At 45.6% G+C, this 144,179-nt stretch overlaps 1 protein-coding gene across 10 annotated transcripts; it reads right to left on the reverse strand.

Moving 5' to 3' along the window:
* Positions 1-2,494: 2,494 nt before the first annotated feature.
* Positions 2,495-116,680, reverse strand: MUC13 (mucin 13, cell surface associated). 10 transcript variants are annotated; one of them, XM_029605254.1, is made up of 22 exons: positions 116,487-116,680; positions 113,600-114,401; positions 110,672-110,731; positions 106,249-106,299; positions 101,193-101,243; positions 99,036-99,086; positions 85,144-85,185; positions 66,574-66,599; positions 64,190-64,217; positions 61,066-61,113; positions 59,052-59,105; positions 51,314-51,367; positions 44,937-45,068; positions 42,301-42,407; positions 36,291-36,352; positions 34,732-34,895; positions 31,692-31,826; positions 26,490-26,601; positions 24,430-24,467; positions 23,286-23,373; positions 5,363-5,561; positions 2,495-2,728 (listed from the first exon to the last, which is right to left on the reverse strand). In XM_029605254.1, exons 2-22 carry the CDS (start codon positions 113,655-113,657, stop codon positions 2,678-2,680), a joined length of 1,611 nt encoding a protein of 536 aa, XP_029461114.1. In that variant the 5' UTR covers positions 113,658-114,401; positions 116,487-116,680; the 3' UTR covers positions 2,495-2,677. The 10 variants fall into 10 exon arrangements, with proteins under 10 accessions (XP_029461114.1, XP_029461113.1, XP_029461112.1 ...); XM_029605253.1 differs by having other exon boundaries at positions 64,190-64,240; positions 66,552-66,599; XM_029605252.1 differs by having other exon boundaries at positions 64,190-64,243; positions 66,552-66,599; positions 116,487-116,679.
* Between the last annotated feature and the right edge of the window lie 27,499 nt (positions 116,681-144,179).

Consider the following 144,179-nt stretch of genomic DNA (forward strand, 5'->3'; position numbering starts at 1 on the left):
TTACCCAGGCAAAAGGACCTGACTGAAAATTGCTCTCTCCTTAGCAGCTAAATCAAAAAGAACAAGTTTCCCTTTGAAAATTGTCAGTGAGGTCCTTGGACTTTGCACCTAGTCTGGCAACTGAAAATCGCCCCCACACTGTATAGAAATCAAAAGGCAAAGGATGTTGTGCGTGGCACCAGCATTTTGGAAATGAGGGTTATTTACTCATGGAGACACCAGGAAATAAAACTGGAGCTGGCCTGGCTACTCAGTTGCACTGCAATGTGGAGAATCAGGTTTCAGTTCCTTCCAGGTTGGAGCCAGGGACCCTCTGGAGGCAGTGATTCACCGTCCCTGGGGGAGAAGGAGTCCCGCTCATTGTACCACGGCGACACCTGTTGGGCAGATTTAGGGCTCACAACTGCAGGGGTCTAGAGGGAGACACCTAAGGCCGGATTTTATAAAATTGCGCGAGCGCGTACTTTTGTTCGTGCAGCAGGTGTGAACAAAAGTACGCCGGATTTTATAAGATACGCGCGTATCTTATAAAATCCGGGGTCGGCGCGCGCAAGGGGGTGCACATTTATGCAACCTGCGCGCGCCGAGCCCAGCACGCACTGCCTGTTCCCTCCGAGGCTGCTCCGATTTCGAAGCTGCCTTGGAGGGAACTTTCCTTCGCCCTCTCCCCACCTTCCCCTCCCTTCCCCACCCCCCCCAGCCCTATCTAAACCCCCCCCCTACCTTTGTTGCACGATTTACGTCTGCTAAAGCAGACGTAAATCTGCGCGCGCCAGCGGGCTGCTGGCGTGCCATCACCCGACCCGGGGGCTGGTCCGGAGGCCTCGACCACGCCCCCGGGCTGGCGCCACGCCCCCAGACCCGCCACACCCCCGAAACGCTGCATCATTTAGGACTCGCCCCCGACACGCCCCTTTTACAAAGCCCCGGGTCTTACGCGCGTCCCGGGGCTCTGCGTGCGCCGGCGGCCTATGCAAAATAGGTGCGCGGGGGCCCTGCGCGCGTAAAGCCAGCCGGTTTTACGCACGCAGGGCATTTAAAATCCGGCCCCTAGTGCGTGACACTTGGCCCAGGACTGTTGCTGCAGTGACTCAGCTAAGCGAGTTGGGAAGGGAGGGACATGAAATGGATGGGGGGGGGGGGGGGGGGGGGAGGCACTAGCAGTTGTGAATGAAGGCTCCTGGCACCAGATCCCAGCCCTGCCAGGCCAGAAATAGAGTATGATAAAATGAGTCATTCATTGAAAAAACAGGAAGGATAGTGCTCCATTGTCCTGTGTGGGCTGCGTCAAGTATTTAAATATTTTTTATTTTAAAGAAATGGCAAAATCGTGGTTGAAACAGACAAAAAGGTTTTTACATGTGAAATGGAAAATTCAAACACTACTCTGAAGCTTTTCGGAATGCTCAGCCTACAAAGAAAGATTCCAGATGGCAGGCAGGGACAGTCACCAATATTTCTGGGTAGAAAAATATTTGGATTCCTTCATATATATATATATATATATATTAATATTGGGGCATAAAAAGAGCTGAGTAAAAAATTTACAAAAAAGGACAAACAAACTTCTAGAAATGTCCTACCTGGATTGGGTGTAGCTGTCTCAGAGCTTGGGGGAGGTAAACTTTGAGAAGCAGGAGATCCATTGTGGACAGTGCACAGGGTGGAGCCAGGGAACACTAAAAATTCTTGTGTCCAGCTAAGTAAAGGTTTAACTTAGTTAAATTTAGTAAGCCAATCAGGGGGAGGGTCTTATTAAACTCAATTGCAGATACAGAGTCCTGAGAACATCTGTGACCAAGGGTTAACTGTTTGACTCCCTCCCACCGTACCCCTGGGTTGTTTTTTCTGATATAGTCTGCCTCATTCATAATTGGCAACAAGATAAATTAGTAAATTGGTATTTCCTTAGGTGTTACTTTTAGATAGCGAGAGCCCCCTGAGCACATACGGGTGACTCATGCAGGAAACTCAATCAAGGCCTGATTTTCAAAAGCATTTACATGCTTAAAACTGGGTTTTGCACGTGTAAATGCACTTTACCCATGTAAGTGGGCTTTTGAAAATTGCTAGGATACGTGCCATTGAATTGTCCATAGGTTATACATGTGTTAATTGCACTTTACGCAGGTAAAATGGCTTTTGAAAATTGCTACGATAGTAGTTACATTTACACGTGGAATTCCTTTGAAAATTCACCCTATTTATTTATTTATTTGAGATTCACTTATAACCTGCACCCTCCACCTGTAAGCTTTGTAAAACTTTCCCCCGATGAGTCAGAAGCCCTGGGGCTGTAAATTCATAGACCTCTGTACCTGTCTCTGGTGACACATTGGAGCCCTTATTTTGTTTTTAACATAGCCCGATGGGTTTTCCTTCTAACGAGAGTCGTCATTGCACATGAATCAGCGGACCAGTAATTTCACATGCATGCACATTTCTGCAAGGTTCCAGCAGCGTACGCACAAAGCAAAATGCATCATACTTGTAGTTCCCTCTACTGAATCAATTTTGAATGCACGTTTTTATTGTCGAGTGTTTGCAGTGGAGTAGAAAGAATCTTGAGACGGCTGGGGAAAAGCTGCAGAGTTTTTCACGATTTGGCCCGGCTTGGTCACCCCCGTTTCTCTTGTGCCGAGATTCTCCGTCTCCCTCCTTTGAAAAGGGCCCCTGTTCAAAACCTTGACTGGGGTCTGGATTTGTTTGACATTTCATACCAGGGGTCCTTAAACAGAAAATAAGAAAGCTTTAGTTTTGAAGCAATGACCATTTTTAAATGACGGTACGTTCGAAATCAGTATTTGAGAACCACAAATTAGGACGGTGCTTTTGATTGATCCACTGTGCAAAAAAAAAAAAAAGAAGTTAATATACAGATCGATAGCATGGGGAAGATATTGTCTGTCTTTCTGGTGTACAACTGCGTTGTGGCTGCTGCTCTGGAGGTGGTCAGAAGTGATGGGTATGAGACATTTCAGGGAATGAATTCTATCTTCATCAGGCGCACGACCATCCTCATTTTACAAAAGAAAACCCCTGAAGGGATCAGGGCCCGTAAGCCTAAACAGCGTTAACCCTCTGCGGTTCTCGAACATGCTGTTTAACACCAGACCCGGACCTTCCTGCGCCCTCTAATATGAGGGAGCCCTGCCAGATTCCCAAGCACTATTCCATTTTCTGGTTTTCACTCCTACAAGCATTCCCGGGCTGCTCCTTCCTTATTTTTTCATCCTCGTTCAGTGTTGCTCTGCTTACGTCCTCTTCAATCAGGGTGGGGGGGGGGGTGTCCTCTTCTGTGTACCCTCCTCATCTCCTCCAGCCCGGCCCGCGGGCAGCCATGGAAAGACGTTAGAGTGGGGCCCTGTGAGACGGCATGGGCTCGTAGGCCCCGCCTCTTCCTCCTCACGGGCTTCCGGTTACTAAGGAAACCCAAGCGAGGCGTAGGGCTGCTTGCAGGGCCTGTGAGCACGCACCGGCTCCGAGGCCGTGCTCCAACCTCTTTCCATTGCTGCCCGTGGGCCGGGCCAGAGGGCAGGAGAGGCAGGGGCGGCACCATCTGCATCCCTGCGGGTTTGCTTCCAGTTCTGGGTCTGTGCCCGCGTCAGACTTGGATGGCGCCTTCACGATTTGGTGCCATAGGGTAAATCCTGCTACTACTCCTTAACATTTCTATACTGCTACTGGACATAAGCAGTGCTATAAAGATAAAATCAAACAGAGACAGACACATAGACAAGAATTTCAATTAATAATCCGGACCTGCTTTCAATCCCAGTCTTGCATACTTCTATGTATCCCTGGCACGGATACACTAAGCAGGATCCTCCCACTTGTGGGGCTTCTATCACTGGAATAAATTACCTCCTAATATCCAAAACGGTCCCATGCTAAATTTTATTTACCCCTTGGGATCCTGCCAGGTACTTAGGAGCTGGATGGGCCACTGTTGGAAACAGGATAGTGGGCTTGATGGTCTGACCCAGTATGGGAAATCTTATGTTCTTAAGTCACTTCTGCTGCAGTTTAAAGACCACTTTACCCAGGTCCTGAAATCCTATTTTCTCCACCCTCTTTTCTTTTCTCATATATGACAGTGCTGCTCTTTTGTTAACTCGCTGGTCCCTTTCTGTGGTGCTTGCAAGGTGACCTGGGCAGGGTGCCAGGTAGAAATACTGAAAATAAAATACGGAAGCAATAAACCTGATGCTGTGGAAACTCCTGGTATTGCAAATTAAATCAGTGTAAAAGGGGTCAGAATGCTCCTGATTTTAACAGGGAACTATACTCCAGGTAACTGCAGCGACAGTGGGCAATTGTTTCCCTCCCAACATGTTTTGCGGGTTATGGCACAACAGGAACACAATTATATCCCCCAGTTTGTAACCGTCTGCTGGGAGCTGGAGCCTCCTGGGTAAGATTTCAAAGAGGTCACGGGTAAAAAATGTGCATTTAGATGCGCAAGTAGCTTGCATTTGCATACATGGCATTTCCTAAGCACTGAAAGTATTTTGAGTTTCACACGCACATTTACCCACGCAAAAAAAAAAGGGGTGGTGTAGAGGGGCTGTAGGGTGGGTCGAAGAGGTATGTGCGGAAGTTGCTCTTTTATAAGACATTTATGTGAATGCATTCGCCAGTTTATTCGCGTACTTTTCAACACACTTATTGACTTGGGAACTGAAATCGGAGGTCTGGGTGAAATACTAGGAGGGTCTCGATGAACTGGCAGAGGTACTGGCAAACTGGTGATTTCGAGCAGGCTTGTACATTTTAAAATAATCCTGCTTCTGTCTGCAAACCAGGGTTTTTATGCCTGCATGTTATTTTCTTTTATTTTGTGTGTAAAATGTACATGCTTAAGTTTATAAAATAGGTAGAAAACTGCCCGCTGCAGAGTTTATGAAATACCAGGGTAAATCTTGGTTCATCTCTTTACCCACACAAATGCAATACCCCAAATAGGCTTGAAAGTCACCTCCCTGCTTTCAGCGACACAGACCTACTTGTTGGCGTGTTTTGAGATTATAAATACGATTTCATAAATGTGCGGGGAGGTCCGGCAAGGAGACAAAATGCTGAGAGAAAAATGTGAGTTTTCCTTTAATCCCGGCTGCGTACCACGCTGTACGGTTGTGGTTAATTCTCAGGTGGGCCTGTTACATGCCTCGCTTTTGGGGGGGGAAACTGGTGTGCGGCGCGGCCCGCTACCCAGTTCCAGGGTTTGGGGGGGAGGGGGGGAAGCCCAGAGGATGCGCCGCTGCGGTGCCTGGAGCCTCCCTGCTGGTTTTCACAGGATGTCTGGACTTTTAAAATTACCTTTGGCTGCCCTCTGAGGATATATGTAAAGGACAGCACCTACCTCGTTATTGTAGTCTCGCTCAGGCTCGGGACTCGTATACCTCTCCTCTCTTTCATAGGGGTTCGAGGATGGTTTGTTCTCCACCCATCCACTCCTTGCTTGGACTTTGGGAAAGAGAAACGGTCCCCCGGGATTGGCAAGATCCAACGGCTCTTCATTACTTATCAGCTGCCTCCTATCCGATTTGCTTCGGTTTGATCTAAAACGCAAAAACATGGAACCCTCTTTAAAAATCCTAGACTGCCCAGAAGGGTCAGCGGCATCCTGACATCATCCTTCCAGTTTCTGTATCTTGAGGGCTGATCCAAGCGACGGCTGATTAATATTACCCAAAGACGTCTTTAGTCAAAAACCTCAGAGTTGGACAAGACAGCTAAGTGGACCCTGCTACAGGGTTAGTGGTGCTCAAAGCAGTCAGGTTTTCCGGCTATCCTTACTGAATATGGATGAGATATTTGCATGCAATGCCACAACTATATGCAAATATATCTCTTGCATATGAATTAGAAATATTCTGAATAAAAAAACCACAGTCTTGTTTGCAGCCCTTGAGGACCAGACCCATTCTTGGGCAGGGGAAGCAGAATGCCTTTTTAGTTGGGGGGCAGGGGGAGAGCCCAGTTCAACCAAGCTCCACACTGGTCTCTCTCTCTCTCTCCTTACCTCCATACCCCCATTCTCTCTCTCTCTCTCCTTACCTCCATACCCCATTCTCTCTCTCTCTCTCACTCCTTACCTCCATTCTCTCTCTCTCTCACTCCTTACCTCCATACCCCCATTCTCTCTCTCTCTAGCCCTCCCTTTCTCGCTATCATCCTCTCTTTCTCTGCCCCTGCCCTGACCCTAAAATGATTTAACAAAGCTTGAAGAGTGGTCGATGATTTGGCAGCTAAGATTCAATGGCAAGAAGTGCAGAGTCATTCACCTGGGATGCGGTAATCAGAGATTTATGTGATGGGGGTGGGGTGGGAGGGGTGTGTGAAAGACAGATGTGCACGGACTGGGAGAGGGACCTTGGGGCGATAGTGTCTGGTGACCTGAAGATGTCAATGCAATGTGACAAGGCAATAGCTAAAGCCAGAAGAATGCTGAGCTGCATAGAGAGAGGAATAACCAGTAAGAAAATGGAGTGATAATCCCCTTGTACAGCTCCTTGGTGAGGCCTCACCTGGAGTACTGTGTTCAGTTCTGGAGCCCGTATCTCAAAAGGGACAGAGACAGGATGGAGGCAGAACAGAGAAGGCCAACCAAAATAGTGGGAAGTCTCCATCGAATGACTTATGAGGAGAGTTTGAAGGACCTAAATATGTATACCCTGGAGGAGGGGAGGAGCAGGGGAGATGTGATACAGTCCTTCAGATACCTGAAAGGTTTTTTTTTTTTTGTGTAAATAATCTTTATTAATAGCAGTAATACATCGAACCGTGCCCACATTCAGGCAGAAAAGGGAAAAACAATATTCAGAAACCAATCCAATAGCATACATTGTATAGCATACACTGTATTCACCCCCCCAACAGAGGGTCCGTGGACAACTATAGACTCCAAACAGATGGAACTGAATTCTATGGATGCAAACTAGACATACAAAATGAGAGAACATAAACACATGCTTGCACCACCTTACGAGATAATGCCAGAATGGGTGTAACCACCAGTACATACTGCACATTTTTCCCCGGCAGGGAAACCCCAACAGGCGTATATTATATCTCTAGAATTCAAGCATGCAAGCAGGTTTTTCCGCCCGGCAAGGGGAATCCCCCCCTAATTTGTGTCCCCTCCCCCCACCCCCCCAACTGGTATTGCAAAATAATAGGAATAACAATGTTTAGCAGGTCTGACATCCCAATGAGTGTAAAACAAAAGACAGGACTGTTCTGGCCTGTACTCATAGGAGCATGACGATTCAATTAAACCAGGTAGGCTGCCTAATAACAGATCACAAGCAGAGGTCCAGTAAACCAGTAGTCAGGCATCCTTAGGCTTGCTGGGAAGAAGATTGGTGGCGTCTGCTGGAAGTAGGGCAATATAGTCCATCCATAAAGTCCAAGTACCAGCATATTTCTTGACAGACTTTGTTTTCGCCGTCAATAATTCCATGTGCAAGAGCCCGAGTATTTTGGTTTTCCAAATGTGTACAAATTGCGGTGTCTGCTCTGTCCATTGAGCTAAGATAGTAGCTTTAGCCATAAGAGAGAATTTGTCGAGTAGATGAAGTTGACGAATGGTGAGATCAGCTCTTGCCAAGCCCATCACACCCAAAAGCCACAGTGCAGGGGCTAAGGGGATTGTCCGGCCCCACATCTTCTTCGCCAAACCCTGTAGAGACTTCCACAACCCCTGTACCACAGGACATGACCAGACCCCATGGTAGAAATCGGGGGTATGGTAGCTGCAACGCATGCATTGGCGGTCAGAAGTAATTCCCATATGGAAGACCTGAAGCTGGGAATAGTACGCCTGATGTAAAAACTTATACTGCTTCTCCCGCAAGGGTACATTTTCGACTAGAGCAGGAATTTTCTGAAAGCAGCTTTTTATGTCCCTTGCCGTTACCTCCGTGGGAAGCAAGCGGTTCCACTTGCACGCTACACCTTGCAGGACTGAGAGACCAGCTGATTGCCGCAAAGCCAAATAATATTGGGAACACTTCTGCCTTTTGCCGTCCTCTCCCAAAAGGAAGACACCCAGTTTCTGACAGAGAGCAAAGGAAGGATTGGCCTGAAGTTCCTCCATTAGAAAATGTCTCAGTTGTAGGTAACCATAGAAACCAACCGTTGGGAGGTGATATCTATCTTGCAGTTCCTGAAAGCTAAGAAGCTGAGGTGGGCTAGTGTTCTCCTGAATAAGTTGGATCATATATTTCACACCTTTGTCAGCCCATACTTTAAACAGTGGTTGCGTCATTCCGGGGGAGAATTTTGAGTATCCTCGGATAGGCAGGTATGCGGTAGAGGACATTTGCAAAGAGAATATGCGACAAAGGAGACGCCACATCTGGCGAAATGGACGAATGACCACACTACTAGCAATGTAAGTAGGCAGAGAGCAATCGTCAAGATGTAGTACTGCCCCTGGCGCAAACGGTGCCAACCAGTGATGGTATAAATCCATAGGAGAGTGAAACGCTGTACCCAGGGTCCAATCCCGTACGTGTTGAAGGAGGCTGGCTTGGTTATATCGTTCCAGATCAGGACAGTTAAGTCCGCCTTCCAGTTTAGACAGCATTAAAGTCTTTAAGGGGATTCGAGCTCGTTTGCCACTCCACAAGAATCGGCTAATCCCCTTGTTGATTTCCAAAATATCCGCTTTTTTGAGCCATACAGGAAGCATGTGAAACAAGTACAACCACCTAGAAATCTCCATCATTTGTAACAACAGGATTTTCCCAGATACAGATAGCGGTAAAGCCTTCCACAAGTCCAGACGGTGGAGCATTTTCCGCTTGAGAGGAGTGATATTTAAGTCATAAAGGTGACAAGGCTTAGCCGGTACATAAACCCCTAAGTATTTAAGAGCTGATTGGACCCATCGCAACGGAAAGCTACCAGGCCAACTTAACTGCAGGGTACCAAGGACATCAAGAGCCTCAGACTTATCAACGTTGATTTTAAGCCCTGCAAACCGCCCAAACTCATTTTGGATTTTTAATACTAATGGTAAGGAGACCACAGGGTTTGTCAGAAAGACAAGCATGTCGTCTGCAAAAGCTGCAATCTTAAATTGGCCTTGCTTGTACATAAACCCTTGAATAGACGGAGATTCTACTAGCCTCCGCAACAGTGGGTCCAAAGCCAAAATATACAGAACTGGGGATAGGGGGCAGCCCTGACGGACTCCCCTCCGAATAGGAACTGCCTGTGAGAGCATATCATTGGCCCTGATATAGGAGACTGGATTTAAATACAATATAGAAATAGCCTGAATAAAGGTGGGGGGGAACCCAAAACGGTGCATAACGGAGAACATATATTCCCACGACACTCGGTCAAAGGCTTTTTCCGAGTCAAAGCCTACTACCAGAGATTCAGTATGGGAGCTATGAGCTGCTTCAATCGCAGAAATTAACCTAATAACATGAGCCCCAGCGTTCCTGCCGCTAACAAACCCTGCCTGATTGCTGGATATTATCTGGGGTAGGATGGTATTCATGCGCAGAGCAAGTATTCTTGCATAGAGCTTAAGGTCGCAGTTTAGTAAGGATATGGGGCGGAAGGAAGCAGCTTGTAAGGGGTCTTTCCCAGGTTTGGGTAACACCACTATGTGGGCATCAGTGAAATGAGGAGGAAATTGGCGCTGCTCCCAAGCACAGTTAAAGAAAGCAGTCAGAGGGCCTAAGAGACAGGGACCCAAAATCTTATAATATTCTGTCGTTAAACCATCGGGCCCTGGGGATTTACGAGTTTTACTGGTTTTTATAACGCCGTTAAGCTCCCCCGCCGTAATAGGGCGACTGAGAAGGGAACGTTGTTCTGCGGAAACCTGTGGTAAATGAAGGTTCTGAAAAAACTCCTCTTCCTCCGCCAGCCCTCCCAGTCTGTCTTCTTTATACAAAGTTTCGTAAAATTGGCGTAAGACTTCACAGATTTCCGGACTTTTGGTAACCAACTGACCCCCTGATGTTTTAAGGCCACCAATAAAGGTTTTTTTCCTGCGGATAGCGACTAATCGAGCCAACAGTTTCCCAGATTTTCCCCCATATCTGAAAAAATGATGCTCAGAAAATTTTAGAGATCTCTGTGCTCTCAAATGCAAATGGCTATTCACGGCCGCCAAGCATGCCCTGTAAGATTCTCTGTGCTGAGGGGAGGGAGAGTCCGCCAACGCCTTCTTCGCCAGAGAAAGCTGAGCTTCAAGTCTGAGAATATCTGCATTTAATCGTTTCCTCTGAGCTATGGAATAGGCTATGATGTCCCCTCTGAGAACTACTTTACTGGTCTCCCAGAATAGTACTGGGTCCTCCCTATGGGGGTGATTATTTTCCACATACTCTTCCCACTTTTTCCGTAAATACTGATGGAAGAATTTATCTTCATTCAGATTCCCAGGAAACCGCCAAATTCTCGGCGGCCTACCAAGGTCCGAGAGCCAAAACTCCACCCATATGGGCGCGTGGTCTGCCACTACAATTTCCCCAATCTCCGCTCCTTCCACCCTAGCAAACAGGGATTCTGAAAGGAGAATGTAGTCAATCCGAGACAGAGTGCCGTGGGCCTTAGATACGTGAGTATACTCCCTCAGATCAGGGTGCAGTACACGCCATATATCCAAAAGGCCTAATTGCTTGCAAAAGGTGGGTACCCTTACGTCAGAGGCAAAATTATAACTGGGGGGCAGACGTGATTTATCTAACTCAGGGTCAGAAATACCATTAAAATCCCCAGCAAGAAACAATTCCCCTTGTATATTAGTGAAAAGCAGATTAACGATACAAGTAACAAAAGAAGGGTCTGGATGGTTTGGGGCATATATATTACAAATAGTAATAGGTTGCCCAGCCAAATAGCCAGTAAGAATGAGGTATCGACCCGCATCGTCCTTAAATTCGCTAGTAAGGGTAAAGGGTGTATTCTTATGTATTAAAACCGCTACGCCCCCCTTCTTCCCCTGGGCAGCAGAGTAGTAACAAGCTGAGGCCCATTCCCTACATAGCTTCGCGCTTTCTACTGCGTTCTGATGGGTTTCCTGAATGCAGGCTATATTGACTTTCAGGCGCTGTAAGTGTTGGAATACCTTTTTCCTCTTGATTGGGGACCCCAACCCATTTACATTCCAAGAAATTAGACGGTATTTATTCCCCATCTAGCTGTGAGGCAGTGAACATTGCCAAGTCAAGGGGTCACAGAAAAGAAAAGGGAGAGCAGGCCCCCAGCCTAGCCCACTCTCAAGCTTACACACCCGCACCCTGAGCAAAAAAAACATCCCAGCAATCTCACCCTCTAAGTACATACCAGACACATACATCAGACATATAAAGGCAGCAATACCAGCATTATCCCTCCCTCCCCCCCCCCACCCCCCAAAACAGCAAACCAAACCCCAACAAACCCAGACTCAACGAGTCATGTAAGGAGATCATTTAAATGTGAACAGAGGGCTCAGAGCTCTCACCCACCACCATTATATTTGACATGAAAAGAAGGACTTCCAATCCTGCCTAAGATCTTATTTAAGAAGGAAGTCTAGGGCCCCCTTCGCCGCTTCTGCCGACTCATAAGTAGTCCATTTCCCTCCATGATTTATACGAAGTTTCGCTGGAAATTGTACGGTGAAGCGAATATCCTTTTCAATAAGCTGACTACAAATAGGGCTATAGGCTCTCCGCATGGCCGCCACCTTTACTGAATAATCTGGCGCCAAACGAATTTCCTTCCCTTGAAAAAGCAGTGCCCCCTGCTTCCGGGCTGCCTGCAGAATAAGGTGCTTGTGGTGAAAATTAAGAACCTTGGCAATCACGGTGCGCGGGCGGTTTTGGTCCTGTCCTTTAGCACCAATTCTATGAACTCTCTCAAATTCCAGTGTATCCGTTAGATCAGGGAGGCCTAGGACGTCCGGCAGCCATTTTAACAGTGTGGGCCGCAAAAGCTGATCTTCCACCGTTTCCGGGAGCCCTATAAACCGGATATTTGATCTTCTTGCCCGGTTTTCCAGATCTTCCATCTTCTCTTCGTGGTCCTGTAAGGCTTTTTCCATGCTAGACACCTTCCCCTGCAAAGCGGTTACCTCATCTTCGAGAGTCGAGGTCCGCTCCTCCACCTGGGAGAGTCGAGGTGCGTAATCTGTAAAGGCTTCCTGCAACGAAGTAAGTTGCGCCGAGATCCCAGCCAATTTTGCATCCAACACGGCACCGACGACCTCTTTTATTTCGGCCGTGGTCGGAGGGAGTGAAGGGGCAGCCTGCTGTCGTAAATGCGCCGTTGCCTCTGGGGACGCGGCCGCCATTTTGGGCTCCGGCCCTCTCGATTTTTCTTTGTCCCGTTTCGCCACTTTCGGAGGCATCACAGATGGCGATTTGGACATAAAATTTGTAATCGACATATGCTCCGCACTCATATAGGAGAAAACAGCGATTCAGCAGGATTTTTGCAGGCAAATGGAGGTGGGTAAGAGATGCGCCGCCCGGAGCGAGGGAGTCTGCGACCGACCTCACTCACCACATCACGTGATCTCCTGAAAGGTTTTAATGATGCATGAATTTCAAACCTTTTTTGTTGGAAAGAAATCAGTAGAATTAGAGATCACAAAATGAAATTCCAGGAGGGATGACTCAGAACCAATGCCAGGAAATATTTCTTCATGGAGAGGGTGGTGGGTGGCTGGAATGCCCTTCCGGAGGAGGTGGTGAAGATGAAAACAGTCATAGAATTGGCCACAATAAAAAAAAAAAAAAAAAAAAAGGCATTCTAGGGAACATTTCCTACATGGGGCTGGAAACTTGCGCACCTTCATTTAAAATAGCTTAATTCTTCAGGAAAACTTGGGTGATCGCAATATATTATGTATTAATCCAATGACTGGAGAAAGACTCTTCTGAGTTAGCAATTGGAGAATTCAAATTCATATATTAATGCATCTGGAAAAAGTATCAGCAATTAAACAACCGAAGAAAGAAAGGAACACATTTATGCTGTCTTTGGGTATAAGGTTAAGGAGTGATTTGCTCATCTCCTTGAGAATTTAAAGATATTTGTGTTCTAAGCAAAAGGTAGATTTCAATTACGCACTGGGATTATAGAATTTTTATGGAGACTATGGTGGGCGATGAAGGTAGGAGTAAAGGGTGGGGATAAAACTTAAAAACTAAAGTTACGATCAATTCTTGTATTTGTATACAGAGGCTATAACTGATGTTTATTTTCAACCACATTATGCTGATATTGCTATTTATTTATTATTTTATTTTTGTTTTATTATTTATTTTTTTATTGTTATTATTGCAATTGTAACCCGGGCTCTTCTTGGGTTACCAGTAAGCCCTGGGTTAGTGCATTTCCAATTAGGTAGAGTAGGATGGATAATGGGAGGAGCCATTTGGGTATCCCCTCTTTTTGTGGGCTCTGGAATGGCCAGCCGATTGCTAACAGTATATACCCATGCCCTTGCTACAGCCTGGGAGGCAGTCCTTTGAGCTTAGAACAGTGTGCAGAGATAGAGAAGAGCTTAGCTTTTTGTTATTTTACAGGCCCAGCCAGTTTTAGCCAAGCAAGCCCTGGTTGGTAGCCCTGGCCAGGGTCAGGAGGGTTTCTTCCCAGCCAGTGCACAACCTGTCTGGTGGGAGATCCCTCTGAGTGCACTTGTTGGACTATTACTTTTTTGAGTGTAGGGGCCTCACTGGAGCCTGTACAGCTCCTAGGCTCAGGGCACAGAGAACCCTGGGTCTGGGCAGGTTAGGGAAGACCTGCCCCCCATTGCCTCATTGAGGAAGGGGGTGTCAAGGACCTGTTGTGAGCCACCCCGCAGTTATCTCCAGTTTTGTAAGCCTAATTTCAAGATCCAGGTTGGAGGTTCTGACTGCCCTGCCTTCCTGCTCCAAGGGATCCCTCCCATCAGGGCTTCAAGGAACAAGGGCTAAGGACTGCATATGAACTAGGAAAGTTTGAATCACCGAACAGTGAGTAAAGGCAAAGAGTAACATTTAAAGGACACCCATCTGGTTTCCCTGGGGAAAGAGACTTTTTAACTCTCTGTGCAGCAGCTTAGTATGCTGGGCAACTTGAAGGGCTGTTCTTCCCATCCAAAGGACACCCTGCCCACCTGGGTCTCTATTTTTTTACAAAACCCTGGAGGGCAGTAATTCCCTGGACAGTGGTAACACATAATTCTTGCCCAGACTGAGGAAAATCCTGTAAAGAACATAGCTAGTGGTGCTGTGGATCAACATTGTGCCATCTTACAACTATTTGCAACAGTAAAGATTTATCTGGACACCTGCACAGTGGCTTCTTTTGATTTCTGTGGCACCCGGCGCACAGAACACAGAGTATCAGAACTTCCCTAAATCCAGGGGATTCCAGAAGGAGAGTTAGTCACCCCCTACTGGGAACCGAGAGGACTCCTTTCATCCTCCAGTCAAAAAAAGCCTACACCCTGGGAGGGGAGTTTGGAGAATTAGCCTGGATTCCTGCCCCAAAGAACTTATAAACTCTTTTATGGCCCCCATTGGAGTGCAGTCCTCACCTGGGGATAGGGGGTTACACAATAAAAAGAGATTTAATAAAATGCAGCCCGATCTTCTGTACTGAAAGATCTTCTGTACTGAAAGATCAGGTTGGTTTGTGCAGGCTGAGAAGAACGCGTATAATGTTTTACTGTGACAGCCCCCTCCCACCCACCAAGTGGTCCCTTTGTCATTGGAGTATGGCCTACAAAAAAGAGTTTGTGTGGGAGAGGCCTTTGACTTCTTTCAGGGATTTTGTAAATGGTCGATAAAGTTTTGAATGTTTTGGTAAAAAATTACTGAGGCTTGCAATTACAGAGAACAGCCACAAGGTGTCATAGTGGATGGTAAAGGAAAGCAAGTTTGCTTACCGTAAACGGTGTTTCCGTAGATAGCAGGATGAATTAGCCATGCTGTCATGGGATCTGTCCGTCAGGCCCAGAAGGCGGAGCTTGATAAAGCAGAGATTAGACTTTTGGTCCCTCTGCGGCTGCGCGTGGTTTCCCGCGCAGGAACAACAGAATCACCTCAGTCTGTAATTAAGCTGTAACGTCCAAGACGTAGTGACTGCCAGGGAGGAGGGCGGGTCAGCATGGCTAATTCATCCTGCTATCTACGGAAACACCGTTTACGGTAAGCAAACTTGCTTTTCCCGTCGATAGCAGGGCTGAATTAGCCATGCTGTCATGGGAGTCCAAAGCATGAATCACGTTAGTCGTCTGCTATTGCAGTACGTGATTCGGACGATGTGGCAGTCACTGTAAAATCAGATGATAAAGAGTTCAACACTGCTCGGCCAACCTTAGCATCTTGTGAGGTTTGTTGATCGAGGCAATAGTGTGAAGTAAAGGTATGCAGTGATGTCCATGTGGCCGCTTTGCAAATGTCTGCAGGCTGGACACTACTGAGATGTGCCCAAGAAGTAGACCAAGCTCGTACTTGGTGGGCGGTAGGTGTAGAAGACAAAGGGAATTCATGAGTCTTATAACAGTATTGAATACATTGGACAATCCAACTGGAAATTGTTCTTTTGGAAACCGGTAGACCCGGTGCTTTCGGATCGTAGGAGAGGAATAACTGTGAGGGTCTGGAAACAGCCTGAGTTCTAGACAGGTAACACTGTAACACTCGTTTACAGTCCAAGGTGTGAAGTTGCTTTTCCCTATCACATGAATGGGGTGAGGGAAAAAATGTAGGAAGTTCAATGGTTTGGTTGATATGAAAGGAGGAAATCACCTTCGGTAAAAAAGATGGGTGAGTTCGGAGAACTACCTTTTGAGGAAAAAATTGCAAGTAGGGAAAATAGTGGACTAGTGCTTGTAATTCACTTACACGTCGTGCGGAAGTCACAGCCACCAGAAAAACCACCTTCCAGGTTAAGTATCTGGGATGGGCTTCCTCCAGCGGTTCAAAAGGAGGTAGCATAAGACGCTCTAAAATAGTGTTGATGTCCCACGGCACTGTTGGCTTAGAGATAGGTGGGCGGAGACGATACAGTCCTTTAATGAAGCGTGAAAGGAGTGGATGTGTAGAAATAGAGGCATTGTTACATAGTCCATGGTAAGCTGAGATCGCACTTAGGTGAACACGAATTGAGGATGCTGCTAATCCAGCGTCAAAAAGTGTACATAAGTAATCAAGTAATTTTTCTGGAGGACAAGTGATTGGTTGCAAACTGTGTTTAGTACACCAAAGAGAGTAGCGATGCCATTTATAGTGATAATTTCGTCTGGTGGATAATTTTCTGGATTCCAACAAAATCAATTGAGCACGGTTGGAGATGGTATAATCGATTAAAGTGCTCCGTTCAAGAGCCATGCTGTCAAATGAAGAGAGGCATGCATGGGGTGTAGTAACGTCCCTTGATCTTGAATTAAGAGATCTGGACGTCGTGGAAGTGGAATCGGCGGTTCCTGCGATAGGCGGAGGAGAAAACTGTACCATGGTTGGCGAGGCCACGCGGGGGCAATGAGAATTAAGGAGGCTTTGTCCTCCATGCATTTCTGTATTGTTCTTGTTATAAGAGGAATTGGAGGAAAAGCATAAAGTAGATCCGGCGACCAAGACAGCAGGAAAGCGTCTTGGGCTTCTCTGTGGAGACTGGGTCGTATGGAGCAGAAACGAGGGAGCTGTGTATTGTTCTCCGTCGCGAAGAGATCGATTAAAGGGGTTCCCCACTGATTGAATACATGTTGGGCGACTTCCTTCTGGAGCGCCCATTCGTGCGGGTGGAAAATGCGGCTTAATCTGTCCGCTCTCACATTGTCCACTCCGGGAAGGTAGGTGGCTTGTAGATGAATGCAGTGAAGATGAGCATGCTGGTATATTAATAGGGTTTCCTTGCACAGGGTCCAGGATCCTGTTCCTCCTTGCTTGTTGATATAAAACATGGCCACCTGGTTGTCTGTATAAATCATTACTCTGCGACCCTTTAGATATGGTTGAAAAGTGAGAAGCGCTCTCCTGATCGCTCTGAGTTCCAATAAGTTGATCTGTAATAATTGTTCGGGAGGACTCCAGAGACCTTGTGTCTCGTAGATGTCCAGATGGGCTCCCCAGCCCTTTCTTGAGGCGTCCGTTGTCAGGACTAAGTCGTGAACTGGACTGCGAAATAGAGCTCCTTTGGAAAGAACAGTGGGATTCATCCACCACAAGATGTCTTGCTGCATTGCTGCAGTAATTGTGATCATGTGAGTCAATGGTTGAATATGTTGTTTCCATTGACGTTTTAATCCCCATTGAAGTCGTCTCATATGGAGCCTGGTGTTGGATACTGTAAAATTGGCTGCTGCCATGTGTCCCAAGACTACTAGCAAGTGTCGCGCGGTCGTAGTCTGACCTTGTTGAAGATGCTGAAGAAGAGGTTGCAACAGGAGCTGTCGTTCCTTCGGAAGGTAGGCTCTGCAACGTGTGGTATCGAGATGGGCTCCTATGAATATTAATTGTTTTGTGGGTTGGAGATGGGATTTTGCGAAATTGATGACCAACCCCAATTCCTGTAGACAATTGATGATTAGGTGAAGATGGTCCAGCAATATTTCTCTTGACTGAGCCACTATCAACCAATCGTCGAGATACGGAAAAATTGTCATGCCCTGTTTGCGGAGATAAGCCACCACTACTACCATGCATTTGGTAAAGACTCTGGGGGCCGCAGATAGACCGAAGGGAAGAACTCGGTACTGGTAATGAACGTTTTGGTATGTGAAGCACAGGTATTTCCAGGAGTTGGAATGGATTGGAATATGGGTATAGGCATCCTTGAGATCGATGGAGCACATCCAATCGTTGGGCTGTAATAGGGGAAGGATGGTCTTCAACGATACCATCTTGAATTTTTCCTTTACTAGGAATTTGTTGAGCTCTCTCAAGTCTAGTATGGGTCGTTGTCCCCCCGTTTTCTTTGGCACAAGGAAGTAAGGGGAATAAAACCCTTTGTTGACTTGGGTTTGCGATAATTTGTGAATGGCTTGTACTTGAAGAAGGGTTGAAATTTCCGACTGTATCTGATCCTGGAAATTTGTGTACTGATGTGGGGGGAAAAAAGGAAGGTTCGGTTTGTGAAGAAACTGTAACTGGTAACCCGTTTGGACTATCTGTAACACCCAGTGGTCGGATGTTATGTTTTGCCATTTTGGGAAGCATGCTTGAATCTTCCCTGGTGGAGCATGGAGCGCAAGTGGTGGCTGTGGACTCAAAAAGACTGAGCTGGTTTAGCAGCAGTCGTCAAGCTTTGTTGTTGCGGACGTTGGGCACGGGCCCTACCTCGACGTGATGTTTGAGACTGTTGGGGTTGTTGTTGCGGTCTCTGGTAATTAGAATAAGTTGGAGGTCGATATGGCTGATAGGACCGATAAGGTCTTCGACCATAGCTCGAACGTCGATTAGTCGAGTAACTACGTCTAGGAAACTGAGACGATGTCGATGATTGCAGTGACTGAACTGCTATAGCTTCGTCCTTGAGTTTTCCCACGGTTTCCTGCAGTTTCGTTCCAAAAAGATTGTCTCCAATACATGGGAGATTAGCCAATTTATGATGAACATCTTCTCGGATCGAACTTGAACGAAGCCACGCCGTACGTCGGGCTGCGATGGAAACTGCAGAAGCTCTTGAGGAGGTTTCCATTCCCTCATAAATGGAACGAAGGAGGTGTCTTGTACACTCTTCCATATCATGTAATGTTTGTGGGGGATTTGTAGCTGACGATGATAGGAGGCCTTTAGTTGCCTGAATACAATCATAAAGGTATTGAACCATATAAAATTGATGGTTCAGAATTCGGGTTGTCAACATAGAATTTTGGAAAATTTTTCGTCCGACTTCGTCCAAATATCTGTTGTCCTTATTTGGGGGATACGAAGAATGCGACCTCATTTTCTTAAATCGCTGCATAGCGGACTCTACCACGATGGAATCATGTGGAAGTTGTGGTAGGGAGTAGGGCGCTTCCTTCTTCATCCGAAATTTTAAGTCCGATTTGCGCGAAACCGCTGTAATGGATTGAGGTGTCTCCCAGGACTTTAGGAGCACCTGGTGAAGGATTTCATGTGGTGGAATCGAAAGTGGTTCACCTGGTGCATCAAAAATACGAAGAAGACCTAGGGTGTCAGCACGTGGGTCTGCTTCTTTTTGTAATGGCAATTTTAGGATCTGACCTATCTTTTCTAAGAACCGGGGATATGTAAGATCTTCCGGTGGTGAATATGGTTCCGCTGGTTGTTCCATAGGATCTGAAGGAAAACCCGTTGATGAGGACGGGGAGAGGGATGGTGAAGGTGAATGAGAATCCGGAAACCTATGCTCGCTTAATGCCGGCGAGATATGAGGTGTTGGATCAGGAGATAGTGGTTGTGTGTGCTGCGTAGAACGTAGCTTTGGTAATGTACCACTCGTATCCTGTAGACTGTCTTGAGGAGGCATGGAAAAAGTAGACTCCATAGTCTCGAAGAACCCAGATAGGGATTGAGAAAGCTGGAAAAAAGCTTCTTTTGCCGTTTCCGGCATTTGTGGTCGTTGAACCGTCTGGGTAGGAAGTTGCGGTGAAGGAGATTGAGGCGCAGGAGTATGGGATCTACCCTTTGAGTATGAGCGATGAGAAGGTGATCTAGAACTGGAGGCTCTCGGAATGGAATGAGACTGGTAAGAAGAAACTGATGATGCGCGGTGCCCTTGTTCAGATTTATGAGATGTTGGCGGGCTGCTGGAAGAACGAGGAGTATGTAAACGTTCTCGTTGTCTATGAGGGCGGGAATGTGAGTCATGACGCTTTTGACGTTTGTGAGATGAGGATTCACAAGTTGGATGGGAGCTAGATGAAGCTGTAGAATGTGAGGACTGATGTTTCCTTTTTCGGTGAACCAATACTGATTGAACACCTAGCGTCAACTCTCCTCGATGTGACTTTCCCGAAAGGGAATAATAGTCCTTTGGTCTCCGTGTGCTTTCCTGAACCTTTTGTGTAGGAGGAAAAACTTTTGTCTGTGACCCTATAGGTTCTACAATATCCTTGGGTACTGTAGATGTGTCCACATTCACTGGCTGGTTGTTTGAAAACCCCTGAATACCTGTCTGCGCAGATGTAGGGGGTTGCTTCTGCTGCGCGGAACCCTTATGCTGCGCCGGTTGCGTCAGCTGCGCAGTAGGAGATTTATGTCGCTGCGCAGTGGTTTGTTGAGGCGCCGACTGCGCTGGCGGTGACTGCGCAGCGGACTGCGCCGCAGACGATCTGTGTGGCGCCACTGGCGCAGATGAAGTCGTCTGCGCAGAAGGTGTTGTTGTCGACAGCGCAACAGAATGATGTGCTGCGCCGGTAAGATCCACCATCGGCGCCACTTGCGCAGAAAAGGGGTGCGCAGATGAATGTGCAGCAGAATGCCTGCGCGGTTTTATCTTCTTTTTACTGTACTGCGCCGAAGTAGAGGGCGGAGTGAGTTCCTGCGCCTTAGTATGGCGCGTATGCTCATGCACAGATTTTGAGGAATGCAGAGTCCGTTGTGCACCGTGCTTAGCATGTTTAGAGGAATGCGGTTCTCGAAGAGGAGACCTACCCCTTTTAAAGTCAGAGCCCTGACTTTTTCCGGAAAGGTTGTCACAGGACGTTGGTTTCTTTTTCTGAGGATGATCTTTCTTCACCGGTCCCGGTGAAGATTGCACTTCAGAAGGATCCGAAGTTGTTAAAAGTTCCTGGATGCGGTAGGCCCTTTGTTTTTGTGCTCTTGGTGACATTTTGGCACAGAACTCGCATTCTTTAATATTATGACTAATTCCAAGACAGCGATAACAGCGGTCATGACCGTCTGTTTTCGCCATAACTCTGCCACATCGGCAGCGTTTAAATCCTGATTTGGACATTTTCCAATGGAAAGAATGAGCTCCGCGTGCGTTCTGTCGCGCGGAAAAACAGACTGAGGTGATTCTGTTGTTCCTGCGCGGGAAACCACGCGCAGCCGCAGAGGGACCAAAAGTCTAATCTCTGCTTTATCAAGCTCCGCCTTCTGGGCCTGACGGACAGATCCCATGACAGCATGGCTAATTCAGCCCTGCTATCGACGGGAAACACTGTGGGCAGTAAACCAGTGGAGGTCTGAAGGGAATTCTAGTGGGTTCTATAGAGAGTGTCTCCTTTAAGGGATGAGAGGAGAAGGATCCTTTTGAGGGAGTAAGTTGAGGACTATATAATGCTAGTTTGAAAATTTGGTGGGAAGAGTTTTGAGGGAAACCGCCTGCAAGGCTGGTGAGCCTGGGGATCCCTCCTCATTAGGGAGGACCCTGCAGGGGTAACCAAAAGACCTGACCTGGGTCTAAAGAGGAGGAGTGAAAGTAGTATATATGGCTCCACACCCTGTGGAGGACCAGAGGAAAGAAGAAGAAGTTGAGAGAGGAGTGTGCCAGATATACCGGGGAAGTCCTAGGATGCTGCCTTAGTGAGAATGATGGGGGTCCAGGATGCAGAGTGCTTGGTTTAAGAAGAAGTGATGAGCTGTACTCCATGTAATTAAAGCTGATGTGCAGGGCCGGCGGGCCCATTAGGCGTACCAGGTGGCCGCCTAGTGCGCAGGAAGTGGGCGGGGAGACGGAACCCGATACGAAAGCGGCAGTGTTAAAACTGAATGTAGCTGGAGAGGCGAGGTGGAGGAGATCTTGTATGCGAACATAGGTGGAGGTAGGTTGTGTGCAATTTGGGGCGGGAGAGAGAGAGAGAGAGAGAACGCGGTGATGACTTCGCCACCTAGGGCAGCTGGACACCCTTCCACCGGCCCTGCTGATATTTATTTAACATTTTTATATACCGGGATTCATACAAGATATTGCATATCGTCTCGGTTTACATTATGGGTATTGAAAGGAGGATGATGTACCCTAGTTGACGGTAGAGTTTAAATTAATGCGACTGCGAGATAGAAGTACAAAATAAATGCAATTAACATATTTCTCAAAGAGCAAATCGGGAAAAGTTTTGAGCGTATTGTGGAGATACTGGAAGAAATCCTCTGACTTTTGTAAGGGTTGGTGTAACTCTTAACCTAATAGTTTTAAAACTGCTTGTTGGCTATGAAAGCCTGAGAACCCTGATTAATTCAGTGCCTTTGTCTATCCCTTACTATCCTGTAAACATTTATTAGCAGGTTTACGTGGAAATAGGAATTAAATTGTTTGGAATATACCTCGGTGTGGAACTTATGTGGTGTACAGGTTGAATGCCAGCACAACCCTTAGAATACTAAGGAGGAAGGGTTACCAGAGGGGACATCCCGGGGCTTGGTCTCACTGACCCAGCTGAAGAAAAGGTCTCTGCCCATCCTGCCTCTGGACCTGGCCCAACTACATCATCTGCTCGACCATTTTCTTACTGAACCTTAAACGAGAGACTGGCATTTAGCTAGAAATGAGTGCCAGCCCCATCTGGAGGGGGCTGCATTACATTAAATGCCCTGTTGAAAACTGACCCTCCCTCCCTCCCTCCCCGCAATATGTACTGGGAGCAGCTGAAGTGAGAACACAGCCTGAATCTTCCCTTCCTTCTCAAATGTAGTCTCCTTTCATTGCTATCCAAATACGGATTAAAAAAAAAAAAGTTGCCTGTGTGCGTGACTTCAGTCAGGTGACTCTGGAGATCAGTGGGAAACCCAGGCACAGACTGCCCTAAAGCACAGCTAAAATCCTCCCTAACCCCCTCTACCAAACCAGTCCTGCAGGGACTCAGAATCAGCCTCCGAGTGCTGTCTCTGGCGCCCTGCAGCTGCTGAAGCTCGCACAGGCTGGCACAGGCTGCTGCCATTTGCGCTCTGGAGTTCGGAGCTGGTCACACAACATTTTGGCACACTTTCCACGCCACGTGTTACGTTTCTGAAAGAAAACCCAGGGCAAGAGCTTTCCGGAGAAACTGAACTTTTTTTTTTTTGGCGGCTTGTGGTCATTTCTCGCATTGCCGCAGCCTCGGTTCCGCTTTAAAAACGTGAAAAAGATTCCCTGGGGGAATTTTCCACTGGCAAAACCTGCCAGGAAGAGCTGCAGTGCCTGTGGACTCGCTCGCTGCCCCTTTAAGAACCGCCTCACTCATGGAGGATGATGTGATTTCGCCTCTGGACGGTCATTTTCATTCTACAAGCCCGCGAAAATTTTTTTGTTTTCACTGTCTGCTCGCTTTAAAGTTTTCAATTTGCCGAGCACGATTGACTTTTAATCTCACAGATGTTCCCCGCTCCCCATGTCTGTCTATTTTTCTTTTGAAGCAATGGGGGGGAGATGAACGTTATCCTTACTTCACTGAAATACCGATAACGGCTCCAATTAATGCCAGCATGACAGCGCCAAGCACGGCAGCCACTATGATGACGATCAGCAAGACATCTGGGAAACAAAAACACACAGAGCAGGTAAATCAAAGCAGTATTTAGAGCCCTCCCTCCCTTAGGTGCTGTTTTCCCCACAGTGCAGCCCATGTAAAGACTCTTTGCAGCCAGCGCAATCCAGTGTCCCTGCCACAACACCGCAGTCTCTGATGGAGCGGAGACCTGGACATCACCCAGCCATAAAGGGGAGACTTAAAAAAAAAATGCACATACGTTCTGTCCTGAAATATTACCCATGAGTGACAGCATCTGTTCTTTTCTTACAAAAATCAGCCAAATGGTCAAACTAACCCCCTCCCCTGGGAATGGCTGAAATGACCAAAGGCTTTAGGGCTAGTTCAGCCTAGTGTGATGGATAAAACCCTTCTACGCTGGGCACATGAACCACACCTGTGGGTTGCATTAGAGTCTTAAGTGGCTACAGCTTATTACTCCTTCCTCGCTCACGCCCCAGACTGTACACATGAACGGTCTTCTTTTAATGCACCAGTATTAGCTAGATTGATCCATACAGAATCGTCCCCCTTTTCTCAGCCTACAGCTTCCTGCTTGGGTTTTATTCCTATTAGTCTTAAATTTATAAACATGGTAACAAGTCTATACATTATGCAGGGACCCTTTGGTTTCCCTATTTAAAAGGACTGTACTAACTTGCGGGGGATGTTCTGTTCCTAAATAAGCGTGAGAGGTGTGGGGTTTGCTCCCCCATGTGGGAACAGGCAGATGGTGCACCCTGACTGTTTATCATCTCCCCAGATCTTCAGTTTTTCAGCTTTGCCCCTTATCCCCTTGTATTTAATGGGCGTCCCTCCCCACCCAAAGCATAAAATTCTGGAGCCAGGCTCTGCAGCTCATTCCTCTTCCGGACAATAAATCTGAGGAGTGAGGATCACAGAGCAAGCAAAGTAACACAAAAAAAAAATCAGGGCCAGTTTATAGCGATGTCTGAAGCATTATATACTGCCAAGGTAAAGCAGGGCTCACAGCTTGCCGGACAATACTGACGCTTAGCCTCCTGGGAAAAACGGTCAAGTGAACAGGAGAAGCTACTTACTGTCTTTGCAGTCCTCGCCAGAGTAGCCAACCGCACAGCTATGTAATGAGAAACAGAAAAGAGAGAGAGAGCTGAAATTGCCCATCTCGGGATGACGTGCCCTGTATAGAGCAGGGTGCCATGGGAGCAGACTCTCTTATTGCGGGGTGCACTTTATCATCACACTGCGCCAGAACTGTTTTGGCCCAATGCAGTTCTGACTTCATGAAAGAAATCAATTGGGAAATCACAACCCCAGTTCCGCGCGTGCAGTAGGACGAGAGCACGACGGGAACAGCTTGCTTCCCTGGACATGGAGCTGTGGGCTCACCCTTCTTAATGAACTCTGTCAATACCAGTCCCGCATCATAGCAAGCTCGCCTTCAAGCCCCGATTCCTTTCCGTTGTAATGAACAAGAAATCTGTAACGGTGAACAGCTCCAGCCATTTTTACGGCAGGCAGCGCGCTAAATCATTTACCGTACACCAGAATCAATGTTGGGCTGTCCCCGAGGTCTCAGGACACAGCACTGTGCGTCGAGAAGCAGGAGAACAGAGCCTCAGCCACCTGCCCCACGGGACCGGCGTGGGGATCAGTCGCACTGGAGGAGGGGGGGGGGGGGGGACAGTGCTCAAGCCCCGAGCGGTGCTATAATGCTGTGACCCCTGCTGGCCGTACAGTGGCCCTTCCCTGCAGATCTCAGGACTGGCACTCGAGTTCTAGCATCAGCCGGGATGGGGGGGTGGGGAGGTAATGAAGGAAGGAAATAGAAGGGGGGAGGAGTCAGGGCAGAGAAGCACCAGATTTTCCGACGCTTCCTCTTAGGAAGTTAACCAGCAATCAGGCTGGTGCAATATCGGGCGCTCAGGTCAGCGCGCCGCTTAACACGCGGTTGGACGTAGCATTTTGGATGCGTTAAAATAACACCCCCCCATGCAATACCAGGATTAGCGCATCCAAATCGTGCATCCAATGAAACGCAGAGCTAATATCACTCCCCGTGTGCAAATTCCATGTAGGTGAGGCTATTACCCCGCAATGCAGAAAACTGCCGCGCGGTCACAGCGCCCATTTTAAGGCAGGAAATGCAACACCTGCCCGGGAGCGGGCGTTAAAGCCTGCCGTGCTCAAGGGCTGTTGAAAAAAAAAACAAAATAATCCCGCTTTCTGCGATTCCTCATAGGCGGAACCACAGAAAGCAGCATCCCCAAGGTCTGGCTCCAAACCCTGCCGGCAGTAAGTGAAGGAGTGAATAAATTAATATTAAGTGTCGGGCACTTGATATTAATTTATTCACTCCTTCACTTCCTGCTGATTGGTCCGTTCATTGTCACATGTCACTGAAAGGACCAATCTCCTTTCAGAGTGCTGTCCTGAAAGGGGATTGGTCCTTTTCACTGACAAGTGTCAGTGAAAAGGACCAATCAGGAACAGCCCTGCTGGTGGTGGGGAGGGAGCTCTGGCCAGGCAGTTGAGGACTCACAGCCAATTTTCCTGGGCGCCCGATGCAGAGCGCTAGAGACGTACACATTACCCATTGCGTGTCCCTTTTAGCACAGCAGCTCATTTGCCTATTGCATTGAGCGCGCAGGACAGGTGGATGCACGTTTGGACGCACATGTTTTCAAACTGATATTGAATCAGGCTGAACGTTATTAATTTTCCCCACTGTATGTCTCCCCCCCACCTGAAAGTCTTCTTGGTTAATGCATTTCTAAAAGAAGATTAAGGCATCTCGCTTCTCACGCCAAACCGCCCTGAAACGTTGAGCGTGCCTGGAGCACTGCAGGAGGAAATGCAGGCTCCTGCTTTCTGTTCCTTGCCTGCTGTTCTCAGGAATTAGCTCCGGTTTAGGAAAAGCCTACGCTTCCCTTCCCGCAGTATCGATAAGTCATAATTTGAAGCTTTGTTTTTGTGACAATCTGGAGTCCCCCAAAAGAAGGGAGATTACCCAATTGATCATTTACATCTCAGAAGTACTGCTGAAACCTCAATGGCTCCTCTCATGTGTGCACCAAATGGCGAGATCTGGAAGGGAAAATTGTGTAAAAGTGCAAATCTTGCAGCTGCAGATACTTACGGTTCACATTTCCCAGTAGTGTTTTCATAGTTGGGCTTGCACTTACAAACTGGCCCTCCAGGTATGTGGCAGTATGCATTGCTATTGGCAGCTCCACAGTCTGGGTGACAGGCTGGTGTTAAAGAAACAGAATACAGACGTCATTCAGAACCATCCTGCAAAATTCAGGGCAAATCAGTCTCTTTTTATTCTGACACAAGCCCCAGGAGCTTAGAATTCACAATAGGCCGATACAGAACGGTGCGCTTGGCTGAGCGCCCCTGTTTGGCTGCGCAATTTTGACCGCTATTAATATCCCTTATACTGTAAGGGATAATAGCGCGTGGAAAACACGAGGCCAACCCCCCCCTCCGAAAATAATAGAGCTCATCACATGCAGGTGCATGTTGATGAGCCTATTAGTTAGTCACCCGCAATACAGAAAGTAAAATGTGCGGCCAAGCTGCACATTTTACTCTCAGAAATTAACACCTGCCAAAGGCAGGCATTAATTTCAGATGTCACCGGACAACTGTACAGAAAAGCAGAAAAAACTGCTTTTCTGTACACCCTCTGATTTAATATCATAGCGATATTAAGTCAGAGGCCACAAAAAAACCCAAAACTTATTAAAAAAAAAAATCTGCCCGCGGCCCGCGGGTTGGAAAATGGACGCTCAACTTTGCCGGTGTCTGTTTTTCGAACCCGTGGCTGTCAGCGGGTTCAACAACCGACGCTGGTAAAATTAAGCGTTGGCTGTCAGACCCGCGCCAATAAGGAGACGCTAGGGACGCGGTAGCGTCCCGAGTGCCTCCTTATTAGTGCGGGCCCTCATTTAAATAAAGAGTCGCGCGCCCTGGAGAGGTGCCTGGGCGCGCGTCGGGAGAACGCGAACACGCCTCGGAGCGCCGGCTCTCCCGCGGACTCTATTGAATGGGCCTGAATGCAATTTAACTAAACTGTGAAAATGGAAATAATCCCAAATGAACGCTAGCTGATCAGAGCTCACCACTGAAGCACAATGATCTTCTGCATGGGGTCTTGGGCTGGATTAGTAGGGGAGAAGATGCAAAAGGGCTGATGTCCTGGAGGCCTCGTTCCCAAAAGGGTTGAATCTCAAGGGCAGCTCGGAGGAATTTAAACAAGTGAAATGGTGAATCCTTAACAAGGTGGATTGCAGGACACCACTGAATCTGGCAATGGTCAGGTGCCCTCACCAAACCTGTATGAATAAATACCTAACAAATTCTCCTCATGGTGGCTCAGGTGATGGCAGTGACATCGTTCGTTCATGATGTGATGCGACGACATAACACACAAATTGCATCACAATCACAATCTGTGTGAACATCGCCACGTTGCACTATACGTGGTTATTATTATTTTATTTTTTTTTGCAGCAGGGCATTAACCCTTTCCCATTTTGTAAAGGTTCAGTCTCAGCCAGCGTGCCAAGAAGGGACTGACTTCTTCAGCTCAGTGTAGCTGGGTTTAAAAAAGATTTGGTTAAGTTCTTGGAGGAGAAGTCCATTACCTGCTATTAATCAAGATGACTTAGAAAATAGCCACTGCTATTACTGGCAGTGTTAGCATGGGATAGACTTAGTTTTTGGGTACTTGCCAGGTTCTTGTGGCCTGGTTTGGTCTCTGTTGGAGACAGGATGCTGGGCTTGATGGACCCTTGGTCTGACCCAGTATGGCATGCTCTTATGTTCTTACCATGAGATCGGCCCTGCAGCAGCAGGAGATGACGTGGTTAAATGCAACTCCTGCTGCCACCCATCCCATGACTCAGCAGGCTATTGTGGAGCCTTACCCACAGCGGCTGAAGAGACAGGGACCTGACAGATGCCAGCAGACCCCACCCTGCTGGCAGCTGAAGATTGAGAGGCTCAGCAGCCACCGCAGAGCCCATCCCATGGCAGACGAAACTGTGAGGACTCAGCGATCACTAGGGGACCCCATCCCGCTGGTGGCTGAAGCAGGCCAGACCCTGAGAGCCTGTAAGTCTGTCTGTGCGTAGGAGCCTGAGAGAATAAGAGCTTGTGTTTGTGTATATGGGAGCCTGCAAGAGTGAGAACCTGTGAGTTTGTATGCAGGTAAGAGCCTATATATGTGTGTGTGTGTGCGTGTGTATAAAAGGGTTAGAGCCTCTGTATGTATGAGAGGAAGAGCCTGTGTGTGTGAGAGAAGGGTGTGTGAGAGATCGTGTGTGTGTGTGTTTGATAGAGACAAAGGGAGTGTGTGAGAGAGTGTGTGTGTGTGAGAGAGAGAGAAAGAGAGAAGGCATGTGTTTGAGAAAGAGGATAAAGTTTGTGCAGCCCCCCTCCTCCAATCCACAATAATCTCAAGGTCCCAGATACGGAAAGCAGGAGATTTTTTAATCCTTATTAGTTTCTTTATTGGATATTATTTGATGTGCCTACTGTTTTGAAATATTATTTTGGTGTTTTGGGAAATTTATGAACTTTATGAGATTTTAATTTTTGGATGTTCTATTCATCAGTTGTTTTGAAATGTTATTATTTTTTATTATGATTTTACTTTTATGAGTGATATGTTATATTTCTTGATTTTATTGTTTGTTGGCCTCTTATTCTATCTTTGGTAAAGGTCTATCCTGTGTTCTGTGTGTGTGACCGAAATGAAGAATCCTGCTAGTGTATAGTTTCAATGTAGGGGTCTATAGCAGTCTGTCTTGGTCTGCTTTCAATAAGAGGTGCACTGGTGTTCTAGAGCTTGATGTAATATTTGCAGTGCTGCTCTTTTCTCGGTAGGGTTTAGCTTTTTGAGTCCTGAGAGTTATTGTTGTTTAGATAAGGCAGATTTGTCTCTTGGGATAAAATGTATGCTTGGCAGGTTGTGATTAACTTTTATTGGATTTATGCAAGTATCCAAAATTACTGTGCATGAACTATGGAAACAATATAGGATCTGTCTTTAGATATGAATGACTCTGATTTAATACCTGAAGAAGGGATCTTTGTAGTTCTAAAAGCTTTTGTACAATATTTTTAGGTACATTTTAGGAATCCTGGTTTGTTCTGTTTTACAAATAGGAGATGTATTGGGAAAGGGGACTGAGGGAGCAAGACTACTGGTGATTCGAAGGGGGTGGGATGGGAGTGGAGGGGTGGGCTGAGGGAGCGAGACCGAATCGCTTGCTATAAATGTCACCGCACTCCACTGGAATGTCCTAGAAAGAGTGGGGAGAGTATGAGCCTGACCCGTGCACTGCAGCAGGTACAGGGTACCGGTGGGAGGTGGACATTGTACCATGCTGGATAACAGTCAGCGGCCAGTCCTGATGTTCCTCTCTATTTTCATGCCGTAGCGTTGGCCCCAACAAATCAACCTAATTCTGATTGGAGCAACACCCTTACACTCTTTAATGACCTCCAATGCCAGGTTGCCACATGGCCAAGCTCCTTTTGGTTTTGTGGAGGAGAAGGAAGAAAGGGAGATAGAGGGAAAAGAGAAAAGACAGATTTGAGGGTTGCAATGAGACAGGACATTCTAGAGTTCTTCTATTCGAGTATTTTCTGCCAGGATGGGGTAAAAACGGGAAATGCGATCACAGCAAGGTAAAAATCTCAGAAACTGCTGGTCCCTTGATAGCTCTGTGACTCCCATTTCAGTTCTTCCAGCGGAACAACTGCCTGAATACTTAGCTCTGTCTCACATCACATTCATTCTCTCTTTTGTGTGTCAATAATGGTGGCAAGCTCTGCCAGCCAAGGAAGTGCTTCAGGAATGAGTTCCTGAGATTTTGCTGTTCCTCCATTGAAGGAGGGCAGATTACTGTGGCTCACCATAGGCTCCACAGCTTGAGTTGCATGGCCAAGGTCGCTCTGTGGCTTGCCCTTACTTTTCCTTTTACTTAAAAGATATGCATGTCGGCCTGCAGTTGATGGCACTCCAGTGTCTTCGCAGAATATCAAAGCCAGAAAGTGCGATGGTTGGGTTTTGAATACAGGGTTTATTGGGGATGTCTGCATTGTTCGAATCTGTTCGCCAGCAATTCTTCCAAGCCTCGAGGAGGGTAGCAACGTGTTCCCAGAATGGGAATGTCTCAATAACAAGGACATAAAGAGTGCAACGGAAAAGTTTGTTCAGTGAGGTCAACAGGGCAAGCCTGAACAGGCCAAGCATAAATTCTCAGTGTGCCTTGAGATAAAGAACAACCTTCAATCAATACCTATAAACGAAGCTTGACCGACGTGCCGCAAATGCGCAGTAGAGACCAGCTCTACCGCGCATGTGCGGGCGAGCACGTCGGTCTGACACTAAGAAAAAAAATGGCGGCGTCCAGTGGCAGCAGCGGGCGGCGGCGGTACCGGCAGCGGGCGGCGACGGCGGTAGCGGGCGGCAGCGAGCGGCGGCGGCGGCAGTAGCGGCCAGTAGCGAGGGAGGGAGAAGAGAGAGAGAGGGAGGGACGGACTGAGTGGGAGGGAGGGACGGAGAGAGAGAGTGGGAGGGAGGGACTGAGTGGGAGGGAGGGATTGGGGGGGAGGGAGTGGGACTGAGTGAGAGGGAGAGGGGGGACTGAGGGAGGGAGTGGGACTGGGAGAGAGAGGGAGGGAGTGGGACTGAGGGAGAGTGAGTGGGACTGAGTGAGTGAGAGGGGGGAGGGAGTGACTGAGTGAGAGGGAGGGACTGAGTGGGAGGGAGGGATTGAGTGAGGGGGAGGGACTGGGGGGAGGGACTGAGTGAGAGGGAGGGGGGGACTGAGTGAGAGGGAGGGAGGGGGGACTGAGAGGGAGGGAGGGGGGACTGAGTGAGAGGGAGTGAGTGGGACGGAGGGAGAGAGAGGGAGGGAGAGAGAGGGAGGGAGGGAGTGGGACAGTGAGTGAGAGGGAGGGAGGGGGGACTGAGTGAGAGGGAGGGAGGGGGGACTGAGTGAGTGGGACTGAGGGAGAGAGAGGGAGGGAGAGAGAGGGAGGGAGGGAGTGGGAGGGAGAGAGAGGGGGGGAGGGAGTGAGTGAGACTGAGTGGGAGGGAGGGACTGAGTGAGAGGAGAGGGAGGGTGGGGAGGAGTGGGTGAGGGAGGGAGGTAGGGGGGTGGTGAAGAGTGAGGGGAGAGAGAATGAGGGGGAGGTGAGAGACAGAGGGATGTAGCCCGTTTTAACGGGCTTAACGGCTTGTTCCAATATATAGCAAGCTCAATGGGAAATTACCATATACATTGACAGCATGCCCAAGCTTGGAAAGCTTCAATATTACCTCTGCAAGTTGTTTGCACAGAAGGAATTGTATAATATCCTGTTTTGCATGTACAGTTTGGAAATGCCCCAGTTGTAATGCTGCAGTCTGTCGTTGCATTGTCACAATATAAATTGTCTTTGCAAATATCTGAACCTAAAACAAAACAACATGTTTTGATGAGGCTGTAAATCTGTACAATTGGCAAACTCTTTGCTAAGCAATGACATATAAAGCCTTTTGATTTCTTCTGCCCCAACTTTTCCCTGTTTTTTTTTTTTATAACCTGACCCCTCCCCAGACTATCTGCCTGGGCACCACAGAAGCCCTTGCTGGCCAAGGGCTGAAGGGACGCCCCCTTCAAGATTACCCTTGCGCCAAGGAGGGGTGGGGGGGGGGGGGGCTGTAGTAGCAGCATCTGGAGCCCATTTCCTCCGCGGGTCTCTGCATGATTTACAATGAATATGCATGAGACGCATTTGCATAGCCTGGTTCTCCAGGTGTAGCCCTGCCATGAGGGTGACTGGGGCTCTCAAAGGAATGGGTACCTTGCGGCTTTAAGCCCCGAGAGGTCAGCGTATAAATATTTGTGTCAGTCTTTCAGAGAGCGAGAGCAGAGTACTAATAGCCCTCTGGGCTTCAGCCGGATGATATTAGGGGCGCTGTCTGCTTAATTGTCGATCTCCTGAGCCTTCAGGCCCTACAAACAAATATAGAGGTGAGCACTGAAGAAGGTTTTCATTGTGTTTCCATTTTCTTAATTTGGCTTTTTTAATTTGATTTTTTTATGTGTTTCATTTACTTAAACAATAGGTTTCACTGGTCAAAATTTTGTCTTTTCAATTGTAACCACATATATAGCAATGCAAATATGTTGTTTGTAGGACCCACACTCCTGTATTGCTGCATCAGATGAGTATGACTTTGATGTGGGACTGTTTGCTGTATTAGAGGAACATTACTCTCTGCAGTTTGTTTCATGACTAGTGATATGGGACTGTTTTCTAAGGATTATAAAGAACTATAAAGGAATACCTATCTATTCGCTCCATTTATCCGATGAGATACTGTCACGTGGGGTCAGTGATCCAGCTTCAGTCGGTTTAGTTTTAAGAAAAATTTTGAAACATAAAAATATCTCTTAAAAAAAGGAGTCAATAATTAAATAAATTAAATGGACCATAACTAGACTGAGTTTGTTTGCATTGCTAGATATGTGGTTACAATTGAAAAGACAAAATTTTGACCAGTGAAACCTATTGTTTTTGTGAGTGTGTTACACTTTGTGAGGGTTTCTGGAATACAGGAGTGTTTGGGCAGTTTTTTGTCATTTCATTTACTTAAAACAGAAAGAAAAACTGTGAGACAAAGTCAAAAATTAAAGAGGGCAACAATCAGCGCTACTTAGCCAGATAAGTCCGGCGGTAGCAGGGGGATGGTGGCTGCGCTTCCATTTTTTTTCAAATGAAATGAAACATGAACAAAATTATTCTTTTTTTTTTTTGCTTTGTTTTTTTTCGAAACGAAATGGGAAATTTTGTTAAAATTGTTCTTTCCCTACAAACGAAGCCCCTAGGATGACTATGAAGACCACTGCATAAGAATTCATCGCCTTCTGAGTACTTAACTCCCTACATTAATAAAAGAGGTTGCCGGGGCTTTCAGAAACAGAATAGGGAGTAAGCTCATGGGAGGAAGGACTGCGGCCCAGCCTGCTGGCAGAATCCCATTTCGGGGCTTGGAGACTGAGTCGAGGAAGAGGAGGAGTTTGCAGTACAGTACGAGCTCCATTGTGAGGCCTGTGAAAGGGACTGTGTGAAGCTCCTGCTTTGCTGGAACCAGTTGCCGCACTCCTTGGAGCGCTCTGACCTCACTGCAACAGGTCACGGCCTATTTAGGGAAAGGATCCAGACGTCAGTCACCCACAGAGAGGTCTAAGTCAGTCCTGACCAGGGTGGAGAACGCCTATTTGGTAGGCGCATAAAAGTAAACGTGAAATCGTGTTCCACGCATATTTTTACGCGCATACGAGCTGGCAGGGGGTCAGATTATTTGGCTAACGTCTTGGAGATGGATGTTCCAAGTCATCCCCTTTAGATTAGGGGATGACCTCGCTTATGCATTCCAGTAGCCCAGGATGCGAGATGGGGGTTAAACTAGAAAGTACCTGCTTTACGAAGCTCCCTTCCTCGAGATTCGTGGCAGGAGATAGAGAATTGGCGTGTCTTCAAAACTCTTCCTTACACGCAAGCATTTGCCCAGGAGATCTGGGGGTGTAGCTGGGAACCTTAGGACTGTTTCCTGTGATGCTTGGTGGAGGGAGGGAGCCGAAAGTTGGCGACCATTGCCTTGCTTGCTTTCCTGTCATTTTATTAATGTTTGACTGAACACTGCATACGAAGAGGTCACTATTCAAAGCCATTTAGACGACAACTCACAAGTTATTCATCTAAATAGCAAGTTTCTGTATACTGAACCCTTTATTCGACACATGTAGCTGGATAACCTTAGGCTGGTGTATTCAATAGCAAATTTATCCTGCTGCATATACGGGACAAATTCTCCGGCTAACTTTGTCCAGATAACTTCTCCACTTGCTGAATACCGACCTCTGAATGTTTAACTGTCTTTGTAATTGGTTTTTGCTACTGTTTGTAAGTTTTTATTTGTTGTCTGTACATCACTTAGGGCTTTTGGTTAGGCGGCTCAGTAAGTCAAAATAAATAAAAATAAACTATTCGGTGCTTCTCTGGAGATAAAGCATTGTTTTTCCTTTATATGTGCAGGTTTAATGCACACCGGGAACAATATTTTCCCATCCTTGTGGTTGCGTACCGCTTGCAGAAAAAGCCCATTCAAGGTCCCACAGTCCATGACGGATCTCGGCAGAGGGTTTGATGCCGAACGAAAGGGCAAGACCCAGATCGGGAGGTGCAAACTGCCCTAAAGCCCTGCTCCACAGGCAGGCAGGTCAGCAGAGCTGATTTATAGAAGTGAGGCTTTTACAATGCAAAGGGGAGAAAATAATAATAAAAAAACCAGAGATCTGTGCGCTACTTACTGCTGTAGGTGAAATAATAAGTAGAAGAGTTTAAGATGACCATTATTGCCGCTGTCACATTTGCACCTGTGACAGATGAGTTGAGTCTGAACACGTTAAGCACCTTTACAAGCGTCTGACCAGAATTTGCTGCTTTCCATGCTCGGGAAGCCTGTGTGACGACTCTGAAAAACAGAATAGCACGGTTAGGGAAGAGGCAACTATCACGTCTGCTTGCCTTGTTTACAAAACCTAACTTGTCAGGTGGCTTTTTCCCCCTGCTACCGGCAGACTAAAGAAACGTAATCCTGCTGCCGGAGAAGCAGCATCAAAGACTAGGACTGGGCAAGGCAGTTTTCAGACGCCACGTACCCGCGTAAACCTGAGTGACTGAAAATCCTCCTTCGCTGCTACACGCGGGGGATCATCGGCGCGCCCACTTTTAGCAAAGTCCTTCCCCCCACCTTCTGCTTCGAATGTTTTCTATATTCTGTTGCCAGCACACTCACTGCCTCTGCCCCGACCCCTAGCCCCTCCCCAGTACTAAGGTTGGTTGCCACCTGGCTCCACTTCATACGGAACAGGCTAATCCAGTCCTAATTTTACCCCATGGCATGCAGAGACCTGTAGTTCTGATTGTCCCGTTGAATTAGCTGGGACAACCCAGGGAACTACAATCCCTGCATGCATCAGGATAGAAATCCAGCCCTTCTGTGGAAGAGTAATCGTCACTCTCAGTTGAAAGATAAGTGATTTTATTTGTAAAGAAAAAAAAAAGAAAAACACGACAGCACAAACACAGGACCTATGAATAAATCCTGACACAATCAAGCAAGACTTTAGTTACTCTGACAAATGAGTGTGGTGGCACCTTCAGCTATATGAGGGCATAAGATTTAAGACCTTTAAGACATTTGACCTGTTTTTATTTCATTGCCTCAGTGATTGGGAAGAGCTGAATTAGAACCCTACCACCAGCAGTACCTTAAAATAAATTTATTCCAAAATCTTTCATACACTGTATTAAAAGGCTTTTGATCTGTGCCCATATGTTCGGTGTCTAAGGGGGAGTGCCCTGGATGTCCTGCGGGCACCAGGCTGGTAAGGTACAGGCCCAATCAAAACCAGGACCTCGCTCTTAGCATTTGTTGAGGGTTTATTGTATTCCTCCCCACCTCTTCGCATCCCGGGGGCTCTGTGACACTGGGCAAGTGCAACAAAGCTGCAGTGCGAGCCGCACCATCTTATGCCTGCAAAGTACATTCAAATCCTGCATGGATAAAAGGAGCTAAAATCGCTTAGTCACTAGCAAGGGACCATTTATCTTGACTTACTGTCAAGTGTTCCCTATACCAGTGTTTCCCAGCCCAGTCCTGGAGGCGCGCCTAAGTAGTCTGACTTTTAGGACTGCCACGATGAATACGCATGAGATGTATTTTGCAAGCACTGGAGTCAGGAGAAGGCTGGCGACTGAAGAGGGCTCTACACCTTAGACTTTAACAGAAGAAGGCTAGGAAGAAAGAAATAGCAATCCCAGACACACACACAAGAGAAATCTGAGAGGAAACTTGCCAACTTACGTTATTTCATTTATTAGCGTCTGTCCAAAATCATTGTTCATAAGTACGAAGCATTCTGCGAACTGTAAAAGAACAAATTAGATTTCAGCACTCATTTATTTTTATTTATTTATTTAACATTTTTCTATACCGAACTTCATGACAAACTTCATGACAAGCTTCAGGTCGCAGGACTCATGTCCTGCGACCTGGGAAGCAGCACTCCCCATCCAGGCAGTACATCTCCAGTGTTTCTTATTCACTCTGATCACACCTTACGCACCATTCTTCACAGCTGTGCTCCTCTCTATTTGCTCTTTCAATTTTACAAGGGGCATTGGTGTTAATGGATTGTGCGGAAACGTACATAACAACTAACAAACAAACAAACAGTGCTACTATAATTTAACCTTGCAGTTAAACCTGGAATTCTGAGATCTTTTTTCTATTATTATAAGCGTGATCTTGTGTATATGTTTCTTTTTTCAAAAATATCAATTTCAAGGGAAAAAAACCAAACAAACAACAAAGCATTTCTTGCATAGAAATACAAGCTGATACATTAGTAAATCTCCAATTAAAAAAAGGGAAAATAGCTCTGTAAACACATCGTAATAATTAACGTAATCAGCCAGCTCAAGTACTCTAAATTAAAGAGGAGAATCCATCACTATCCATCCCTCCCTGAATTAAAAAAAAATGATCACAGAAAACTCACAGGAGAACTTAATCAAGCAATAGTAAATATTCTAGTGCAGAAAAAGTCCAAACTCTTAACTCCACTCAGGACTCAAGATCAGATATTGAGAAACAGGGTGGGGAGTCAAACTGGATTTACCTTGGGAGAGGACTTCCTGGCGCAGAGCAAGGGACCGCTTACTTCTCAGCTGAGTTGCCCTGCAAACATCTGGGAATATGTATACTTTAAGGCCCAGAAAAAGGATATCCTTATTGCAAAAAAAACCATGAAAGTGTCCCATCCTTATCTGTTTTAGGGGTGTGCATGGGCATTTCTTTTTTGTTATGTTTCGTTTGTGGAGATGGTTTCGTTTTTTCATGTTTTTCATTTCGTTTCACTTGGTTTTAATGCCTGCTCTTTCAGAATAGGACACACAAAAACCAAACCCCAGCTGCCATGTTTTAAATAGCACCGCCCCCCCCCCCCCCCCACACCTGCAGATTTATTCCATCCCCGTGGGCATTCCCTGGGCTCCCCCTTAACCTTCCTAGGGACCTTCGTTTTTCTTTTTATTTTTCCTGGGAATGTATCGGTACTTATTACAACAAGAACAATGAGAGAAATCTGTGGAAAAAATGGCTCGTCAATTTACCTGGTAAATAACATTTTTGTTCTTGTTATCATAAGCATTGACAAATTCCCAGGAAAACTAAAATAAAACTGACAACGAAGGTTCTTAAACTTACCAAGGGCAGGAATGATCCTCAGTCGCTCCTACTGCACTAGTGCCATTGATCAGAATGGCACCAGTGTTTCGAAATTTTTCCATACAAAAAAAAATGGCTCTTTAACGCTAGGATCCAAAAAATTAGGTCCCTAAATTTAGGGGTGCTATTTTTTTTTTTTTGTCTACCTGAAGGAACCTAGAGCTGGAAATCAGCACTAGGAGGTCAATATTCAAAGGTCATTTGGACTCCAGGTGCCTAACTTACTGCTCAACCCCCTTTAGGCTAGCTGTTTCCAAATAGCGCAACGGTTCGCAATCAGCGTGCACTGTGACTTTCCCGCAAAGCAGATGCTCTTTACGTTTTTCTGCGGCTGCCCATTTTAGCGCGAGAACCTCAAACTTGAGCGCACTGTAGTTCCGGTCATTTCTTTCAGACGGCTGGAGCCCTCGGCTCGCAGACGCGATAAGCTCTCTCTGACCCGTCCTGTACCTGACTCAAGGCTGCGCCCAGGCCTTTCAAGCTTTGCATCGGAGGTGAGAATGAAAGGCAAATCAAATCGTGGAAAGCACTTCTATTTACCTAGGCCCATTACCCGTTAGCCTTTCCCTTCTCTTCTAACCTGCCGGAGGCACTGGGCAAACTTGGGCCTCTTATTATATACTAGTAGGAAAGAAAGGCAGTCTTCAACTTCGCCTGTAGGCCAACAACTTGGGAGAACTCTTATACTCTACAAAATTACAGGAAACCCCCAGTCTGTCTTTTGCCACCTGATACTAGTGCGAGTAAACGTTCCAGCCAGGGGCAGGGTTTAAAGATTTGAGATTCCTAAATGTAGGCGAATTTCCCAGCTGAAAACTTAGGGTCCTAAGTCTGGCTGAATATTGGTGCCTAATTTAGGTGCCTACAGTTGGGAGCTCGGCTTTTTTTGTGTAACCCAAGCCTGGGGCAGATAAAATAAAAGGGGATATGATGCTAAGGGGAGGTGACAGAAATGATAAAGGGGGTGGGACATCTCTCCTATGATGAGAGGCTATGCAGATTCGGGCTCTTCAGCTTGGAAAAGAGATACAGAGAGAGGGCATGATAGAAGTTTATAAAATCATGAGTGGAGTGGAACGGTAAATAAAGGACGGTTATTTACCCTTTCCAATAATATTATAATAAGGGGACAATCCATGAAACTAACAACCGGCAGACTGCAAAGAAATCATAGAAAGCGTACTATGAAGCTGTGGAATGTGATGCCAGAATGTGCTCAGCTGAGCGCACTGTTTCACCCATGACTGGACGTGCGTCCACAACTCCTTATGCTACAAGGGGATTAGTGCATGCAAAACCTGCGTCCAACACCTTGCAAAGCTAATAGTGCTCGTCACATGCAAATACAAGTTGCTGAGGCTATTAGCTGTTCTTCCCCAATTCAAAAAAAAAATGTGCACTGGACGAGCATATTTTAACCCGCAAAACTTAACACCTGCCCGGAGAAGGCGTCTATTCTTGAGCAGCCCAAAAAAATTACAGAAAAGCAGAAAACACTGCTTTTCTGTTCCTTTTTTTTTGGTTCCTCCGACTTGCGATATTAAGTTGGAGGAACCAAAATAGGAGAATTAAAAAAAAAAAAGAGTGCCGACGGTCACAGCATCCATTTTCCTAACCGGCTGACAGCCACCTCTCCCAGGCGCTCACAGCCGAGCAGGCACTGGGGCGTGCAACTTCCCCTAACACCTCCTTTTTACCGCGGCACCCAATTTGAATATTAAAATCGGGCGCCTGGAAGAGGTGGATCGGCGCGCGATAAGGGCGCTCAATCATGGGTGGCCGTTTAACGCGCGCCGATATTGCATCCGCCTGATTGTTAGCCAGGTAGACTAAAGAAAGCCGTTGCTATGCCTGGGAGTAACAGGAAGTACTGCCAGGTACTTGTGACCTGGACTGGCCACTGTCCAGAGAGAGGATGCAGGGCTCGATGGACCTTGGTTTGACCCAGCACGGCGTTTCTTATGGTCCTGGCACCAGTTCTGTGAATTAAAGAATACAGTTGGTCGGGCAGATGGTGGACTGGACCTGACTCAGAGTCTCAAGAGCAATCTGCTTTTATGCTGGACGGGGAAAATACAAAACCTTTTCCCCTCTGTGACCATCAGACTTGCACCCATGCACAAAAATGTCCATTCTTTTCTTTGGAACTCTGGAGCCCACCGGCAAGGTGGGGAGGGGCCTGGGCCCTGGAAATGGGGGGTGGGGGGTGGAGGGCCCTTGCCCAGGTCCTCCTGTTTTGCACACACCCCTCCCCCACTCAGTCCTCTTCACATCTCTCCCTCGCCTCCTCACCTTTGTCCAGACCCTGACAGCACTGGAAAGAGGCGGAGCCTGTTCCCTGTATCCTGCCCGAAGGGGAGGGGCTGAAACTGGCAATTCCCAGTATGAGGATCGAATGGTGCCTTCAAAAGCTGGCATCGGAGGTAAGCACCTAAGTTGCCAATGCATAAATCCGGCCCCGTCCAGAGTCATCACTTCCTCAGTGTTCTAGTTAGTGAGGTTTGGGTGGACCCTTGGACACTGTGGCAGCTGACCACGCTCACGGGGGGAAGTCCCATGAGGAGCCACAGGTCAGGCTCATCTCTGGACATACAAACACAGAATGTTCTTTATTTAGACAGTTGGAGAAGCCACCAGAGGTGGCGGTAGTGAGTAGAAGATGTAGCCCGGCTGGGCTAGTATTCCCCGGGGCGCTGGAACAGCGGTTCCTCCGGTACCAGTGCTGTAGCGGAGAGAACTGAGAAAGTGAGAACAATAGAACATTCACAGAGTCCCAAATGTGGAGAAGCCCCGAGACAGGGAGAGCTGGCCCTCGAGGAGCGAGTACCAGATCCCTGGGAGCAGAGAGACTCGTTGGCAATGTACTCACACAGCGGTTCCACATAGGAGATGGCTCTGGCGCTGGAACGGGGGCAGGCCCTCGAGGAGCGAGTACCTGGGTCCAGGGAGACAGCTCTGAGGAGTGGATGATAGTAGTACTCACTGATGGTGTCTGTAGCGAATTCTTCCAAGTAAAAGAGGAGAGAGATGCAGGCAGCGAGTCAGGGAACATGGGCCCTCGAGGAGCGAGTACCGGTGACCTGATAGCGACCTGAAAGAAGCAAAGAGGCCCCCGAGGAGCGGGTACCCCGTTAGCAGAAAGAGTCCAATGGAAGTTGGAAAGGCAGAGTAGCTGGGTACGGAGAGCGAAGCCCATCCGTAAGATCACCCTTGCTAACTCAACAGCTAGCAATAAACAGTAGGCCTAAATATCCGGGCAGCGTGACATCATCACAGGGGGACGCCCCTGAGGAACGCACCAATGAGGAAATAAGAATGAGGGCCACACGGTGCGCGCGCGCCCTAAAGTACCTAAAGAGCATGGCGGTAGGCAGTGCCCAAGCCGATCCGGGGATGCCGGAGAGGACGGCAGGCAGACGCCGCGGCAGCCAGGCGTCCATGAGGAGCAGGAGTCGTCGCAAGAAAGGAAAGGTAGGCGGAGTGAAGCCGTCGGGAAGTGACGGTCGCAACACTCAGGGATGATAAGCATTTTATGCAGCTATCTTTTAAACATTGCTAATGGGGCAACGCTTGCCATGCTGAGAAACTTAAAAAGACCCAGGGTTTTCCTCCTGAGAATGTTCTCCAATTTCTCTACCTTCTTGACTTTATAAATGGTTTCCTCAAGTCCACCAGTGACTCTAATTGCCCCTCCAGGACTCCCACATGGTCACTGGTGTCCTCTTCCCGTCATTTGGGGTTGGCATCTCGACTCCAGCATAGACTTATCCAAAACTGAATGTTCCAATCGAATTATAGCCTTCCAAACGTCCTCCAAAATGATGTTCTGAGGGGACAGCAAAACCGCTCTTCACTCGGTATTCGTGATTCTTACGGTAATGGACAGGAGGGCTCCTAAGCGTCTCAGCTGCACATTCACTTCGTGTTTTAGAGCTTTGATCTGCAGCCATCCTCGTCGGAGAGACCTCTACGCTGCCGGAAACCACCAGGCCGTGAAATCTGGCTTCACCGCGGATTCGCAGGCGGGACACATCTCCTCTACCCAGGGTCCAGCTCTCGCTATTGTTTGGTTTTTTTTTTCCCAGGTACATTGTAATGACTTATCTGGGTAAAATGTAGCCAGTTGGAGAGGGAAATCAATCAACTTAAGGCTTTTGTTTCAGTAACCCAGAGAAAGCCTCTGAACAGGGGCCTCCAGGTGCGTAAGTTCATAATTTACATAAATTTGGCCGCATAAAAAATAGAGGTGTTCCAACCTGTTAGAAATCTACACATGCAACTTTAATTTTGCCCTTCGCCCACATAACGTTAGGTCATCATTTTGAAACGGAAAAGTTCCACATGTATGTTTATCTGCCTCATGTCCACATAGCATCAAACGTAATTCATGCTGGTACCTGGTAGCCAAAAACCTGATGTTTTGTGCCTGCATAGCGCTGCACTTAGGCGCCCTATTGAAAATGTAACCCTCAGCATCAAAGACTTGCCAACGCACCCTGCGTGTTGTTCTTTTAAGAAATTCCCAGAAAATGGTGCAGATTTGAAAAATGAATAAATGTACAAATACGTCGAACAGATTACTCACAAACTCTGTGATGTTTTTGTAGACAGCTTGATACTCTGGGGACTCTGTGTTCATCATGTCGGATTTAAACGGTACGTCAAGGGTGAGCTGTCCGTAAAAACTCTTTCCTGAAATTGAAGTAACGCAGAGCTAACTGTCAAATGAATAACTTTTTTTGTATTCAGCATTTAATCTTGGTTATCTTTTGGTAAAGTTTAGCTAAAGCCTTTCTTTTTCTAGCCCCATTATCAGATTTTGTCTGGTTTGCTAACCACATCATATATGGCCTTCTTCCTCCTCCCATTTACCCATCCTCCTCCAATATCTACAATAACAAAGGTTAGAAAGTGGATTTTTTTTTTGGTGGCGGCAACAATTAACCTGGTGCTACTCTGGGTTTCCAGCTTGCATCTAACTCAACCATTGCAGCAAGAGGTCCCTCAACCAGCGGCCACAGGAATCTCAGGCCACAGCTCGCTCAGGATCCCAGCATGTGTGTGCCTTGAATCTGGCAACCTGGAGTTCCCACTAAGGAACCGAGTCTCCCTCTCCCTAGCGGCTGGGAGTACTGCCTCCATAGCACCCCCAGCCCTGGCTGGCCTGAGGAGGAGAAGCCAGGCTTGGGAAGCACACCTGGATCTCCTGCACGGGCAGCAATGCCACCACGCCATCAGGCCACCCCTGTTAAAGGGCTTTCCATCTGTGTGTGAGCTTGGGCTGAAGTTAAAGAAGTAAAGGAAAGCCTGAATGCCCATTTTCCAAGAAAGGTTACAGGTCTGATTTATTGAGAGGTCGCTCCCATTGTGCGCTTGTGGGGGGAAAAGCCTGTGACACATCGGACCTTACGTCGACTGTTTTCAGCCGTCAGGATGTTGTCTATCTCCTGCTCTTTGAAGTGAAAGAGGGATGTTTGTGCCTCAAAATGGATGCACTCAGTGTAAGATGAAAAGTCTTAAGCATAATAAACATAATAATTGCCAACAGAGAAGACCCTAGGCCTATCCAGCCTGCTCAGATGCCAATTGCTGCAGGCTATTCTATCTCCGGCTGTTTTCCTCCCATGGCCCTCTGTATCTGTCCAGGCCAAGCTTGAATCCTGTCACTGTCTGGGCTGCCCATCGCCTCTGCTGGCATTTATTCCAGGCGTCCATCACCCTCTCAGTAAACCCTAATCGTTCTCTTTACAGGTCAGCCACAGCTCTCCTGTCCAGCTCTGTGCAGAGGCGAAACGCTCCGGCACTGGGTCTGGGAGGATGACTGTCACTGCTGTGAATCATGCCGGCACCCAGGAAGCTCTGCTTTCCACCTTTGACCATCAAAACGTCCTAAGCTAGGTGCTGAGGGAAGGAGTGAAGTAAAAACAGAAATAAAAATGAATTTCCTTAAGAAACAGAGGTGACTGTGAGGATATTTCTGTTCGTGTTTGCTACTTTTTTTTTTTTTTTAGCTACTTATTCATGCTTTGATTTTGTCATATATTAATTATGGTAACTCCTTCCTGTGACTTCCCCAAGTGTCTCACTTGGTGTGTGCTGAAAGTTTCTCACATGTCACCCATTCTGGAAAAACAAAATGTTAAAAAGCCACAGGACCATGTGCGCTCTCAGTCCTCCGAGAACTCCCACCGACTTCCTGTCTCTTTCAGAGTCCTGCTCTGCCCTGCCCAGCCCTCCATGTTCCCGGGCTCTTCCATCGGCTTCCTCCCACCTCCCTTTCTCTCTTCATGGTCCTCCCCGTCCCCCCCCCCTGCTCTTCTCATTTCTGTCTCAGCACGTACTCAAGTCATAGACGGTGGCAGACCCCTCTCTGTTGCTGACCCTCCAGCTGGAATAACCTACCAGTGTCTCATCGCCTCAGGCCTCATTGACACCCCCCCCCCCTCCTCAGACCCATTTTAAATACTCGCCTCTCCTCCTCTGTTAAAGTGCAGTGATGCACTGTATTTCTGCCAATTCTACTCTGAATCAGAGTGACAAAAGCAATAAGGTACATTACGCAACCTTTCCTCCTCCACGTATCCATCTTGATCCCGCTGTTTGTTTTTGCTAAGGTGGCTGAAATGCATTATATCAGGAGCCCCTAGGTTGTGGATCCATAAGAAAAGTGGGTTTTCTTTTGATCAAGTCAATATACATTTATTTTTCTATACTGCAAGGAGTAAATTAAAGTCACAGTGATACTAAGGAGGAGGAGGTCCTTGACTGCGCGTTGACTTTACTTCATTGGGGAAGCTGGGGGGGGGGGGGGGGGGGGAATAGATAATGTCCTCGTTTACATGGAATTTACATGTGATGGGCGCTATCTGCGACACATTTGTTAGGGCATCCGTTTTGGATGCACTAATCTCCTTACTGCATCGAGCGCTAGTCTAGCGTGCCCAGCTGCAAATAAACCCATGAGCTAGGCTGGGTGCACTTTATTGCTTCGGCACCCAGCAGCACCACTGCATTGACAACAGAGCCACAAGGCTGAAAATAATACATCATTCATACATGGTCCCACTGGCATTCCTCCTAATCAGAGTGAATGCAGTAAAAGAACAGTTACTCGGATCCTATTCAACTACAGATTTTATTATAAAAAGACATGCATGAAACCCCGCCCCCCCAAAAAAAATCAATCCCAACGCACATTCACACCCAGTTTCCCTTACTTACCTAGATCGCAACTTCCTTCACTATCGTTATAAAAAAACCCAAATGGACATTTGCAGGTATGGTTCGTTTGCATGTTTATACAAGTCGCTATCCCGCTTCTACAAGGGTTTGCTTCACAGGGTTTGGGACGTTCTGCAGGATGAAAGATGGTACAATTTCACTTAAAAATACTCATGGTAGTTTCTCTGGTAGTGTAAGGTTAAAGTGGATGCCTTGGTGCAAACTCTGTCTTGGTTATTGCCCACGGGCAAAAACTGCACGCAGGAGATTAGCACCCACTTTCTCCACACGTAATTTTTTGGCACAAAACAATGATCAAAATTGCAAATGCTGCTCACGTCCCCGCCCCCGAGGAGCAGCTCTGAGTCTGCAGGCAATAGCATGCACCTTGTTCAACCACGCCCGATTGGCTGAGCACTTTGCAAAGCCAGGATTTCCGGTGGGCGTGGCACTCCCGCAGCTGGTAGGATCAGGTAACACAGTACCAGGAAGATTTATCGCTGGTGTGGGACTCCTACAGCTGCTGAAGCGGAGGCTGTAATGCAGAACAGTCTCCTGCACTCTTGCCACGACAGCTCAGACTCTGAGAGAGGGTGAGGAGGGGGCGGCTGACCCGGGTGCAGACAGCCCTTTCCCACCCCTCCCATTTCTACCGCTGTCTTCTCTTCAGGGCCGGTGCTAGCTTTTTTTTGTTGCCCTGTACGAACAAATACTGTGCTGCCTCCCCCCTGGTTCATTCATTCTCTGTCCCGGACTCAGCAAAAAAAAAACCCGCCCAGCTCCCTTCAGTGATACAAACTTTAAAAACTGACATCATTCCCATCCACCCCCTCAAACCTATGGCTGGTGCAAGGCCCTAGGCGAATCTTATAGCCTTGCATGACGCCCCCTGCCCCATTCCACACACACAGTTAAGAGTTATGCATTTATATTTTACATGAAAAATATCAAAGTACAGTATTCTGAGGTAAAAATATCTTTTACATTATATTCACATGCACCGCTGTGATGCCAACCAGAAATCCCTGCGAAAAAGACATTTGGAACCCATATGGTATCGGGCCTATTGTGATGTGTGTTGGGTGTAGGTTTGACCCTCCGAAAGCCCGAATACACTAATACACTTCCTATTAGGAGAATGCCTCACCCCAGTCGCACATGCAGAACATAAACAGACCCTCACCAAATACAGACTAGAGCAACCATAAAGTAGAAATACAAATGCGCAGACAAAAACTGAACTGGAAACTGCAAGAAGCCAAACACTCTATGCAATGCAACAATGAAAAAACAGAACCATCACTATTCCTCAAACATCAAACAATAAAATCAAGAAATAAAATAAATACATAATCATAATACTAAAAGTATACTAATAATATTTCAAAAAAAGCTGTTGAATAAAAGATCAAATAATTAAAAACTAATGTACAAGTTTTTTTAAAATTTCCCAAATATCAATAAAATATTTCAAAACATCAGACACATCAAATAACACCTGCAAAGTAAAACTTAAAAGAATTTTGAAAAATCATGGTCTCCATACCTGGGAACTTTGTTTTCCAGTCACCCTGAGATTGTCATGGATTAGTGGGAGAGGGACGCACAAACTTTCTCCTCTCTTTCTTATATATATATATATTTATTTATTTAGCACTTTTATATACCGATTTTCCAGTAACAGAATTACTAATCAAATCGGTTTACATTCTAAACAATAACATGACAAGGGGATGTCTTACAAAAAACAGGAAGATTGAACTTGGATAAAAATAATTGGGGTTAACAACATAAAGCTACATCTTTAGTCATGATCATTGGTTGGCATTCAAATAGAAGCTGAAGTTAGGAGAATGCTTGGTTGAATAACCAGGTCTTGAGTCTTTTCTTAAATACAATAGGGCATTGCACTAGTCTGAGGTCTGATGGGAGAGAGTTCCAAAGTTTGGGACCGGCAGTTGAGAAAGCTCTTTTACTTAATGTTGTCTTCATCGGTGGGACCTGTAGGTTGTTTCCGTATGCTTGTCTCACTGGTCTGGTGGAGTGTGAGGTTGAAGAGGGATCTTGAGCTCAAGTGGGGCGATGTTATGTATTGCCTTGTGGATTGATGAGAGTGCTTTGTAAAGTATTCTGAATTTGATGGGGAACCAGTGTAGATTTTTCAAGATGGGTGTTATATGGACTCTTTTGTTTGTCTTGGTTAGAATCCTTGCTGTTGCGTTCTGCAACATCTGTAGAGGTTTTGTGGAGTTAGCAGGGAGGCCAAGTAGTAGTGAATTGCAGTAGTTGAGTTTACTGAGAATGATTGCTTGTAAAACTGATCGAAAATCTTGAAAATGGAGAAGGGGTCTCAATCTTTTTAAGACTTGTAGTTTGAAAAATCCATCCTTTATGATGTTGTTGATGTAAGATCTGTAATTCATTTGGTTATCTAGTATAACTCCCAGGTTTCTGACTTGTGGGGATAGGGTTAATTGTGAGGCCAGGTTAGTGATAGGTTGTGGGTAGTTTCCATCTTGGGAAATGAGAAGGTACTCTGTCTTGTTTTGATTAAGAATCAGATTGAGACTTGTCAGCAGGTTGTTGATGGCATGTTGGCATGAGTTCCAGAAGTCCAGAGTTTTATGAAGTGAATCAGTAATAGGAATCAGAATCTGAACATCGTCAGCATATAGGTAGTGGATAAGATTTAGCTTGCGGAGGAGCTGGCAGAGTGGGAGCAAGTATATGTTGAATAAGGTTGGAGAAAGTGAAGAGCCTTGTGGGACTCCCAGATTGCAGTTGACTGGTTGAGATTCCTCCCTGTTGATCTTAACCTTATAATGCCTGTTCTGAAGAAAAGATTTGAACCAGGCGAGGGCGACGTCTCTGATGCCAATGTCTGACAGACGATCAACCAATGTATTATGATTGACCGTGTCAAATGCTGCTGTTAGGTCAAGGAGGATGAGTAGACAGGGTTGTTTTTCTTCAAGGTTCAGTAGGATGGAGTCCGTTAATGAGATTAGGAGAGTTTCTGTGCTTCAAGATCGGCGGAAGCCGAATTGCGAGGGGGAAAGAATATTGTTGTTGCTCAAGTATTCTGTCAGTTGTTTATTTGCAATTCGTTCCATGATTTTTGCGATGAGGGGCAGATTTGCTATTGGGCGAAAATTGGCTGGGTTATCTGGAGAGAGATTTGGTTTTTTTAGGAATGGTTTTATGATTGCCATTTTGAGAGGGTCGGGAACTAGCCCTTGAGATAAGGAGCAGCTGATGATTTGGGCGATAGGTTTGGAGATGGTTTTAGAGCAAGAGATGAGGAGGTTAGTTGGGATGGCGCCCTGAGGATGAGAAGAAGGTTTAAGTTTTTTTAGAATGTTTTCAATTTCTAGGGATGAGGTCAGCTCAAATTCCCCAAGGCTAGCCTTTTGTGGTGGCATGGCAGCTAGAGGTGTTGAAGACGTAGTATCTTTGTTTTCCTTGGCTTGAGTTAATAAGTTTGGGATCTTGTTTTTGAAGTAAGTCGCAAGTTCCTCTGCTTTGCTTGCAGCTATATCATCTGGTATAGACGTCGAGGGGGGTTTGGTGAGGGACGAAACCAGGGAAAAAAGTGCCTTGGGGTCAAAGAGGAAGTGGTGGATTTTTTGTGAGTAAAAGTCTCTCTTTGCTTGGAGGATGGAGATTCTGTATTGATGCATCATGGACTTAAATGCTGTGAGGTTGGTAGATGATGGGTTTTTACGCCAAAGCTGTTCTTTTTTTCTGAGTTCCTGTTTCATGGATTTCAGTTTTGGAGTGTACCACGGTTTTTTGTTGTCTTTGTTTGCTTGAGAGGCTTTGGTGATAGTTGGGCAGGTAGTATCGGCCACTTTTTTGGTGATGTTGGTCCAGGAAGCTACGGCTGAGTCTGTGTCTGTGAGGTCCAGGTGGTTAAGTTCTGCGGATAGGCTATTGCTGAGAGTTTCCTGGCTGCAAAGCTTTCTGAATTGGACCGTGTTGTTCTGCTTTTTTGGGGGGGTAGGTTGATGTATCTTAAGTGCGATGGTGATGAGCTTATGGTCCGACCAAGGAACTGGTAGGTATATTGAAAGGGAGGAGGGAGTAAGGCCGTGGTTAATGAAAATGAGGTCGAGCGTGTGACCTGCTTTATGGGTGGGTTCATTAACTATTTGTATGAAACCCATGAAGTTAAGTGTATCGAGGAAGGTTTCACAACTGGGTGAACGAGGAGATGAGTCCACGTGGAGGTTAAAATCCCCCAGGAGTATAGCTGGTGTGTCGGCATTGATGTGTTTCGCTATGCTTTCAATCAAATGTGATGGGTCTGCTTCAAGGCACCCTGGGGGGGGCGTATATGAGACCTATTTGCAGGTAGGAGGATTTAAATACAGCAAATTCTACAGATTGTGAGGATATTGCAGTCTGTAGAGAGATTCCTAGTTTTTTGTTAGCTGCGAGGAGGAGACCACCTCCTCTTTTTTTCAGCCTGGGGATGGAGAATATGTCATACGCGTGCACAGGGAGTTGGTTGATTGTAGCAATGTCTTCTGGTTTTAGCCAAGTTTCAGTGATTGCACAAAGGTCAGTATGTGTTTCTAGAAGATAGTCATGAAGAAGGTGAGTTTTTTTTGTAGAGACTGTGCGTTCAGCAAAGATAAAGTGAATAGTGAGAGGCCCAGCAGTTGGTTCAGGGGCGAGATAATGATAGGGATGAATCTTTTTTGTATAGTGTGTGGTATAGCCTGTTTTTTTGCTGGAGTTCTCTTGATATTATGAATGATGGTGATGGGTGAGGCAGCCATGTTTGCTTTTTGTGGAGGGTGTGTTGAAGGTAAAAATTGTAGGGTGAGCTGAGGGATGTATTGAACCTAGAGGGTGTACTCTGACGAGAAGTCGGCGAAAGTGCTCTTTGATGGAGAGTATGAATCGAGGTTCGTAGGTCTAGGGAGTAGGGCTGGTGCTGGAGTGAACTAAATTTAATGGTGAACTGGTCGGATTTGTAACCTACTCAAATCTTACAGAAATTACCCTGCTGTTGGGAGGAAATGGAAATATGGCCGCCGTGGAGTGGCGAGAAGTTGACCTGGACTGTCTGCAACAGGCTGCAACTCAGGGCTGCACGAAGGGGCACACAAAGGGGCAGGCCCCTTTGTCGCACTCCTTCGGCGCGCGGCGCCTAGCAGAGCCCCGTTTAAAGCCCAAGCAGGGCTGGCTCTGATTGGTGGCCGCTGGATGGTGGGCGGGACTCGGCGCGGTTCCTTTTTTATTTTTTTGCTGCTTTCCTTTTTTTAACTGTTCTGCCGGAGCGGTCGCGCGATCGGGGCTCAGACCATCCGGGTGGGGGGTAGATATTTATACATATATATATATATATATATATATATATATATACACAAAACACACAGAGACTCATACACACATTTGCTCCCTCTCAGACAAATTCTCAGGCATCTCCAGATCTTCTTTTCTTGGGATCTACCAGCAGTGTCGGGCTCTCATCTTCATTTCATCTGCTGGCAGGTTGGAATCCACCTGCAGCACCCATTCTCTCTTTCTCTCTCATACACTCATACAACCCAGGCAGCTCACATTCTCTCTCCCTCTCACACACACATAAACTGAGGCAGATTCCCATTCTCTCTCTCTCTCTCCCACCCACACACACACCCACACCTACACCCCAGACAAGCTCCCAATTACACCCACACACCGCAGGCAGGCTCCCATTCACATCCACCCAAATCCCAGGCAGGCTCCCATTCACATACACACACCAGACAGTCGGGGCCCATGGGTCATTCCTCCTCCTCCACTGCTGCTGCTGCCAGCCTGTTCCTTCTTTGTGGAGAGCAGCTCCTCTTCGTGTGCTGGCCCCCAAGGTAGTTCAACACTCATGGTGCTAGAATTTCTTTCATTGCAAGAGGAGAATGCTCGCACCATGAGAGTTGAATCCCGCAGGGCCAGCCAATGAGAAGGAGTTGCCAGATGGGCTTCCTTTTCTACTGTGGCCTCCTGCTTCTTCTGCCGCCGGTGGGATCGGGTTTCGGCGCGCGCAAGGTGGTGCACACTTGTGTACCTTGCGCGCGCCGAAACCGGATTTTACAACATACGTGCGGCTACGCGCACATGTTATAAAATTGGGCATAGATTTGTGTGCGCTGAGTTGCGCGCACAAATCTATGCCCGCGCCTAGGTTTAAAAATCTGGCCCTTTGTGTTTTAGGCACCTGCAATCAAAATTAATCTATAAGATTATTATAAAGAAAACGTTTTGTTTGAAATGAGCTAGTACTAACTGAAAACAAGTTATCTGCTCTCTCCCTCTTCTGAGATGCCATTTCAGACTGTTCCAGATGTTTCATTTTATAAAGGACGTTATCTTTCTTTTGTTCATACCTGTACTGGTTATCATTACTGGAGTGGTTGTGTTGGTCATTGGATTGTTTGCATCTGTGTGAGAAGAAAAGCAACTTAAAATTCACATTTATTTGATTCTTTTTAAAATGTATTGAGAAGAAGAATGTTACCCAAAATTGCCAATTATAACTTTGATTTCAAATTTGCAATATAGCTAAATTCCTCCTAAACAGTTACACTTCAATTTGCATTAAATCACTGAGAGGGCAAAGTAATAGATCTTACTCAGTCATCTGCAGCCACATTTTCAGTCAAACTTAACCTCACCGCTGTCTGTTCAGCTGAAATTTTCATAAATCCTGCCAGACACAATTTTTCCGGCTACATTTAGTTCAACTCTTTGTGCAACTGGACTTGTCTGGCTAAATTTATCTGGTTAGGGCTGAAATTCTGTGCTGACTGCTAAATCATTGAGCCACCCCGAGAACAGCTCCAGAGCTGACCCTTTCTCGAGCGATTAAATCTGTGAACCCTGCAATTCACTAATCACAAATGTATCCAGTCAGCAGGGGAAATTATTGAAAGTCTGAGATTTACCTGCTAAATTTTGAAAGATTGTGCAGAAAGCATTCCGCACTTTAACTTGAGAGCTTAATTTTCAAATGTTTGCGTACGTCCCCAAATGCGTGCGTCAGTGTTTCCACAGAGATTTCTCCGAGTATTTTATAAACTGAATGATGGGTGCCCCACAGATTGTAAAATAATAGGTATGTCTGCCCCAAAAGTATACACGTGTATTTGTAATGCAGGAAAACGTATACTTACTCTTCCCATTTTGCAAAATTCTGTGCAGATATTTTACAGGTGTAATAATTGTAAGATGTGTGCATAATAACCCAGAGGTAAACATGGAGGCAGGCGTTCATAAAGGATGCGTGCACTCCACTTATTTATTTATTTATTTTATTTATTTAAAATTTTTATATACCGGCATTCATGTTGCAAACACATCATGCCGGTTTACATATAACAGGGGTGTACAGTGAACAATTCAATAACCTATTTGTGTAGAAGGAAGCAGTTACAAATAACAAGGTAATAGAACTGGGAGGAGAGAAGAAAAGGGAGAGAATAACATTAGGTATAGGTATTTACATTAGTAATAACATTTTTACATGTGGAAGTGGTAGAATCTGGCTGAATAGAATTAATCGGTGTCCGGGAAAGCTTTTTTAAACAGCCAGGTCTTAAGTCTCTTCCTGAAGGTTGGGAGGCTGGGCTCCTGTCTAAGGTCCGGTGGGATGGAGTTCCATAGAAGGGGGCCGGCTGTTGAAAAGGCCCGATCTCTCAAGGTAATGTGTTTGGTAGTTTTGGCTGGGGGCACTTGAAGAGATCCTCTGAGTGTGTCTCTTGTTGGTCTGGAGGAGTTATAAATTTGGAATGGGAATTGTAAGTCGAGTGGGGTGTGTTGATGGATGGTTTTGTATATTATGGAAAGAGATTTGTAGAGGATTCTAAAGTGAACAGGCAACCAGTGGAGATCTTTTAGGATTGGAGATATATGGTCCCTCCTCCTGGAGTTTGTCAGTAATCTTGCCGCAGCGTTTTGTAACATCTGGAGGGGTCTAGTATAGGAGGAAGGTAGGCCCAGAAGGATAGAGTTACAGTAATCGATCTTAGAAAAAATGATAGCTTGTAGAATGGTTCTGAAGTCCTGAGTGTGGAAGAGTGGTCTAATTCTTTTCAGAACTTGGAGTTTGTGGAAACAGTCCTTGGTGGTTCTGTTGATGTAAGCTTTAAGGTTCATCCGGTTATCAATTAATACTCCTAGATCTCTCACCTGTGTAGTAGTTGGGATAGTTGGAGGATTAGAGATGGCATTGTTATCTGGGGAGATGAGAAGCAGTTCTGTTTTAGAGGAGTTTAAAACTAGGTTTAGGTTAGCCAGGAGATGTTTAATTTCGAAGAGACAGTTTTCCCAGTGAACCAATGTTTTTGTGTAAGATTCTTTAATGGGTATCACGATCTGGATGTCGTCGGCGTAGAGGAAATGTTTGAGGTTAAGGTTGGAGAGGAGTTGGCAGATAGGTAAAAGATAAATGTTAAAGAGTGTAGGTGACAGTGAGGAGCCCTGAGGGACTCCTATGGATGCGTCCATTCGTGAAGATTCTTTGTTCTGTATCTTAACCTTGAAGCCTCTGTTGGAGAGAAAAGATTTAAACCATGAGAGAGCGGTGCCTGAGATACCTATAGAAGCCAGAATGGAAGTGAGAATGGAATGATTGACCGTATCAAAGGCGGCTGATAGGTCCAGTAGAATTAAGAGGAAGGATTGGCCTTTGTCAAGGCCCATTAATATGAAGTCAGACATGGAGATGAGGAGGGATTCTGTGTTCAGTGATTTGCGAAATCCGTATTGTGATTGGAATAGGATTTTGTTTTCTTCTATGTATTCGGAGAGTTGAGTATTGACAACTTTTTCTAGAATCTTGGCTATGAATGGGAGATTGGCGATAGGACGGAAGTTGTTGGGGTCTTTAGGATCCAAGTTGGGTTTCTTGAGCAGAGGTTTGATGGAGGCCAATTTGAGGTCGTCAGGATATAGTCCTTGGGAGAGTGAGCAGTTTATGATGTCCGACAATGTTTTAGCGATGGAGTCAGGGATGGCCAGGAGCAGTTTGGTGGGGATAGTATCCAAAGGATGGGAGGAAGGTTTCATTCTTCTTATAAGAGTTTGTATCTCTAAGATAGAGATGGGTTCAAGTGTTTCCAGACCATTGTTGTTGAGGGATGATTGTTGAAGAGACTGGTAAAGAGCAGGGTCGGTGGGATTAGAAGGCAGATGAGTTAGAAGGCTGTTGACTTTGTTGTGAAAATGAAGAGCAAGTTCTTCAGCTTTGGGTTGTGCTAGGTCGTTGGGAATCTCCTGTGGGATGATTTGGGTGAGATTGGAGACATAGGCGAAGAGGGCTTTTGCGTCAAAGATTAAGTGGTGAATCTTGGATGCATAGTAGTCCCTTTTGGATTTAGAGGTAGTTGACTTGTATTGATGGAGGGTGGCTTTGTAGATGGATCGTGTATTGGTGCTTGGGGATTTGCGCCAGTCGCTCTCTTTCTGTCTTAGATTTTGTTTTAGCTTTCTTAGTTCTTCCGTGAACCATGGTTGTCTTTTGGAGGCGTTTGGGAGTGATTTTTTGGTTGCTAGCGGACATAGCTTGTCGGCTATGGAATCTGTGATGGCTTTCCAAGAGCGGAGAGCTGTGTTCGGGTTTGAGAGATCAATGGATGGAAGTTGAGAGGCTAGGTGGGAGCTGAGGTCTTCTGTAGAGCAGGATCTTCTGTATGGGAAAGATGGTGAGGGCCCTTTGGAGGTGGAGGGTTTTTTCAATGAGAATGCGGTTGAGATAAGTGAGTGATCAGACCAAGGGACCTTCTTGCTTTTGAGGCGTGAAGAATGTTTGATGCCTGGGTTAATAAAGATAAGATCCAGTGTGTGGCCTGCTTTGTGTGTGGGTTTGGTAACTACTTGTTTGAAACCCAGGGCTGAGAGGGCTGAGAGAAAGGATTCACAGCTGGATGATGGGGTAGGGTTGTCCACATGCAGATTAAAATCTCCTAGGATAATTGCTGGAGCGTCCATTTTGATGAGGGTTGTGATTTCCTCTACTAAGGGGGAGGGGTCTGTCTCAAGGAGGCCCGGAGGGGCGTAGACGAGTAGGATTTGTAGTTGTTCCGAGGTGAAGAGACCCATTTCTAGTTTAGAGTCTGAGTTGTATGGGTGCTGGATGAACCCGAGGTCTTTTTTTGATGCAAATAGGAGTCCTCCTCCTCTTTTTTTCAGTCGGGGGATGGAGAAGATGTCGTAGTTTGATGTGGGAAGTTGGTTTATAATTGCTGTGTCCGTGGGTTTGAGCCATGTTTCTGTTATAGCACATATATCTGGTTTGGTATCAAGGAGATAGTCGTTGAGGATTAGAGATTTCTTGGACAGAGATTGTGCATTGAATAGTGAAAGTGAGAATACAGTGAGGCCTAAGAGTTGGGTGATGGGTGTTATCAAAATTGGGGTGAATGATTTAAGGTTTCGGTGTAGCGCCTGTCGTTTGTGTTGTAGTATGAATGATCTGTTAGGTTTTCCTATTGCTGACAGGCTGTGTTGTAAAATAGGTATTGGGAAGGTGGGGAACATTTTAGCGTGTAGCGCTTGTGTTGTAGTGGTGCTGCGTTTGTGCTGTTGATGGACCGGGGAGAGAAGGCAGTCTTTGTGAGTAGAGGCTAGTTGGAGCCGGAGCTGGGAGTGTAGCCCTCCGGGGTTACACGAAGGGGCACACAAAGGGGCAGGCCCCTTTGTCGCGCTCCTTAGGCGCGCGACGCCGATCTGGGCGTCTGGGATTTAAAACCCCCGCTTACCGCTGACGTGGAGGTAGGTGTGGAGCCAATCGGCTGGTGCAGCGTCTTAGAGGGCGGAGCGGAGGGACTGGCCGCGTGGCCGGCGTTGGAGCCCTCGGCGGCGAGTGCTGTGCGTTTGGAGAGGCCTTGCCCCGACGGGCTTCAGCGCCGGATGCGCAGGCCTGGCAGCGATTTCGTCCGGGGAGCGGCGAGGAGGCAATCGCGGCAGAAAGGGCGCCGATCTGGGCGTCTGGGATTTAAAACCCCCGCTTACCGCTGACGTGGAGGTAGGTGTGGAGCCAATCGGCTGGTGCAGCGTCTTAGAGGGCGGAGCGGAGGGACTGGCCGCGTGGCCGGCGTTGGAGCCCTCGGCGGCGAGTGCTGTGCGTTTGGAGAGGCCTTATGAAAATACTTATGAAAATACTTATGAAAATACTTATGAAAATACTCGTGCATATACTTGGAATCACAAGCTCACTGACACCTTCACCGCTTAACCCTTAACTCTCACCCAAAAACTGCAGATTAAGGAGAAGCTCCTCTTCACTTCCGCAGCTTAAATACCAGGTGAAAAGATCAGTAATATATGCACAAACATCACTTACAAAATCGCAAACTATGCACGAACCTCCTCTCCCCAGCCCAAATGCCCTATACTGCCTATTTTCCCCCAGTGACAGATATCTGTCACCCTGCAAATACACGCGTTCTCCTGATGTTTCCAAAATACCCTCTACATGTGTACGTGCTATACGTGTTGCGGTCCCGGTCGCCAGGCTAGCGACCGGGTCCTTACCTTTCTGCCGACTCCCCCGGGGCTGCCGCGATCCGCCACGCCTGGGGCCTGTAGGGCCGCATGGCAGCGTCTCCCTCCACGTGGAGACGCCGCCGAAGGCCGAGCCTGACTCCTCCCACTGCCTGGGCACGCGCGCGCGAGGAGGGGGCTCTTAAAGGTCCAGCACCCGGAAGTGCTGAAACGCCCCGTTCCTGACGTCAGACGCTGGCCGGCTATTTAAACCAGCGTCTGACTGCCTTACCTTGCCTTTGCAACGTGGTCGCTCCTTGAGTGGTTAGTTGCCTTGTTCCTGCTTGTTCCAGCCGTGCCTTGCTTCCAGCTCTGGTTCCTGCTTGTTCCAGCCGTGCCTTGCTTCCAGCTCTGGTTCCTGCTTGTTCCAGCCGTGCCTTGCTTCCAGCTCTGGTTCCTGCTTGTTCCAGCCGTGCCTTGCTTCCAGCTCTGGTTCCTGCTTGTTCCAGCCGTGCCTTGCTTCCAGCTCTGGTTCCTGCTTGTTCCAGCCGTGCCTTGCTTCCAGCTCTGGTTCCTGCTTGTTCCAGCCGTGCCTTGCTTCCAGCTCTGGTTCCTGCTTGTTCCAGCCGTGCCTTGCTTCCAGCTCTGGTTCCTGCTTGTTCCAGCCGTGCCTTGCTTCCAGCTCGGGTTCCTGCTTGTTCCAGCCGTGCCTTGCTTCCAGCTCTGGTTCCTGCTTGTTCCAGCCGTGCCGTGCTTCCAGCTCTGGTTCCTGCTTGTTCCAGCCGTGCCTTGCTTCCAGCTCGGGTTCCTGCTTGTTCCAGCCGTGCCTTGCTTCCAGCTCTGGTTCCTGCTTGTTCCAGCCGTGCCTTGCTTCCAGCTCGGGTTCCTGCTTGTTCCAGCCGTGCCTTGCTTCCAGCTCTGGTTCCTGCTTGTTCCAGCCGTGCCGTGCTTCCAGCTCTGGTTCCTGCTTGTTCCAGCCGTGCCGTGCTTCCAGCTCGGGTTCCTGCTTGTTCCAGCCGTGCCTTGCTTCCAGCTCGGGTTCCTGCTTGTTCCAGCCGTGCCTTGCTTCCAGCTCTGGTTCCTGCTTGTTCCAGCCGTGCCTTGCTTCCAGCTCGGGTTCCAGCTTGTTCCTGCTGTGCCTTTGACTCCAGCTCCGACTTCACGATTCTCCTTGTCTTCAGCCAGCCACGACCCTCGGACTTCTTCACGATTCTCCTTGTCTTCAGCCAGCCACGACCCTCGGACTTCTTCACGCTTCTCCTTGTCTTCAGCCAGCCACGACCCTCGGACTTCTTCACGATTCTCCTTGTCTTCAGCCAGCCACGATCCTCGGACTTCTTCACGATTCTCCTTGTCTTCAGCCAGCCACGATCCTCGGACTTCTTCACGATTCTCCTTGTCTTCAGCCAGCCACGACTCTCGGATTTCTTCACGATTCTCCTAAGTCCCAGCGACTCGGACCCCTACGGGCTCCTCCTGGGGGGGTCTCGGGTTTCCAGGGTGAAGACGTCATCCATCAGCTCCAGCTAAGCTCCGCCTCCCGGCTCATTACCAACTGTGGACGTCGTCCATATCAGCCGGCCCAAGGGTCCACTATTGACTTTCTTCACAACATAACAATACGCTCATATACGCTTTTTGAAATTAAACCCCATCAACTGATAATTGTAAATTCAGAAAAGAAAGCACAAGAGAGCTCCACGGAGGAGACATTTGCAATCGATTTTAAAACTGGAATAAATTCTAAAAGCAATGGTTGTGCCACTGTGACATTTGTAGGCCAAAGTGAAGAATGAGGATCTGCAGTCATTTCAAATTACATTGAAAAACGCCATCATGTTTTCTGTCCTTTCCAATCTAAAATGACGCACACAAAATTTTTGTTTAGTTTCCGCATTTTAGTGGGCATTAAACAGCTCCTGTGTGAGAAGAAATACATTTTAATAATCTCTTCTAGTTTTTAAAAGGCATCTGGAAGAAGAATCTTATTCTGGTTTGCTGTGTCTGGCTTTGATTTCATATTTGCAACAGTCATTAATTTCTTTTAAATCTATAGGACTTCCCTCGATTGAAGAGCAGATTTTACAGGAAACCTTCATGATTAAAATTACAAACTGAAAAATGTAAATTCAGAAAAATAGGAGAGGAGGTGTTTGCTACAAATTTGTTTTCCAAGTAACTCTAAAATCATTGGTTCATCCCAAGGTGACATTTGTGGCCCAAACTGAAGAATAAAATGCCCTGTGAATATGAATGGAAGCTGAGAATTTCTTCTCTCTTTAGGTTGTATTGAAATTTATCGTACAGAAATGATATTTTTCTCAGTGTGACAATTCTTAGTATTTGACATTACTGTCAACTAAAATTAATTTATCTATTTTAACAGCCATAAGCAGCTGAAGAATATAAGGCATGCATATGTGGTTCTTTGGCTCTGTCGTTTTCTGTCATTTGTGTTCTAGGCACCTGCAAACAAAAATAATCTATAAGATTATTAAATAGAAAAATGTATCTTTGAAATGAACTAGTTTTAGCTGAAAACAAGTCATGCAGTTATCTGCTCTCTCCCTCTCCTGAGATGCCATTTCAGACTATTCCAGATGTTTCATTTTATAAAGGACGTTATCTTTCTCTTGTTCATACCTGGACTGGTTATCATTACTGGAGTGGTCATGCTGGTCATTGGATTGTTTGATTCTGTGTGAGAAGAAAAGCAACTTAAAATTCACATTTTTTGATACTTTTTAAAATGTATTGGGAAGAAGAATGTTACCCAAATTTGCCAATTATAACATTGATTTCAAATTTGCAACATAGCTAAATTCCACTTAAACTGTTATGCTTCAATTTGCATTAAATCACTGAGAGGGCAAAGTAATAGATCTTACTCAGTCATCTGCAGCCTCATTTTCAGTCAAACGTAACCTCACCGTTGTCTGTTCAGTTGAAAATTTCATAAATCTAGCCAGACACAATTTTTCCGGCTACATTTAGTTCAACTCTTTCTGCAACTGGACTTGTCTGGCTAAATTTATCTGCTTAGGGCTGACATTCTGTGCTGACTGCTAAATCATTGAGCCACCCCCGGGAACAGCTCCAGAGCTGACCCTTTCTCGAATGACTAAATCTGTGAATCCCGCGAATCTCTGATCACAAATTTATCCAGTCAGCAGGGGAAATTATTGAAAGTCTGAGATTTACCTGCTAAGTTTTGGAAGATTCTGCAGAAAACAGTCCACACTTTAACTTGAGAGCTTAATTTTCAAATGTTTGTGTAATTCCCTAAATGTGTGCGTCAGTGTTTCCAGGGAGAGTTCTGCGAGTATTTTATAAACTGAAGGATGGGTGCCTCACAGATTGTAAAATAATGCATATGTCTGGCCCAAAATAATTTTCTGGATTGTGCTATATGGCTTTGATTTCATATTTGCAACAGTTACTAATTTCTTTTAAATCTTTAGGACTTCCCTCGATTGAAGAGGAGATTTTACAGGAAACGTTCATGATTAAAATTACAAACTGAAGAATGTAAATTCAGAAAAATAGGAGAGGAGGTGTTTGCTACAAATTTGTTTTCTAAGTAACTCTGAAATCATTGGTTCATCCCAGTGTGACATTTGCGGCCCAAACTGAAGAATAAAATACTCTGTGAATATGAATGGAAGCTGAGAAATTCTTCTTGTTACGCCCGTCGGTCGAAGATGGCTGCAACCTCTCATGCTCACATCTTTCTTCACTGCTCTGACTCCATTGGGGAGAATGGCAGCCTCCGCTGGCTATCGCTGACCCTCCTGGCATTCCCGAGACAGCATGGGCGCTACCGGCCGCCATCTTGCCTCTGGAATCACTTAGGCGTGCGAGCGCACAAGTCAGTCTTAAGCTTGCCTTGGCGGGAACCTCGAGGGCGTTTCCCCTCTGATGACGTCTACTCTCCCGGATACTTAAGCTGACTGCACCTGATCACTGACGACTTGGCAACAAGTTCCCTCATTGCTGATTCCGCACCACACTTCACGGCCTTCCGTTCCAGACGCCGTGAGCATTCTCTTTGCTGGGTACCCGCTCCTCGGGCGCCCTTCTCTGCTGTTGGCTATCCGCTCCTCGGAGGGCCTTACCCTGGGACCTTGCTCCTACCAGCTCCCTGGGACTTCTGCTGGAACGCTGCCTATTGTGAGTACCTTCTAGAGATGTGAATCGGAACCGGTATCTGTTCTGATTCCGGTTCCGATTCACATCGTGAAATTTGTTTCTTGCAGTCCGATCGGGTTTTGTTTTGTTTTTTTTATCGGCTGCGCCTGAGCCGATAACCAAAAAATACAGCCGACTCTTTAAAATGAGTTTGTTAGTATTCCCCCACCCCCCAAATTTTTAAATACCTGGTGGTTCAGCGGGGGTCCCGGGAGCATTCTCCCGTGCTCGGGCCATCAGCTGCCAGTAAACAAAATGGCGCCGATGGCCCTTTGCCCTTAGCATGTGACAGGGTATCTGTACCATTGGCCAGTCCCTGTCACATGGTAGGAGCAATGGACGGCCAGCGCCATATTTAAAAATGGCGCGGGCCATCCAGTTATCTGCTCTCTCCCTCTCCTGAGATGCCATTTCAGACTATTCCAGATGTTTCATTTTATAAAGGATGTTATCTTTCTCTTGCTCATACCTGGACTGGTGACTGAAGTGGTCGTGTTGGTCACTGTATTGTTTGAACCTGTGTGAGAAGAAAAGCAACTTAAAACTCACATTTATTTGATACTTTTTAAAATGTATTGGGAAGAAGAATGTTACCCAAATTTTCCAATTATAACTTTGATTTCAAATTTGCAACATAGCTAAATTCCGATTAAACCGTTACGCTTCAATTTGCATTAAATCACTGAGAGGGCAAAGCAATAGATCTTACCCAGTCATCTGCAGCCACATTTTCAGTCAAACTTAACCTCACCGCTGTCTGTTCAGTTGAAAATTTCATAAATCTAGCCAGACACAATTTTTCCGGCTACATTTAGTTCAACTCTTTCTGCAACTGGACTTGTCTGGCTAAATTTATCTGCTTAGGGCTGACATTCTGTGCTGACTGCTAAACCATTGAGCCACCCCGGGAACAGCTCCAGAGCTGACCCTTTCTCGAGCGACTAAATCTGTGAACCCCGCGAATCTCTGATCACAAATTTATCCAGTCAGCAGGGGAAATTATTGAAAGTCTGAGATTTACCTGCTAAATTTTGGAAGATTCTGCAGAAATCATTCCGCACTTTAACTTGAGAGCTTAATTTTCAAATGTTTGTGTAATTCCCCAAATGTGTGCGTCAGTGTTCCCACGGAGATTTCTATGAGTATTTTATAAATTGAATGATGGGATTGTAAAATAATGCATATGTCTGCCCCAAAAGAATATATGGGGTAGATTTTAAAACCAATAAAAATGGTGCAGGGACAAGTCTTCAATTCCACAATTCCTAATATTTATTATATTTGATAATTCAAGAATGAAAATAGGCAAATCCACAGATCCAACATATTCATTTATATAGCGTCCCCCGACACGGTCCCGTGTTTCGTGGTGGCTGCATCGGGAAGGACCACTAGTATTTAGAGGTTCTGTAAATGAAAAATAAAATTAAGGTGGAATATAAGAATGCGCTACTTATTATGTGTGCATAATAACCCGGAGGTAAACATGGAAGCAGGCGTTTATAAAGGATGAGTGCACTCCACTTGTGAAAATACTCGTACGTGTACGTGTAGATTTTAAAACCCCTACGCGCGTAAATCCTCCTGGATTTACGCGTGCAGGGCACTCGCGCGCCGGCGCACCTATTTTGCATAGGCCGCCTGTGCGCACAAAGCCCCGGGACGCGCGTAAGTCCCGAGGCTTCGTAAAAGGGGCAGGGGGCGGTCCGGGGCGGGTCCGGGGACGTGGCGACGGTTCGGGGGCGGGCCGGGAGGGCAGTCTTGAGTCCCCCGGCACTGCGGCCTGTGCCGGGGGATGCCAGGGTTGCATGCGCAAGTTACGCCTGCTTCAAGCAGGCGTTACTTGCCCAACAAAGGTAGGGGGGGATTTAGGTAGGGCTGGGGGGTGGGGTAGATAGGGGAAGGGAGGGGAAGGTGGGGGGACGCAGAAGGAAAGTTCCCTCTGAGGCCACTCCGATTTTGGAGCGGCCTCGGAGGGAACGGAGGCAGGCTGCGCGGCTTGGCGCCGACCCCGGATTTTATAAGATACGCGCGTATCTTATAAAATCTGGTGTACTTTTGTTCGCGCGCGTGTATGTTTTGAAGATCTACCTCTATGTGTATTTGTAATGCAGGAAAACGTATACTTACTTTTCCCATTTTGCAAAATTCTGTGCAGATGTTTTACAGGTGTAATAACTGTACAATGTGTGCATAATAACCTGGAGGTAAACATGGAAGCAGGCGTTTATAAAGGATGCGTGCACTCCGCTTATGAAAATACTCGTCCATGTACTTGGAATCACCAGCTCACTGACACCTCCACCGCTTAACCTTTAACTCTCACCCAAAAACTGCAGACTAAGGAGAAGCTCCTCTTCACTTCCGCAGCTTAAATACCAGGTGAAAAGATCAGTAATATATGCACAAACATCACTTACAAAATTGCAAACTATGCACGAACCTCCTCTCCCCAGCCCAAATGCCCTATACTGCCTTTTTCCCCCCATTAACAGATATCTGTGACCCTGCAAATACTCGCATACTCCTGTATCCAAAATAGCCTGTACATGTGTACGTGCTATACGCTCATATATACGGATTTTACATGCAATAAACCTTTTTGAAATTAAACCCCCAACAACTGATAATTATAAATTCAGAAAAAGAGGCACAAGAGAGCTCCACAGAGGAGACATTTGCAATTGATTTTAAACCTAAAATAAATTCTAAAAGCAATGGTTGTGCCACTGTGACATTTATAGGCCAAAGTGAAGAATGAGGATCTGCAGTCATTTCAAATTACATTGAAAAACGCCATCATGTTTTGGGTCCTTTCCAATCTAAAATGACGCACACAAAATTTTTGTTTTGTTTCCGCATTTTAGTGCACATTAAACTGCTCCTGTGTGAGAAGGAAAGCATTTTAATAATCTCTTCTAGTTTTTAAAAGGCATCTGGAAGAAGAATGTTATTCTGGATTGTGCTATATGGCTTTGATTTCATATTTGCAACAGTCATTAATTTCTTTTAAATCTATAGGACTTCCCTCGATTGAAGAGGAGATTTTACAGGAAACCTTCATGATTAAAATTACAAACCAAAGAATGTAAATTCAGAAAAAAAGGAGAGGAGGTGTTTGCTACAAATTTGTTTTCCAAGTAACTCTAAATCATTGGTTCATCCCAGGGTGACATTTGTGGCCCAAACTGAAGAATAAAATGCCCTATGAATATGAATGGAAGCTGAGAATTTCTTCTCTCTTTAGGTTGCATTGAAATATATCATACAGAAATGATATTTTTCTCAGTGTGGCAATTCTTAGTGTTTGACATTACTGTCAACTAAAATTAATTTATCTATTTTAACAGCCATAAGCAGCTGAAGAATATAACGCATGCATATGTGTTGTTTTCTGTCATTTGTGTTGTAGGCACCTGCAATCAAAAATAATCTATAAGATTATTAAATAGAAAAATGTATATTTGAAATGAGATAGTTTTAGCTGAAAACAAGTCATGCAGTTATCTGCTCTCTCCCTCTCCTGAGATGCCATTTCAGACTATTCCAGATGTTTCATTTTATAAAGGACGTTATCTTTCTTTTGTTCATACCTGGACTGGTTATCATTACTGGAGTGGTCGTGTTGGTCATTGGATTGTTTGCTTCTGTGTGAGAAGAAAAGCAACTTAAAATTCACATTTATTTGATACTTTTAAAATGTATTGGGAAGAAGAATGTTACCCAAATTTGCCAATTATAACTTTGATTTCAAATTTGCAACATAGCTAACTTCCTCCTAAACCATTACGCTTCACTTTGCATTAAATCACTGAGAAGGCAAAGCAATAGATCTTACCCAGTCATCTGCAGCCACGTTTTCAGTCAAACTTAACCTCACTGCTGTCTGTTCAGTTGAAAATTTAATAAATGTAGCCAGACACAATTTTCCGGCTACATTTAGTTCAGCTATTTGTGCAACTGGACTTGTCTGGCTAAATTTACCAGGTTAGCACTGACATTCTGTACTGACTGCTAAATCATTGAGCAACTCCGGGAAAAGCTCCAGAGCTGCCCCTTTCTCAAGCGACTAAATCTGTGAACCCCGCGAATCTTTGATCACAAATTTATCCAGTCAGCAGGGAAATTATTCAAAGCCTGAGATTCACCTGCTAAATTTGGCAGATTCTGCAGAAAGCATTCCGCACTTTAACTTGAGAGCTTAATTTTCAAATGTTTGCGTAAGTCATGAAATGCTTGCCTAAGCAGGGATTGAAGTCTAGCCCTGATGATTTTTTTTTTTCATTTAAGTCCATGGGGCCTAGGGATTGCTGCCCCAATTGAGTTCAATGAAAAGCAAAACAAAAAAAAAAAAAAAATTATGTATTTTTTATGAAAGAAATGAATGGAGGTGACCTATGAAACGAACGAATGAGCTGATACAATTTTTCCTCTGCACATCCCTAGAGTAATCTGCTCTCTCTCTACTGAGAAGCCATTTCAAAGTATTCTAACCATTTCAACATGAATTGTTTCCCTCGGATGCGGGTATGCTGGTTATTGTAATGGTTGCTTCTGTATGAGAAGAAAAGAAACTTCACATTCACATTTCTCTTTTAAGTTTTTAAAATGTATAGAGGAGAAGAATGTTATTCTGGATTGCTGTGTCTGGCTTTGATTTCACATTTGCAACCGTCATGAATTTCTTTTAAATCTATAGGACTTCCCTCGACTGAAGAGCAGATTTTACTGGAAATGTTCATGATTAAAATTACAAACTGAAAAATGTAAATTCAGAAAAATAGGAGAGGAGAAGTCCTACAGAAGAGGTGTTTCTGTTTGCTACAAATTTGTTTTCCAAGTAACTCTAAAATCATTGGTTCATCCCAGTGTGACATTTGCGACCCAAACTGAAGAATAAAATGCCCTGTGAATATGAATGGAAGCTGAGAAATTCTTCTCTCTTTAGTTTGGATTGATATTTATCGTACATAAATTATATTTTTCTCAGTGTGACAATTCTTAGGGGTAGATTTTCAAAGGCATCTGGATTTTATAAGATACGCGCGTATCTTATAAAATCTGGGGGTACGCGCGTACCCCACGAAAACCTACCCCAAACCCCCCCCCTGCGTAAGTCCCGGGGCTTTGCAAAGGGGGCTTGTCGGGGGTGTGTCGGGTGGGCGGCACAAATTTTGGGGCGTGGCGGAGGCGTGTTGGGGGCGTGACGCCAGCCCGGGGGCGTGGTTGAGGCCTCCGGACCAGCCCCTGGGTCGGGTGATGGCGCGCCAACCTCCCCCTGGCGCTTGCAGATTTACACCTGCTTTCGGCAGGCGTAAATCTGCCAACAAAGGTAGGGGGGGTTTAGATAGGGCCGGGGGGGCGGGTCGGTTAGGTAGGGGAAGGGAGGGGAAGGGAAGGTGAGGGGAGGTGGAAGGAAAGTTCCCTCTGAGGCTGCTCCGATTTCGGAGCGGCCTCAGAGGGGAACAGGCAGCTCGTGCTGGGCTTGGCGCGCACTGGGCTTGGCGTGCGCAGGTTGTAGAAATGTGCACCCCCTTGCGCGCGCCGACCCCAGATTTTATAAGATACGCGCGTATCTTATAAAATCCAGTGTACTTTTGTTTGCACCTGGTGCACGAACAAAAGTACGCGCGCGCGTAAATTTATAAAATCTACCCCAAAGTGTTTGACATTACTGACAACTAAAATTAATTTATGTATTTTAACAGCCATAGGCAGCTGAAGAATATAAGGCATGCATATGTGGTTCTTTAGCTCTGTCATTTATGTTTTAGGCACCTGCAATCAAAAATAATCTATGAGATTGTTCTATAGAAAACTTTTTCTTTGAAATGAGCTAGTTTTAGCTGAAAACAAGTCATGCAGTTATCTGCTCTCTCCCTCTCCTGAGATGCCATTTCAGACTATTCCAGATGTTTCATTATATAAAGGACGTTATCTTTCTCTTGCTCATACCTGGACTGGTGACTGAAGTGGTCGTGTTGGTCACTGTATTGCTTGAACCTGTGTGAGAAGAAAAGCAACTTAAAACTCACATTTATTTGATACTTTTTAATTGGGAAGAAGAATGTTACCCAAATTTGCCAATTATAACTTTGATTTCAAATTTGCAACATAGCTAAATTCCGCTTAAACTGTTAACGCTTCAATTTGCATTAAATCACTGAGAGGGCAAAGCAATAGATCTTACCCAGTCATCTGCAGCCACATTTTCAGTCAAACTTAACCTTACCGCTGTCTATTTAGTTGAAAATTTCATAAATCTAGCCAGACACAATTTTTCCGGCGACATTTAGTTCAACTCTTTGTGCAACTGGACTTGTCTGGCTAAATTTACCAGGTTAGCGCTGACATTCTGTGCTGACTGCTAAATCATTGAGCAACTCCGGGAAGAGCTCCAGAGCTGCCCCTTTCTCGAGTGACTAAATCTGTGAACCCCGCGAATCTCTGTTCACAAATTTATCCAGACAGCAGGGGAAATTATTCAAAGCCTGAGTTTCACCTGCTAAATTTTGGAAAATTCTGCAGAAAGCATTCCGCACTTTAACTTGAGAGCTTAATTTTCAAATGTTTGCGTACGTCCCCAAATGTGTGCGTCAGTGTTCCCACGGAGAGTTCTGCGAGCATTTTATAAACTGAATGATGGGTGCCCCACAGATTGTAAAAGAAAGTGTATGTCTGCCCTAAAAGTATACACGTGTATTTGTAATGCAGGAAAACGTATACTTACTCTACACATTTTGCAAAATTCTGTGCAGATACGCGGAGGTAAACATGGAGGCAGGCATTTAAAAAGGACGCGTGCACTCCACTTATGAGAATACTTGTACACGTACTTGGAATCATCAGTTCACTGACACCTCTATGAGTTAAGCCTGGTCTCTCACCCAAAAACTAAGAGCAAGTTCCACTTCACTTCCACGGCTTAATTACCAGGTGAAAGGCATACAAACTGATCGGTAATTTATGCACAAACATCACTTACAAAATCACAATCTACGCACAAACCTCTTCATCCCAGCCCAAATGCCTTATACTGGCTTTTTCCCCCCATTAACAAATATGTGTGACCCGTACTAAATACTCTCGTACTCCTGTTTCCAAAATAGCCTGTACATGGGTACGTGCTATACGCTCATATACGCAGATTTTACATGCAATAAACCTTTTTGAAATTAAACCCCATCAACTGATAATTATAGATTCAGAAAAAGAGGCACAAGAGAGCTCCATGGAGGAGACATTTGCAATTGATTTTAAACCTAAAATAAATTCTAAAAGCAATGGTTGTGCCACTGTGACATTTATAGGCCAAAGTGAAGAATGAGGATCTGCAGTCATTTCAAATTACATTGAAAAACGCCATCATGTTTTGTGTCCTTTCCAATCCAAAATGACGCACACAAAACTTTTGTTTTGTTTCTGCATTTTAGTGCGCATTAAACAGCTCCTGTGTGAGAAGGAAAGCATTTTAATAATCTATTCTAGTTTTTAAAATGCATCTGGAAGAAGAATGTTATTCTGGTTTGCTGTATCTGACTTTGATTTCATATTTGCAACAGTCATGAATGTCTATCACTTTCCCTCAATTGAAGAGTAGATTTTGCAGGAAACCTTCAGGATTGAAATTAAAAACTGATGATTTTAAATTCAGAAAATGAACAGATGGAAAGCTCTACAGAGAAGGTGTTTGCTACAGATTTGTTTACCATGTAATTCTAAAATCATTGGTTCATCCCTGTTTGATATTAATGGCCCAAACGGAAGAATAAAATGTTGAGAAATTCTTCTCTCTTTAGGTTGGATTGAAATTTATTGTACAGAAATTATATTTTTCTCAGTGTGACAATTATAGTGCTTTGCATTACTGATGAAACCCCCCTTCCAGGAGAGAGAGGATAAAGAGCATGCTCCCATTTCAGTGAACTGCAGCAGAGAGAGAAAAAAAGAGGACAATACAGCCGCCAACCCAGGAAACCTAGAATGAGATTGAAAAGGTTTGTAGATCTCTTACTGTGAAGATTCTTAAATGACCATTGAATAGATGAGTCAGAGACTCAGGCAGGGGATTTGTATGTCACAGCCTCCTTGATTACTGATGATAACTTGCAGTGAAATATCACTTTAAATCAAAGGATAGCAAAATCTTAAATTACAGAACTATGACTGGAAACATCCTACATTGGAGAATTCTGAATGAGAAAGAAATTTGTGAGAGAAATGTACTGAAAACAGTACTAGGAAGCAAACAGATTCTTACCCTGACTAACAAGGGAAGTCAGATCCTTAGGTACCAAGTTCTAGGTGAACAGAAAAAAAGGATAGGCAGGATGGAAGGGTGTGTACATATTCTCTTTCAATGGTCCTGACTGGGACTTGGCCTTTTGGCTGAGAGAATGTGACCCTTCCAGGCTAGGTAAAACAGTGAGCCTAGCAGAGCTATAAACCCAAGCCAGGGAAAACTCTCTTACCAATGGTGAAGAACTGAAAGACAGTGACAGATCTGGAGGTGGAGTGGCTCCCCAGGAGGAAGGGGACCCCAGTGGCTGATTGAGCAGTCCCCTAGGAGGGCGTGGACCCCAGCGACAGATTGAGCAGTCCACCAGGAGGGTGTGGTCCCCAGAAACAGATTGAGCAGTCCCCCAGAAGGAAGGGAGCCCAGTGGCAGATTAAGCGGACCCCCAGCAGGGTGTGGATCCCGGGGGCACATCGAGCGGTCCCCCAGGAGGAAGGGGCCTCCAGCGGCACATCAAGCAGTCACGCATGAAGAAGGGGACACCAGCGAGAGGACTAAATGTACAACTGGGTTCCCCAGGAGGGCATGGACCACAGCAGCATTCCAGAAGGTGGAGTTGGGTCCACCAGGAGGATGTGGACAGCAGCAACAGACCAGGAGATAGAGTCAGATCCCCAAGAGGGCGTAAACCTCATTGTTGGCACCGACCTTTCAGTGTAGTGGAAGTGGGACTGAGGAGATGGAAGCAGTTTAGATACAATGGAACCCCAAGGCCAACACTGTCCACCAGCCCAGTTGCATCATTTTACATGCCAAATATTAAATGTTATTGCTACCTTGAGGAAATGTATATAGTTGTGTGGCCTGAGACTATTAACCACGATTATATAAGTGGGCTGTTTGACATCCTAATAGCAATTTATATAGTCATGTAGAAATGTATATACTTATATAGTCCTGTATATATTTGTATACTGCCAGCCTTTTTCATAGGCTTATTTGTTTTGCTAGGGTAAAGGGAGGGAAATCCTACCCACTAACACCACCGACCTGTTGGCAGCACCAGGCACCAAGAACATGAGCACTGACGGTTTCTGCCCTAGGGTCAGACCAGGAGGTAAGCAGTCAAGGGGGGGGGGGGGTTATTAAACTGATAAATAAATTTTAATTGTCAGTGTAACAGAAAAAGGTAGCTGAATTATGAAAAAGTGAGACAAAGAAATGCACTTAATTTAGGTACATGAACAACTTGTATTATTATTATGCAGCTATTCCCTTTGCTCCCCAAACCAGGACATTCAGCAACAAATGACCTAGGGGTACAATGCCCCTCCATGCTGCCTCCGATCCGGTCATCAGTTGAACTTATGACATTCCCCAGTGTTAGCCTTTAGTAAGGATTCTATTAACGTCCTCACCACAGAGGTCAGGATCACTGACCTGCAGTTTCCAGCCTCCTCCCTGCTCCCACTTTTCCCGAAGAGGGACCTAAACTTCCCTACTCCAGTCCTCTCTATGCTGTCCAGCAGGTGACTGGACAGGGCTGTCGGTGGGGTCAAGAGCCTCATCACATCAACGCCTATTTGCTTATACCCTTTCAGCATTTTTCCCTTTCACGGAGATGCAAATCAGAAGAATATAAGCATTTGTATGTGATTCTTTAGCTCCATTAATTAAGGTTAGGGGTGGCTCTAGGCAATCTGCTGCCTGAGGCAAGGGATGAGATGGTGCTCCTTCCCCTGAAGGCATGGCATAGATTAAGTTGTCAAAAGGGGAGAGGGGGGTCATCTTTTTGTAGTCTGGCCCTTTCGGTGATTTCAAATGCTGCAAAAGGGGGAAAGCAGGGGCCAGATTTCCCAGAGCAGTGGTAGATAAAGTGTCAGTGATGATATTTCTAGGAAGCTGGCAACGCTGCCACACTCCCAAGAACCCTAACACCTGCCTCCTACCTTTTCTCCAATATTTTCCCCTGGAGAAGTGGAAGATGGGTGAACGGTGGGGGTCTTGTTATGAAACACTCTCTCTGGGCTTGTGCAAGGGCATTAGGTATTCTAGGTGAACTTTACAGCCTTGTGTCTGCACATGGCCACCTCCCCTAAATAAAATTTCACATTTATAATTTCCAGTTTTACATGAAAAAAGACATTGAACTGGAAACTGCAACAAGCCATACTGTATGCACGCTAAAATAGAAAAAATAGAAATAACATTCCTCAAAACAATAAAAGCAAGGAATATAAAACAATCATAAGAGTAAAAACATACTGACAAAAAGAATAAATATTTCAAAACCTTGTACAAGTAGAATAACAGCCAATAATTAAAAACTCATATAAAAAAAAAATAAAAAGTTTTGCAAATATCAATAAAATATTTCAAAATAGTAAAACACATCAAATACTCCCTGTTTTCCATATCTGTGAACTTTTGATTTCCAGTCACCCTAAGATTGCCTTTGATTAGTACAAACTGATTCACACTAGAGATGTGCATTCGTTTATCACGAATTAGGCAATTTCAACAAAATTGCCTAATTCATAGTGGCTCGGGGGACCTGAACCACGAAACGGATTTTTTCCCGAACTTCGGGGAAAATTCGTTTTTCAGGTTAGAGCGGGGGTGGGGGGAGAAGCACATTTATTAAAAAAACAAAACACCCCAACCTTTCAATTTTACTTTCTTATAACCCCACCACCATCCCGATCCCTCCCCAAGACTTACGAAAAGCCCTGGTGGTCCAGCGGGGTCCCGCGAGCGATCTCTCCCTCCATGCTGTCGGGGCCTGCTACGAATCAAAATGGCGCCGATGGCCCTTTGCCCTTACGATGTCACAGGGGCTACTGGTGCCATTGGTCAGCCCCTGTCACATGGTAGGAGCAATGGACGGCCAGCACCATCTTGTGCTCCTACCATGTGATAGGGGCCGACAAATGGCACCGGTAGCCCCTGTGACATCGTAAGGGCAAAGGGCCAACGGCACCATTTTGATTCGTAGCAGGCCCGACGGCATGGAGGGAGAGATCGCTCGCGGGACCCCGCTGGACCACCAGGGCTTTTAGTAAGTCTTGGGGAGGGATCGGGATGGTTTGGGGGGGGGGGGGGTGTAAGAAAGTAAAATTGAAGGGTTGGGGTGGGTTTTTTCCGATTTGGGGTTTTTTTTTAAATTCGTTTTTCCAGGTTCGGGTTCCAGCTTCGTTTTTGCCGAAAAACGATCCATGGGAAAACAAGTTTTCCCACGAAGTGCCCGAACTGAAACCCGACCCGAGCCAGAAAAACGAAGCTCATCTCTAATACACACATTCATTCTCTCTCACACACACACATACACAGATGCTCTCACACATGCTCTTTCACACTCACACGCTCTCACAGTGTCACACATTCTTTATCCCACACACACTTATCCCACACACACAGATGCTCTCTCACCCACACATCCTCTTTCATATACATGCAGATGCTTTCTCTGACAGACACATATACAAATGCTCTCTCACAAACAGAAACACATTATATCCCTCTACCTCACTCACACTGTCTTTCCCTTTGTGCTGGGGTAGAATGAGCTCAGCAGGCAGCTGGGAGCCTCTGAATGTCCTCCCCACTTTGGACGCTGGCAGATTAGGTTCTGCCAATGGTCTCCTTCCTTCTTTGGCTGTCAGCAGGTGGGGCATCGCTGGTAGCCCACTGGGCCTTCTTCCTTCTGCCACCAGCAGCACACTGGGCTTCTTTCCTTCTGCCTCCTTTGTACACGTCATGGCGGGAACCTCGGGGGCATCCCTTCTAGATGACGTCAACTCGCTGCTGTACTTAAACTGACCGGCCCTCTGCTGCTACGAGTTAGCTCCATTCTTGGACTTCCAGTTCCTGATTCCTCTCTTAGCGTGTGGACACTCTGGGTACCCGCTCCTCAGGGGCCTTTCCGCGTTCCTGGCTATCCGCTCTTCGGAGGACCTTCCTAGGAGATCTACCTGACTCACTTCTCAGGGCACTCTACTGGAACTACCACTTGTGAGTACTTGGTTACAGACTTCAACGATCTCAGCTTTACTGAAGCTTCTCTGCGGTGTACCCCGTGCCTCGGGCCACTACAGTTTCCTCTTCAGTAGAAGTTGTTCCAGTATACCCTGAGCTGCAGGGTATTGCCGCACCCGCTACAAGATCCACTTCCGGGTTCCTGCACCTCAGTCTTCTCATCATCTTCATTTACAGTACAGACATCCTTGGCATACCCCACTCTGTGGGCCATTACCTGATCTACACTTCTGAGGTAATCTCTACTTGTCTGAAGGGACTTCCTGGCATACCCCACTCTGCGGGCCACTACCAAATCTTCACATCTGTGGTATCACCCTGGGTATACCCCACTGCTCAGAACTGTATTTATTTGCATCTCCTGCTCTGCGGGCTCTGCCTTTTCTTCCTTCATAATAAAGTCTCTATCATACAGCTGTGTCCTACACCGCTGAGACCACACCTACCGACAGTGAGGTTCGCAGGGCTCCTCCCTGTGGGAGGAGACACCTCTCATCTCGACCCAGGGTTCACATCTTAACAAAAACATAATACAAAAAAGATATTCTGGTTCTGATGACATCTCAGTAAAAGCAAAACAAACTCCCTTTACTACTAGGCACAATAGCCTTCCTTATGAAAAGACAGTAATTTACCACTAATGTATATCCTATTAAGAAAATACAACAAATAAGATTGATGCACATGCCTACATGCTAATAAAATACCTCACCTCGGTCACACCCAGAACTGACCATCACCAAGTACAGAAAAACCACAAATTATAAATATGGATACAGAATCTGGAATGGAAAACCAAAAAAGCCACTCTGTAAGCACTGCGAACCTGGAGAAATGGAATGAGAAATACGGCACCTCACATAGTACCAGGATCTGCAATAATGCACACAAACTAATCCACACACAGTTACACCTGGGACACACTCAAACAGTAACAACCCTATCTATGAAAAGGCAACGCTACAAATATTAAACCAGGCCCTAAACACTAATACACCTCCTATTAGGAAAACAGAATAAGTCAAGCTGCTATAGAGCCCCACACAGAAATAATTGTAAAGCTATACTAATAAATGTTACAAAACAGCTGATGAACAGAATAATATCTAACAATTAAAAACTCATAAAAATTATTAAAAATTGTCCAAATATTAATAAAATATTTGAAATCAGCAGAAACATCACATAATACCCAATAATTAGAAGAGCAGTCAATCAAGAAAAATAAACTTAAAAAGCCACCTTTACTTACCCTCTCCAGCAACTCTGTTGTACTCACTGAGGAAGATGTGGACCCCTTGTCCGAGGAGGAGTTGGTGCTACCTGTGAGGGTAAACCCCCACAGGTCCCTACCGTCGGGAGGCGAGGCTGAATTGGTGCAGGGGCCGCCTGGAGCTTCGCCAATACCAACCCCATTCCCTGCGGGTTGAGCCCTTGAATGCGTGGGGCCGGCTGGTCTTAGGTGGACCCTTGTGAAGACGGTGGAATCGCAGCTGGAAGTGAAGACGGTAATCAGCCCAAGGTCAGAAGCCAGGGAGTCGCCAGTTGCCAGTCTGGGATCAGAAGCCAGAGGGTTGCCGATGACCAGTCCAGAGTCCAAAGCCGGAGAATCACCAATAGCCAGTCTGAGGTCAGAAGCCAGAAGAGTTACCAAAGCCAGTCCAAGGACAGAAGCCAGAAGATCCGTCCGAAGGAACCGGAAGATGGGAGTAGGAGCAGGAGCAGGACTCGGAAGGCAGGAACAGGACTCGGAAGGCAGGAACAGGAACCATGAAGCACTGAAAACCTCACCGAAGCGAAACAGACTCGTTGCCAAGTCAAAGGGCATGAAGAGGAGGCTCCAATATATACTCATAGGCTCCTGACATCATCCCAGGGGCTGGTTCTGTTCTAATTGGTGCTATCCCTTTAAAGGTGGCCAGGGGGCATGGCCGTGTGCCTAGGGAGGGCCAGACCAGGAAGAGCAGCCGGTGGTGTCGAGCCGCGAAGAAGGAGCCGGGGCCTACCAGAGGAGGCAGCTTCTTTTGCAGCAGCGGCTGAGGGAGAGCCCGGGGCTGGAGGCGCGCGGCAGGGCCGTCTCCCTGCAGTGTTCCCGACACCCGTGAACGAGGTGGGGGGGGGGGGGGGCGGCCATGGCCATCCAAGGCCAGTGAACCTAACAGTAGCCCCCTTTTATGGCACCTCCCTGGGGGTTTTGGTTTGGAAGGGTGAGCTGCATGGAACTGAGCGAGTAGGTCTTTGTCCAAGATATTGGCGACAGGCTCCCAGCTATTTTCCTCAGGCCCGAAAACCTCCCAGGAGAGGAGGTACTCCCAGCTTCAGCCTCGTTTCATGACATCCAGAACCTCATGGACTTGATATGTGGGGTCCTCGTTGGAAGTGAGGGGTTAAGGTTCAGGAGGTTTGCTAGCTGGCCAGGACAATACCAGGGGTTTGAGGAGGGAAATGTGGAAGGAATTATGAATTTTGAGGGCTGGCGGCAGACGGAGCTGATAGGAGACCGAACCCAGGTGGCATAGCACTACAAAGGGCCCAATGTAGCAGGGGGCTAAACGCATGGAAGGGAGCATCAGTCAGATGTATCGTGTGCTAAGCCACACTTTTTCACCAGGATTGAATTGCAAGCTAGGCCTACGATGGGCATCTGCGAATTTCTTGGCAGTCTGTCCAGCCTTCTCCAATAATTATCGAGTGAGGGTCCAGAGTTGATGAAGCTCCTTCGCCATTAGCTGAGCCGCGGGTGAGGGAACCGTGATGGGAAGAGGTAGGGGCAGGAGCAGTTGTTTGCCATAGACCAACTGGAATGGGAACGAGCCGGTAGCAGATGCCGGGTGGGAGCTGAGGGCAAACTCTGCCCAAGGAAGTAGTTCTGACCAATCTTCTTGCTTGAGGTTGACGTATGATCTCAAGAATTGTTTGAGAGTCCAATTTGTTCTTTCAGCCAGGCCATTGGTTTGGGGATGATATGCAGTGCTGAATTCAAGGGTAATATCGAACTTCCGACATAGAGATCTCCTATACTTGACAATAAATTGCGATCTTCGATCCAAAAGGATGTATTTGGGGAGGCCGTGTAGCCGAAAGACATGGTGAATGAATAGCCTGGCCAACTGTGGGGCAGATGGAAGAGCAGGTAGAGCGACAAAATGTGCCATTTTAGAAAATCGATTCACTATCACCCAGATCGTGGTGTTACCAATAGACAGAGGGAGGTCGACGATGAAGTTCGTTGAGACGTGAGTCCAGGGTTCCCTGGGGATCGGCAGCGGGTGAAGCAGCCCCCATGGTCGATCGGTCAGGTTTTTCTGTCTGGCGCAAATGTGGCAGGATTCCACGTAAGTTCTAGTGCCCTTTTTCATGGTGCACCACCAATAATATCTCTGGAGGAGTGCCAAGGTCCGTGATTGGCTGGGATGCCCAGCGATCTGCGAGACATGGGCCCAGAGTTCGGGTCTATCTTCAACGTCGAACGAGCATGAGAGGGCGTCCGCTCGCAGATTTTTACAGGCCAGTCGATAGCGGAGCACGAAATCGAACCACGTGAAAAAGAGGGCTTATTGTGTTTGCCGCGGATTGAGGCATTGAGCTCGATGTAAATATTCTAGATTTTTATGGCCTGTGTAGACAGAGATCTGGTGTTGGGCCCCCTCCAACCATGAGCGCCACTCCTCAAAGGCCATTTTGATGGCTAGCAAGTCCTTATCGCCGATGGCATAGTTCCGTTGTGCCGGGGAGAACTGCCGCAAAAAGAAGGAGCAGGGATGACGTGTATTGGTACCGGAGTATTGGCTCAGGATGGCTCCAACCCCTTCAGAGGAGGCATCAACTTCAACAATGAAAGGCCTCCTGGGTTGGGATGGTGAAGGCATGGTTCGTGGAGGAAGGCGGCTTTTAGGTTGATAAAGGCCATAACTGCTTCAGGCGGCCACTGTTTGGGGTTAGACCCTTTGCGGGTAAGGGCAGTAAGCAGAGACACCATGGTGGAGTAGTTCCGGATGAAGGATCTGTAATAATTAGTAAACCCTAGGAACATTCGTAATGGACAGAAGCTTGTGGGCTGCAGCCAATCGTGGATTGCCTTGAGTTTTTCGGGGTCCATTCGGAACCCCCGACTAGACATTACATATCCCAGGAAAGGCACCGTGTTCTTTTCGAATGAGCATTTCTCGAGTTTGGCGTAGAGATGGTTCTTGCGCAACAGCTGCAAGATCCGAATGACATCCTTGCGGTGTGTTTGCAGGTCTTTGGAGAAGACCAATATGTCATTTAAGTAAACCACAAAAATAGATACTCTTTGTTAAAGTGTTTTTGACGATTTCCTTAATAAAATGTCCAAACTGATGTCAATAAACTATTTTTTGAAATTTTTATCACTAGCATGCAGAAAATCTTATCGCCCAGAAAATTTTACTTTTTCAATTTAAAATTTTTTCTTTTATTAAATGACCTTCATAACGCCCTGCAGTATCCCTTGGGCATTGCTGCTCCATTAACTGTACTGCTCAAGGGCCATTTTTAATCATTGGTCATATGAAAACTCAATTTTTCTTTTTTTCTTTTTTCAGTCTTTTAAGATTATAGTAAAATTCAAATAAATGTTATATTGTGAGTTCATACTTCATACGACGACATTCGGTGCTTCCCTTTAGCTGACAGAGTTCCATTCCACTCTGTTTAAATTAATCCTTCAAAGCGATAGCAGAGCTCGGTCCAACGTGATCACGTTTCGCGTCCCAGCTGCCTCAAGGACCTCTCTGTTATCGAGTAGCTTCACCAGTGCTTTGGGTTCTGAATTATTTTTCAAGTTTTTATCACGATTTCATTTCATTAGAACATGCCATACTGGGTCAGACCAAGGGTCCATCAAGCCCAGCATCCTGATTCCAACAGTGGCCAATCCAGGCCATAATAACCTGGCAAGTACCCAAAAACTAAGTCTATTCCATGTTACCGTTGCTAGTAATAGCAGTGGCTATTTTCTAAGTCAACTTAATTAATAGCAGGTAATGGACTTCTCCTCCAAGAACTTATCCAATTGTTTTTTAAACACAGCTATACTAACTGCACTAACCACATCTTCTGGCAACAAATTCTAGAGCTTAGTTGTGCATTGACTGTAAAAGAATTTTCTCTGATTAGTTGTAAATGTGCTACTTGCTAACTTCATGGAGTGCCCCCTAGTCCTTCTATTATCCAAAAGGCTAAATAACCGATTCACATTTACCTGTTCTAGACCTCTCATGATTTTGAAACACCTCTATCATATCCCCTTCAGCCGTCTCTTCTCCAAGCTGAAAAGTCCTAACCTCTTTAGTCTTTCCTCATAGGGGAGCTGTTCCATTCCCCTTATCATTTTAGTAGCCCTTCTCTGTACCTTCTCCATCGCAATTATATCTTTTTTGAGATGCGGCGACCAGAATTGTACACAGTATTCAAGGTGCGGTCTCACCATGGAGCGATACAGAGGCATTATGACATTTTCCGTTTTACTACCCATTCCCTTTCTAATAATTCCCAACATTCTGTTTGCTTTTTTGACTGCCGCAGCACACTGAACCGACAATTTCAATGTGTCAACGATGTCAATATTACTTTCCTTCACAGGTGTTATCAGTACCATCCCACGGCTATGGAGAAAACCTCCTACCCATAGTCGTGGGATGGTACTGATAACATCTGTGAAGGAAAGTAATATGAAATGAAATCATGATAAAAACTTGAAAAATCATTCAGAACCTGAAGCACTGGTGAAGATAACAGAGAGGTCCTTGAGGCAGCTGGGACACGAAACGTGATCACGTTGGACCGAGCTCTGCTATCGTTTTGAAGGATTCATTTAAACAGAGTGGAATGGAACTCTGCCAGCTAAAGGGAAGTACCAAATATCGTCGTATGAAGCATGAGCTTACAATATAACATTTATTTGAATTTTATTATAATCTAAAGAGATTGAAAAAAGGAAAAAAGAAAAAAAGAAAAATTGAGTTTTCATATGACCAATGATTAAAAATGGCACTTGAGCAGTACAGTTAATGGAGCAGCAATGCCCAAGGATACTGCAGGGTGTTATGAAGGTCATTTAATAAAAGAAAAAATTTTAAATTGAAAAAGTAAAATTTTCTGGGTGATAAGATTTTCTGCACGCTAGTGATAAAAATTACAAAAAATAGTTTATTGACGTCAGTTTGGACATTTTATCTAAGTAAACCACGACACAGTCATAGAGCATATCCTGAAATACCTCATTCATCATATTTTGGAAGACGGCGAAGGCATTACAGAGTCTAAAAGGCATCATTATTTATTTATTTTTATTTATTTCGGTTTTTTTATATACCGGCATTCGAGACCGCAGTCACATCATGCTGGTTCACATAAAACAGGAGTGCATGAAAAAAACATAAACTAGAACAGTGGTGCGGAAAAGGCAGATACATGTAACAGGGTGACTAGAACTTGGCGAAGAAGGAAGAGAAAGGACAGGTTATTAATTAATAATGGCTAACGATAGTAGAGATAGTTAACAATGGTGTAAATGAAGATGAGGTGTTAAATCAATTGGAGTCCGTGAATGCTTGAGTGAATAGCCAGGTCTTTAGTCTTTTCTTGAAGGTTGAGCGGCAGGGTTCCAGTCTAAGATCTGGGGGGATGGAGTTCCATAAGGGTGGACTGGCTGTAGAGAAGGCCCGATCTCTTAGCGTGATGTGTCTGGTAGATTTGGAAGGCGGTACCTGTAGCGATCCCTTGTATGCATCTCTTGTCGGTCTTGAAGATTTATGTAATCGGAGAGGGATCTGTAGGTCAATAGGAGCCAGTTGATGGATGTTTTTGTATATGGTAAGAATGGCCTTGTATATTATTCTGAAGTGGATGGGTAACCAGTGGAGGCCCTTTAGGATAGGGGTTATGTGATCATGAGGTACTCATAATGCCCATCCCGGATATTAAACGCCATCTTCCATTCATCACCCTCCTTAATGCGAATCAGGTTATATGCGCCCCTGAGGTCAAGTTTCAAGAATATTCTGGCTCCCTGGAGCCGGTCAAAGAGCTCGGAACTCAGTGGTAGAGGGTAGTGGTCCTTAAGGATTATAGCGTTTAAGCCTCGGTAATCGATACTAGGTCGGAGGCTACCGTCCTTCTTCCTGACGAAAAAGAATCCTGCCCTACCGAGGATGTGGAGCGGCTTATGAAGCCCTTGTTAAGGTTTTCACGGATATAGTCTGACATGGCTTTAGTCTCGGCTGATGATAACAAATAGATACGCCCACGAGGGGGCTCCGAATTCGGTTGCAGATTAATGGCACAATCGAAGGTGCGGTGTGGAGGCAGAGTGTCTGTGGCATCTTTGGAAAAGATGTCGACGAAGGCAGAGTACTGAGGCGATAGGCCAGGAAGGCAAGTAGCCACGGTGGCGCAGCAGAGGGGCGTACCTAGATCCAAACACCTGGAGCAGCTTGCGGTACCCCAACTGGAGAACTGCATCGTGGACCAATCAAAACTGGGAGAATGCTTCCGAAGCCAAGGTAATCCTAGGACAACAGGGTGTATGGCGCGATCCAAAACATAGAAGGAAAGTTGCTCGACATGGAGTACGCCAGTTCGGACTAGGAGTGGGTCGGTAGACAAGGTTATATGGCCGGGTAAAGGATTCCCTTGGATGGAGGATATCACCAGAGGCACAGGCGAGCGGTTGACTGGAATGTAGAGGTGTTCCACCAGAGGTTTCAAAATGAAGTTGCCTCCGGCCCCGGAGTCCACCAGGGCCAAAGTATGGAATATCTGGTTGCCCACAGTAAGGGATATGGGAACGGTGAGTGAAGAAGGTTAAGTGAAACCAAGGACACGTCCTCCTACAGGGCCTAGGTCCAGGAGTTTCCCGGCCTCACAGGACAGGTAGCTAGGAGGTGGCCTACCTCCCCACAGTAGAGGCAGAGACCAGACTTCCGGTGCCAACTACCCGGCGGGCCTTCTTTTTCACCGCCAAGAGAATGGGCTCCCATGGCGGCCTTGCTTTGTGCAATTGGACTTCCTCTTTGCCACCATGGGGATGACCTCAAGTGGTGGTCTTGCTTCTCAGGGTCAGGCTTCCTCTTCGCCGCCATGGGGATGAGCTCCCATGGCGGCCTTGGTTCGTGGGGTCGGGCTTCCTCTTTGCCACCATGTGATTGATCTCCAGTGACAGCCTTGCTTCACAGGGTTGGGCTTCTTTGCTATGGAATGGCCCTTCTTCCTGCCCCACTGGCCATTCAGAGGCTTCCTCACTTCTTCCTACTCCCACTGGCAGGAAGAAGGGAGGAGGTTTCCGATTGGCCCGTGGGGGCAGGAAGAAGGGAGGCGTCCCATTGGCCTAAGGGGGCAGGAAAAAGGGAGAAGGGAAGCATAACCGGGGCAGTGGGATACTAGGAGCTGCGACACACCCGCTGTGCTTGGTGACACACTGGTTTGTCATGATATACCAGTTGATAATTGCTGATATAGAAATATGTAGCTTTAAAATAAACACATTTTAGCTGAAAAAAATTCATGCAGTAATCTGCTCTCTCAATCTCCTGACATGCAATTTCGGACTATTCCAGCAAAAAATGAGCAAAAAAAAAAAGTAGAAAAGGTGACTAGGAACAGCAGAATAGCAAGGTAGAAGTTTGGAAAGCTATGACTAGAAATGCTCATAGTCTGGGCAATAAAATTCCAGACCTGCAGGCCCTAACGGTGGATGTGGATTTCAACATTGTTGCTGTTACAGAGACATAGTTCACTGATTCTCATGATTGGTATACAGCCAACCTGGGCTATAGCTTGTTAAGGAAGGACAGAAAATTCATTTTCGTATTCAGTATAAATGTTTGACATTAATCCATAAATCAATTTATGGGGTAAATATAGAATGGCTAAATGCTTCTCTTTACATTCACACTCCATCACGTAATCTAAGATCTATGGGCAAGGCATTACTTACAATTCCATCACCGAAGTCAGCACACTTAAACGCATTTAGGGAAAGGGTCCTGTCTTTGGCTGGGCCAAAACTTTGGAACGCTCTTCCACTCGACATTCGATTAGAGGCAACCATTCAAGAAAAAGCTTAAAACGTGGTTGTTTGAAGAGGACTATACAAAGTCAGGTTAAATCCCTTTTTTGGTCATTCTCCCATGGAATTATAGTGTAGTTTAATTTAATTTAAATAATTTTAGTTTTTTACTAAAAAAGTTAGGACAGTAGTCATGAAATTTTATTAATTTTTAAATGTATTTTATTATTTTGTAAAGTATAGTACACAATTTATTTTATTTTAACCTAGAAATTCCAATGGGCTGCTTTTTTGTTTATAATTTCAGAGTATGTTTTTATTTGGTTTTAATAGATCAATATATTTATGGGTCAAAGTAATAATGGTTTGCCCCAATTGAATTGTAAACCGACGTGAAGTGAATACAATATGTTCTGTTGAGAAGGCCGGCCATGGAACTCATAGCCGGCTCTCCTCATCTCCTCGCCGCAGCCCTGGCAACTTTCTCCTGCGGCGCGGTACGGCGGGGACGCCGTCGCTACCCACCTCCAGGCCCCTTCACGCGGCCCATCCGCCGCCGCCGAGCTCTGTTCCTGCTGGGGATTTCCCTAGCGTGCACGCGTGCCTCGCACCAAGATTTAAAGGGGCCACAACGTGCTAGGGCTGCTGGGCCTCCCTTGATGACATCATTCCCACATGCCTATTTAAGGCAAGCTCTGACAACAAGAGCTTGCCTTTGCAACTCGTTCCCTCCTTAGTTGTCTTGGCTCCTTGCTAATTGTCTTTCAAATTCTAGTATCTCTGACCACTGCTGGAACATGACCTCTGCCTGTTCCACGACCACGTCTGACTACTACCAGAACCTGATCTCTGCCTGTTCCATGACCATGTCTGACCACTGCCAGAACCTGGCCTCTGCCTGTTCCACGACCACTGCCGGAACCCGACCTCTGCCTGTTTTATGACCATGTCTGACCACTGCCGTAACTTGACCTATGCTTGTTCAGCGACCTCCCCTGACCACTGCCGGAACCTGACCTCTGCCTGTTTCACGACCACGTCTGACCTCCGGAACCTGACCCTGCCTCGTTGACTACTCCTCGGCTGATCCTCGGATTTTGACCTCGGCTGCCATTGACAACGTCTCCTGATTCTGGCTCTGTCCCTTGCCTTGTCATTGCCTACACTGTTCTGGCCTTCCTTGCTCCTCCAGACCAACAGTGTGAAGTCTGACCGCACTCCCTTGCTGTTTGTGGGCATGCCTCTCTACTACCTTTCCGCGAGACCCACCTAAGTCCAACCGGCCTGGGTCCCTATGGGCTCCACCCGGGGGGACCGCGGGCTTCCAGTGGTAAAGCTCATCCTAGCCTCTGTCTCCTCTAGTGCTCCGCCCCCTGGGGACAGGTACATCCTGGTCCCTACCAGGGAGCTTCTCCACTGCTCAAGGACAAGGGTCCACCCCCCGAGCGCAACATGTTCGGTATATAAAAATGTTTAAATAAATAAAATAAATAAATAAATAAAAGGGAGAGGAGTAGCACTTTGTTGCGTCTGTCGGTCTTAGACGGCTTCACCCCGCTTGTTGCATCCCTATCTCGGCTCCTCCCGCTTACCTGGGCAAGATGGCTACAGCAGCGTCGTCAAGCCGACTTCTCTGGCATCCCCGGAACGGCTATGATGCAGCCATACGCCATTGCTCCTCCCCAGGTACTTGCTAGGGTGCACGTGTGCGTGCAATCCACGTTTAAGTACGCCCAGTGGTGCGAACCTTGAGGGCGTTCCCTCAGCTGACGTCATGCCCATCCGGGTATATCTACTTCTCAAGATTGCTAGCTCATTCAGTTGGCAAAGGCTCGAATAGTCCTGACTGGTTCCTATCTGCGCTACTACTCTGCCGCTTCCCTGCTGCCTGCGGGAAGCTCTCGTTCTGCCCTTCGGGGTTTGACTACTAACCTGGGTACCCACTACTCGGGGGCCCTCTGTTCTATTTTCAGGTGCCATTCAGGGATCAGGTACTCGCTCCTTGAGGGCCTGCTCTCCCTGCCTCAGTGCCTGTACCATTTACGACTATCTGGTGGAATCGCATCCATAACAGCTACACCCGAGTGAGTACATTAAACATCTCATCTGTCTCATCCACAGTAACTCCTTGCTGGGTAACCTGCTGCGGAACCTCCTGATGTCATCCGGAGAGAAGGGTTCCCTCTGCCGAGGTTCCTGAGACTATAACTCACCACTGCCACCTGGTGGCTACTTCTAGCTGTACAAATAAAGATTCATTGCTGTTTTGTGTCTAAAAGTCTAGGCCAGTGCTGTGGCTCCTCACGGGACTCCTCCCCGTGGGCTTGGTCATCTCCACAGCACCCAAGGATCCACAAAACACACAAAATAACAACACACTTTATGACAAAAACAATATCCAAGCAACTGAAATGCAAGGGACGTTGGGTAGGGAAGAAGGATTATGGGCTGTCCTGAAAAAAGAAGATGACACTTCCATTTACAATGGTGTGGTCTACAGGCCTCTGTCTCACACAGAAGAACTGGACAGAGATTTGGTTGAAGTCAGCCATAAGGTAAGAAGAGAGAAGTGCAGCTTGTTGGGTGATTTTAATCTGTCATATGTGGATGGGAATATCCTTAGGGCTGAATCTGCAATAACTGGAGAGAGAGTGGATGCCCTTCAAGAGGCTCTGCTCAGACAAACTGTAATGGAATCCACAAGGGAGGGTGCGATACTTGACCTCATGCTCACAAATGAGAAAAATGTCTCTAATGTCTGAGTAGGTGCCCACCTGAGCACCATTGATCATGAAACGATAAGCTTTGATATCTCAAATATGATACAGAGTGGTCACACAAGGATCCAAGTGTTGAATTTCAAAAATAAGGACTTTGTCAAAATGGGATCATTACTGTCCTTAACAAAATGCATGGGGGTAACCTGCACAGAGAGGCAGTTACTACTATAAGCAAATTGCTGGGCAGACTAGATGAACCAATTGGTCTTTATCTGCCATCTTTACTATTTTTTATTTATTTAAAAGATTTGTAGTCCACCTGTATAAATAAAATGATGCTATGCAGATCACAAGATACTTAAAAACAATAATCTAAAATAGTACAAACAAAATAAAACACAAATACAATTTAAGATCATGCAAAGCCTCTCTAAAAAAGGCTTTTAAGAACTTTCTAATGGTTTTCAGGAAACTATGTTACTATATTGTGTATAAGGGACGTTATTATCTGTCTGTTGCTCATACCTGTAGTCGTCATCTTTATGCTAGTTGCTGTAGTGGTCGACACTGTGTGAGAAGAAAACCATATTAACATTCACATTTCTTTAATACTTTTCAAAATGAATTGGGAAGAAGATGTTACCCCAATTTGCCAATATAACTTGATTTCAAATTTGCAACCAAGCTAAATTCTGTTTAAACGCATTAAGATTCAATTTGCATTAAATCACTGAGCAGGAAAAGTAACAAATCTTACCAGGTGAACTGTAGCCAACCTCACTCTTTTGTGGCTTAAAATTTCATAAATCCTGCCAAACACAATTTTTCCGGCTACATTTAGTTCAGCTCTTTGTGCAACTGGACTTGTTTGGCTAAATTTACCTGGTTAGCTCTGAAATTCAGTGCTGACTGCTAAATCATTCAGCCACCCCGAGAATACCTCCAGAGCTGACCCTTTCTCGAGCGACTAAATCTGTGAACCCTGCGAATCTCTGATCACAAATTTATCCAGTCTGAGATTTACCTGCTAAATTTTTGAAGATTGTGCAGAAAGCATTCCACACTTTAACTTGAGACCTTAATTTTCTAATGTTTGCGTACGTCCCCAAATGCGTGCGTCAGTGTTCCCACAGAGATTTCTCCGAGTATTTTATAAACTGAATAATGGGTACTCCACAGATTGTAAAATAATGTGTATGTCTGCCCTAAAAGTATACACGTGTATTTGTAATGCAGGAAAACGTATACTTACTCTTCCCATTTTGTAAAATTCTGTGCAGATACTTTACAGGTGTAATAATTGTACGATGTGTGCATAATAACCCGGAGGTAAACATGGAAGCAGGCGTTTATAAAGGATGCGTGCACTCCACTTGTGAAAATACTTGTGCGTGTACTTGGAATCACAAGCTCACTGACACCTCCACCGCTTAACCCTTAACTCTCACCCAAAAACTGCAGACTAAGGAGAAGCTCCTCTTCACTTCCGCAGCTTAAATACCAGGTGAAAAGATCAGTAATATATGCACAAACATCACTTACAAAATCGCAACCTATGCACAAACCTCCTCACCCCAGCCCAAATGCCCTATACTGCCTTTTTTCCCCCATTAACAGATATGTGTGACCTCGCAAATACTCGCGTACTCCTGTTTCCAAAATAGCCTGTACATGTGTACTTGCTATACGCCTATATATGCGGTTTTTACACGCAATAAACCTTTTTGACATTTAACCCCATAAACTGATAATTATAAATTCAGAAAAAGAGGCACAAGAGAGCTCCACGGTGGAGACATTTGCCATTGATTTTTAACCTGGAATAAATTCTAAAAGCAATGGTTGTGCCACTGTGACATTTGTAGACCAAAATGAAGAATGAGGATTGGGAATCATTTCAAATTACATGAGAAAATAAGAACAAAAGATTGCCATACTGGCTCATACCAAAGGTCCATCAAGCCAGTTCCTGTTTCCAACAGTGGTCAAGTCAGGTCACAAGTACCTGGCAGGATCGCAAGGTACAGATATATTCCATGCTGATTATCCCAGGGATAAATGTATTACCCAGTAAATTCATTGTCTCCCCTCGTCTTTTTACTTTTGAAAAGGTAAACAACTAAATAAAAGTTTACTCGTTCCATTCCACTCATTATTTTATAGACCTCTATCAAATCTCCCTCAGCTGTCTTTTCTCTAAGCTGAAGAGTCCTAATCTCTTTAGCCTTACAATGAAAAACAGCATCATTTCTTTTATTTTGTATCCTTCCAATCTAAAATGACGCACACAATATTTGTTCTGTTTCTGCATTTTAGGGCGCATTAAACTGCAAAAACAAAATGCAAAAATTAATAAAAGAAAAACAAGATGAAAGTTTTTCCCGTGCACACCCTAGAATAGAGACCCTGATACAACCAAAATCTGTGAAATTTTTCTTTTTTGCTCTACTTTGAAATTTATCGTACAGAAATTCTTTTCCTCACTATGAGATTTTGTAGTACTTGGTACTACTGACAACTAAAATTATTTTATCAACAAAACAGAGAACTCACGAGCAGAACCGAAAAGTGAGGAAAAAATGTACTTAAGTGTTACAAATAGCACTTGTGCGATATCACAAGCATTTAAAATTACCAAAGTTGTTTAAACAAATATATGAATCACACAACAAACCCACACACACCAACTGGTGTATTCCAGTACACACCACTGTAAACAACCAAAGAATAAACCGTGTACTAGTTTTAAATTTAATATAGCACATATGACGCCAAACAGCTTATGTAAGACCCTCTATTCACGGGCAGACATTTTATATGTACAGCTCGTTTTTCATAGGGGTCACTATTACTTTAATCATGGTAATCCATAAACTCATTTTTCGTTTTTTAAAAGTTTTTTCAAAAACAATTCCCAATCAGAATAAAACCGGGTACTTATCCGCACTGAAAGGTCCCAGGTAACCCAACATGGCCATGTTTCGGACCGCTGTCCCTGCTACAGCAGGTTGAAACGCAGCCCGCTCTTGACAAAAGGATTGGCACGGAGCGGATATGCCGTAAGAAGAAGATATTTTTGACTACTATCTGAATTGGTTTCCTTCTTTTCCCCTGTAGCAGGACAGCGGTCCGAAACATGGCCATGTCGGGTTACCTGGGACCTTTCAGTGCGGATAAGTACCCGGTTTTATTCTGATTGGGAATTGTTTTTGAAAAAAACTTTAAAAAACGAAAAATTGAGTTTATGGATTACCATGATTAAAGTAATAGTGACCCCTATGAAAAACGAGCTGTACATATAAAATGTCTGCCCGTGAATAGAGGGTCTTACATAAGCTGTTTGGGGTCATATGTGCTATATTAAATTTAAAACTAGTACACGGTTTATTCTTTGATTGTTAACAAATATATGACGCATGTTTAGCTTTGGCTGAAATGAACAAGTTTTAGTAGCAAATAGCCTCCTACCAAAATACCCCCAAATGTTTATATTTGTGCATTTGAAAAAAAGGGCCTTCAGCGGAAGGTATCACAGTGATGTCACTGCGTCATTTTTCAGCGATAGAAGAAAGAAGGTATTGGGAGGCCTGGAGCTAGGTCTTTGGGCGATGGGACCTGGCTTCAGGCTGGGCTCCAGTGATCATCAGAAGGTAGGGTTTGAGGTCGCAAATAGGATACAGAGGGATCACACAAGGATCCAAGCGTTGAATTTCAAAAATACGGACTTTATCAAAATGGGATCGCACATGGAGGAAGAACTAGAAGACTGGGAGAAAATGGAGGAGGTAGAACATTGATGGGCCAAATTAAAAGGAGCTATTACAAAGGCAACAAATCTATATCAGGCCGATACTGTACAGTGCGCTCTGGTGGAGCGCACAGCCCGGGTTTGGCCGTGCGTTTTTGTTGAAAACGCGCAGCCAACCCCCCCCTCCCCTGGTGAAAACTAATAGCGCCTGCAACATGAACATGCATGTTGATGGCCCTATTAGTTATTCCCGCGCGATCCAGAAAGCAAAATGTGCAGTGAAGCCGCACATTTTGGGCCAGATTTTCAAAGGGGTTCGCGCGTACCCCCCAAAAACCTGGCCGAAGTACCCCCTGCGTGCGCCCAGCCCATGTTGAGTAGGCTCGGCGGCGCGCACAAGCCCCGGGACGCACGTACGTCCCGGGGCTTTCCTGGGGGGGGCGTGTCGGGGGCATGTCGTGGCGGCGTGTCATTTGGGGGGGGGCTGTGGGCATGGTTCCGGCCCGGGGGCGTTTCGGGGGCGTTTCGGGGGCGTGGTCGAGGCCTTCGAAATGGCTCCCGGGCCTGGGAATCGCGCGCCGGCGGCCGGCCCGGCGTGCGCAAGTTACGCCTGCTTCGGGCAGGCATAACTTGTACAACAAGAGGTAGGGAGGGGTTTAGATAGGGCTGGGGGGTGGGTTAGGTAGGGAAGGGAGGGGAAAGTGGGGGGTGCTGGAACAGAGGCAGCCTGTGCGCGACTCAGCGCGCACAGGCTGCTGATTTTGGGCAGCCTTGCGTGCGCCAACCCCGGATTTTACTCTTGTTTGCGCCTGGTGCGCGAACAAAAGTATGCGCGGGCGCAGATTTATAAAATCTACCCCTTTACTTTCAAAAATTTTCACCTGCCCAAAGGCTGGCGTTAATTTCTGCCGGCGCCAGGGAAGTGTACAGAAAAGTAGAAAAAACTGCTTTTCTGTACACCCTCCGACTTAATATCATAGGGATATATTAAGTCGGAGGCCCCAAAAATAAAAAAAATCAAAAATTAAAAAAAAAAAAAAAGATTTTAAATTGGCCTATGGCCCGCCGGTCAGAAGACGGACGCTCAATTATGCCGGCATCCATTTTCCAAACCCGTGGCTGTCAGCAGGTTTGAGAACCAACACTGACAAAATTGAGCGTCGGCTGTCAAACCCACTGACAAAAAGGAGGCGCTAGGGACGCGCTAGTATCCCTAGTGCCTCGTTTTACCACGGGCCCTAATTTGCATTGCCCACCCTCCTGAATCACGCGCCCATGCATGTGTGTTAGAAAAGTAACACAAAGTAAGAAAAAGAAACCAATCTGGTTCTCAAAAGAGGTGGCTGAACAATCAGGCAAAAAGAACAGCGTCAAGCAAAAGAAAGGATTGCCAAAGAGGTTAAGAGAGGTGACAAAATATTTTTCAGATATACCAGAGAGCTGGTTCTCATCTTTGCGACTTGTTTACAATTTTGGGGTGGCTGGGTGGGACGGGTATTCTGTGCTTACTCTTTGATGTTCCATGTGCATATGTCTTGGTACTCAGGAACCCATACCCAGGCGTGTTTTGTTAATAAGCTTTACTATTCATTGAACAGATGAAACATCAGATATAGCAGAGAAAGGAGGAAGGCTCGAGGTGGTATAGTAAAACTGAAAGGTGACAAGGAGCAATGTGTGGAGAAAGGCATATTAAACAAATACTTCAGTTTGGTGTTCACTAAAGAAGACCCTGGAGAAGGGCCGTTGCTGATTGAGAAGACCGTGGATGGGAGTGGCGCAGCTGCAACGTTGTTTACAGAAGAGAATGTATGGGAGGAGCAAGGACACCTGAAAATGGCCAAGGCCATGGGGGCCAGATCAGGTACATTCTAGGGTACTAAGGGCGCTCAGAGATGTGCTGGGAGGTCCACTGAAAGGCCTGGTCAATAGATTCCTGGAAACAGGTGTGGTGCCGGGTGATTGGAGAAGAGTGGGAGCAGAGAGGAGGCTGGAAACTACAGGCCAATTAGCCTTACTCTGTGGTGGGAAAATGGAGACTCTGCTGAAGGAAAGGATAGTGAACCATTTACAATCCGGTGGGTTGCTGCAGTCAAGGCAGCATGGATTCACCAGAGGAAGGTCCTGCCAGACAAATCTGATTGACTCTTTTGATTGGCTGACTAAAGAACTGGATTAAGTGTAACTCTTTTCTCCTGAGAGCTTCTCCTCAGGGGGCACACAAAGGGGTTTATTCTCTCTTGGGCTTTCTTTCCTGGCCATAGTCCCCAGGGGTGAGTTCTTTCTGTGGGGAAAGCTATTGCTGTGGCCCAAGTGATGGGGTGACCCTCTTTAATGTGCCCTTGGTGATGGGTGTTCAAATAATACATTTTAATGATTCTGAGCAACTTGTAATCAATTTCCAAGAGGGATAACTATCTGTACAATTCATCCTTCTACTCTCCCTGTGAAAGTGCTGATTCCCAGGCTCCCTCGAAGTGGGGCGCATGGTGATTTCCCTGCTCCTGGCTGTCCCCAGTCCGACCTCACAGGATGCCCCGACCTGCACCCATCTCCTGACCGAAGATCCTTGGAGGCGTCTTCCGAAATATTCCTTAGATTTGTAATTGAGGATTTCTCCTTCAAAACCCAGGCTGTAGCCCAGACCATAGAATTTCAAATTCAGTCTGACTCCAGGAGCTGCTTTACCTTTCTATATTCCTAACCTGACAGGATGTACACAGGCTTAGTTCCCCAAAAAGATCTGGGAAAACTGTAGGCCTTCCCTGTAGGGAGAGACCCGTAGAACTCTCTCTTCGACTGCCCTGCAAAACTCTTTTTGACCCTCTTATCGCCAGGTAAACCTCTTCAGCTACCTCATAGGGAAGGAGCTGCTAATTCCTAGGACTCATCTATGGGGTACTAGGAGAAATAATACAGACCTTCAGATACCTGACAGGTATTAATGATGCACAAACTTCAAACCTTTTTCGCTGGAAACAATAGAACTAGGGGCCACGACATGAAACTCCAGGGGGGACGACTCAGAACCAAAATCAGGAAATATTTCTTCATGGAGAGAGTGATGGATGCATGAATGTTCCATCTGGCCGCTCACGGGTCCATCCTGCGAGAGGGATAGACTGCCTCTCCACCTCCTTCAATGTCTCTGGTTCTGCTGGCGGCGCCCATGATATAACTACTGGTTCCTCCCCACAGTATGCAGGAGATCCGAAACAGTGCCGCAGATTCCTGAACCAATGCTTTATGCATTTCTCCCTTCAGTCAGCACAGTTCCCCAGTGACTCTGTCAAAACCAACTTCATGCTCTCCCTCCTGGACAGGAAGGCCTTGTCCTGGGCCTCTCCTTTCTGGGAGGTCAGGGACTCCTTGTTGCAAGGTCTGCAACAATTTGTTAAGACCTTCAGGCTAGTGTTTGATGAAACAGCTGGCTGGCTACTGTGGGCTCTGCACCTCTGTCAGGGCAATCTGCCCTTAATGGACAATGCCATTGAATTTCAGACTATAGCTACAGAGTTGAATTGGAGGGAGGACAACCTTCGTAGTATATTCTAGGAGGGTCTGGCATCCCGGTTGAAGGATGAGCTAGCCACCCAGGAACTTCCTGAGACCCTGGACGCACTCATTGACCTGGCTGGGACAATCAACCGCCACCTTCAGCAGCAGGCCTGGGAACTGAGTCATCTATGCAGACAAGTTGTGCTGGCTCCTCCTTTCACGGCCCCCCCTCTCTTCTGTACTAGCAATGGCTTCTGCTGTGGCTCGGCCAGAGGAGCCCATGCAGCTAGGGCAGGGACATTTTTCTCCTGAGGAGAGGCTCTGCCACTGCCACCTGGGGCTCTGCTTTACTGGGACTGGGCACCAGCTGACACACCCCCTGAAGCCAGGAAACTAGCAAGCCTAGGATCAGGCAGGGAGGTGATCCTAGGCTTTACCACTCCAGCTCCCTCGACTAACTTTTCCAGTGGCCATTTCCATGGCCAGTCACGATTATCCACCGTGAACCATCTGTGGCTTCCAGTATTCTCCAGGAAAATGCCTCTCATCATCTTCTCCATTCATGGGGAGCTGCTTCCTGGCCATATTACCTTGGCCACAGCACCATTGTGCCGCCGGCACTGGTATCTTGCATGTGGAAAGTATCATCTTCCATGTCATCGACAAGGAAGTACACCTATTGTATTGGGCTACCCTGGTTACAACTTCACATCCCTCACTTCGACTGGGGCTCACTACAGTTGGTGAGCTGGGGACCCATTGCAGTGACTCCTGCCTGCAACGTATAGAGCTTTCACCGAGCCTGCCCCTGGCAATGACCTTGGTATGTCTGCATCCCCAGTACACTGAGTATGCTGATATATTCTCCAAAAAAAGGCCTTTCCACAGTGTGTACGACTGTGCCATCAATCTATTACCTGATGCCGAACCACCTGGAGAGAATATACCCCTTATCGGTACATCAAGGAGAACCTTGACCGAGATTTCATTAGGCCCTCCACATTTTCTGCTGGGACAGGGTTCTTCTTCGTGTCTAAGAACGATGGCTCCTTACACCTGTGTATTGATTACTGGCATCTGAACGCAATAACAAAGAAGGACCAATACACTCTGCCACTCATTTCCGAGCTTTTTGATCACCTCCAGGGGTCTAGAGTGTTTACAAAGCTGGAACACTGCGGGGTCTTACAACCTAATTTGGATGAAATAGGGCAGTGGTCCCCAAACCTTTTTTGCACCAGGAACCGGCTTCAAGCAAGACCATTTTTCCATGGCCTGGCAGGGCAGGGTGGGGGGGGGGGGGGGGTTTTGGTCATATGGGGGCGGGGTTGTGGAGGGGGTTGGATTTTAGTGCACACTTATCATTTAATTATGACATTTATAATGTGAATGTGACTCAACTCACCATAGGTTCTCACATGCATGACCCATGATCGTCAAGGGGCTAGATGTAAAATACAGTTTGCATCCACGGGAACCCCCCTGACCCACAATAATGGATGTAAAGCAGAATTATGACATTCCCCATACAACTCACCCTCCAAAAAAGATATTCTGGTTCTGGTGTCATCTCAGTAACAGCAACTCAAACTCCTTCTACTTCCAGGCTCAATAGCCCTACTTATGAAAAGACAGCAATTTACCACCAATGCATGTCCTCTTGAGAAACACAACAAATAAGACCGATATAAACGCTTACATGCTAGTAAAATATCTCATCTGGTACAGACACAGAACCGACGTAACTACTCCCAGGATCTGTAGTAATGCACATAAACTAATCCACACACAGTTACACCTTATTATGAAATACACTCAAACAGGGAGCAACCCTATCTATGAAAAGGCAACACTACAAATATTAAATCAGGCCCTAAAAACCAATACACCTCTTATTAGGAAAACAGAACTAGCAAGTAGCTATAGATCCCCCACACAGAAAATAATTGTAAAACTATACTAATAAGCAGAATTAATGTTTCAAAACAGCTATGAACAGAATAACATCCAACAATTAAAAACTCGTAAAAACTATAAACGTTCTCCAAACACCAAAAAATATTTCAAAAAAGCAGACATTCACACAATTAAAATGGCAGTCAATCAAGAAAATAAACTTAAAAGCCACCTTTACTTACCTCCTCCAGCAGCTCTCCTACTCCCCTTCCATGCAGGCCTTGGCACACATCAGAAGCAGCAGTAGAAGCTAAGCTCTATACTTATTGTCCTCTTCCTTAGTGCCCATGTCTCTCACATACACACCATACCAGTCATGCCCCCATGACCAGTTTCTGTCTCTCACACACCAATCATCTCCCAGTCTTTGGCACACACACACCAGTCATCTTCCTGAACAGTTTCTCTCATGCCATACACCATACTTACATATATGGGCTTCTCACTTCTCATAATCACTTTCTCTGTCCCTCTCTCACACACACACACTCACCAGTCTCTCACTCCCATGCTTGTTTCTCTCCACATGCTCAGGCTTCTCATTCCCATAGTCACTTTCTTTCTCTCTCTCTCTCTCTCTCACACACACACACACACACACACACACACACACACACACACACACACACAAAGGCTTCCCACTCCCATGTTCTCTTTCAGATGTACAGGCTTCTCACTCCCATGATGTGTCTCACACACACCCAGGTTTCTCACTCCCATGCTCACTCTTCACATGCACAGGCTTCTCATTCCCATAATTACTTTCTTTCTCTCTCTCACACCACACACACGCACATACACACAAACACACACCAGTCACCTGATCTCGCTCATGCATACACACACACACAGGCTTCCCACTCCCATGTTCTCTTTCAGATATACAGGCTTCTCCCTCCCATGCTGTGTCTCACACACACCCAGGTTTCTCACTCCCATGCTCTCTCTTCACATGCACAGGCTTCTCATTCCCCATAATCACTTTCTCTCTGTTACACACACACACCAGTCTCTCTCATTTTCATGCTCACTCTCCACGTGCACAGGCTTCTCATTCCCTGAATCACATTCTCTCACATTCACCACACACCAGTCATTTTCTCTCACATACACCGTCACCTTACCAACCAGTCTCTCTCTCTCATGCATGCACACACACCCAGGTTTCTCACTCCCATGCTTTCTTCCCCCCCCCCGCCCAACACCAGACTTCTCACTTCCATGCTTTCTCTCTCTCTCTCTCTCTCTCTCACACACACACACACACACACACACACACACACATCAGTCACCTCCCTGACTGTCTCACACTCTCACATACACATCAGTCATCTCCCTGAGCAGTCACTTTTATTGTCTCTCACATATACACACACATCAGCTCTCTGACAGTTTCTCTCAATCACACACAAGCTGGCTGCTTCTCTCTCTTTCTTTCTCTCACTCACTTCCTCTCCCCCCCACCCCCGAGCACAAATGGTAGCTGCAGCAGCCCCCGCAGGCCAAGAAAGAAGAATCCCATCGGCCGCGGGAGGCTCATGCTGCTGTCTCCTTTCTCGATTACCGGCTGCTTCAATTGCTTGGGGGCCGATGCTGCAGCCGCCGCTGCTACTTTATCACGTGGCATGGCTCTTTCTCCTTCCCGCGCACCACTTCCTGTTCCAGGTCACAAGGGGGGGGCAGGCGCGGGAAGAAGAAAAAGTCAGCCGCGGGTGCCACTGCTTCTTCTAGTACCGCTGCTGTTCCCACTGGGCTTGAACGTGCTGATAGCCCGGCGGCAACGGCAGCGGGAGAGACCGGGAGCGCGCTACACACCTGCCGGTGCTTGGCGGCGCCACGGACCGGCAAAAAAACCCCAACGGCCCAGTTCCGGTCCGCGGACCGGTGGTTGGGGACCCCTGAAATAGGGGGATGAATGGAAGACGTCGTTTAATACACAGGATAGGCACTATGAATATCTGGTGATGCCCTTTGGCCTGTGAAATGCCCCCGCGGTATTCCAGAAAATGATTAACAAAATCTTTAGAGTCCTCTTGTACGTCTGAGTCATCATGTACCTTGACAATATTCTCATCTTCTCAAAGGAGGTCACATCCCATCAGCAGGACGTGCGCCAAGTGTTCCAGAGGTGTTGCGACCCTCACTACCCGACATCTCCACTTTGCCCTCCTGACCTCTTTGGCGACTCCCTCTTTTGTTGATGGAAGTTTGGCTGCCGCAGCGTCATCTTGCTGACCTCCTCCGGCATCCCCGGACCGGCTAGATGCTGCCTTCTGCCATGTTCTCCTGAGGCCTAAGGGTGCGCGCGCGGTGCGGCCACGACTCAAGTACCAGCAGTGGCGCGAACCTCAGGGGTGCCCCCCTGAGATGACGTCATCATCTCTGGGTATTTAAAGGTCTTTCATTTCACTAACTAATCGAGTTAGCGAAGGGTTTCCTACTTAGCTGCCTCCAGGTATCGCTGCGAATGGGATTCGCTCTCCGCATACCTTGCTACTCTGCCTCCTCGGACTTTACCAGAAGTACCCACTCCTCGGGGGCCTCGCTCTCTCTCTTACTTTTCAGGTCACAGTCTGGAACCGGTACTCGCTCCTCGAGGGCCCACGTTCTCAGACCTGCTACTGAATATAACTTCTGCCAGGAAGACATTGCTGCCTACAATACCAGTGAGTTACCATCTCTTTCTCAGAGCTTTCCCTGGAACCAGATACTCGATCCTCGAGGGCCTAATCCATTCCAGCTCCTGGGCTGTTCTCAGAGACTATAGTGTGAGTGTTACCATCAAGGTTCTGTTCCTGAACTCTGCATACCCTGCCTACTCACTATCTCAGTTTCTCTACAGCTCAGCCATCCTGGGATCGCTGTTCCAGTGCCTGAGGGACTACAGCCCAGCCGGGCTCTTCCAGCTCACTACTGCCACCTCTGGTGGTTCTCTAAACCAGTTTAATAAAAGAACTTGTGTGTATCTGTCTCCCAACTCTGAGCCTGACCGGTCTTCCCCCGTGGGCATGGTCATCTGCCACCAGCCCAAGGATCCACCCACAACTATCACAAATAATAACAAGAGGCTACAGGCAAATAAATTATATGCAAAGCTGGAGAAATGCCTCTTTGAGAAGGAGAGTCTACCCTTTCTAGCTACATTGTTTCCAGCAGGGCTTCCATATGTGTATGTGTATTCCAGAAACAGTCTGGAACCGGTACTCGCTCCTCGAGGGCCCTCGTTCCCAGACTTGCTCCGTATTCTCTTCTGCCTGGAAGTCATCACTGCCAAATACATCTGTGAGTTACCATCGCTCTCTCAGAGCTTTCCCTGGAACCAGGTACTCGCTCCTCGAGGGCCTATTCATTCCAACTCCTGGGCTTCTATGAGACCATTGTGTGAGTGTTCTATCAAGGTTCCTTACCTGAATGCTGCATACCCTGCCTACTCACTATCTGCAGTTTCTCAACAGCTCAGCCATCCAAGGATCACTGTTCCAGTACCTGAGGGACTACAGCCCTGCAGGGCACTTCAGCTCACTACTGCCACCTCTGGTGGTTCCTTATATGGTTTAATAAAAGATCTAGTGTGTGTCTGTCTCCAAACTCTGAGCCTGACCAGTGGTCCCTCTCGGGATCTTCCCCCGGGGGCGAGGTCATCTGCCACCGGTCCAGGGATCCACCCACTACTCCAGCATAACAGATTGCTAACTACCTAACAGGTTGTACTCTGTCCGTCACTCCTGATGCTATATCTGATGTTTCCAGATTGTGTTTTGGAGTCTCTTCACCTGAAGAATCATCAGAGGACCCTGCAAACGTAACTCATTTCTTTTTGGGCCTCAAGGTATTTGTAGACGACCATGAATAAATGTTACCTCATTTATAGTCTGTTTAATCTTAGAGAAACTTCGTCAATTTCAGCTGTCTGATCTCCTCTCTAAATGTATCCATTCCTAGTCTGGTGTTAAAGTTTCTGGTCAACCAATCATCTTGTGAACCTGTTGCCAAGTAATGAGATAACCACACTGCCAGCCAGTGGCTCAGACGCGCACATACACAAAGACGTTTGCTGTTGTGCTGCTTCTCGTGCCCATTCAGTGAGTGCCTCCCTGCCCAAGCACTGCCGCAGCCAGCTACCCCTCTAAGAGCTCAACCTGGCCACCTCAGACTGAAGCCTCACTAACACTCACAGGCATCTCCTTCTGGTTCACCCCCTCCCTTTCTATGACAGTAACAGCCTCCACTTCTCAGAGTCTCCCCACTCCAGCACATTCTCACTGACTGTATGACACAGACTGCTGCTTTTATCATTCCTTAGGCTCTGCTCTGCCTGGGGAGGGAGGGGAGGTGTTTGACCAGAAATGATCCACATTTCCTGCCTTCTCCGGGGTTTAAGCCCTGGCCACGACTATCTGCATCACTGCTGCAGCAGAGCTTGGGGAGAACCTGGCCCACGATAGCCCAGCTCCAGATAGAATTCTGCTTCCTCACATGGAGCCAGTGCAGCCAGGGCTGGTGTAAGGATATTAGGTACCCTAGGCAAACCTTACAGCCTTGCACCCCCAGCCCACCCTCCACACACAATTAAAAGTTATGTATTTGTAAGAAGATTTTACATGAAAAAGGCCATTCAGTTGGAAACAGTAGAACTAGAGACCATGACATGAAACTCCAGGGGGGATGACTCAGAACCAAAACCAGGAAATATTTATTCACGGAGAAGCTGGTGGATGCATAGAATGCTCTCCCAGAAGAGGTGGTGAAGATGAGAACATTTATTGAATACAAAAGGGCATGGGACAAATATTGTGGATCCCTAAAGTCTTGAAGAAAGAGATGGTTTAACTTTTCTGCATGGGGGTAACCTGCAGGGAGCAGCTGTTACTACCTTTAACAGAAAGCATGTGTAACGGCACAGTATCAGTTATTACCATAAGCAAATTTCTGGGCAGACTAGATGAACCATTTGGTCTTTCTCTCCCGTCTTTACTATTTATTTATTTATCTGAAAGATTTGTAGTCCGCCCATATTAATAATATTATGCTAAGCAGATAACAAGATACGTAAAACATTAATGTAAAACAGAACAAACAAATAAAACACACATACAATTTAAGATCATTCAAAAGCCTCTCTCAAAAGAAATGCTTTTAACAACTTTCTAATAGTTTTCAGGAAACTATGGTACTATATTGTGTATAAGGGATGTTATCTGTCTGTTGCTCATACCTGGAGTTATTGACGGAGTTGTGGATATGATGGTTGCTGAAGTCGTCAACTCTGTTGAGAAGAAAAGCATCTTAACATTCACATTTCTTTAAAACTTTTCAAAAGGCAGTGGGAAGAAGAATGTTACCCAAATTTGCCAACTATAACTTTGATTTCAACTTTGCAACCAAGCTAAATTCCGTTTAAATCATTAAGATTCAATTTGCATCACTGAGCAGGAAAAGGAACAAATCTTACCAGGTGATTTGTAGCCAGGGGTGGATTGCAGGCAAATATCAGCCAGAGGGATTTTTTTCAAAACTGGTCTACAGTGTATCTGTGACTCACTCATGTGCTTTCTGTGCAACAGTTGCTTTAACCCCTCCAAAACAAAAATTGAGCTCATCATTGATGAGTACATCATGTGATTTAGAGCCTGACAGAATTGAGACAAAAATTCTCCAACATAAGTCATGTTTTTCCTAAAAAGCTAAGTAGAGCACATCCTAAACCAGGGTGAGGAAACGGAGTTGCAATCCCCTTCCATCTATGCAATCGGTTGGGTCCCTCACAAGGTTGGTTACATCCATCATATATCCTGGATTCCTAGTCTGGTGTTAAAGTTTCTGGTCAACCAATCATCTTGTGAACCTGTTGCCAAGTAATGAGATAACCACACTGCCAGCCAGTGGCTCAGATGCGCACATACACAAAGACGTTTGCTGTTGTGCTGCTTCTCGTGCCCATTCAGTGAGTGCCTCACTGCCCAAGCACTGCCGCAGCCAGCTACCCCTCTAAAAGCTCAACCTGGCCACCTCAGACTGAAGCCTCATAACACTCACAGGCATCTCCTTCTGGTTCACCCCTCCCTTTCTATGACAGTAACAGCCTCCACTTCTCAGAGTCTCCCCACTCCAGCACATTCTCACTATCTGTATGACACAGACTGCTGCTTTTATCATTCCTTAGGCTCTGCTCTGCCTGGGGAGGGGGGGAGGTGTTTGACCAGAAATGATCCACATTTCCTGCCTTCTCCGGGGCTTAAGAAAAAGGAAAATAAGCCCTGGCCAAGACTATCTGCATCACTGCTGCAGCAGAGACTGGGGAGAACCTGGCCCACGATAGCCCAGCTCCAGATAGAATTCTGCTTTCTCACATGGAGCCAGGGCTGGTGTAAGGATATTAGGCAAGCTTTACCGGACTTAAATTAATGCAGCTCGCATTCAACATATCCAACACAGCAGCTGTACCTCATCTCCTTGTATATAATTTAGTCTCTACTAAACTATCTTTATTTCCTCTGATCCCAGTTCAATAGTCCTTGTTAATTGTAACTGCTTTCTTCGACACATTATTTCTGTTTTTTTGATGTATTTATTGCACCCCTGTTTATTTGAAAACCAGCATGATGTGATCATTTCATGAATGCCGGTATATAAAAACCTTAAATAAATAAATAAATAAATAAATAAAAATAGGTACCCTAGGCAAACCTTACAGCCTTGCACCCCCAACCCACCCTCCACACACACAATTAAAAGTTATGTATTTGTAAGAAGATTTTACATGAAAAAGGCCATTCAGTTGGAAACAGTAGAACTAGAGACCACGACATGACTCCAGGGGGGATGACTCAGAACCAAAACCAGGAAATATTTATTCACGGAGAAGGTGGTGGATGCATAGAATGCTCTCCCAGAAGAGGTGGGGAAGATGAGAACAGTTAATGAATACAAAAGAGCATGGGACAAACACTGTGGATCCCTAAAGTCTTGAAGAAAGAGATGGTTTAACTTTTCTGCATGGGGGTAACCTGCAGGGAGCAGCAGTTACTACCCTTAACAGAAAGCATGTGTAATGGCACAGTGTCAGTTATTACCATAAGCAAATTTCTGGGCAGACTAGATGACCGATTTGGTCTTTCTCTCCCATCTTTACTATTTATTTATTTATCTGAAAGATTTGTAGTCCGCCCATATTAATAATATTATGCTATGCGGATAACAAGATACGTAAAACATTAATGTAAAACAGAACAAACAAATAAAACACCCATACAATTTAAGATCATTCAAAAGCCTCTCTCAAAAGAAAAGCTTCTAACAACTTTCTAACAGTTTTCAGGAAACTATGGTACTATATTGTGTATAAGGGATGTTATCTGTCTGTTGCTCATACCTGGAGTTATTGACGGAGTTGTGGATATGATGGTTGCTGAAGTCGTCAACTCTGTGTGAGAAGAAAAGCATCTTAACATTCACATTTCTTTAATACTTTTCAAAAGGCAGTGGGAAGAAGAATGTTACCCAAATTTGCCAACTATAACTTTGATTTCAAATTTGCAACAGAGCTAAATTCCAGTTAAACCATTAGGCTTGAATTTGCAATAAATCCCTGCGCGCGAAAAGGAACAAATCATACCCAGTGATCTGTAGCCAAAATTTCAGTCAGACATAACCTCTCCCCATGTCTGTGTAGCTGAAATTTTCATAAATCTAGCAAGACAATTTTTCTGGCTAAAATTTGTTCAGTTCTTTCTGCAAATTGACTTGTCTGGCTAAATTTACCAGGTTAGCACTGAAATTCTGTGCTGACTGCTAAATCATTGAGCCACCCCGGGAAGAGCTCCAGAGCTGCCCCTTTCTCGAGCGACTAAATCTGTGACCCTGCGAATCCTGATCACAAATTCATCCAATCAGCAGGAAAATGTATTCAAAGCCTGAGATTTGCCTGCTGACTTTGGAAGATTCTGCAGAAAACATTTTGCCCTGCAATTAGACAGCTCATTAGTGGGCCCACGGAGATTTCTGTGATAGATGTGAGATAGACATTAGTGGGCCCACGGAGATTTCTGTGATTATTTTATAAAATGAATGATGAGAGCCCGACAGTTTGCAGAATAATGAGTATTTCTGCCCCAGAAGTATATGTGTTTGTTTGTATTTAAGAAAAACGTATTCTTACTCCACCCGTTTTGTAAAATTCTGTACATGTACTTTACAGGTGTAATAATTGTAAGATGTGTGCATAATAACCTGGAGGCATCCATGGAGGCAGGCGTACATAAAGGATGCGTGCACTCCTCATGAAAATACTCGTCCATGTACTTGGAATCACAAGCTCACTGACACCTCCACCGCTTAACCCAGGGGTCGGGAACCAATGGCTCGCGAGCCAGATGTGGCTCTTTTGATGGCTGCATCTGGCTCGCAGACAAATCTTTAATAAAAAAGTAAAAATCAAACAAAACCCCCACTCTCCTGACGCCCCCCCAGACCTCCAAAATTAATTTACTACAACCCTCCCCCCTCCTTACCCCCCCAAGACCTGCCAAAAGTCCCTGGTGGTCCGGCGGGGGTCCAGGAGCGGTCCGGGAGCGATCTCCTGGACTTGGGCTGTCGGCTGCCAGTAGTCAAAATGGCGCCGACGGCTCTTTGCCCTCACTATGTCACTGGGGTCGACCAATGGCGGCGGTAGCCCCTGTGACATAGTAAGGGCAAAGGGCCGTCGGCTGCCAGTAATCAAAATGGCGTCGACGGCCCTTTTCCCTTACTATGTCACAGGGGCTACCGCTGCCATTGGTCGATCCCAATGACATAGTAAGGGCAAAGGGCCATCGGCGCCATTTTGACTATTGGCAGCCGACAGCCCAAGTCCAGGAGATAGCTCCCGGACCGCTCCTGGACCCCCGCTGGACCACCAGGGACTTTTGGCAGGTCTTGGGGGGGGGTTGTAGTAAATTAATTTTGGAGGTCTTGGGGGGCGTCAGGAGGGTGGGGGTTTTGTTAGATTTTTACTTTTTTATTAAAGATTTGTCTGTGAGCCCTGGACCCCCGCTGGACCACCAGGGACTTTTGGCAGGTCTTGGGGGGGTCAGGAGGGTGGGGGATTGTAATAAATTAATTTTGGAGGTCTTGGGGGGCATCATGAGGGTGGGGGGTTTTGTTAGATTTTTACTTTTTTATTAAAGATTTGTCTGCGAGCCCTGGACCCCCGCTAGACCACCAGGAACTTTTGGCAGGTCTTGGGGGGGTCAGAAGGGTGGGGGGTTTGTAGTAAATTAATTTGGCAGGTCTTGGGGGGCATCAGGGGAGTAGGGGGTTGTAGTAAATTAATTTGGTAGGTCTTGTATGGCTCTCACAGAATTACATTTTAAAATATGTGGCGTTCATGGCTCTCTCAGCCAAAAAGTTTCCCGACCCCTTAACCCTTAGCTCTCATCCAAAAAACTGCAGATTAAGGAGAAGCTCTTCTTCACTTCCGCAGCTTAATTACCAAGTAAAAAGATCAGAAATATATGCACAAACATCACTTACAAAATCGCAAACTATGCACGAATCTCCTCACCCAGCCCAAATGCCCTATACTGCCTTTTTTCGCCCAATAACAAATATGTGTGACCCTGCAAATACTCGCGTTCTCCTGTATCCAAAATAGCCTATACATATGTACGTGCTATACGCTCATATAATGCGGATTTTACACGCAATAAACCTTTTCAAATAGCCTGTACATGGGTATGCACTATAGGCTCCTAGAAGTGGATTTCACGGGCAATAAACCTTTTCAAATTTAATCCCATTAGCTGATAATTGTAAATTCAGAAAAAGAGGCATGAGAGCTCCACGGTGAAGACATTTGCAATTGATTTTTAACCTGGAATGAACTCTAAAAGCAATGGGGTAGATCTTTAAAAACTACGTGATCGCGTACTTTTGTTCGCACACAAGCGCGAACAAAAGTACGCTGGATTTTATAAGATACGCGCATAGCCGCGATTATCTTATAAAATCCGGGGTCGGCGTGCGCAAGGGGGTGCACATTTGTGCAACCTGCGCGCGCCGAGCCCAGCGCGGCCTGCCTGTTCCCTCCGAGGCCGCTCCGATTTCGGAGCGGCCTCGGAGGAAACTTTTCTTCGCCCGCCCCCCACCTTCCCCTACCTAACCCATCCCCCCGGCCCTATCTAAACCCCCCTCCCTACCTTTGTCGGCAAAGTTACGCCTGCTTTCAGCAGGCGTAACTTTGCGCGCGTCGCCCGGCAGCCCCGCTCCGTCCTCCAGTCCCGGGGGCTGGTCCGAAGGCCTCGACCACGCCCCCAGGCCCACGCCACGCCCCTGGGCCCGCCCCCGAAATGCCGCGTCGTTTCGGGAACACCCCCGGACACGCCCCCTCCCTCCCCTTTTCGAAAGCCCCGGGACTTATGCGCGTCCCGGGGCTTTACGCGCACTGGCGCGCACGGGCCTTTTAAAATACGCCCCCAATGGTTTGTGCCACTGTGACATTTATAAGCCAAAGTGAAGAATGAAGATCTGTAGTCATTTCAAATTACACGAGAACATAAGAACAAAAGATTGCCATACTGGTTCAGACCAAAGGTCCATCAAGCCAGATCCTGTTTCCTGTGATGTCCAATCCAGGTCACAAGTATCTGGCAGGATCCCAAAGGGTTGACTTATTCCATGCTGTTTATCCCAGAGATAAGCATTGGATTTCTGCAACTCTAAGTTAATGATGGTTTATGGTCTTCTCCAAGAAAGTGTCCAAAATGTTTTGTAAAAGCAGCTCCACTGACAGCTTTCATCAAATCCTCTGGCAATGAATTCTAGAGCTTAATTATGTGGTGAATAAAAAATATTTTCTCTTATTAGTTTTAAATGTATTACCCAGTAACTTCATTGTGTGTCCCCTCGTCTTTGTAGTTTTTGGAAGAGTAAACAACTAATTAAAGTTTACTCGTTCCACTCCACTCATGATTTTATAGACCTCTATCATGCAGTTGTTAAAAGTCTTTCAATATCATTTTCTGATTTTATTTTTGGTTTTTATTTTATAACATAAGATTGCAATACACTTTAATAATGTAAGTTTAAGTATATGATATTTTGGGGTAGATTTTAAAAGCCCTGCGCACCAGCGCGCCTATTTTGCATAGGCTGCCGGCGCGCGCAAAGCCCTGGGATGCACGTAAGTCCCAGGGCTTAGCTTGGGGGGCATGTCGGGGACAGCGCGGCATTCGGGGGCGTGTCCGGGGGCATGGCGGCGGTCCTGGGCGGGGCCGGAGGCAACAGGTGTAACAACAAAATAAGGTAGGGGAGAGGGAATTAGTTAGGGCTGGGGGGTGGGTTAGATAGGGGATGGGGGGGACAAAAAAAAGTTCCCTCCGAGGCCGCTCCGATTTCGGAGCGGCCTCGGAGGGAACGGAGGCAGGCTGCGTGGCTCGACGCATGCAGGCTGCCGATTTTGCGTAGCCTTACGTGTATCTTTTAAAATCCGGAGTACTTTTTTAAAATCTGCCCCTTTATGTATATGATAATTATATTTATTCGATGTAGTATGTTTTTAGCTAATTGTTAATTAATGTAAACCGATATGATGGCTTGTTCCAAATATGGTATAAACATTTTAATAAATAAAATAAATAAAAATAAATATCATATCTCCCCTTAGCCATCTTTTCTCCAAGTTGAAGAGCCCTAACCTCTTTAGCCTTACAATGAAAAACACCCTCATTTCTTTTGTTTTGTGTCCTTTTGAATCTAAAATGACGCACACAATATTTGTTCTTTTTCTGCATTTTAGGGCGTCTTAAACTGCAAAAACAAAATGGAAAAAATAATAAAAGAAAAACAAGATGAAAGTTTTTCCCATGCACACCCTAGAATAAAAGACCCTGAATACAAGTAAAATCTGTGAAGTTTTTCTTTACTGTATTTGAAATTTATTGTACAGAAATTCCTCTCCTCAGTATGAGAATTTGTAGTGCTTGGTACTATTGACAACTAAAATTATTTTAACAACATAACAGAGAACTCACGTGCAGAACCAAAAAGTGAGAAAAAAAATGTACTTAAGTTTTACTAATTGAACAGGATCTGTTTTTAGGTTCTACCCATAACAGAATGTGGGGGGTTCACCTGCACAGAGGCAGTTATAACCGTAAGGAAATTGATGGGCAGAATAGATGGTCTTTATCTGCTGTCTTTACTTTTAATTAATTTATTTATTTATAAGAAAGATTAGTAGTCTGCCCATATTAATAAAATTATGCTAAGCGGATAATAAGATACATAAAAACAATAATGTAAAACAGAACAAACAAATAAAACACCCATACAATTTAAGATCATTCAAAAACCTCCCTCAAAAGAAATGCTTTTAACAACTTTCTAATAGTTTTCATGAAACTATGGTACTATATTGTGTATAAGGGATGTTATCTGTTTGTTGCTCATACCTGGAGTTATTGACGGAGTTGTGGATATGATGGTTGCTGAAGTCGTCAACTCTGTGTGAGAAGAAAAGCATCTTAACATTCACATTTCTTTAATACTTTTCAAAAGGCAGTGGGAAGAAGAATGTTACCCAAATTTGCCAACTATAACTTTGATTTCAAATTTGCGACAGAGCTAAATTCCAGTTAAACCATTAGGCTTGAATTTGCATTAAATCCCTGGGCGGGAAAAGGAACAAAATTTACCCAGTGATCTGTAGCCAAAATTTCAGTCAGACATAACCTCTCCCCATGTCTGTGTAGCTGAAATTTTCATAAATCTAGCAAGACAATTTTTCTGGCTAGAATTTGTTCAGTTCTTTCTGCAAATTGACTTGTCTGGCTAAATTTACCAGGTTAGCACTGAAATTCTGTGCTGACTGCTAAATCATTGAACCACCCCGGGAAGAGCTCCAGAGCTGCCCCTTTCTCGAGCGACTAAATCTGTGACCCTGCGAATCCTGATCACAAATTTATCCAGTCAGCAGGAAAATGTATTCAAAGCCTGAGATTTACCTGCTGACTTTGGAAGATTCTGCAGAAAACATTTTGCCCTGCAATTAGAGAGCTCAGTTTTCCGTCCCCAAATGCGTTCGTCAGTGGTCCCTCAGAGATTTCTGCGAGTATTTTATAAACTTAATGATGAAAGCCACATACTTTATAAAATAACGCATATTTCTGCCCCAAAAATACATGCGTGTGTTGTAATTCAGGAAAATGTATTCTTACACTACCCACACTTTGTAGAATTCTCTGCATATACTTTACAGGTGTAATAATTGTAAGATGTGTGCATAATAACCCGGAGGTAAACATGGAGGCAGGCGTTTAGAAAGGATACGTGCACTCCACCTATGAGAATACTCTGTGCGCGTACTGGGAATCACCAGCTCACCGACACCTCCACCGCTTAACCCTGACCTCTCACCCAAAAACTGCAGACTAAGAACAAGCTCCTCTTCACTTCCACGGCTTAATTAGCAGCTGAAAAGCATACAGACAGATCAGTAATTTATGCACAAACACCACTCAGAAAATAGCAATTTATGCACCTAGCCCCGAAGCTCGCCCTGCAGCGTCCCTGAATGGCCTGTCTTTTCTGTTAACATTTGTGTGATACCACAAGCACTCACATACTCGTGATGTTTCCAAAATAGCATACGCGTATGGACGCACTACTGACGCAGGCACATGCCAGTTTTACATACCAACACCTTTTGAAAATTAACCTCATCAGCTGACAATTATAAATTCTGGGGGGAAAAAAAGGCACAAGAAAGTGCCCTGGAGGAGACATTTGCAATCCAGTTGTGTTGTGTTAGACCTTGAAGAAAGTCTAAAAGGAATGGTTTGTGTCAGTGTAACAGTCGTGGGCCAAACTGACGAAGGGGCATCTGCAGTCATTCCAAATGACATTGAAAACACCATCAAGATTTGTTGTTTTGTTTCGTGACATTTCCAATCCAAAATGACAAAAGAAAAAAAAAATCACCCACGTTTTAGTAAAAGAAAAACAAGATGAAATTAAAGTTTTTCCCCTGCCCACCCTAGCATAAAAGACCCTGAATAAAAGCAGAACTGGGAACCTTTTCCTCTTTTTCAGTCTAATTGAAATTTATTGCACAGAAATCATTTTCCTTGGTGTGACAATTCAGCGCTAATAATTACTGGCAACTAAAATTCTTATCAGCAGCAGAACAGATGCACTCCAGTCCATAGTCAAAAACAAGATAAAGAAAGGCGCTTACTTTTTGGCCAAGTGAAGAGTTTCTGTTTTTATTAAGGAGGTATTTTCACAGGACCCCCAAACCATGGCGATTTACAGCAAACGTTGTGCGAGTACAACTAGACCCTCAGATCATTTGCTTGCTTTCTACTTCTCACTTAACCCAGACATTTAGGGGCAAATCTTTAAAGGTACGCGCGGGCGCAGGTTTGTTCGCGCAACCCGGCGCGAACAAATCTACACCCGATTTTATAACATGCGCGAGCTGCCACGCGCGCATGTTATAAAATCCAGGGTCAGCGCGCGCAGGGGAGCCGAGCAGCCTGCCTCCGTTCCCTCCGAGGCCGCTCCGAAATCGGAGCAACTTCAGAGGGAACTTTCCTTCCACCCCCCCCACCTTCCCCTCCCTTCCCCTATCTAACCCACCCCCCAGCCCTACCTAAATCCCCCTCCTAACCTAACTTGCCGGCTCCCGGGCCGGCACCCCGCCCACGGCCCCCAGAACGCCCCCTTGTGCAAGCCCCGGGACTTACGCGCATCTTACGCGTATCTTACGCGCGCAACTCTTTGAAAATCTACCCCTAAGGGTCATGGTACAGACCAGGGCAGGTTATTCCTGTTAACGGATCACTGATTCTGAATAACCACCAGTGTTATTGGAACAAACGTGTGATGCATGTTTAATATACTGGTACAGCTGTAAAACCTTTTACTAAAACATAACTTAGAAATGTATATTTGGAAAGCTAGAATTTCTTTTTTGGGCTTCCTTAGAAATCAGAATCTTTTTAGGAGGATCAGACTGAGCGTCTGAGGCAACCTGCGATGGCCTTCTGAATAGGACCGCCAGCACAATTAAAGAATTTAAAAAATAATTACAAGACGACATGTCATCCAGTTACTTGCCATGCGTATTCCTCTAAGTACTGCACAGCACCTGGGGCTACGGTTGTGTTTTGACATAAAACCTTGAAAACGGAAAATTAGTTTGATTGTAGAACTGCTCCCTCCCATTACAGGGATAAATTAGAGCTTGAAATAGACAAAACTTTGCATGTCTATGGCAAATGCACTGGTGCTGACGAAAACATCATTTCACACCCCGAATAGTTTGATGCTCTGTCCCACTGAGTATTATTGTAGCTGTGGAAGCATGTAGCTTGGGTTGAAATGAACACATTTTAGCTGAAGACATCCCTGCAGTAATCTGCTCTCTCCCTCTCCTGAGAGGTCAAATATTTATTCATTTGATATATATTCCACGGCTTACATGTAGTTATTACTCCAGCCATTTCACTCCTGAACTTTTCCTAGAAGTGACTTTGTTACCTGTTGCAGTGATTTGCTCTGTGTGAGAAGATAAACAGTATAACATTCACCTTTCTTTAATATATATATTTATTTAATGCATCTGGAAGAAGAATGCTCCGCTAGTTTGCCATGTGTGACTTTGATTTTGTATTTGCAACAGTCATGGATTCCTTTTAAATCTTTAGCATTTCACTAGATTGAAGAATAGACTTTGCAGGCAAACTTCAGTGCTGAAATTACAAACTGAAGATTGTAAATCCAGGAAAATAGGAGCTGGAAAGCTCTGAAGAGGGGGTGTTTGCATCACAATTGTTTTCCCAAGTAACTCAAATCAGTGGTTCATCCCAGTCTGATATTTACACCGGAACCGAAGAATAAAACGCTCTGTGAATATAAATGGAAGCTGAGAACGTTTTCTCTCTTCCAGCTGGATTGAAATTCATTGTACAGAAATTTTTTTTTTCAGTGTGATGATTTTTAGTTTTTGGCATTACTGACAGCTAAAATTAAATTTATCTATTTTAACCGACGCTGCCAGCTGAATTATCAAAAGGTGAGACAAAGAAATTCACTTCCTTTCAGCTGTGGGGCTTATAAGAATGGGTTTTTGTCTATATGTAATTTTTTTTTTTTTTTTTGCAGATTTATAGCATTTCTGCAGGTTCACTACTAGAAATTAAGCACCTAATTATATATGTGTGCATATCTATCTACATGTGTATTAATGCGTAGGTGCACTGTATATACAATGTGAATGTATATAAATACAATATAATATGTATGTATGTCCTCACACATTTATGTGTTGAAACAAGTGAACAGTTTCTGTTATTATTATGCAGCTACTTCCATTGCTCTCCAAACCAAGGCACTTAACAAATGTCCTAGGAGTACAGAACTTATGTCATTCCCCAGTGTTAGCCTTTAGTAAGGATTCTATTAACGTCCTCACCACAGAGGTCAGGATCACTGACCTGCAGTTTCCAGCCTCCTCCCTGCTCCCACTTTTCCCGAAGAGGGTCCTAACCTTCCCTACTCCAGTCCTCTCTCTCCTCTCCAGCAGGTGACTGGACAGGGCTGTCAGTGGGGTCAAAAGCCTCCTCACGCCAATGCCTATTTGCTTATACTCTTTCAGCATTTTGCCCTTTCATGCAGATGCAGAGTCAGAAGTATATAAAACATACGTATCTATCAGAAAGATTATTGTATATAAAAATATAGCTTTGCTTGAACAAGATTTAGCTGAAAACAAGCCATGCAGTGATCTGCTCTCTCCCTCTCCTAAGAGGCAGACTATTGCAGCCGTTTCATTGTCTACTCTAAAGGACATTAACTTTCAGTTATTCATACCTTGAGTGGTTGTTGGATTGGTTGTTGGCATGGTTGTGTTGGTTACTGTAGTGTTTGATCCTGTGTGAGAAGAAAAGCATATTAACATTCATATGTCTCGAACACCTTTTAAAATGAACCTCAATCAAAGGAGGATGTTACTCTGTTTTGTCAGGTAGGACTTTGAATTTGTAGCATTCACAAATTCCACTTAACCCATTTAGTGTCGCAAGAGCAAATATTGTGAGGAACCTCAAGCGCCGAAACTCTAAACTGAAAATTGTAAATTCAGAAAAAGAGGCGCAAACGAGGCAATATTTCCTGTCCCACTGTCCTGGTGAATGAAATCCAGTCACACACACACAAAAAAAATCCAGCCCCATAGAAATAAAAATGATAGACACGTTATCAGGAATGTCTGCATCTCTGCCGTAGGAATCAAGAGGAAACACAGAGAGACCCCTCCGACATCCATGGTATCCCTGTCAGCAGGCTCCTTATTGATCCTTTTCTCTCCCAGTCCTCTCGGTTTCTCCTGAGCTTTTGTAGGAGAAATCTCAACAAACTTGCTCCCTGATTATGGGGGGAAATATTTGAAAACTCCATTGAACTTGAGCAAGGTTGAAATTTGCCTGGCTCGAGTCGGACCTCAAATTTTCCACTCATCTCTACCCTTTAGGGCCTCCCAGGGCTGCCCAATTCTGTCCCCTAGGTGCTGACTCACAGAAGGTCTCCATGCAGGAGATCTGCACTAGTACCTGAGGTACGAGTCAGGCTCACAGTCGGTTCTAACTTTTCTTCCCCTCAAATTGGAAAATGACCCTCAAACCACTACCCTCACTAGAGATTTCTCTTTGATCTGCTGGTTTTATCTTTTTTTTTTTTTTTGTTATTTCTGACTCATCAGAGGGAGGCACTGAGGGTGCCCATCAAAGATTTTGATATCCAAGATGGGTCTTCTGGAGGAGGAAATGGCAAGTGTCCGAATAATAAGTCTCTTTCCCCCAGCGCCCCTCCCTCCCGCCACAAACATTGAAAGGGAAGACGCACAGCTAGGAAAGAGAACAGGGCTTGTTTGTTTAATATCATTTTGTATTCTCTATAATTGCATTTGTAAGGCACCGTTGCTTCTTTCTCGTTGAATGTAAACCGATGTGATGTTTTTCACTAAATGAATGTCAGTATAGAAAACTCTGCAAATAAATAAATAAATAAATAAATAAATTGTACTGCTGAGGGAATAGCTGCACCGGTATTTGAATGATTATTACTGTGCCTTCTTTTTGCGGCATGGCGCAAAAAAACCCATAAACTTTTCTTAGATTCATGAATAATTTAGCAAGGAATTGAAACTTTTTGCCTTTTACTTATGTTTAGTTAAACTTTTCCAAGAAAAGGTATGAAAAGTGTTATTTAAAATTTCAGGAGCCTGCGTTACCGCGAATGCACTTCCGTGGATGACTGAAAAGTCAGACTTTCATTTGCAAATGATTTTGCATTTCCTGGCCTCTCCTGAAAATGGTGATAAATGGGTTGTGTTCCTTGTATTTGGAACATCAATGACCAACTAAGAAGCTAAGTATCTTCTACATGCTAATGTAATACAACAAGGCCTTAACTCTACATAAAATACGTATTAGACATCAATGACTGGTCCGGGACTAGAAGGCTCATATTTTATTATCAACAAAACAAAATACAGCATTTAGACCTTTATATTTGTACTGTAACCCCCAAGGGTGGTGCTGATAAGGCTGATAGTTATGATCCTACATATATATTTCTAATTGATATTCACTGTGTACCCAGGGATTTTTTTCAGATAATACATGCAGAATTTAACACATACTAAGGGTACTTATAGCATGGCAAGTTATCACATTACCCAATAACGAAAAAGAGCATTAAAATATCTTATGCAAATACTATTTTTTAAATTCAGCTGCAAGTTTACCTTGAGATTTGTTTTTCTTTTTTTTTTCAGCCTGGCGGGTTTTTTTCTGCTCCCTTGGGTTTCCAGTTCAATTGGAGCCAGGCTCGGCTGAACTACAGGCTTCCCCCCCCCCCAACTGAGCTAGCTGGGGGCCACCCACTAGGGCTCCTTCCAGAACCCTGCAATGGCAGGCCCCAAGTCTGGTCAGCAGGTGTCAGCACTGAGCGATGGCCGAGAACCCCCTTCCCGCTCCCCGCCAGAGGCTATGCCTCTGCGGCGTCCCTAGCCCCAGCCAGCTTGAAGAACTGAGCCGGGGTCTCCTGCGGCCCTACCATTGGGCCATTAAGATGTCCCACGGTCCCATCTGAAGTGATTTCATCCTCACTGGCATGAAAAATGTCCTCTTAAGCAGCGTGAACACTACAGGTCTCTGACAGTTCAGCATGTAGGAGCTGGCACAAATTGATGTTTTTAAGAAAAATATACCTGTTTTCCAACAAAAAATGTTGATTTTGTTAACTGTCTCTCAGCCTCAGGCTTTTCACACTAGGAAAATGCTATTTTAGTGTGAAGAAAATGAAAAGCTAATTTATCTGTAAAGTGGGTGCACTCGGCTGCAGCCCAGATTCAATGAAAACTCAGGAGATGCCCTCTTCCCAAAGATGAGTCAGGTCAGCCATCTTGGCGTGTCTGGGACCCTTCTGATAACTCGCAGTCCGCCAATGACCCTTCCACAGTCCTGAATGCCAGAATTCACTGCCGATGGGGAGGGGAAAACACCAGCTTTGGACAGTGAGAGTTTCTGAAGTTGCCAGGCCACCAACTTTCAGGCTTCAGGCAACCAAAAACAAGACAAAACTACTGGCCCACAGGTCTCCAAGCCCAGGAGGTGGGCAGGGCATAAAAGGAAAGGCAAAGTCTACCCTATAACCTCTTCCCAGTTCCCAGACACTCAATAAATACATGGGTTACTAGATTGTCAGTCAAAAAAGTACCTTTTGAAAGTTATTTCTTACCTTGCAAATTAGAAAACACCAAGTCACATAAAACAATAAGTAAAATGCTGCCCCTCATTTTGTCGGTGCCTGGTAGTAATCCTAGCGGAAACTGCTCTCCTTCCCAAGGCTGCCTAGCTTAATAACCTCATAAAAAGTCCAGAGTTCAGCTTCTAATTGACGTCAGAAGTGTAAAAGGCAATTTATATACAAAGTTTTACAGCTTCTTCCTGATCCCATGATTCTTGCTCAGCGATGACTGGCTGCTGGGGCTTAACGTCTTCATGTAAAGGATTGGCTTGAAGGGTTTTGCTTCCTCATAGGGTGCAGAATGAAGTGCATGCAATGAGAGCGTCGTACCTGCCCTGCAAGCTTCCACGAAAGCCTCTAGCAGGATTACAGTGTCAGAGACGTCAAGGGTGGTCCCTCCCAGTAAGTGAGTTTTACTGCTCCAACGAGTGAAATTGTATGTCAAAGAGTGAGAGTTTCCAGGCACTGTGTCTGGGATATAACTCTAGGCTCTCTTAGACCCTCTATGGGCTGCTCCCTGTACCATGGGAGGCAGATGGCATTTTCTCTGTCTGGGAACAGTAAATACAGTCAGATTTTGCTTTGCTGAACATTTTTGGGCAATACACCTCCCAGCTCCTAGTCTCCTGCTGTCTCAGTCTCCTGTCTCCGCCTGCATGTGGCTTCAGATGCTGCTGTGGCTTCCTCTTTCTCTCCATGTGTACTGTCTGCATATGGTCCCCAACCAGGGCCAAAGCAAGGGTATTAGATGTGAGGAGCAAACCTTACAGCCTTATGCCCTCCCCACACAGACCTGTCAACACATAATTAAAAATTATTAATTTATAACAGATTTCACATGAAAAAGGATATTCAAAATACAGTCTTATGAGGTAAAAATATCACTTTAAATAATATGTATATTTACATGCACTGCTGGGATGCCAACCAAAAAACCTTGCAAAAAAGCAAAATAAAAGACACTTGGAACCCATATAGCATTAGGCCTATTGTAATGCATGTTGGATATGGGCTTGGCCCTCAGAAACTGTGAATAAACAATTTCAATTACAATATAGTAAACATCCCATATCAAAATAGCACTAACTGCCAACTGTCAAACAGTATCTATGAAAATTCAACACTGCCAATATTACAGCAGGCACTATATAGAAACATAGAAATGACGACAGAAAAGGACCAAATGTGCCATCCAGTCTGCCCAGCAAGTTTCTCATGGTAGCATCTGCTGTGCCATACAGGTCACCCCCATAATTAGTTTCCCAAACCGTCAAAGTAAGGGCCTTTGTCGGTTGCTGTCTGAGTCCAATTCCCCGTTACCTCTTGCCATTGAAACAAAGAACAATATTAGAGCTGCATCAACAGTATCAGGCTTATTGGTTAAGGGAAGTAACAGCCGCATCAGCAAGTTACCCCCATGCTTATGTGTTTTCCCCAGACTGTAAAATTCAATGTCCTTGTTTGCTGCTGTCTGAATCTAATTCCCTTTTCCTCCTACTGTTGAAGCAGAGAGCAATAATGGAGTTGTACCAGCAACTTATCCCCATTCATTCTTTTGTTCATTTCATGCTCTAGCCTTTAGGGATCCACAGTGTTTATCCCACGCCCCTTTGAAATCTTTCACCGTTTTTGTCTTCACCACTTCCTCCGGAAGGGCATTCCAGGCATCCCCCACCCTCTCTGTGAAGAAATATTTCCTGACGTTGGTTCCAAGTCTTCCTCCCTGGAGTTTCATTTCGTGACGCCCCTAGTTCTACTGATTTCTTTCCAACAGAGAAGGTTTGTCGATTGTGCATCATTAAAACCTTTCAAGTATCTGAAGGTCTGTATTATATCCCCCCTGCACCTCCTCTCCTCCAGGGTATACATATTTAGGTCCTTCAACTTCTCCTCATAAGTCATTTAATAGAGAACCCCCACCATTTTGGTTGCCCTTCTCTGGACCGCCTCCATCTTGTCTCTGTCCCTTTTGAGATACGGTCTCCAGAACTGAACACAATACTCCAGATGAGGCCTCACAAGGACCTGTACAAGGGGATTATCACATCCCTTTTCTTACTCAATATTCCTCTCTCTATGCAGCTTAGCTTTCTTCTGGCTTTAGCTATCACCTTGACACATTGCTTCACCGTCTTCATATCACTAGACACTATCACCCCAAGGTCCCTCTCTTGCTCCATGCACAACAGCCCTTCACTCCCTGTCACCCTGAGATTACCATGAAAAGGGGGGGGGGGGGGCAGGGGCGAGGGACCGGATGTACACAAACTTACTCTCATGACATACACACATTAACACTCATATGTTCACGATCACTTTCCACACACACACACACGCTCGCTCATTCTTACATTCCTCATTCTCTGACACATTCTCACACTTACAGCTTTACTCCTCTCATTTTCCCCTCATACACACCCCTGCTCGCTCACACTTTCACTCATACATATGCTCGCTCACACTTTCACTTCTCTTCCTCCTGCACAAACACACACTCACACGGACCTGTTCTTTCCCCTCCCCTTAATATACTCCCTCCCACATGCGCGCACACACACATCTATAATACCCCTCACATTTATATACCATCACACAAGCACAAATACCCCCCTCATTGGCTACCTCTCCTCACCCTAAACTCACTAGTAGGGGGCAACCTCCTCCCTTCTTCCTGTTCCCACAGGCCAGTTGGAGGCCCTCCACCCTTCCCTCCCTGCTCAGGACCTGCAGGAGAGAGTTTGCTGAAGTCTCTTCCCCTCCACCACAAACTCCTTTCCTTGCCTTCCCCTCCCTGCCTCTGCTGCTCTGGCCAGGAGGCTCTCGTTTTTCATCTGCAAGGTTCCTGCCATTCCAGCTGAAGGTAAGGGTTTGAATTTACCTTTTTCAGTCCCCTTGCCCTCTGGAACAGGGCAGGCGGCAGGTGGGGCCTAGCCTGGGGAGAGAGCCGGCAGAAGTCAGGAACCTGCTCTGAAACCCCGGCGGAGTATTTGTTTGCACTTCCTCTCCTGTTTGTTGTGTTCCGTTTACTGCCCTGCTGTCATTTCGCCAGCATTCTTCCGGTTGTCCCCTAATTAGCTCGGTTTCGTTTGTTTGCTTTATTTTTCAGCTTTCGTTTGTACTCCCTCCCCCTCCCACCCCCACTTGTGCTCCGTTTACCGCCTGCTTTAATTTCTCCAGCATTTCTCCTGTTTGTTTCCTAATTACTGCACAACCCCAGCCAGTGTGTGTGTGAGATTTCCCCCTCCCCCATCCCAATTGGCTAAAGTAAGCCACCAAATGTTTGAAACTTACCCCCCCCCCATATCCCCAACCCAGGCTTGCAAAAGCTGAGCAAGCTTACTCCAGAGGCAAAGTCTGTGGTGAAGCTAACACAGAGTCCTCCCTTTTCCTACCCTTCCCTTCCTTGGCTGAATTGAAAAGCCGCTTTCCAATTTTCTTTTTCCTTACCTTTTCACACACCCATCCTCCCCACGCTCCCTTTCTTACTTAGTTGTTTTGTATCTTTTTTTTTTTTTCTCCTTGTATTGTCTTTTGGTCCTGCTGGCAACAGAAATGCCAAGAGGCGTGCCCAAAAGCAGAACCGGGGGACCAGGACCCTTCCACCTTTCCCCCAATTATGGATGTTCTAAGGGCTACGGGTCACTTACCACAAACCGTGCCCAGCGCCCTTCCGGCTAGGGTAGGGACTCCTACTCCCACCTATGTCCCTCTGCTCCCGAAAACTCCAGTGCAGGGATTAAATGGACAATTTTCTCAGTGGAAGGGAGTGGACAGTGGAGTGCCTCAGGGATCTGTATTGGGACCCTTACTTTTCAATATATTTATAAATGATCTGGAAAGAAATACGACGAGTGAGATAATCAAATTTGCAGATGACACAAAATTGTTCAGAGTAGTTAAATCACAAGCAGATTGTGATAAATTGCAGGAAGACCTTGTGAGACTGGAAAATTGGGCATCCAAATGGCAGATGAAATTTAATGTGGATAAGTGCAAGGTGATGCATATAGGGAAAAATAACCCATGCTATAATTACACAATGTTGGGTTCCATATTAGGTGCTACAACCCAAGAAAGAGATCTAGGCGTCATAGTGGATAACACATGGAAATCGTCAGTACAGTGTGCTGCGGCAGTCAAAAAAGCAAACAGAATGTTGGGAATTATTAGAAAAGGAATGATGAATAAAACGGAAAATGTCATAATGCCTCTGTATCGCTCCATGGTGAGACCGCACCTTGAATACTGTGTACAATTCTGGTCGCCGCATCTCAAAAAAGATATAATTGCGATAGAGAAGGTACAGAGAAGGGCTACCAAAATGATAAGGGGAATGGAACAGCTCCCCTATGAGGAAAGACTAAAGAGGTTAGGACTTTTCAGCTTGGAGAAGAGACAACTGAGGGGGGATATGATAGAGGTGTTTAAAATCATGAGAGGTCTAGAACGGGTAGATGTGAATCGGTTATTTACTCTTTCGGATAATAAAAAGATTAGGGGGCACTCCATGAAGTTAGCATGGGGCACATTTAAAACTAATCGGAGAAAGTTCTTTTTTACTCAACGCACAATTAAACTCTGGAATTTGTTGCCAGAGGATGTGGCTAGTGCAGTTAGTATAGCTGTGTTTAAAAAAGGATTGGATAAGTTCTTGGAGGAAAAGTCCATTACCTGCTATTAAGTTCACTTAGGGGTAGATTTTCAGACAGGGCGCCCTCGCGTACTTTTGTAGGCACATCAGGCGCAAACAAAAGTACGCTGGATTTTAGTAGATATGCGCGGAGCCGCACGTATCTGCTAAAATCCTGGATCGGCGCTCGCAAGGCTACCGATTTCGTGTAGCCGGCGCGTGCCGAGCCGTGCAGCCTACCTCCGTTCTCTCCGAGGCCGCTCCGAAATCAGAGCGGCCTCGGAGGGAATTCGCTAACGCCCTCCCCTCACCTTCCCCTCCCTTCCTCTACCTAACCCACCCCCCGGCCCTGTCTAAACCCCCCCCTACCTTTGTTGGGGGATTTACGCCTCCCAGAGGGAGAAGTAAATCCCCGCGTGCCAGCGGACCGCTGGCGTGCCTAGACGCAACCCGGGGGCAGTTCCGGAGGGCGCGGCCATGCCCCGGACCACCCCGGGCCGAAACCACGCCCCCCAGGCCCGCCCCCGAAACGCCGCGTCCCGCCCCAAAAATGGCGCGCCGATCAGCCCCGCCCCCGACACGCCCCCAACACGCCCCCCTCGGAAAACCCCGGGACTTACACGAGTCCCGGGGCTCTGCGCGCACCGGCAGGCCTATGTGAAATAGGCGCACCGGCACGCAAGCCCTGCTCGCGTAAATCTGCCCGGATTTACGCGAGCAGGGCTCTTAAAATCCGCCCCTTAGAGAATAGCCACTGCCATTAGCAACAGTAACATGGAATAGACTTAGTTTTTGGGTACTTGCCAGGTTCTTATGGCCTGGATTGGCCTCTGTTGGAAACAGGATGCTGGGCTTGATGGACCCTTGGTCTGACCCAGTATGGCATGTTCTTATGTTCTTAACCTCCTCTAGGAGCATATGCCTACTTACCTCCTCTCTCATGCTTCATTATTTTTCTTCCCTACTGCACATACTCCTTGGAATAGCACTAGCCGGGGGGGGGGGGGGGGGTGAGGGTTAGGGATGGGAAGGGGGAGTTATAAAGACTAGATGGTATAGATGAGCTAAACATCTTTCAATAGTCGTTACTTGCATAGTCATTTACTTGGACGGTCAGTTGATGTGTATAATATTTTCTGTTTTAGTTGATGTAAATCTTCGGAAGAGACATGTTGCATGACATTTGCTTACTATTCAACAAGTATGACCTATTGCCTCTTGCTATTCGTTGATACTATGTATATGTCTGATTTCTTTCCTTGTTTATATTGGAAAATTAATAAACACAAATTACAAAAAACTCACAACAAAAATTTACAAAACACCAGTAAAATATTTCAAACCAGTAGACACATCAAATAGCAGTGAATGAGAAAAATTGCAAGGGAGAAAAACTAGTATACAATATGAAACAAAATTACAACTAGTTGTGAATAGACTGATACCTAATGGATCCCAAAATATATCACGATAATACTGTATAAAATACAATTTTTATTAAACAAACTTTTTTTAATTTTTCATTATTTCATAAAAACTGTCATTATTTTCATTTATTTTCTGAGCTCAGAAATAGATATTCAAAATGGCCTGTGGTCCAACCATCTGAGTTCAAAATTGAATTTCTATTACTTTAGAAAACGTGGCTGATAATTTCTTTGCCATTTAAGAGTGATATGAATTTCTACTCATTATCACAAACCGAACTGGCCAACAGAATGCGGAGTTTTGAAAAAATTATGCCATTAGTATGTTGAACTAATTTTTTAAATAGTTTAATCAATTTGATGACATCAATGAATCTCACTCGATATTTAAATTTTGAACTCAGTGAAACTTCTAATATCGCACACACTCATAAACCACAGTCTAGATGTATGTCAATATGAGTACAGAATTAACAATTAATGATGTCTTCAATACTTAAACTGATTCTTTATAAGTATCCCGTTGGTATATATTAAATTACTGGATCAAGTTCAACGTTCATCCTTAACACTTCTTGTTGACCAAAGTTCAGATTATATGTTTCAAGGGCAAAACATGAAGTTTTTAAGATCAAATAGCCACACTGTCTTCCAAATTGACTTCCGGTAATAGGGTTTCCATAAACTGCATCGGTCTGATGTTAATGTCACCCGACAGTGATAATAACAGAACCTGTTTAAATGATGGCAATGAGCCTATCTTGTCCCGACAAAACCTTATCTTGTCATCCTTTAGCCCACGTGTCTTTTGACTGTGCGGTCCACTTCAAAACCTTTAGCTGAAGTTGCCGCAATCGCTTCAATTTTTCAACAGAAGCCGCCGACGTTGGCAACGTTTCGGAACCTGCATCAGGGCAAACTTGCTGCTGGACAAGGACGTCTCTACAATCGGGCCATAATTAAAACTAATAAGGAAAAAAATGTCCCCTGCTCTCTATACTTGTGAACTCATGATTTCAAGTCATCGTGCAATTGTTTTGTCTTAATGGGGAGGGAGGTGGTGGGAAAGGGCACACATACTTTCTCCTCTGTCATATATACACACACCCATGCTCTCATACACACATTTGCATATACACTCACGCACACTCTCTATCTCGCGCACACACACACACAGGCTCTCACACATGATGCATGCATGTGTGTATATATGAAAGAGAACCTATGTGTTAAACATAGGCTCTCTTTCTCTCCAACACACACACGTTCACACAAACACACACACAGGCTCTCTTCTCTCTCTCACACACCTACATATGTTCATTCTCTCATACATTCCCTCTCTCATAAACACACCCATGCTCTCACACATACAGGTTCTCACTCTCTCATACACACGCATGCAATCTCAAGGCCTCCCTTTTTCTTTGGGCCACGGCGGAATGGGGTGTGCCATGGCCCCACTGGACCTCTCTTCAGGCCACAGTCTGCTGCAGCCCCGTTGTGCCTCTCTTCAGGCCATGGCAGGATGGGGTCCATTGCAGCCCCGCTGGGCCTTATCTCTGCCACCGCAAGGTGGTGATGCTGGTTTTGTCAAGGGTGCACCTCTGCTCATGGCGCCTTGGGCCTTTCCTCTTCTTCAGGTTGCCGGCAGGATGGGGGGGTCTATCAGTGCAGCCTTGGGGCACCTCTACTTTTCTTTGGGCTGAAGACTTCTCCGGGCTAGGCCTCTCCTGTTCTTTGGCTGTTGGTGGGCAGGGACTCTCACTAATGATTTTGATGTCTCTGCTCCTGGTAGCTGAATGCATGAGAGGAGTGGCTCACAGCACGAGACCCCCCTCCTGATGAGTGAGTCTTGGGCTTAATGCTGTGAGACTTGGCATGTCTGCAATGTAGGGCAACAATTAGGCCAAAGACTTGATCTCACTAGTCAGTCACCACTCATTGCAAGTTGCTTACCCTTCCTGTGCCTGATTTTCAAATGGATTTGCTGGGCCCTGGAGGCATGGATGGGTCAGGTACAGTAATGTAGCTGGCCAGTGCTAATTTTCTGTTGCAGGCATGGATCCTTCTTGGACCGAGGTAAAGTTGATGCAAACCTGCAGGTCCCCACTGTTAGCTGGCGGAGCTGGCTGTGGCAGAGGCCCAGCTGGAGCTTCACCTATACCAGCCCACATTCCCCTTAGATTGAGATCTCAGGTGCTGGGGCTGGCAGGTGTGGCCTCTGCTGCTGAGGTGAAGAACCGACCAAGAGGTAGAGTTCCGGTCCAGGGTCTAGCAGAGGGTGGAAGCAATGGAGTCAGGCAGTGGTCAGGGCAGGTGGCAGACAATTGAGGTCAGTGTCTAGATAGTAGTGGGTGGTAGGCAGAGTTCGATTAAAGTTAGTGTCCAGTTGGTGATCAGTGGCAGGAGGAGTTCCATTAGTGTCAGTGTCCAAGCTGAAGTCAAAACCAGAGATCTGTCCATGGGAAGGAACAAAGATGTAGAGTCCCCTTAGATGAGTAATGGCTGAGAACTGCCCATACTCCTGGGGTGGAAGTGTAGGGAGATATCCCATGTTTAACCACTGAAAGTACCAAATATGAATCATAATAGCCAAAGAAGGATGCAGACAAGTATGCTGACAGGCCAAAACACTGTCATAAATAAAGAAAAGAAACTTTGTCCAAATGATAACTTTAAACCAGAACTGAAGGATACTTATCAAGATCTGCCTATTTATAAGCTCCAGAGTAAAGAAAACTAAGGCAGAGGGACAATGCAGCAACTTAAGCTCATAAGCAGAAGTCACAGATCGGTCAAGGGGGAAGGTCAGAGGGACCCCCCCCCCTCCCCTCCACCCTTGAATGAAGGGGGAGCATTCTGAAACAGAGAAAAAGCTGACATGGATAACAGCCTTAGTGGCAGGACCGCCCCCCCCCCCCACCGAAGAAAAGAGAAGTGGGAAAAAACCTGCAATGTGGCAAAGACTCTCCACCCACCACATGATAATGCATGAGCTTATGCATATTTATCAGCTGGAAAATATAAGATGGGGGGGCAAATAAGGAGAAAGGGAGCACACCTGAAGCAGCCCTAGCAATCCCTGCTATCAAGGAGGGAGAAGACTAGGTGTGGCCAGAAGATCGGAGAGAAAAAATGCCCTGCTTAGGGTCAGACAGTAGCACAGAGTCTGAGGTGGTAAGTTGCTGAGAGTAGTCCAGCAGCTCTGCCAGTACCAGACCTGGAAACAAGCCCCCAGAGAGCTCAGTAGTTCTTCTAGTACCAGACTCAAAAGCAAGCTTCCTTCCAAGACAGTTCTTCAGATCTCCAGCCAGATCCTGCTTCAGTGGTAAACAGAGGGAAATTTCCTAAAGTTAGGGTAAGTAAGTTAGCGTATTAATATACGCTAACTTACTTACCCATGGTACAGAACTTTCTTTAGGGTAAACTGGTGCTTAGTAGCTAGGATGTTAAAGACAGGAATTGTTATCTTCTAAATGCTAAATCCTGCCAAATCTGATAAGTCTAATTCTGAGGATCTTGAAGTGAAGTGGGAGGGGAACTGGAAGATTCCTGTAGCAGACAGGTCCCTGTACCCCTAAACTTACTGCAGAAGCATCCACTTCTACTATGAAAGAGCATGAGGGTCCAGATGGGGAAGACAGGGTCCTTGAAGGAGTGAATTCTTCATCTCTTGAAAAGCAGTTAGGACTTCGGGAGGCCAGGACTTAGTGTTTGCCCCCCTTACGGGTGAGCACAGTGAGTGGAGTGGCCAACTTGGAATAGTTAGCGATGAAGTGCCGATAATGATTGGCAAAGCAAGGCCCTCAATCTGATTGGTTGGGGCCAATCTTGGATACTTTTAACTTTGTATGAGTCTATGTGGAACCATTTGCTAGATACAATGTATCCCAAAAGGGAAGACTCTCCTTTTCAAATGGGCATTTCTCTAGTTTTACATATAACTTGTTGTCCTGCAGTTTCTGAAGCACCTGTTGTACATCTTGGCGATGAGAACTTAGATCCTGGGAGAAGATGAGGATATCATCAACACACCCAATGACATAAATATAGAGGAGGTCCCTACAGATCTCATTCATCATTTTATTTATTTATGCTTTTTTTTTATATATACTGTCATTCCAGAAGAAGATCACAATGGTTTACATATATAGCATTGAGTTATGTAAATAAGGTTATAGTAAATTCAAATAGCATTAGAATAAATGAGAGAGAGTAACAAATATAGGAAAATAGTAATTACATCAACAATGGATTAGAAAGTTCAAAAGATAATTCAAATAGGAGTTGGAATAAATTTAGAATAAGATAAGAGTATGATCTGTATCTTGAATATACAAATCTGAAGAGATTTTATCAAAGATTAATTTCAAGTTAGTTCATAGGCTTTTTTAAAGAGCCAAGTTTTAAGATCTTGTTTGAATTTATTTTTTTCAGATGAAAGAGTACTAGGTAAAGAGTTCCAAAGTTTAGGTCCAGCAATCATCATCTTTTGGAAGATAACTGGGATGTTATATAGCCAAAAAGACATCACCAGGTGCCCATCCCGAGTGTTGAATGTTGTCTTCCATTCATCTCCAGAGCAAATTTGAATTCAATTGTAAGCTCCTTGGAGGTCTAGTTTACTGAAAATCCTCGCCCCTTGAAGGCAGTCAAATAACTCAGCAATCAGTGGTAAGGAGTACCGGTCTTTTTTGATAATAGCGTTTAATCCCTGGTAATCGATACGGGGTGGAGTGACCCATCCTTCTTGAAAGCAAAGAAGACAGCTCCAGCCGACAATGTGGACTGCCAGATGCAACTCCAGTCTGTTTTCTTGGATGTATTCAGATACTGCCTTGGTTTCTGGGCGAGGCAGGGGATATACCCTGCCTAGTGGTGGGTTGGTGCTGGGCAGCAGCTTGATGGCGCAGTCATAATCCCTGTGGGGAGGCAGAGTCTCAGATCTTTTCATAGAGAATATGTCAGCATAATCACTGTACCGTAAAGAAAGGCCCTGTAATGTGGTGGCCAAGGGTAGGCAGAGTGGAGGGTCTACTCACTCTAGATATGAGGCATGACAATGGGGACCCCATCTAAATAGGTGGAGCAGTCAAACTGGGGGGAGTGCAACTGGAACCAAGGTAACCCCAATGCTATGTGATGATCGGCTTAGTCAACAATGTGAAAGGTAAGGTGTTCCATGGGAAGTGTTTTAGTTTCTACCATTAAGGATGCCATTGTACAAGTAGTCCTGCCGGGCAAGGGATTTCCATACATCAAAGAAATGATAAGGGAGTCTTCCCTAGGAATGGTGGGCAGCTGCAGGTGATCCACCAAGGCCTTCATAAGAAAGTTCCCACCAGCCCCGTAATCCACCAGGGCCAGAGAAGAGAAGTTTTTGTCACCAATGGAAATAGTCACTGGAGGGGTCACTTGGGGAGCCGGAGTGGTGAAGCCTAGGATTAGCTCCCAGACAAACCCTAGGCTCTGAAGTTTCCCGGTTTGATCGGGCACCGTACTTGGCAGTGCCCATTGTTGGCACAATATAGGTATATTTATTTATTTATTTATTTATTTATTTATTTAGCATTTTTTATATATCGAGGTATAGCAGAGTTGCCTTCACTCCGGTTTACAATTATAACAACCTGTTACATTAAAAAGATTTAAAACATTTACATTTAACAAGCTGAGAACTGTTATATAATATTAATATAAACAAGGCAAGATATACCAAAGGATATAAGGTATAAGCCTAAATGGTGTCGACAAAACCTTTGCTCTGGAGTAAGGCACCCTTGGCCGAGTTGCATGGGTTCCTCAGTGCTTACCACTGGAGGAGAAGCAGAAGCAGGCGGTGATTGCAGCTAATGGAAGTGGGGAGACAGAGAAATGGCCTTAAGCCGAGGGTGGAGCTCCTTGGCCTGCTGCCGAAGTTAGCAGTCAATTTGGCCGGAGAAATCAATGAGCCCCTTCATGGGTTCTGGAAGCTCGCGGGTAGCCAGCTTGTCCTTTATCCTGGAGGACAAACCCTACAGGAAGATGGTGCAAAGACAGTCCTCTCTCCAATTGAGTTCAGTGGCCTGGGTCCAGAACCCTATGGCGTAGTTCGTTAGAGTCCGGGTGCCCTGGTGCAAGTAGAGGAGGTCAGAACCAGAAGTGGCCAGCCAGCCAGGTTCGTCAAAGGCTATTTTAAAGGCAGTGATGAACTGTAGTAGATTTTGGAGGTTTGGGTCAGATCATTCCCACAAAGGAGAGGGCCAGGGCCTTACCGTTGAGGAGAGAAAGGATAAATGAAGTTTTTGTTGAGTCTTCGGTGAACAGTGCTGGCTGCAATGAGAAATGTATGTAACACTGCTTGATAAAACTTCAACACTGTTTTGAGCCCCCAGCATATTGAGTTGGAGCCGGCAAGTGAAACATGGAATGACTCGCTACCACTGGTGCGGGAGAGGTTGCCACAGAGGGGGTCAGAGCGGCAGGGGCTGCCATTGTATCCAAATGGTTGTTGAGATGTTCCATGGAGGCTGCTAGGATCTCAAGGAACCACTTCTGTTCTTGGAGCTTGTGGGCTAGACCTGGAATGGCCTAGAGTGCAGCTGCACCCGCCAAGTCCATGGCCTTGGCAATCTGTTGTGGGTGTGGACCCTTGGACCGAGGTTGAGTTGACTCAACCTGCAGGGAAGAAGCCCTGCAGGTCCTCACTAGTGGAGTTAACTGTGGCAGAAGCCCACCTGAAGCTTCACCTATACCAGCTCACGTGTCCCTTAGGTTGAGCCTTCAGGTGCTAGGGCCAGCAGGCATGGGCCTCTGCTGCTGAGGTGAAGATCCAACCAGGAGGTAAAGTTGCAGGCCAGGGTCTAGCGGAGGATGGAAACAGCAGAGTTGGAGTTGGGCAGTGGTCAGGGCAGGTGGTAGACAATCGAGGTCAGTGTCCAGACTGGTCGGTGGCAGGGGGAGTTCGATCAAGGTCAGTGTCCAGGTGGTGGGCAGTGGCAGGAGGAGTTCAGTCAGAGTCAGTGTCCAAGCTGAATTCAAAACCTATTGGCAAGGCAAGGAAGAACTGCAGGGGTTGCCTTATATATGCCCCTGGTGGTGATAACATCAAGAAGTGCTGATCATCGTTTTCCACTGCTAGCCCTTTAAGAAGGGCAAGGTCGGGTCTGCGCGTGCCTTAGGAGGGCCTGAGACTGATGCGGCATAGGAGGCTGGCTGAGCGTGACAGCCTCCCGTGTGGGCATGGGAGAATAGCATTGGCGTCCCCAGGAGTGACAGAGGTGGCCAGCATGCGGCGGCTGTTGCATCCATCTTCAGGTTTCTCCCCCGGCGTCTGCTGGCGATGGGTTGGCCTCGAGGCCGGAGGTAAGAGCGGCAGTCCGTGGGCCTGCTCCGCAGACCACTGAGCACAATATTTTCAGTATTAGCCAGCTAAGGTAGGAGGCCATTTCTGTGCTCAGGGCTTAAATCTAGGTGGCTGTTTTAACCAGCTATGATTTAGGTGAATTTTCAGGCTAGCTGGTTATGATGTAGCAGAAAATGCCCTTTATCTGGCTAAGTTGCTGCAGAGCCCAACCTTAGACAAAAAGGAGGCAATTTTCAGAACTGTGCGGGCAGATGCAAAGTCCTTGCATACTTTTGCTTGTGGATATTGCACTGGTTCTGAAAGGGAAGGTAAAAGGACACTTTCTCTTTGAAAATTCCTCAAGTTATTCTCTCCACAGACCTTTTCTCCTGCCATTTCTGCAGGGGCTTTTTGCAGTCCAAATAACGTATGCAGTTTTGAAATGAAAAAAACTATGCCCCCCCCCCCCCCGAAATAACCCCCACCCTGGGAACACCTTCCTGAAAATGGAGATACAAAGCGGCTGCGATACATTGCAAATTTAACACATGAAGAAGGCTTGGCACAGAAACAGAGTGATAATGCCATGCAAAATCTGGCGACTTGCCATTAAGAGCACATGCAAAAGGTGGGGGAATTTCTGGGAGTTGGATACATGCAAGAGGCGCGTGGCAAGACCAGCTCCTTTCTGAGATGCCTGCGAAAGCGAGAGGTACCAGCTTCCAAAGCACGCTAACTGAACCCGTGAAGGAAACGGCAGCTCAGCTGCCCAATGGCTTTCGGATACCCACAGAGCTGAGTTCAATGTACAGGTTCAAGGACTACAAATACCACAATTGATTGGGTTGTCATTCAAACCCAGGCCTGGCCAAGAATGTTGCCTCCTGGAACTGGGTTACTTGGCAGTTCTGCAGCCATCAATCAATGTTCAAACACATGGGATGCATGCTTTTAACATGTCTCCTCACTTACAAAGCACCATGTTCCTCTGAGTTAACGATTGTCAATACTACTGATAGTCCAAATTATGAACACTGCTGAGTTGTGAATATCAGGCAGCCATTAATACAGGTTTACTCAAACTGCTGTCTGAAAGTCTGAGCAGAGGAATAGGGAGCAGAGCACATGTAACCCTTATTCTTCCTCCTGGTTTAGATAGGATGTTGTTTTATGCAACAGCCCAATACTACCACACCAGTGTAAAACTCTTCTTTCAGCTGTAGGGATCCTGTCAGCTCCCTACTAGGATTCAGTCAGAATGTGCTATTAGCGTGGGGAGGAGACAAAGCAATAGTGTGTATAATTAGTTTCCCCATGCAAAAGAGTATGTGCTGGTTTTTTCTGGTATATAAAGCCAGACCACCATCTTAGAGTGTGGATTCATTGTTTTTTTGCTGCAGCAGCCTGCTCTGGTTGTTCTCTAAGCTTGTGGTTGATTGAGTTAATGCCTCCATGGAGCCTTTTAGTTCGATGGGAGTTTATTTCCATCCTCCCAATCCATTTAATTTTTTTAATTGATTAACTTAAGATCTGAGTAGCCAGTAACTAGAGACTCAACTAAATTAATTTGTTTCCTGCTCTAACATTAAATGGGAGAGGTTCCCTTCAAGAAGAAGGAATCTAAGATCATCAAGTTCTGAGGATTTTGGCCATCCAGAGGAGGAGAAAGGGAGAAGAGGAGTTGGAATGGACCCCAACAGGGCCCAAGCTCATCCATTGGAGATTTGGAGAGGAGTTAAAATGGGTGTATCATTTTGATACTAACAGGGAAAATAGAAGAATAACTGGTGCCATTCAGGTAGTAGGAAGAGGACTTAAGTTCACAGGAAAAAACATCATGGAGGAAGTAGGATTTAAATCACTGTGATAAAATGGATTTCACCTGGAATACTTTATCAATATTGGGAGAGAAGTATCAACTTGCCCCATACCAATGGGAGTGGGGAAACAATTTAAAGGCAAAATTAATTGGTTTTACCATCTAAACATTAAATAAAACTTTGATAAATCACAAATTTATTTAAAAGCAATTGTACAATGTAAAAGTGAACTGAATAGATGTAAAGACTTTTTGGTACCATTTTACATCTTATCAGTAAAAGTATTGTTGGAAACCACCAAAGTGTCTAGTGTGCTTCACTATTTAATGACTTTAACGCTCATCTGTGCTGTTATCATCAATGCAGTATGCAAAGGATTTATTCTGGGAGTTACGTATTGCAATGTGAAGGGCCTCGAAATTTAGTCTTTCCCGGCAATAACATTTTTTAATATCCTGAAAGGGTACCGCTTAAAACTGTGAATTGAGATATAGCCTCTGGGACCACTATCCAGGTTCAACTAGCCCAGGAGTTACACAGCTAACACTGAAGGATATCGGGGTTTACAAGGCTATCTTCTCTTCCTAAAGGGCTCTAGAGGCTATATTGCTCAGTGTATTGGTGCATTTCTTAATAAAGGCCAAATATCCACACCAGATTAATTGTTTCCAGCTTGCTGAATTTATTTTGCAATATGGCAAGGTATTATTATGCTGACAAACATTGTTACTGCTGTCCCTTAACAATCAGAGCAGTTGCTAACTTGCTGTTTGACCAGGAAGGTATAAAGGTTTCACTAATCCAGTTGTGATCTTAATCTCATAATCAGTTTGCACAGCATTCCAGGTTTAACAAAACTGTCCAAGAGTCAATTCACAGCATTAACTCCCTTCAGTCTCATTTGCTAGTACTCGCATAAACTGTGAGCCTCAGCGGAGATCCCTCCTCCAGGAAGTTCAATTAATGTTGCGCAAGATCCTCTCCCACAGCGGCTGGAAGCTCTGTCAGAGAGCTGGGCTGGTAAACACAGCAGCCATTTCACCCATTACATGGGCTGCAACTTCCTCTCCTTCTCCCAGCTCCTCCTCACAGTCTCACTTATACCAAAGGGGTTTACACATGTTGCCTTTCAGCTGTCCTAAGGCTAGAAGTTTATGTGTTTATTTAAGCATTTTTATATACAGTCGTTCCAACAGAAGATCACAATGGTTTCCAAGAGCGACATTCATATTATAGGTCAACAAAACATTTAAAACATGTTAACTAGAGGGCACGGATAGTAATTTGTGATACATATCAATAGTCTTCATATGAAAGTCAGAGAGTTGTCTTAGTATAATTTATATCACGCGTTACTTATTGTTCATTCTTCTAACATTATCATTGTTTTTAATCTTGTAGTTCCCTGCTTATTGATGTTTTGTGTTAGATCATATGCATGTTTGAAGAGCCAGGTTTTCAGCTCACGTTTGAAACTCTTTTCGTCTGTTAACAGGTGTAACGTCTCTGGTAGTGAATTCCACAGCTTGGGGCCTGCTATGGAAAACATTTGGTCTCTTATTTGCATTAGATGTGTACTTTGCATTGTAGGCACAGTTAATAATAGCCCTTTATTTTGGTGTGTATGGTTGGAGGTTCACACCTATATTAAGCAGGGGTTTCTGTCGCTGACGATGTTAAAAACTGGTGTTGGTACTTTATAATGGATTCTGGACTGTCCTGGCAGCCAGTGCAGAGCTATCAGCCAGGGAGGGGGTGGTGTGGTCAGATTTCCTAGTCCCTAATAAAATTCTTGCTGAGGCATTTTTTAGTAACTGAGGTGGTTTTTAAAAGTCCTGAAGGTAGGCCTAGTAATAGGGAGCTGCAGTAATCTATGTTTGAGAATATTTAGTGTTTGTAGAACAGTGCGGAAGGTTTCAACCTTTGCAATATTTGCAGCTTGGAGTATCCTGATCTAATTTATTTATGTGTGTGCTTTTTCATTGTGAAGGAAAGACTGGCATCCAGCAACATAAGAGCATAAAGAAGACCTTGGTCTGGCCACACTGGGCCAGACCAAGGTCCACTGAGCCCAGCATCCTGTCTCCAGCAGTGGCACAGTCCAAGTCACTCCCAGGGGCAGCAGTAGCTCCCTTTAGCCTACCTGGCTAGTAACGTGCCATGGACTTTTCCTTCAGCAACTTATCTGAAGCTCTTTTAAACCCCGCTGTGCTAGTCGCTGTAATCACGTCCTTTGGCAACAGATTCTGCAGCTCGACAGTGCACCGAGTGCAAAAGTGCTTTCCGGGATCTATTTTGCACCTGCTGGTTGTTAGTTACACAGAATATCCCCTTGTTTTACTATTGTTGTTGTTATTTTTTTACATAACTTTTTTATTAGTTTTCAAATGTAAAAGAACATAGTCACAGGTACAAAAGGCAAACAAGTGTCACATAAACAATCAGGAATAGTAGCATCAGAAAACAATAATTTCCCCCCCCCCCCTTCCCCCAGATCCCTAAGGGAAGGAAGCCTTAATCCGGAAAAATTACATTTCGAGGACAAGAGAAAAGTTAAACCAAAAGAAAATGTCACATATCAGCAAAGATTCCCTGAGAGTCAGACAGGGACTCGCTGTTTACAAGGGGGCGCATCTCTGTTCAATAATAATACGGACATCCTGCAATAGGGTGCCCGACCTTGAGAAAATAACCGTGATAAGAAGGAGGTTTCGATTTAACTGATTGTGATTCTAAACATAACAATTTTCTATGCCACATAGCCTCCGTAGGAGGATCCTCATGTACTCATTTTAACAAAATACATTGTTTGCCTATCAATTAGCCTTTGTAAATGAACACCTCCCCCGCTTTACTACAACCTTCCGTGTCAGGATCAATTACCCAACAGCTGAGCTATCCAATGGTTTATGCTACCAACCCCCACCCCATCGCCTGGCAGATAGTATCCCAGAATTGCTGAGCCAAGGGACAGTCCCATAGCCCGTGGACTAAAAATGGCATTATGGTGACCGCATTTCAGACAGTTTCCATGGTTTGTTATGCCAGCAGGGGGGGGGGGGGAAATATCAACCTGCGAAGTATTTTAAACTGTAATTCCCCGAGAGCGACACAATCCATCCTTTTTTGGAGCATATAGGAGCAGACAAAATAATCATTGTCCACCAGCTCCAATCTAAGATCCATGCTCCACACAGCAGCTAAAGATGTAAAAGTGGCATAACTAGTAATGGAGTGCAGAAAGGTATACAGCCCGGACAGAGTATGTTTGTTCTGAGTGCACATAAAAAAAAAAAGATAAGATCATTCCCACAGGAGATTCAATTGCATTCTGAGGGCTTTCTAAGCCAAACGAGCTACTGTAACCCAAAGAGAACTAGAAAGGTATAATGGTAAATGAGAACTTGACGAATGAAGAACATATAGTAAAGAGAGCGGAGCAACTATTGCAGATTCCAATGAAAGGTCTGAATATAAACTGACTCCTCCAAGCCAGTTGCCAACACACTGCAGATTTTAGGCAATATAATATCTAAGATTAGGAAGTCCACCACTTCCATCCCCTATAGGGATCATCAGTCCCTTCATCAACATCCTAGCCCACTTACTTCTCCAAAAATAAATTTAGACCATATTTTTAGGAAAGCGGAAATAATTTTGTTAGATGGATGGGAACCATCTGTAAAACATAAAGTAATTTAGGCAGGAGCATCATCTTTATAAGCACTATGCGCCCCATTAGGATAGTGAGAAATGCATCCACTTCTCACTCTTCCTCTGAAAATCTGTCAGTAACGGCTGAATATTCAAATGGTACCACAATTTAGGATTCCTGTGGCGCTCAAGACCCAAATATTTCAGTCTATCCATCGCCCAGAATAAGGGAAAATCCAGCCATACCTTCTGCAAGTTTCCAGCGAGGTTGAGACTCTGATTTATCTAAATTCAATTTTAGCCCAGAAAAACTACCAAAGTCCCTAAAAACATTTAAAATATTAGACGACGATTCCCGGGCCCTAGGTAAAAACAGCAAAATATCATCTGCAAAGAGGAGCACTTTAAGAAAAGGGAAATCAACCACCTCTCCAACTGTTGCAACAATAGTATTTAAGGCCAAGACAAGGGGCTCCAGAGATAAAATAAAAAGTAAGGGGGACAAGGGACACCCTTGACTTGTACCCTTCTGTAAGGTGAAGGGGGCCGAAAAATAAACTGTTGACCCAAACCTTAGCCACAGGATTAGAATATAGCACAGAGAACGCATCCCAAATAAACCCCTGAAAGCCAAAAGAGAGAAGGCGGCACTGCAGATAGTTCCTTGAGACCCTATCCAACGCCTTTTCGGCATCAAATCCAATTAGTATCGGATCAACAATCCCCAATCACTACCAATTCTCCATCAATACCAAGACTCTATGAACATTTAACACTGATCATCTCCCATATACAAACCCTGCTTGGCCTCAAGAGATGAGATCCAGTAAAATATATTTCAAACTGTTAGCAAGGATGTTTGCATACAACTTAATGTCAATGTTCAGCAGCGAAATAGGGCGATAGGAAGTAACCAGTGTTGCATCTTTCCCAGGTTTGGGTAAAGCAATAATATTGGCACTTTTCAAGGAGTCAGGCATCCATCAGTCTTGTACCATAGTTTTGAATAAAGGTTTAAGGCTCACCTCAACATGGCTACTCAGGGTCATATAGAACTATGCCGTCAAACCATCTGGCCCTGGCAATTTCAATGCAGACAGTTCCTGGATAGCCTAACGTATCTCTGCCACATGGAAAGCTTTATTTAAAGACTTCAATTGCCCAGGGGTTAAGGTGGGTAACTGAACCCTATACAAGAAATCTTGCATTCTATCCTTGTGTGCCTCTTCAACGGTATATAAAGTTTGATAATACTGCCGAAAGGCTTCACTAATAGCCTGAGGGGAGGTACACATCGCGCTCCCTGAACCAGCAATATGCGGGATAAAGGAAGAAGCAAATTTAGCCTTAACCAAATTTATCATTTTAACGGGTTTGTTCCCATAGAGAAAAAAACCCCTATGTTTTAAATGAGAAATAGAGGAGAGCGCCTTCTGATGCAGTTTATCATTAAATAATTTATGGGCAGTCCAATATTGTTTCTGAAGACAGGGGGACTTATCAAAAGATAACTGCTGTTGTAAAGAGTGTGTTAATATTGAGAGGATGTAGATCAGCAGTTAATGTAACTGGGTTTTAAAAACGTTTGGATAAATTCCTAGAAAATAAATCCATAAACTGCTGTGATGGTAATTAATAAGCAATAGTAGCTTGTGATCTATCTAATGTTTGGGTACTTGTGGCCTGGTTTGGCCTCTGTTGGAAACAGGATGCTGAACTTGATGGACCCTTGGTCTGACCCAGTATGGCATATCTTGTGTTCTTATGTAGACAAAATGTCCTTATCTAATTGCCTCTTCTTCCTAATAATATAGCTTATAATTTTCCCACAGAGAACTACCTTGGCCATTTCCCAGAAAAGAATAGGGGTCTCTATATATTGCTGATTATTGTTAGCATACTCCTCTCATTTCTTAGTAAGAAAATCCTTAAAATCGGGGTCCGTAACCAGCGAACTCAGCATTCACCACTCCAGTTTCTCAGAGGAGACCGAGAGGTCTCCTCTGAGATGATACTGGGCAGTGATCAGAAATGACCACTAATCCAATGTCAGAGGAGCAAAGTTGTGAAAAGTAACTGGTAGAGATAAGAAGAAAGTCAATCCGGGATTGGGAACTATGCGCACGGGCTATGTGAGTATACCCAATCTCCCCCAGGTGTGATATTCTCTAAGTATCCAAAAGTTGAAGATGCTCACATAAAAAAGGTCTACCCTTATCGTGACTTAGCTTGGGTTGTAACGCAACAGACAAGGTGGCATCAACTATACAATTAAAATCGCCCTCCAATATTATGGGCGCATTCCCCAAGGATTCAAGTACGCTGACCACCTTGATAAAGAAGGCATGGTCTGTCTGTTGGGGGCATAAATGGAAGCCATACGCACGGATTTACCATAAAGGAGACCAGAAACCACCACATAACGACTTTGGGAATCAAAACAGACCAAGGAGAGCTGGAAAGTTACATTTCTATGGAATAAAATAGCCACCCCACATTTCTTGGAAGTACCATAAATTTGGGAAAGCCACCCCCGCTTAGGCTTAGGATGTTCTGCATCAGTCTTATGTATCTCCTGAAGAAAAGCAAGCTGACACTTCAGTCTATTTAAATGGGGGAGCACTCTCTCTCGTTTAACAGTGGTTCCCAACCCAGCGACATTCCATGTGAAAATATTTGTTTTACTCCCCATTTTCAATCACCAAAAAGCTAAACAAAAGAGCTGCCCCCCATTAAAAAAGAAAAGCAGATGAAACTCCAAAAGAAAAAAACTGACTCAGAGGCTTCCCTAAACCACTTCCCTCCCCCCCCCCCCCCCCGCAAAAAAAAGAAGGAACCACTCCAGTGCAGACCTCATGTCCCCAATATGCAATGGCCCTTCCCTCCCCCCCCCCCCTACACAGGAGTTGCCTACCTCACCATCACCCACAAGGTAGGTTAGAGGTCAAGCTGACGTGTACAGGGACTACCTCCCCATCAAAATAGGAATAACCCCTCTCAACTAACAGAAAAGGAAAAGTGAAATAATAAAAAGCATGCGAAAACTCGCATGACTACAGAGGTAAGCGGGTAATCCCTCGCATATGTTAACTATCCCATAAAAGAAACTACAATAAGATAAAGGAAAAATCAAAACTAAGAAGTAACGCTCCAGTGCTGAGAAAGCAACCATCAAGATACATTAATAACAGAGGCTTTGCAAGTCAGGCAGCTGGAGAATAAGTACAAATATGCCAGTCCAACAAAGCCCGTAAGTCCATAAAGACGATTCCAGCCCATCCAGGAAGGGAGCCATCCATGTATCCCATCCACAGAACAAACAGCAGTATCCTGATGTCTGCCCAGCCCGTCCAAACACGAAGATCTGACGCTCAAAATAAAGAAAAGTGCCACTCCGGCACCAGGAGGCTAAAGCGTCCTGAGTTAGATTCATCAGGGGCTTGAAAACAGAAAATCAACGGAAGAAACCGGAACGTTCCACCGAGGAGAGCTAATTGCGGTAGCGTTACTTAAACTGCTCCCCACTGATGAGTAAACAAGTCCCCAGAATAAACAACTTATATGGGAGACACAACAGACATGTACCTCCATAAATCTCAGTCATAGATCCACGAACACGGGCAAACCAAGGCCCGGGAGGCACATGAGAGGGAAATGAAATAACCGCTGGGTAAATAGAAAAAAAAAAGGGGAAACAAAAAACACCTTAAGCAGAGTCACTTGGTAAGGTGGCTAAAAACTTCTTCTTCACTTCGTCCACCTTGAAAGGTCCACGCGTTTACCCTGATTCCACACACGCAAGTGCACAGGATATTGCAGTGCGAAGCGAATGTTGCGCTGCGTTAACGTTGAGCAAAATGCACTTCTCGGTAGCGTTACTCAGTTAGATATACCCTGAAAGATAAGGTCTTTCTGGTTCTGATAGCGCAGAGTGTTTTTCTTGTAAAAGGCCTGCAGAATCCTGTCTTTGTAGAGGAAGTTAGATAGTTTAGTAAATGATAGTTCTCAACTGCGGGCATCCCACTACTTTAGGCCCAATCCTGTGAACTCATTCGAAAATCATTTTCCCCTGCAGATGAGAGAGGTTCAATTCTGGTAGTAGCCACTCTTCCATCAGCTTGAAAAGAGAGAGGTCAGAATCTTCAACAATCCCTCACCAAACGAATATTAGAGCGCCGAGCCCGGTTCTCAAGATCATCTATTTTATTTTCCTTTTCCGCCAGGGATTTTTCAAGGTCTCTGATGTCTCCGCCAAATTGGGATATAAGGGCTTGGCTTTCTCCTTCATCTTAGATAATGCACGGGCTAACATACCGTGCCAGATTGTCGTAGCTTGAGGGATCAACTGACTCTTCTCCCAATCACACACCCGCAGGACCAAAAAGTGCCACCAAAACGCTGGGAAAATGGGAAAAAGAAAGAAAGGAAGAGAGGTGGTCCCCGGAGCACTAAGTTATGTGACTACTCAGGCCCACAACATCACGTGACCTTCACCACATCACATGACCTCTACTATTATTTAAAAGGGTAAATAACCCCACTCCTGATTTTATAAACTTCTATCATGTCCCCTCTCAGCCGTCTCTCTTCCAAGCTGAAGAGCCCGAATCTGTGTAGCCTCTCATCATAGGAGAGCATAGACTTAGCCTGCATCAGCAAGCACAGGGTTAACTTACAGATGTGAGACTCTCCTACCTGACTGCTCCAATTAGGAATCAGGTATCCTTTATTTAATGAGGCCCGTTAGTCAGCAACAACAGAATTGAAAATAGAGCTGTGAGAAATGACAAAAATAGTTTTTATGGGCGTGGCATCTCTTCGGTAAGCCTCTGCAAATTATTTTTCACTGGGGTTTATAGTTATATGAAGCCACAATTAAGTCATAAATATGAGACTTCGCCAGAAAAAGAATGATTAATCTGCTTTAGCGATGGCTTCACCGTTCTGTCATCTCATGCTGCCACGCAAGCTGATCCTCTTCAGAGGGTCTCCTGGTTTCCTGCAAGTCTCTGCATGCAGAGGTGGTTTGCTGGCACAGAATCTATGCGGATGTACACGGGTAGCCTCCCCCTTGTGTCCTCACAAAACGAATACTCTTGTGTGGCTTGTTCCTGAGTTTTGTGCTTACTGACACCCTCGAAGCGCTCTGCACATGCGCAGCGTACGTGATCCGCAGAAAGTCTTTAACAAACCTCCTTCAGTAGAGATGTAGCCCCTGCCCCTCCCCCCCTCCCCCGTCCAGGTCAGCTCTAAGGCACAGGGTCCAATGGCCTTCCAGGGGTTCCTGCACAGTGAGGAAAAGGCTTGCTTTTCAAGGCCCACAGGGTTCTGTTCTCTCTCTCTAGGGCTTATCTGCCCATCAGTCCTGGCACACAAAAAACTCAGCACTCTGACTGCAGTTCTGTTGTTCAGAATCAAAGTCTTTACAGGCACTGATGGCAGGAAAACAAAGACACAAAGGGCTACACCAGTTGGTGGTACAGCAACAGTGAGACAAAGTCCATATCCAGTACAAAAAATATACAAGTTCTGTCTCTCTCCACAGAACTCCACAGCCTTCCCCAAAGTCAGCTCTTAGGGACAGGTACCCTTCCTCCCTCTGCCCTCCCAGTACCTTTTGGGTGGAGCAGATTTCCTTCTCTCTCTCTTTCAGTTCTCACAGCGGAGCCTCTGGCTTATTCATGTATTCAGTCAGTAACTCTTTAGGCCCTTCTTCTGGCAGGCGGTTTCTCTCTGATGCTCGGCAGTGTTCTGTGTCTGAAGGAATCCCGTCCTCCTTGGGCTCCTCAGATTCAGAGCTCCCACAGGAACGCTTACCTCGGCCTATCCTGGAATCCCAGGCTCTCTCCCCTCCTGGGTTTCTTCCCGGTAAAGGACCCAGGCACCTCCTCTGAGCAGGAGCACCGTCTTCCCCACGCATCCCTCCTGCTCCTTTCCTGTGGAGGGGGAAGACATCTTCAAGCGTCATCTGCAATGAGAGATACCCACAGACCCTGGGGCCTCGTTGGGGTCTGTGTGCAGGGGGCCCATGCCCCCAATTCTGAGAGTCAGTGCCCCGAGACTCAGGTGCTGGTTTCTCTGATTTACCACCCACCACATGGTGGCAAAATCCCACCCCCCTCTCCAAAACCCATGGCTTGACACCTCAAACGCCCTACTCCTATGTGTCTCTGGCCTCCATGTTGCCGGCTTCTCGGCTATCTCGGCAGGAGAAACAGCATGCAACACTATAGTATGGGCCGCGGGGACTCAGAGCATGGGTAAGAGGAGGGGTGGGCAGAAGACAGACAGCGCTGTGCGTACTCTGAGTCCCCACGGCCGATACTATAGTGTTAAGAACATAAGAACATGCCATACTGGGTCAGACCAAGGGTCCATCAAGCCCAGCATCCTGTTTCCAACAGTGGCCAATCCAGGCTACAAGTACCTGGCAATTACCCAAAAACTAAATCTATTCCATGTTACCGTTGCTAATGGCAGTGGCTATTCTCTAAGTGAACTTAATAGCAGGTAATGGACTTCTCCTCCAAGAACTTATCCAATCCTTTTTTAAACACAGCTATACTAACTGCACTAACCACATCCTCTGGCAACAAATTCCAGAGTTTAATTGTGCGTTGAGTAAAAAAGAACTTTCTCCGATTAGTTTTAAATGTGCCCCATGCTAACTTCATGGAGTGCCCCCTAGTCTTTCTACTATCCGAAAGAGTACATAACCGATTCACATCTGCATGCTGTTTCTCCTGCTGTGATAGCCGAGACGCCAGCGGGGCTGATCGTCCCACATGGGAGTCCAGAGTTTGAGGTGGCCAAGCAGAGAGAGAGAGAGTACAAAATAGAGGTAGGAAATGACGTAAAGGGGTAGGACTACGAAGGGAAGAAGTGACAAGGGTGGAAGAAGATGGGATGGGAAAGAGAATAAAGATGTGAAAATAGTGGGAGGTGAGGTTGTTAGAACGAGGGAAGGAAGAGGAGAAATGGGGAAGGACAGCAATAGGAGGGAGGGGAGAGAGATGCAAAGGAGGAGGTTGGTAGTAAGGGAGAAAGGGGGCTGGAAGGAGAGAGAGACCAGAAATGAAGGATGAAGTGTGAACAGGAGAAAGACGGGGAGGGTAAAGGTGTGAGGAGGGGAGGGAGGTTGAGAAAGGGATTAGGAGGGAGAGTCTGTCCCTCAGTTACCCTCAGTGGTGGGCAGTCAGTCAGGGCTTTGAAGGGATCCAGTGAATCCTCAGCCCATAGGCAGTGCTACAGGATGACAGGTGCCATCACAATTTTATATATTGGATCAGTCAGAGATAAACCAAACCCCTGCCTGATGTGATCAGTGGCGATACACTGCTACACCTCCTTATTCCTCACCCCCCCCCCCCCCAACTCTCAAAGCTGGCTGCAGGAGTTGTATTTAACTGAATGTCAATCTCATGGTACAAGATCAAGACTGGTCTTGCAGCAACAGGAGATGACGTTCGGTTAAACGCATCTCTGCTGCCACCCATCCCATGACTCAGCAGGCTACTGTGGAGCCTGTCGCGCAGCGGCCGAAGAGAGAGGAACCTGATGGCCACCAGTGGACCCCATTCCGCTGGCAGCTGAAGATTGGAAGGCTCAGCAGCCTCCACAGAGCACATCCCCTGGCAGACAAAGAAATCGGGAGGACTTGGCAGTCACCAGCGGACCCCATCCCACTGGTGGGTGAAAAAGATCCCCAGGCCACGAGAACTTGTGTATGTATCTGTGTGTGGGAGCCTGAGAGAATGAGAGCTTGTGTGTGTGTGTGTTTGAGAGCCTGGGAGAGTGAGAACCTGTGAGTATGTGTGCGAGTGTGTGTGTATGTGTGTGTGTGTGTGAGAGAGCCTGGGAGAGTGAGAACCTGTGAGTATGTGTGCGAGTGAGAGCCTCTGTGTGTGTGTGTATGTGTGAGAGAGAGGATAAAATTTGTACAGCCCCCTTTCTCCAATCTACAACAATCTGAGTGGCTGAAAATCCAAAAATCCACATACGGAGAGTGAGAGATTTTTAAAATCGTTATTAGTTTCTTGATTGGATGTTACTTGATGTGTCTGCTGTTTTGAAATATTATATTGGTGTTTTGGAAAATTTATAAATATTTTTTATGACATTTTAATTTTTGGATGTTCTATTCATTAGTTGTTTTGAAATGTTTATTTTTATTATTATGATTTTACTATTATGATTGATATTTTATATTTCTTGATTTTGTTTGTTGGCCCCTTATTCTGCCTTTGCTAAGGGTCTGTCCTGTGTTCTGTATGTGTGACCGAGATGAAGAATCCTGCTAGTATTTAGTTTCAATGAAGGGGTCTATAGCAGTCTGTCTTGCTCTGCTTTCAATAGGAGGTGCACTGGTGTTCTAGGGCTTGATGTAATATTTGCAGTGCTGCTCTTTCCTGGGTAGGTTGTAGCTTTTTGAGTCCTGAGATTTAGTAGTGTTTTGATATGGAAGATTTGTCTCTTGGGGTAAAGTGTATGCTTGGTAGGTTGTGATTAGCTTTTAACAGATTTATGTAAGTATCCAAAATTACTGTATGTGAACTATGGAAACAATATAGGACCTGTCTTTCGATGTGAATGTCTCTGATTTAATATTTGAAGAAGGGATCTTTGTAGTTTTAAAAGCTTTTGTGCAATACTTTTAGGTACATTTATTTTTAGGAATCCTGGTTTGTTCTGTTTTCCAAATAGGAGATATATTGGGAAAGGGGACTGAGGGAGCAAGACTACTGGTGACTCTAAGGGGGTGGGATGGGAGTGGAGAGGGGGCTGAGGGAGCGAGACCGAATCGTTTGCTATAAATGTCACCACACGCCACTGGTTACCCTTGTATCTTCAGGCTAATTATCAATCTCTGGGGGGTGGGAGTGGACTTGGTGGGAAGGACCTATAGGCCCGTGCCCCTGATATTTTAAGTACCTAGCAATGGCCCTCCCACAGACTCAGCCCTATGTTAAGGCTCGCTCCGCCTAATCCTTTAACTTTCTCCAGACCCTCTAAGTGCATCACTTGGGTGCGGCCTTTTGATTCAGACTCACAATCCCCTCTGAATAGGGAGTGGTATGCATACTGACCCTATACTGACATCACTATGGGGAAGAGTCTGGATGAGAACCCTGGACACATACTGAGGGCATTCAGACCAACTGAAACCACGGCTGACATTTTTTGTAAGGGGTAGAACTATTTTTATTGGGGGGGGGGTACGAAACTGGTAATGTGACATACAGTGCATTTGTGGGGTGAGGAATAGAGTGAATCTCTATTCACTCACCCAATATATTCAATCACTCGGGATCTTCTTACTCCCTCTGGGCAGGTTCTCCTACTGACCCTGCTAACGGAACGCCTACACTTTCTAGGCTACCCTGCTGCCTGGAAATGCTGTTACGCTGTACCTTGTCGGCATACCTCTTTTCCTCCCAGTATTTGATATCATTGTGCTGGCACCTGGTGACGCTGCCTGGGCAAGTCACTGTTCTCCTCTCTCTCTCTTAAGATCAGAACCGACCGTTTTGTGGGTCCCAAATCCCTTCTGGCAAGCCAACTGGACTTCCTTCCCTGAATGCTGGTAGAGCAAGTGCTTTCTTATGCGCCTTGGAAATCTCCTGCTCTTCTTGGCCTCAACCTTAGGGCACTAGGAAGAACTATTGGGAGGGAAAGTTTTGCTTTGCTTTCCCTCCCTCATGCCCTTGGAGTCACCTCCAATTTCTGCCTCTTGAGTCTGGAGCTGCTCCCTTCCTCACAGTGAGCTCTCTAGAAACATTAAGGGGCTGTATAACCCCTTGCAGGGACATTCCATGACTACCACTTAGAAAGGCATGATCCAAAAACTGGAATACATCAGATCACTCCCTACTCCAGACCAGGTCTCTGTACCAAGGACAACTGCGTTAGTGGGGAATCTAAGGGGGTCGCTACCTATAAAATCACGAAGGTCGTGGAGGAATTAAATAGAGAAGTATTGTTCACTCTTTCTCATAGTACAAGTGCTAGGGGACATCCAATTAAATTCTCAGGCGGCAGATTTATAACAAACAAAAAGGAAGTTCTTTTGTTATGCAACAAATCATTAACCTGTACGCTTCACTGCCATAGTGTGATATGGAGGTAAATAATATAACTGGGTTTAAAAAGTCAAATTTATGGAAGGCAGAGCAATCACAGGCTATTTAACATTGGATTGGTAGCTGCATAAAAGACAGGAAATGGAAGTAGGATTAAATGTTAGGGTCCCTTCACTTCTTTGCAACTAAAGATCCTCTGTGCATATACTACTCTTTCTTGAATTATCTTCTGTCTTTGCCTCCATCTTCTCAAATGGGAGGCTGTTCCATAGATCAACCACCCTTTCTATGAAGAAATATTTTTTAATGTTACTTCCCTCTTTCGGCCTTGTATCATGATCTCTTGTTCTAAATGTCATTTTCACTGAAATAAATGCTAGTTTTCTGTGCATCATTTACCCTTCGAGGCATTTGAATGTCTCTCTCATAGCCTCCCCTTTTAATGAACCAGGAAGAAAGATTCCTTGGTCCATGAGCTTTTGAGACCCCTGAGGTGACCACTCTGATACATCTGAAGAAGCCTGTGAGGTATTCGAATGCTCATGGACTAGAGTATCTTTTTTGTTGTTCCTCTTAAAAAGCTCCAAGCTATTTAACGTAACAGTCAGGGATGTCCCCTTGGGTTCAATGCATCTCTAAACCAAGCCAACTATGCTTTAAGTACCTGCTGGCTGCTTGACAGTTTAATTTCAACTTTATTTTTTAGACATAGGATGCTGGGCTCGATGTAGTTTGGTCTGGGCCAGTTTATTAATTCTTATGTTTTAATAGAAACACTGAATATAGAAACCTAGACTAGCAGACAAGGACCGTTGGACCTATCCAGTTTCTTCCCTGTTGCCACACCATAGACCACACTATGGTAAAATGTGGGATGGATTTCAAATATTTATTTTTTGAATTGATATTCCCCTTTCCATCTATTGTCTAAAGCGGAGAATGAACATAAGAACACAGAAATATGATTTAAAATACAGTGGCGAAATGGCAAACAAGACGACAAAATGTGATTTTTGTAGCCTATTCATGAACATCAGTATCACTTTTCTCCAGTTTTGTCGGTCTTGTCCACTTCTGACCTGCCACTATTTGGAGGTGCAAACATATTCAATGGAACCAACTCCGGGAGAGATCCCTGGGGAGCACTACTGAACACCCTCCTATCCTTGCTGTGAACTTCATTTACTCCTACACTCTGTTGGCTCTCACTCAACCGCCTTGTGGCCTATTCTGGTCCCCGCATGAGGTGACTGAATGCAAAATGTACTCTTACCTTAGAGAGCTTTTTCTGCATTATTTTTAGACAATTGAATTATGAATACATACTGTATGAGAAATGTTTGCCAGGGTTGAAACCCGTAACACAATTGTATTGAGAATATCCAACAGTTTTACACTGGTTAGAAGAAAGCTTATTTTGAAATTCATATGATTGCAAGATGGTAGACAAGTTCAATGGGTAGATACAATGAAAACATTTTGGTTATGAGATCCCTTATTTGAGAACAAAAAGGCTGAATTGTTGGAATGTGCCAACTGTAATTTCACAATGCCAACACAAGCTTGATGGACGTAAACCGGCTCTAAATAACTTTACTGGTGTCCATGTGGTGTATTTGAGTATAAAATATATA

This window comes from Rhinatrema bivittatum, chromosome 6 (assembly GCF_901001135.1).
Source record: "Rhinatrema bivittatum chromosome 6, aRhiBiv1.1, whole genome shotgun sequence".
NCBI classification, from domain to species: Eukaryota; Metazoa; Chordata; class Amphibia; order Gymnophiona; family Rhinatrematidae; genus Rhinatrema; species Rhinatrema bivittatum.

Coding starts and splice junctions, on each gene's coding strand:
- MUC13 (XM_029605252.1), bottom strand. CDS start 113,657: ATGAGGGGCAGCATTTTACTTATTGTTTTATGTGACTTGGTGTTTTCT. Junction 106,300..110,671: donor CAATCCAACAACCACTCAAG/GTATGAATAACT, acceptor CTTCTCACACAG/AGTTGACGACTTCAGCAACC. Junction 45,069..51,313: donor AGTAATGATAACCAGTACAG/GTATGAACAAAA, acceptor TTCATCCTGCAG/AACGTCCCAAACCCTGTGAA.